The sequence below is a fragment of the Pleurodeles waltl genome, chromosome 2_2 (genome assembly GCF_031143425.1).
Source record: "Pleurodeles waltl isolate 20211129_DDA chromosome 2_2, aPleWal1.hap1.20221129, whole genome shotgun sequence".
NCBI lineage: Eukaryota > Metazoa > Chordata > Amphibia > Caudata > Salamandridae > Pleurodeles > Pleurodeles waltl.
Window position 1 is genome coordinate 688,371,159 of NC_090439.1, and position 144,179 is coordinate 688,515,337.

General features: G+C 44.9%; 1 protein-coding gene across 1 annotated transcript; it reads right to left on the reverse strand.

Moving 5' to 3' along the window:
• Positions 1-15,767: 15,767 nt before the first annotated feature.
• On the reverse strand, positions 15,768-112,592 carry LOC138273841 (lectin-like). Its single transcript, XM_069218901.1, has 6 exons — positions 112,549-112,592; positions 108,242-108,312; positions 100,587-100,675; positions 75,778-75,918; positions 53,560-53,671; positions 15,768-16,016 (listed from the first exon to the last, which is right to left on the reverse strand). Exons 2-6 carry the CDS (start codon positions 108,297-108,299, stop codon positions 15,943-15,945), a joined length of 474 nt encoding a protein of 157 aa, XP_069075002.1. The 5' UTR covers positions 108,300-108,312; positions 112,549-112,592; the 3' UTR covers positions 15,768-15,942.
• Between the last annotated feature and the right edge of the window lie 31,587 nt (positions 112,593-144,179).

Genomic DNA, 144,179 nt, shown 5'->3' on the forward strand with positions numbered 1-144,179 from the left:
GGTCCCCTTTTATACTTTGGTAATGGTTACCACCTGCTCTGAGTTAGTGGTAAATGGGACATGCAAACTGGGCTTTTTGCGACTAGTCGCAATTTGCGAGTTGCAATTGCATATGGGTTGCGACTCGCAAATTGCGACTTGCAATTTGCGGGTCGCAAAATGGGGTCGCAACGGATGCGACTCGCAAACGGGTTCCATCGCTTTTTGCGAGTCGGAAATGGGCGTTTTGCATCCCATTTCCGATTTTGCACTGTCGCAAATTGCGATTCGGCCCGTTTGCGAGTCGCAAACGTTTGCTACATCTGGCCCTATGTACTGACCTTACCCTCATATGTGAGGGATACCAAGGACTTCTTGGGCAAGATAAATGGTATCCCTTGGGAATCCAATTTTTGTCTCATGACAATAGATGTAAACTCATTATGTACCATCATTGATGACGAGCTTGGAATAACAGCCTGTGAACGTTTTCTTAGAGTGAGAAACATTAAACTATTAGATCATACCAATATGATAATTGAAATGATTAGACATTGTTTGAAGAATCACATCTTTTTGTTCAATGGGAATCTGTATCAGCAGATTCGAGGAACAGTGATGGGCATCTATTTCACCCCCAGCTTTGCAAATCTTTTCCTGGGCTGGTGGGAGGAACTGGTGTTCAGTGAGACAACCATGATGAAGTTTATGGAACAAGTAGTTCTGTGGTTCAGGTACATCGATGATTTGTTTATCATTTGGAATGGTACAGAAGAAAGTGAAAGTGAATTTGTTGCTTGTTTGAACAACAACACTTGGAACTTTGTGTTCACACTTGAGTAAACCTCAGATTGAATATCTAGATGTCTGGTTGAGGTAAGAGCAGGTATGATTCACATTCGTCTCTTTAGAGAGCCCACAGCTGGTAACAGTACGTTACATGCACGTAGTGGTCATCCAGAAAAGTTGAAGTGGAGTATCTCCTTGGTGAACTCCTTAGAGTTAAAAGGAACTGCAGTACTGAAATAACCTTTAAGGAGGAACAAAAGAACATACTTTTAAGATTCAAAGAAAGAGGTCACCCTATGTGGGTCCTGAATAAGGCAGTGAAGAAGGTTTTGCTGATAAATAGGGAGACCATCCTCTATGAGAAGAAAACACCAGCCGCTGATACTACCAAAAGAGTCCTTTTAACATTCGATGGCAATTTGAATGAGATCCGACAGACACTAAATAAACATTGGGGAATCCTTATGAGTGATCCCATTAGTGGAGAAGAGGTGAGTGAGAGACCTAAGATTACATTTAGAAAAGCTAGAACAGTTAGAGATTCTTTGGTTCACAATGATATTGCATTAACTAAAGGCATTTGAGAACATGAATTGAAGGGTTTCTTTCCTTGTGGAAGAAGCAAAGCATGTAAGAACACTTCAAATATTAGTGAGTATAGTGTGGTAGGTGACAGAAAACGGAAGATCAAACAATTACTCAAATGCAGTTCACAATATGTAATATATATTCTCATGTGTATATGCTCTTTGAGTTATGTGGGCAGCGCTATCTGTACAGCTAGGAAGAGAATACATGAACACTTAGGAGCCATAGATCATGGGGATAGCAAATAACCGGAGGCCAGGCATTTCAAAGAGAAACATGGGAGTGACCGGAACAAATTATCGCTCTTTGCAGTAGAACAAATTAGGTGCAATCCCAAAGTAGGAAATTGGACTTTAATGTTGAGACAAAGGGAGTCTGAACTGATTGTTGATTTAGAGACCTTGAGCCTGAGAGGCCTAACTTTAGATGGGGAATTATGGGAAGACTTGATTCGAAATATGTATAAAATATATATATATATATATATATATATATACATATATATATATATATATATATATATGCAAAGTAAGATTTTTTTTAGATTGTATATGTCTTCATATTTATGCAACAACATGTCTACTCGGGTAAACATTTTGTTGCAGAACATTACAAGACTAGCCTGTGATTAGTGATAACTATTTACTCTTTTTTTAATCTTGTTTTATTTCTTGTATTTTGTTTAGGTGGTAGGGAGATGGCCCTGGGTCTGTGGCTGGCGGTGAGTGGTTGAAAAGTTTCAGCACTCCGTCCATCATCATTTTGTGTTGCTAAAGTTGCCCTAAGTGGGAAGGGTATACCCAGACGTGGGTCCCTTGCTCACTGTGCCACTGGATTCAAGCTAGCCTGGCTGATGAAGGGTGATACCCTGAAACCTGTCCTAGGATGCTTGTTTCCGGTCCATGTTCTAGTTAGAAAATTATACAGAGTACATGGTATAGGACCTTTCTTTTAACAGCTATAATTTAATACAGTAAGGTACATTTGTAAATGAGAATGATGAAATATATTGTGATGAGCATTTTTTTATTGTTGAATTTTCCAAATAATGTTCATCGTTATTTACGTAGACAGTTACAATGAACTAAACATAGCGGATTAAGGGTATGAGCCCAATTCGGTTGATAATTATTGATTTACATATGTGCAATGGCAGCTTACAAAGGTGGTCTCTAATCTGTTGATAATATGCAATGGAATATCATGCAATATGATTATTATTTTGAGATTTTAGCTGATTATTATGATCCAACATATGTACTGTTTACTACTCCAATATGGTGACAATTTGCACAGGGTGTTATGTTTGTTGTCCATCTTTTATGTTTATATTTACCACGTACATACGACACTATGAATGAATTGCACAGGTCATGTGATAAAGGCTAGTTAGGTTGACATTTCAGATGTACAAAGCTTATGGTGGTCTTTCCCCAACTTTTTGCCTGCCTCCTTCCATTTTTCTGATATCATTTTTGCTGGTTTTAGGACTCTGCACACTTTACTACTGCTGACCAGGGCAAAAGTGCTTGTGTTTTCTCCCCTAAACATGATAACATTGGCTCACACTCAATTAGCATATTTGGTTTACTTATAAGTCCCTAGTAAAGTGCACTACATGTGCCCAGGGCCTGTACATTAAATGCTACTAGTGGACCTGTAGCATTGATTATACCACCCACATAAGTAGCCTCATAACCATGTCTCAGACCTGCCATTGCAAGGCCTGGGCATGCAGTTTTACTCCCACTTCTACTTGGCATTTAAAACTACTTGCCAAGCCTTAAACTCCCCTTTTATTACATACAAGTCTTCCCTAAGGTAGGCCCTGTGGAGCCCATAGGGCAGGGTGCTATGTAAGTAAAAGGCAGGGCATATACTTGGAAGTGAAAAACTTCCAAAGTTGTTTTTCACTACTGTGAAGCTTTCGCCTTTCATAGGCCAGCATTAGAGATTCCCTCATATACTTTCAAGTGTCAATTCTTCATCTGAAAGGAGTAGCATTGTAATGGTTGGTATGGTTGGAATAGTAGTAAGAAATCATGATTACTGGTGAAGTTGGATTTAACATTACAACTGTAAAATGCCACTTTTAGAAAGTAGGCATTCCTCTGCACTTACTGCTCACTGTGTCTGTCTTCAACCCACGTCTGGTCTCTGGTGGTTTGCAACTCTCCTTGTGAATTCCACCCAGACAGCCATACACAGAGCACACAGCTGCATTCATCTGCATACTGATGGGTCATCATGGGCAGGAAGGGTGGAGGGGCTCTCACTTACCCTTTAAAGGTTAGTGGCCTGATCTCACACAAAGGACTGATAATCCCCACAGATCTCCTGGCAGACAGGATTGGGTTGAAAGGGGAACTGGTGCACTTCAAAACCACTCTTTGAAGCTTCCTCCACTTCAAAAGCACATTTGGGTATATATACTGGGACTGTGACATCCTTAAATCAGACACTATTGGACTTACAACTGGACTCTGTCAGTGGGACTGCATGCTTCCCAAAGGGCTCATCTGGACTGCTTTTCTGGAAGGAATGCTCTCTTGCTTGTTGCCCTGCTGCCTGCTGCTCCCTGACTCTGCTGGAACGACTTTGCCTTCCTCTACAAGTGATCTCCAAGGGCTTGGACTGAGTTTCCCTCTTGTTGAGAAGTCTCAGGGCCAAAAAAGACTTCACCAGAGAGAGAAAATCCACTGCATTGGGAAATCGACGCAACACCTGCAAAAATCGACGCATTGCCTACAGAATCAATGCAGCACCTATCTTCCAGCTGGAAAATTGCTGCAGTGCCCACTGGATCGACACAACACCTGTTTCATCCTTGCAGCGTGTTTTTGATTTTCAACGCATCATCCTCTGGGCATCAAAATATCCCCGTACCACAGTAAGGAGCCAAGGCTGTACACCAGGAAATCAACAAATCCCCCGCATCGGAAAAATTAACGCACCACTTTACTTTCCAGTGCATCACCTCCTCTGAGGCCCTCTGTGTCAGTATTTTTGACGCATCCCAGGTACTTTGTGCTAAAAAAATGCACTCATTGATTCCTATGGACCACAGTCTTGCTAACCCTCTAAAAAGTGATTTCTTGACTTGTGCATACTGGATTCCTGTCATTTTGGCCCTATTTTATTCAGATAAATATGATCTATTTTTCTTAGCTGGTGTGAGTACTTTTTGTTCTGTTTTCACTGTCTTAATGTATGAGTTATTGCACAAATACTTTACACATTGCCTTCTAAGTAAAGCCTGGCTGCTCTGTGCCAAGCTACCCGCGGGTGAGCACAGGATAATTTAGACTGTGTTGTGACTTATCCTGACTAGGAATGTGGTTCCTACATGGACAGGGTGCATACCTCTGCCAACTAGAGACCCAATTTCTAACACATGTTGTGCCATTTCGCTTAATGGTGTGATTAGGGAGCCTCAGTTCTATGCAGAAACCTATAAAGCCTGGTTAATTCTGTTTGGGTACAATAACCATGGGGCAGACCCATGTCCCAGACAGATTCTCAGTTATGTCCATGGCTTTTAATCGCTCTAGTTCCTGTCCCACTTGAGAAGGCAGGTGAAATGGAACTTACCGGTGCCACAACTGGTTTAATTGTGGTGTCAATATGCAATTTGACAGTGTAGTCTTTGAGACACCCAAGCCCATGAAACAGGTAAGTCATAGAAAACACTTTTGGTCTAACAGTTATAGACTTGTTGCAAATATGAGATCAAGCCGAAGTCTTCTACCATGTGGCAGCTCCACAGGGGTTCCCCACTTTGGGGGTTACACAGAAATTCACTTCCATTTCATCTGCTTCGGGGGAAAATTGTTCTCAAAGGATCCAGGTGTAGGTAATGGTGACAGGCCTCCATAAGCGTACATTTTGGTTTAGGAAGGACATAGTTTTGGGTGGAGTTTCACAGACTTGAATTGGTGATATGCTACAATGTTCACAGTTACCCCAGTGTCCCTTGCTGTTATGATTAGCATTCCTCACAGTTCAATTTTACAAATGGGCTGGTGCCTTGCTGATACAGACCCCTTCCATATGTAGAAAATTAGGAAAACCTCCTCGTTTTCTTCCTTTGATCCAGTAGGTTTCCGCTTGCAAGCTTGTGTTGGTCATGATGGTGCATACTGGAGGAGGGGCGGTATTTAGTCTGGGGATGTTTAATCTGCCCCTCTTCCCTGCACATCCACTCAAAGTGGTTTAGCTTGTTTCATTTGGATTAGGTCTTTACTTGTACTGGGCACCTCGATGATCAGCGGAGCTAAGCCATTCAAGGTGGTATTTCCTTCTGAACCACATCCACAACATCCTCTTTGATTTTCAGCAGGGGATTTGTGTCTGCTTTCCGGGATGAGTGTCCACTTCCATCTGATCACTTCTACTGTTTGGTAACCCGTGGGAGCGAGCATGTCATCCAGCTTTCTTCTGGTTCTTGCAGAATGAGCCACTGTACCATAGATGATCTGGACCCTTGGATTATCTGGGCCCTCGTATCTATCCATGGGACATCATTGGTGCATGTGCTGGCCATTTCGCACAGACGTGCAAAGAAACAGTCAATCTTTTCTCAGTCTCTACAGATCAAAGTGCACATTCAGAGCTGTAACTGCTGCTTCATAACCGTCATCACCTCCAGTGCTGGGGACATTCTCAAACAGCTTGACTACTTCTTCTACTACAAAATGCAGCTACAATGACCTCTTCACAGTGGTATCAGATTCATGTGTAGTTCAATACAAGTTGCTCAGCCTGCTGAAACACGTTTCCATCAGGGGCCTTCATGGTGGAGCCTTCACGCTTGCTAAGTGGCAATTTGATCCCTGTGGGAAGTGCACCAACATGCCTGCTTGCCCTTGTATACCTGTTGGCGGACTTCCTGCTGCACTCAAAAGGGGATTGAGTGTGGTATGTTGGCCTTTAATTCTTCATCTGCCATCTTCTAAGTGTGTATCTCAAATTGTTAGTAGTTGTTACACCACTATCAGAGTAATCTGAGATGATTCAGCGTATGCATGTGACTGTCTTCTCCTTCTTACAGTTTATTTGGCTTTCTTTGTGGTGTGTGGAAGTGCTGGTCCCTACGGCCGGGGGTACTCTAAACCAAAAAGTTAAGGAACCGAGCCTTATGCTAATGGCATGTGGAAAGACGGGACACCGGTCCCTGCTAACACCAACTCTCTTCGTTCAGTCACTATTAAGGAAGATGTGGTCACAATCACTCACTACTAGGTAGTGCTGCGGTGTTGGGAGCTGAGGATTTGAAAGGGTTACCGCGCTTCTGAGGAGTGATCTGGGGTGTCCCTGGGTGACTTAGCTAGAGGTAGCAGAAAGTGAGCTAGTGTCTCCCCTTATGGCATTTAAGTAAGCCCACAAGGCTTTGGAGGCGCACATTTGAAACATAGCCTGCATCTGTGTGGATAGACTGAGAGGGTTACTTCATGTGAGTTGAGGAAAACCCGCTTGCTTCATGGAAGTTCTCCAAGAAGGATCAACACATGTACTGGATCTTCGTCAACAGTGTTGGGTCCTAGGCCTGCAGTGGTATGTCCACACTGGGGGTGCAGCAGATGCGACACAGGGGCACAGTGGTTACATTCTAGACTGGGCCACAGGCAGTCCCATATCCCTTCATTTATACCTTATTGCAGAGTGCAGCCTCTGGGTGCATGTGACATGAAGCCATCTCGACCACAGTATCTGGGAGGCTCAACACATATGCTAATATTACTACCAACAGACGGGAAATCAACACTGTATGCTAACAAGCACAGCACAATCATGCCACTGCATTATTGCGATTCAATAATAACTCATTTTGCTACTCATTTTCGTCATTGTTTATGTAACCTAAATCTATCATTGTTTGACCTCAATAGATGCTCATTACACCATGACACTTTCTTTGGTTTCATTAAAAAGTATGCTCATAACTTCACTGAACATCCTATCCAGGCAAATTATCTCATAGATGTTCTGTGAAGGCTTCATACATTGATATGAAGCTCACATCAAAAATAGTTTCTAAAACATGAATATTTGTTTTTCAAACAAATCAAATCAAGAGTTCTTGAAATTGTTTGAAAAATAGCAAAAAACACTCTAAATACTGTTACGTTCACAATCAAAATCATGAAGAATGAAATACTGAACGTTTACACCGATGTTTCAGTGGCACATTGTTCGAAACATGACGTCCACAGAATTTAATAAATTCCTTATGTTTCTGTGTTTCCTAGTTGATTTCTCAGATTAATCAAATTCATAAGAGTTACTTATTTAGTATTTGTTTTCCACCTAGACTTTGAATAATTAAGAGTAGAATCAATATAAAAGGCAGACTGGTAGTAGAAGTAGTTGGCAATGTTTGACGCATTTTCAGGGGAGGACAGAATGATAGGCATTTCCCTTTGGTTTACGCACTGTTTGATTGTTAGAAGAACCACGGTGGGTCTTTTGAATCTTCAATGATGTGATTTTAAAGAAATTAGCTTTAGCGTGAAGAACGGGGTATATAAAAGCTTTTCTCTTGTTTTTTTTCAAAACCTGCAGTGAGCCACATATTTAAGGGCTTGAGCCGTCGTAGCATAATTGTTTCATGCTACGGCGGCGCAGATCAGTCCCCCACACCGCGCCGTATTTACAACTTGGCACAATGTCACCATTGCGCCACTTTGTAAACTCTTGCACCACATTATACCTGTGTCGGATATAATATATGCAAGGGAGGTGTCCTTCTGCAGGGAGGCCCAGAAAATGGAGCAGTGAAATCTACAAGATTTCACTGCACCATACCAGTGTCATTTTTAAAGGCTGCCGAGGGGAATGCATTAAAGTGACACTAGGCGCTTTTCAATGGGCCTCCCTGAACTCTGCTGGCCGAGTGTCAACATTTTTGATGCTCATCCAGCAAAGCGCCAAAACTGCATCAAAAATTTCAATACAGTTGTGCTAACGAGCGCCATGGTTCTCTGTATTATTGATACAGCGCTACCATGGTGTCGCTAGGGGGGCGCAGGGCAACACAAGGAAACTGGCATATTGGAGCTGATGCACCAGTTCCTTGTAAATGAGGCCCTTATTATTTCCACCAAAATATCTACAAGGGCATTACACCACCGGAACATCACAATTACAAACGTTCCGGTGGCATTATGTCCTGCCCCATTTTGTGGCTTAACACTGCTTTGTAAATACGGCCCCTTTACACACATCACTTTGCATGAAAGGAGCGTGCAATGGGTGTTGCTGTGGGTGTTCCATTGCAACACCCATTGCATTTTGAAGCTGCCCCAGATTTACAAGGCTGCATGGTGCAACAATAAGAAATACTTTGATTTCTCCTCGTTTTTGCTATTCCTATGTGTGCTGTATTCTCCAGGATACATTGGAGGAGCAAAACACAATTGATGATTGTTTATGTATAGGAAGGTGTCCCAAAGGGCACATAAAAAAATCAGTAAGTAATGACGATTTGCTTCTATGTCTGCTGCATCGTGAAGCACACGTAGGACTAGCAAAACACCATTATTGATTGTGTGTAGGAAGGGACACCTTCCTGCACATACACAATCATTCCCTGCAATGCAGGCACCCTTGCACTATGGTGCAAGGGTGCCTGTGTTGCCCTTGGCAGCTCATTTTAGCTCCAGCGCTAGGGAAAACACAGGGGTGCACCATACTTTATTAAATACAGTGCATCCCTGCGCTTCTGAAGTGACGTGGTGCTGCCAAATCTGGCACAGCGCTGCACCACTTCTTAGTAAAGAGGCCCTTTGTTTTTAGGTTATTCGTTTGGTGGCATTGAGGTCTTTGGGATACCACAAGAAGAGGTCACATTAATGATAGATTTCTATGCGAGAAGAGTGAAGTGAGGTCTTTGATGATGTTTAGGGTGCATTATTATCACACTAGTTTTTGACCTTAATTTAGAATGTTCCACATTTCTATAAAGATGTGCTTTCGGCATGTGTGGCTACAAACTCACCAGCCATTATATGACTTAAACACAGTTTATGACTCTGTTGGATGCATGGCTGTGACCTAGGACTTCAGCAGCTAAAACTCTGACTAAAGTTATGAGCCAGCATGAGCTAGTTGATGTGTGCTGACTGAGACCTGCTAGGGAAGGAGAATCCACATATTATTTTCTGTGCATGATGATGCGAATGGCGCTGTCCTCCATCTCTTACGTTCATATGCAGGAATTAGCAGACCACAGCAGCTACAACACAAAGTCATTGCATTCAGAATTGTAAATCGGAAAACTGGAAGCAGTGTGAGTTCCCATTCAGAATTGTGATTTTGACACATGAGAGGAGGGTGAGATGTCCTTTTTCTTACCTTGGGCAAATCCGGAGGTGGGAGTGAGCACTGGGTCTGTGTCATAGTCCTTAGGTCACCCAATCCAGTGGCACTGAAGGAAGAAATACATTTCTGCCCATCCAGCAATTAGAATCATCCCCTCTGGTTACAGAGCCATTGTCCTGGAGTCTCCAGGGCCATCAGGTGACGGAGTACTAATATTTCATAGACCTGCTTATTTACCATTTGCCCACATCTTGAATTTGAATATGGAGACACTTGGGGCGTGATTTATACTTTTTGCCGCAAAACTGCGCAAACGCAGTTTTGCAGCAAAAAGTATAGCGCTGGCTTGCGCCATTCCACAGCGCCAGTCAGGCGCCATAGTAAAGAAATGGAGCAAGCCGCCACTAAACTTGGGCTAGCATCTTAAAAGAAGACGCTAGCCAGGTGCTGGTAGGGAAGGAGGGGGTTGTGCATCAAAAAATTACGCTGGCCTGGTTAGAGGCAAAACAAATGCCTCTAACCAGACTAACGCCATTTCCTGGCGCTCAACCACCAAAAACATGACTCCTGTCTTAGGAAAGACAGGAGTCATGACCATCACTCCAATGGCCAGCATAGGGAACAAGTATTCCCCTGGCCTTGGCCATTGCACCCTGTGCCATGCAGGGGGCCCCAAGTTAGGGCCACCAATAGCAAAATAATAAAAATAAAAAAAACTTACCCAGACTTACCTGGGATGGGGTCCTCCATCCTCCGGTATCCCGCTGGTGGGGGTGTTCATGGGGCTTGGGGAGGACACCTGTGGACCCATTCCATGGTGTTTAACGAAGCAAATGCATCCACAGGTCCCCTAACGCCTGGTCTGACCCAGGTGTTAAATAATGGTGCAAAGCAAGCTTTGCACCATTATTTGGCCCCTCCTCCCACCCATGCGTAATTTTAGCACAGGGTGATAAATATGGGGCTATGGGGATAGCACCATTTTTAGATGGCAATGCCTACCTTGCATCTAATTGATGCAAGGTAGGTGCACGCATCAATAAAATGGTGCAAACTCCTATATTTTTACGTTAGACATGTCTAACGTCAAATTATAAATATGGACTTAGGTTTGCACTGAATCTGCAAAAAAAAAACCGACAAGAATTCAATGCAAACAGAGTATAAATCAGCCCCTTAGGGCCTGATATAAGGAAAGTGGCACTTTCCTTTTGCCACTTAGCACCCCTCTAACTCCACCATGTGTGCAACATATTTATTATACGGCACACCATGGCGGTAGTTAGGGTAACTATCGTCAACATTTTTAACGCTACTTCAGAGCTTTGAAGGACTAGCTTAAAAAATGTTGATGCTAATCCTGAAAAGCCCATTGAGGCCCATTGAAAACAATGGTTTGCCTCCTTTTAACGCCTGCTCTGAGCAGGCATTAAAAGCACCGAAATAAATGACGCAAAGAAATCTTTTAGATTTCTCTGCGCCATTTTTTACCACCTCCATAACGGGGGAAAGCCCACTTTGCATATACTATGCCTGTTGCAGGATAATATATAGCAAAGGGTTAAAAGTGGCGCAAAGCATGCATTGGGCCACTTTGTAAATTTGGTGTGGCGATTTTGACCTCGTTTGGCCACATTAGCGTAAAAAAAAAAGACGTTAATGTGGTGTAAGAAGGCGCTAGGGGCTCTTAAATCAGCCCCTTAATTCTACTGTGCTAAGATCGTGTGAGCACATTTATTGTTCTCTGTTTTGTACGAATTCTGGAGTTTGTTATGCGCAGCAATCACCGACAGTTTTGGTGCAATGGGCTCACTCCTCCTTGCTCACATTTATTTATAAACAAAACAGGATTTACCTTCAGTTGGTAACTACAATACATATTGTCCAATGTTGTTTGCATTGTTTGTTTTTTGCTACTTTATTCGATTTGTATGATTTAGATTGTTTGTTTACCATTGTTAATATGCATATATTTACACATTTGTGGCATTTTTAAGTTGTTCTTTTTTACAAAACAACAATTTCGGCTGAATATTCCATCTTTATTGCATTGTATTTAAACTGGAACTTCATGTCACCTCGTTTAGGCAACACCTTGCGTGCTCAGCAATGAACCACAGAGTAAAGAAGGCATCAGAGGCCCTCTTTCAGTTACAGACCAAGTAGCCAGTGTTGATATTGTAAAATTCCCCCGTCACTAAAGGCCTGGAGGAAAAGATTGCCATTACATTTGCTAGAAATTCTAATAGAAATAAATGCATTAAAACAATAACCTGTATGATTGAAATGTAGGCTAAGCTAACGCTGCATATTACACGAATTGTCTTTTCTAAAGCCTGCAGGACATGCACTTGGCTGAAAATGTTAATACTGGCAAGTTCCTAACTGCTATAATTGAGCTAAAATTGCATTTTTGACCTCTGTCATGGCCATTCGCATACCTTTGCATTAGGCAACCTTCCTATGCTAACAAAGAAGTAATATTCTTATTTTCTGCTTAATTACTTGGCCTATATTGGAATCTAAATGTTTCTTAAATATTCTTAACATCTGATTCTTTATGAATAAGCTTCTAGTGTAAAGATGTGTATGAGTGGAAATGACAGAATGTACTTTTGCATAAAACTTTCATGACTTTTCTGTCTTTCAGAAATCTAGGGTCCCGAATCAAAAGAAAAGGGCAGGAATACACTGTAACTATGGGATATGTTGCATTCCTGTCCTTTCCCTCTGCTGGGGCACAATGGGCTGCCATGCACCAATGCAGGCACCCCTACATGATGGTGCAAGGGTGTCTACGTTCTAGGGAGGATTGCTTTTGTGCAGGAAGGGACACCTTTCTGCACCAAAACAATCAATCGAAACGTTTTCCTCCTTTTATGTGTGCTGCAAGATGCAGCACACATAGAAAGAGGAAAAAACGAGGAGAAAGAATGTTATATATCCTCATTACGCCTCCCCTTGGGAGACCTCGGCTTTTGATTAATTCCCAGATTTACGAAATCTTGTAAATCTGGGAATTTGTCAAATGCCATGGGTGCTACGTGGAAACACCCACCGTAATGCCCAGGGCACACCTCCCTATCGCAGAGTGAGGCAACGCAGTGCCTTGCGCTGGTTGTCTTACTTCATATGTAGAAGGCAACGAAAAGCCACAAAGGGTGGCTTTAAGTAGCCTTGTCGATATGGATCTGCAGTATGTGCTGCTAGACCATCATAAAAGTGACACTCTGGTGATGCACAGGGGCTTGTAAATAAGCCCCCCAATTTGGATGAGTACTTTAGTCCATGTTTCAAAGTTGGTTAAAAGTTTAGTTAATGTACCATGTGTTAGAATGCTGTTTGTTAGGACTTGCCATCTACCCTTGTCTCACAGATCCTCTTTGTTATGTTTAGACAACAGAAGAATTTTATCTGTGTGCATTTTAAAACTATTGTAGCAGTACACTATGTATACAAGCTGTCCCAAAGAAAGTTGCTATTCTATTGAGGGTTGAGGCTCAGACATGTAAAGAAGAATGCAGAGTCTCAGGCTTTGGGTCTGTAGGAGATAGGAATCCACTCTTTCACTTGCTATTGTTATTGTGCATTCTGAGTCAGACAGCCTTTGTGGCTAGACAGAGGCTCAGGCGCTTGTTCTCTTTTTGCTATTTTATATTTTCTACTTTATTTTTGTCTATAGCTTCCTGATTCAAACTATTCTTTGCTACTGCATTTTCTATTAGTTTATATTATTGCTGAGTGAGAGAACTTTTGAAGAGTTTTTCAGCTAAATGTTCTATAGTATTTTTTAAATTAGACTAGGGACTAGATTTATGGGACATACTTTATGCAATGTGTTTGTCATTTGTATTTGACTAGAAAATAATGATTAATATAACTTTGAAAATTAATCCAAACCCTCTGTATTGTCTTCAGAGAAGAAAAGTAATTTTATTAGAAGTACTGATTGTTTAGACCTGCAGCTTTTCCCTTTTCAATCATCACCAATGCCCATTGCCATATGGCCCAAGAGTTGCAGAGATTATTAGTATAAAAGTTATAGGTCTCTCCACGCTCTCACACAGATTGTTTCAGTTACATTTATTAAAACATTATTGAACAATGTTTCTAAGATTCTTAGGGCTTTTAATGATATGTGTGTCCCCCGTACAAAGTAATCTTCTCCATGCACACCTAAAACATGGCCTTCAGTGGTGTAACCATGTGCATGGGAAGCAGGAAGCAGAGAGTAGTCTCAACCCATGTAATGTATCCATGTCCCAAATCCATAATTGAAAGATATTCGACTTGAGAATGATCCCTCAGAATTTTACCATTTTCAAGTTCTCTGTCACCCAAATGCACACAATCTCCTAGCACATTATCCTTTGACCATCACAGCTGTCTCATGATTATGGCAGCGATAGGTACATTTTTGTATTTGCTAGACATGTCATGGTTATTAAAAGTGTGCGATTAGAATTTAATGTGTACCTTTATGCTATGCAAGGTAATGATCACACGTCTCATCTGTGAGTGGCAGCTGGTACACAGTGATTTGCCCTGGGCTCCCCCATTGGTCTGTGCACAGTGATATAAACCTTTTGATGATCAACAACTTATTGTATGTGAGATAGTCTCTCTGCAAGCCCCTGACAGGTTTCAGATGACTCGCATCAGTGGTGCCTGGCACTTGCAAGACATTTCCAGCAGGCATGTTTGAGGAAGAGAATGCAGAAGCCATAGGGTGTACCTAGCACCAGGTAAACAGAGCCTCTCTTCTTGTTGTTGAAAACACAAGCCCAGGACATGTAAAGTATGATTGCAGGCACTCAGTGAGAATTGTGTGACACTGCCATTCATTCTGCACTTTGAATCCCTAAGGCACAAAGGGCCAGATGTACAAGCGTTTTTGTGTTCGCAAACATGCTGATTCTCAAAATTAGCCCATTTGTGAAAGCAGAAAGTCTTTGTTAAATGTACAAAGCCATGTTTATGATCTGGTAACCTATCACCAAATCGCAAATTGGGTTTGTGGTTCGGTATTAGGAAAGGGCGGTGTTTAGGGCGTACCTTCTCAATGTCGAAACGCATTCATATGAGTGAATGTTTTGCAACTGAAATGCTGTTGTAAAACATTCACATTTTACTGCCTACATCAAGGGAAACTTTACCCCTTGTGAATGTTTGTAAAACATTTTTAAGAGCAGGCAGTGGGCTCACGGACCACTGCCTACCCTAAAAAATGTAAATAAAACTTTTCATTTTCTTTTTGAAACATATCTTGTTTTCTTCTCAGGAAAACATCCTGTATTTCCCAAAAAAGATAGCTTTATTTAAAAGCAATCACAGTCACGGTGGTCTGCTGACCCCAGTAGGCCACCATCCTTGTGATTTTAATGATTTCCAATAGGTCGCAAATCAAGTCCTTCCTCATTATTATTCATGAGGTAGGTCTATTTGCGACTCATTGGGAATTGCAAAATGTGTAATACACACATTTGATCATGGGTGTTTGCAATTACCAATGAGCGAATCACAAAAATGTGCTATTTGGTAATCACAAATAATTACCTACATACATCTGGCCCAAAGTCTTACCTCTACACCTGAATGCTTGTGCTGAGCTGGGGCAGAGCAGACATATGGGAGATTTTGTTGCTTTTATTGAGGACTAAGCGAACAAAATGTTTCACATACTGTCTGAAACTGCTTATCTGCTTGTGGTTGGATTTTTAAATCTATATTGCTTTGATTATTTTTTGCCCTCATCTTTTGATCTTTCCAATTAGGCTGTATAAATTTCCTTCATGGTTTGGCAAAACATATATGTATTTTAATTTTAATATGTATATTGGACCTTTCATCCCCCCTGTGAATTAGCAGTGTTACTTTTTCAAGATGTATTTCCTTCTTTCAGTCTTTGACATCAATAATTGACTTCTCTCAGCTCCTGGCACTGAAATGGTAGCCAGGACAAGAAAGGAGTCTCAGTAGATGCAGGGCTCATACAGGATCAATGCCAACTCTTAGATGGGAACTGTGTATCAAAGGGTAGAACATATATTCATTGAGATAAAAAATTAAACAGCTTTTGTTTGCAGTTCAAGTTATAAAAGTTATAAAGTTTTATTTTGAGTTCAATCATCAAAAACCCCAGCCTCTGAATGTTTACCAACATGTGGTTGCGATAATTAAGGATTCATCATTTTTAATCATTTCCAATCTTTGAATATCAGTATGTTGACCTTCGGCAATGGCTGGTTTGGTGCTTATCCTGCCACCTCAAGGGTTTGATAACACCTTGCACACAAATGACATGGTCGCACTGCAAGGCATATCATTCCATATTCCAGGGCCTGTAGAAGAGACAAAAGACACAACATATTTCAGTCTCTTCCCAGGATACCGTATAATTAAACACAAAATTAAAGGTTAAACATCAAAAAACATCTGCTTCAGAATTCTCAGAATCTCCTTTTTGATATTTGAATTAGATGTATGCACTACCTATCCTGCATTTCCTCTCACACCTGAGGTTACTACTTCATTCACAGGTAGTTGAAAGTTCTCAATATTTCTCTAAATATGTGTCCAGCAGTGGTGTAACAAAGGCCCATAGTACACTGCACGAGTGGCAGGCCCCTGACAGGGTCCAGGGGGAGGGGGTTTCCTCCAGGTACTTCGCAGGGGGGCCCCTCAAGTTACTTTACACCATTGGTGTTCAGTCATTGCATTATGCGTCCAGCCCATGAGCTGCACAGCTGTCTGTGGTGAAATGGCGGTCTAGGAGTAGCCTGACAGCGGACAGGCTGGTCACCTGATTCTAGAGCCGATCAATATGTACCTACTATATCACTATTTCACAAGCAAATAAAGATGCTTCTTTCTACAGTTTGCATCCTCAGAATATATGCTATCTCAAAACTATGCTATATCGCTAAAACCCTGCATGAAAATGTTGAGCATGACTTTCAAACTTCCCATTGTTGCCTTTTCCTTTCTATTTGAATGAACTTCTTATTACTTCCCATCCTCTGCATGCCTCGTCTTTTTGAGTGCAGCCTACTCTATGTCATGTGAATGTTTGCATTAATCTTTAATATTGTATTACTGTTAATAGCGCCCATCTCATCTAAAAAATAACATCTAGTCCTCCATTAAGAGACATACCCTGCTACCTAGCAATGCCTAATTCCCTCTAGCTCACCTACTAATCCCACCAACCATCTACATCAACTCACATGCCCCTGCACTAATGTTGTCAGCTAACTCCCACTAATTTAATACACCAAACAGACAATGGAGTAAATGCATCTAGTGACCTCCTTGAGAGCACAAGACTAATCCCAATGACACCACTAACCTCACTAACCTTGGGTTCCAGAGTGGCGTTCTGGCAGGTATAAAGTGCTTTAGTACTTCATCAGGAGTAGTAAGGACTATTAAATGCAATTACAATACATTTTCAAATTGCTCAATAGATAAATACATCACAGGTGTAGGAGAGTTATTCCTAATTGGATTAGTAAAGTCAAGTGTAAAAATATGAAGATGCAAATTACCCTTGTTCCCCCAGTGCTTGCAGTACTTTTGCATCCAATTTACACATCATAGTAAAATATGATGAGCAATGCATACAAAAGCATTGATGTCCACTTCACATGTGTTATTAGTGCTTGCTTATTATTTAAAACGTGGTTACTAGAAGCTCAATATGAGTGGTATGTTCCAATGCAAATTGCAAGCAATTCAAGTTCATATCTCATATCTAATATGCAAAGAAATACCAGGCAGATTACTGTACAGGTCTGAATGACTATGTAAGTGTTAAGAAATTGAAGGTTCGGACAAACCCACAACTTTAAGCGATAGTGCAGAAATGTGTTCACATGAGCATGTTTGTAGAAAAATATGATGCCAAAACATAAAACCATTTTAGCTTCAACACCAGATTTACTTTTGTTTATGCAGTGCAGCAAGACTACTTGCTCCCTTGCGTTGTGTGAAAGGGAGAGAACAGAAATGTGCCATGTCAACTAAGACATGGTGCACCTCTTCTCTCCCCCAATGCTTGTGCACTGTGTGCTGCCTGGCACTGATGCAAGTGCCTGCGTTACGAACAGGATTGCTTTTGTGCTAGAAGGAATATCTTCCTGCACCAAAACAATTCTTAGAAGAACATTCCCCAGGTTTGCTCGTCTTTGTAAATCTAGGTGTGCATCAAAATGCATGTGTTGATGCATGTAATCACCTATGATCCACCCATGGAACCCCCACCCAATGCAAAGTAACACAAGGCAACATAATGCACTGTATAATGCGTTGCCTTCTATTTACTTAACCAAGGAATGCCACACACATTGACTTTGCATGGCTTAGAAAATTCCAAAAAGGACATTTTCTCAGGACTGCACAACAAAAGTGATTCTACTGATATAAAATTATTATGTCACAACCTAAGGTAATATGGCAGATGGAATATCTACCATGTTTTGTCGGAGTATCATTTCTGCCACACTCTAAATAAGGCTCTAGTCTTTTAGCAAAATCCAACGATAAAGATTGCCTCATACGTTTGCCTCAATAACACATCTGCCAGTATAGTGCAATACATTTATTCTACTAATATTTCACTGCATTAAAGCAAATAATGCCAAGAGACTCATGACACCAAGAACAATTAGAGGTCCAACTAAGTTGCTCCCTCAAGCTAGCTATCAAACACAGTCACTACTACGGCTAACCCTCGCAGATAAGGAGGTGCAAACACGTGATCAAGTGGTACATTTACTACATTTGATTCCTAGAGTGTGGTTTCACTTAATCTGCCCTTTCTGAGGCATATATCATGAAAGTGAATATTTTATGAAGTATGCGCAATGCAAATTGGCCAATTGTTTTGAGATAACTTTCCAGATGCAAATGAGTGAGTGAATTCTAAGATAGGCAAAGGATTAATTTACTGCTCCATCAATAACCATGCACTTCAATTGAGAAATGCACAATCAATTGATTTATCAGTAGCCCCTGTAGAGCAACTTTTAAACATCAGACAATAAAGGAGATAAGAGAAGGGCATACTCAGGGCTCATTAATCACACCAGTGAGCTTTAAGCCATGACTACTTTCTGGTTCTATCATTTGTACCTGAATATATATTTCTATACGTTTTTCCATTTCTTCGGTTGGTGACAGTGTCAAGATGGCACCAGCTTTCTCTTTATCCATTCTGATTTCTATTTCTTCTGTTTCGCACTGAATATATGTGAATGCACAGCCTTTCCAGTCATATGACTGTGCCATAAGGTAACTATATCTCGCACCCACGCATGCAATGCTAATTACCCCACAAACTACATCAAGCATGACTTGATAATGCCACTGGAACTTTAGTAATGAAATTATTGATGAGAAAACTGTACTTGGCGCAGTGATGACTTAGTTACCTGAGGGAACAAGTTATAGTTAATTGAGATAAATATAGCTATAACTGGTGAATTTCTTTTTTTTTTACATTACATTGTTTCTGAACACTTCACTAAATTTAACTACAACCTTAGTTTAACTTTTGATATTTTCCATAAATCAGTCTATCTATCTCTCTCTCTCTATCTATCTATCTATCTATCTATCTATCTATCTATCTATCTATCTATCTATCTATCTATATATATATATATATATATATATATATATAAAAAAAAAAAAACTACTGTCTGTCACACAGGTAGTTATAATTAGGCTGGGACCTGGGGGATGGGGTCCCCGGGGCCAAATTCGGCCATGTGAGGGGGGCACCCAGCCCTCCTCCATTTATATATGGCCAGGTCCCAGAAGATGTTGTCCCTGGGGATGAAATCCGCCCAGGGAGGGGCTCGCGCATCCCCCCTCCTCCATTTATTTATGGCTGGGCTCCAGGGGATGTGGTCCCTGGAGCCAAATCAACCTGGGGTGGGGATCACACAGCCCCCCTTCCCTTATTAAAAGAATGTCCGGCCCTGGGGGATGAGGTCCCTGGGGCCAAATTCAGCCTGGTGTGGGTGGCAGTGCAGTTCCCCCTCCATTTATTTATGGCCATGCCCCAGGGGATATCCATTAAATTAAGGCTGGGCCCTAGAGGATGGGGTCCCTAGGATCAAAATCAACTTTGGGAGATGGGCCGCGTGCCCCCCAGAGTCCATGAGTCTCCCTTCAAATTGCTACAAGTGTGCAAATGTGCAAATCACCTGGAAGATCTGTCCACTTGGCCCCCCATTGTCCACCTTAGTAGTATGCAAAGGTCTGCCTGCCTTTTACCAGGATGATGTACAGCCTACAAGAGGCCTCCATTGGCTTTACAGACGCTTTTGGTGGTGCGTGCTTGATACCAATGAATATGAGAACTTATGCACAAAACAAAGAAGTACTGATGTCAAATAGATAAGAGGAAGGACCCTGGGTTGGTGGAAATTTACATTTTTGTAGTCTAGTTGGCCCCTCTTTGTAGCAGGATACATGGTATCAAGGAATTCTGGATTAAGACGCACTAGAAACAATCACGTTGATAAACGCACCAAAGGTCACCTGCAGACATTTCCTTGTGATCCATTACGCAGCTGTAGTGTAGAATACACACTGGACATTTACCCAATGAAGTAGCACTTACTGATTAACCAGTAGAGAGTACTTCAGCTGGGTAGATATTTTGTGCAAAACTGTGGCTTCTTAATGGATAAATGGGCAGGTGGACACAGACACTCACAGACCCACTCAAGTTCACGCATTCACTAACAGACCCATTCAGAGACTCATGCACTCACTCACAGACCCATTCAGAAACTCATGCACTCACTCACAGACACACTCAGAGACTCATGTACCGAGACCTGGACCAATACCACTTCAGGCCTGGACATCGCCATCGCCATTCCCTTAGGATGCAAGATCATCAGGAAAGACCGCCCCAGCCGCCCTGTGGGGGGGGGGGGATCACCATCGTCCACAAGTCTAACATCCATCTGAGCACACACTCCGAAGACCCCACAACCCTGATGAAACACCTTCATTTCAAACTACCACTACAGAGCAGCCCGACATCCACCCTCAGGGGAACCCTCATTTCCCGCCCACCTGGACCCCGCGCACCCTTCGCCCACTCCATCACAGACTGCATCACCGCACAAGCCATCACAACCACCAACTACACCTTGCTGGGAGACCTCAACTTCCACCTCAAAAGCCTAAAAGACCCCAACACCCTATCCCTCCTAGACAACCTCCACAGCATAGGGCTCCAACAGATAGTGACGGAACCAACGCACTCAGCAGGACACACCCTCGACCCCATCTTCACAACAGGAACCTCCTTCACACACATCTCTGAACTTCCATGGGCAGACCATCAATGCATCCATTTCACCTTCAACACACCCACTGTCCTCAGACCCCAGCACCAACCATCACGCAGAAGCTGGGCAATAATCACCGACGACCAGCTCACCTCCACCCTCGCCAACTCAGCCCCCTCCAACGCACACAACGACGACCCGAACCCCGCAGCATACACCTTCCACAAATGGATCAATGACTGCACCAACACCATAGCCCCCCCTCAAAAAGAACAACAGCACCCATGCTAAGAAAGCCAGCTGGTTCACCGCAGAACTCAGATAATCCAGATGCGCTTGCCTTGAAAAAATCTGGAGAAACACCAAATCCACAGAAGCCCAAAGCAACTTCAGAGCCACCACCACTTCACACCACCAACTCATCAGAAGCACCGAAAAGAAAGCAATACAAGATAGAATCTTCTCACACGCGAACAACAGCAAGGAACTCTTCAGCATCTTCAAGGAGTTTGCCCAACCCAACAGTGAAACAACTGACTTCCCACCCTCACATGACCTCTGCAACAGACTCAACACTTACTTCCACCACAAAATCAAGACCATCTATGACAGCTTCAATGAGGACAACCTATGCGTAGAACCCCCTCCACCGGAACCCGACACCAACAAACCAACGATCACCAACTGGACCCCCCTCACCACCAGAGATACACTGAAGACAATGAAGTCAATACACTCCGGGGCCCCCACGGACCCATCCCCCCACCACATCTTCAACAAAGTCACTGACACCATCGCCCCAAGCTCTGCCTCACTATCAACCACTCCCTAGCTGATGCCTCCTTCCCCAACGACTGGAAACACGCCGAGATCAACCCCTTCCTCAAGAAACCCTCAGCAGACCCCAGCGACCTCAAGAACTTCAGGCCCATCTCCTCGCTCCCTATTCCAACGAAAGTCCTCGAGAAAGCCATCAACAGCCAACTCGCCACTTTTATCCAAGACCACAACATCCTCAACGCCTCCCAATCCAGATTGAGAAAAAAACATAGCACCAAAACAGCCCTCCTGGCTGCAACAGACGACATCCACTCCCTGCTGGACAAGGAAGAAACGGCTGCACTCATCCTTCTATACCTCTCGGCAGCCTTCGACACAGTCTCTAACCACACCCTGGTATGCAGACTTCACGAAGCCGGCATCAGAGACAAGCCCCTCGACTGGATCTAATCCTTCCTCTGAGGCAGAACTCAATGAGTGAGACTTGCCCCCTTCCTCTCGGACCCAACACCTACCACATGCGGAGTTCCCCAGGGATCCTCCCTCTGCCCCACGCTGTTTAATGTCTACATGTCACCGCTGGCCGCCATCGTCAGATGCTACGAAATCAACATCGTCTCATACGCCAACGACACCCAACTCATCCTCTCCCTATCCAACGAACACAACACAGCCAGAAACAATTTCCACGAAGGCATGGGAGTAGTCGCCAACTGGATGAAAAACAGCTGCCTTTAACTCAACGCGAACAAGACAGAAGTACTCATCATGGGCCTTCAACCCGATGCGTGGAACGACTCCTAGTGGCCACCCACCCTCGGAAGCCTGCCAGCCCCCAAGAACCAAGCCAGCAACCTCAGAATCATCCTGGAGTCCAAACTCAACATGGACTGCCAAATCAACTCAGTCACATCCACCTGTTTCCGCACCCTTCGCCTCCTACGCAAGAGCTTCAAATGGAGCCCCTTTGAACACAGAAAGACCCTCACACAAGCCCTCATTACCAGCAGACTGGACTCCGGCAACGCGCTCTACACCGGGATCAACAATAAACTCACTGCAAACTACAGAACATCCAGAACGCCACCGTCCTCGGCTTGCCTCGACACTGCCACATTTCTCAACACCTGCACACACTACACTGGCTTCCCATAGAGAAAAGAATCACCTTCAAGATCCTCACACACAAAGCCCTCCACGACACCGGACCAACCTACCTCAACAGGCGACTCAGCTTCTACGTACCCCAGAGGACCCTACGCTCAGCCCAGCTCTCTCTCGCAGAACGCCCTTTCGCTCCATCTCAGACGAACTACCCCCTCCACAACTTCACAAAGGAGCTGAAGACATGGCTCTTCAAAAAACCACCTCACTGATGGACGCTACACCCCCCCCCAGCGCTTTGAGATCCTTGTGAGTGAGTAGTTGCGCATAATAAACACCTGATTGATTGATGTACCCACTTACAAACCTACTCAGACACTCATGCACCCACACACAGACCCTCTCACAGACTCACTCACAGACCCACTGAGAGACTCACTCACACAAAGACCCACTCAGACACTCGAACACCCACTCACAGACCCACTCGGAGATTCATGCACTCACTCACAGACCCACTTAGACACTCATGCATCCACTGACAGGTGCACTCAGACATTCACACAACCACAAACAGACCTACCCAGACACTCACACACTCCCCCCACCACTCACAGAGACACTCTCATACCCAGAGACTCTCTGTCACACCTACTCTCACACCCCAACAGACACTCTCACACCCACATAGACCCTCTCACACCCATTCTAACACCCAGGCAAACACTGTCACACCCACTCTCACACCCATAAACACCCTCTTACACCTATTCTCACCCGCAGAGAGACAGGTCCAGCGGCCAAACCTGCTGTCCACAAAGGCTGTGTGAGGTAGTGGTTAGATTAAAGTATAGTGATTAAAATTCACTGAAAACCTAAAGGTTAGAGGGACATTGTAGTTAGGTTCTGAATTTACTCATACAAAACCTTAGAAATTCAGCTGTTATAATCAGAGTTCTTTCAAGTAACTAAAACTTGCGCCCTAAGGTCAATTAATTTGACTGCTAATGCTTCATTTATATTTTTAATAGCAATTTAGAAGTTGTCATGAGTGCTGTAATTGTATATTATTGCACTACAGCTTTCTGGTAAATTTACTGGGACCCCATCTTAATAATGCAGTGTGCATTTGCACTAATTAGTATGTGTAGCGTTTTTAAATTTTGGCATCTCATGTATTAATGATTATGAAATGTATATTTATTTTCTTTACTTTGCACACTCGATATCAAGTTGACCGAAATGCCTGGTGATTTCAACATATATGCAGTCAGATTGTCTTTTTACTACCTCTATGTATGTTTAGGGGATATTTTAGATAGAAGTTGGGCACTATGTTTTGATGTTATGGCTTTGACAAAGAGCTGTTGGTCGAAACGCATCAGCCACCTCAAATAAATTTCACAGACAGCATATCCTGGAGTGCAGGCTTTTCCTTGCTCTATATAATCGATGCTTGGATTCTTGCAAAGTTTAAGCGGGTCCTGCACCGGCTGCTCGGCACCCATCCTCTCTTTACCACTTTTTGACCCTGAGCCTTATAGACCCCATACCTACCTTTATCTCTACTTTCACCTGAATCATAAAAACTCCCTACCCCCTTTATCTCTTCCCACCCTTGAACCCTAAAAAACATTTACCTCCAATTACATCTACCTTCCTCTAATCCCTAAAACTTCCAACCACCCTTTGCCTCTATCCATCCGTGATCCCTAAAAAGCTTTTTTGTCAAATCATTTGATTATTCAGTGTCACAGGTTTATGCAGAGATCACCTTAAATTTGAGCCCCAGATCACAACTTTAGATTTTCATGGATTTAGATTCTGGGAGTTTCTATGCAGTATGTTTCCATTTTCTCTGGCATGAGCTTTAGAGGGTTTTATGTTCTTTCTAGTACTACAGAGAAACATGCCTGCAGCAGTAACAAGATGTTTACATTGTTTATCCAATGAACATCTGCAGAGGTTTCAAGGAGCACCTTATACATGTAATTTGTGTAAAGATAGGACAAAAGTGGGAAGAAAGTGGCCTTGTTTAGCTCCTTTGTATGTGGTGAATTTTTTTACCTTTTCTGACATGCTTGCCATGCATTTTAGCTTGCTTCAGGACAGATGGTGGTTGACAAGACTGAAAGCTTGTGTAAAACCTAGAAATTACATGTATCTTTTAGTGGAGGATGCACAGACAATATTCTGAAAATGAAAAAATCTGGAGCTGCTTTGTAGAGAGTTTAGGGCATTGTTTTCTTCCACATCTCATCAGTTCACCAAAATGCCAATGGTAGCAGATATGACACCACAAAGGGCCTGATTACAACCTTGGCGGATGGGATACTCCGTCACAAATGTGATGGATATCCTGCCCGCCATTTTACAAGTTCCATAGGATACAATGGAACTTACAATACGGCCGGCGGGATATCTGCCATGTTTGTGAGGGAGCATCCCATCCGCCAAGGTTGTAATCAGACCCCAACTCTTTGACCTTAATGATATCTCACAGGAAGCAACATCATATGACCTTTGACCTTGATTTTTTCCATGAAGGCATTTCATAGGACCCTATCATCACAACAATTGACTTCGCTGAAGTCCCATGATAACTGCCTGATTAGTATACTAGCATGATAAAGACGAATGTCTGTTTTAGATACAACCTATATTATGGTGCTGATCTGATCACTGAAAGCTCTGGAGCAAGCAGAGTAACTAAGCCAGACCTCTTCTAACAGGTTTCATTCCCTGAGAAAATGAGAAAATAATGGGGTGAAATTATACATTCTAAAGCACAATGTTCACATAAGTTTTCTGAAACTCCATTGGCTTGGAAAGGGCACTCAGTAAATATTCAGATAATTTCATGGTGTGTCAAGCTAATAAAATGTAATATTCTCCAGGAGTTGACACAATGTTTTTTCAAAATATGGTATGAGTACCCCGTATGCCAAAATTGTGCTGGGGCCAGCATTTTGTCATGGTTGCCCCTATATTCCATGGGTGCCCCTTATATCAAATACATAAAATAATAAAGTATTGTGTTGGAAAGTAGCAGGGGCTGGCTGGGAAATTAGCGGACATACGTTTCTGTTGTTGAACTAAAGAAATGTAATATCTGTCTTCATGAAACCTGGGAAGTTGACGCTGATTTCCTTTTGGATGGCTATAATTATTTTTCTGTCCCTACCACTCCCTCTCAATTTGGTAGGGGAAGAGGTGGCCTCATTATCTTGATTGTTTTAAACCTGGATAGCAACGGTGAGGTGATCAATACTTGTTCACCGAAATTGGCTGCACTTCTAATAATATGTTCCAATTCTACTACCAATTGTCAAATTTTACAATGCGTTCTGCCAGCTGCGTCACCTGATTACAAACGTTCTCTTAAAGGCCTTTTAGAGAGATTTTTAACCTTCAACTGTGCCAACACTCAAGTCAAATTAGTTGTTGAATTTTAACTTGCTTCTTTTTTACACAGTGTTGCTTTTCTAAACATAGCCCCTTCAGGATCACTTTATCTAATGCTCTGCACGTTAGCCACACGACGCATTGTGAATTGATTAATTCTATCAATAATGAGCCTAATCATTCATTTATTATTAACGTATGCCTTGAGGACGTGTCCACTACAAACACTCCCACTTTCACAGGCAGAGGTTTCTCCAGGGTGATAGATTGTATCTCTGTCTCCCCTTCCCTTGTGCATTTGCTCAGACATTTCGAGGTACTGTGGGGCTCGTGGAGTCACAATAACACTTTATTTATTTTGGATAGGATCTAAAAACAAGCTTCCTAATTTTCCCTGTTAGCAATGAAGTCAAAATCCAAGCACACGGTTGACTTTTAAAATAAGACAAGGTTTTGTTGAATGTTTTCGACCATTAACTATTTTCTGATTGATCTTTGCTTTTTGAAACTTGTTTGAATACCACCTATTGTGATGTATTGTCTGCTCTTTACATCTATTTGTGACAAACTAAAATCATTGTTCACCATCACGCCGAAACCTTCAAAAGCTAAGCTTTTAATGGTTGGATAATTTGTCTTTTAGGGCCCACCATGATCTAATTAAGGCCTTAAAAGAGAAACTGAGGGACCAGTCCAGGGCTGTCATTTGTCGTGCTGCTTACAAAAACAAAGCAAACTCTTTTTGTAACATGAGGAATGGGACCAGCTCAATCACCATGCAGCACCAGGGCCACTCTATGTTTTGGGAAATTATTAACTGCCCTTAATTCAAACAGCAAGTAGATCCTTCTTCATCTAAAAACATCCTGCCCTACTCATGGATTAGTCACTTTAAAGCTATCTGTGACCCACCCAACTTTGTTTCTGAGCCCAGTGATTATTCTCTTTATTCAGGTATACTAACAATAATCTTTCAGTGTGTTCAGAGACACTATTATTGAGCTGCCCAAGAAAAAAGCTCAAGATCCTGATAGCGTGCACTTGGACTTATTTAAATTCAATGTACTGCTCTGAGTCCCACTGATCCCCATGTGCATTAACGCTGCTCTTATGCAGTCATTACCTATGCCGTGGTCTAAGGGCCAGATGTAGGTAAGTATAGTTTTGCGACTTGCAATTTGCGAGTCATAGCGACTCGCAAATTGCATCTCGCAAAACCAAATGCAGAAAGGTGTCTCAGACACCTTCTGCGCCTCGCTATGGGGTCGCAAAGACCCACCTCATGAATATTAATGAGGTGGGTCGCAATTTGCGACCCCATAGCGAGTCTGGGCACTCACGGGGATGGTGGCCTGCTGGAGACAGCAGACCACCATGTCCATGACTGCTTTTAAATAAAGCAGTTTTTTTTTTTTCAAAGTGTAGCCCGTTTTCCTTAAAGGAAAACGAGCTGCACTTAGAAAAAAAACAAAAAACTTTTGTTTCGGATTTTTTCAGGGCAGGTAGTGGTCCCTTGGACCACTGCCTGCTATGAAAAAAATATTTTTGTTTCCAGTCACAAAGGGGAAGGGGTCCCATGGGTACCCCTTCCCGTTTGCGACTGGGTTACCATCCACTTCGCGGTCTCAAATGGAATTGCATAGCATTGCGAATTGCAAATAGGAAGGGAACACCCCTTCCTATTTGCGAGTCGGAAATGCATTTTGCGAGTCGGATCCGACTCGCAAAATGCATTTCTGCATTCCGGTGAGGCTTTTGCGACTCGCAAACGGCGTTTTTCGCCTTTTGCGAGTCGCAAACGCTTTGCTACATGTGGCCCTAACTCACTAATTGTGCCAGTTTGCAAGAAGGGCAGTGATTCTGACACCACATGCTACCATCCTATTTCTTTGATCTGTTCTGCAATGAAAATAATTTAGCGGATGTTACTGAAAGACTGATGACATGGGCCAAATTTTTTTAAATCCTATCAGTTATTCCATATAGCTTCACGGCTGGTTTAGGGATGATTTATCACTGTCTTAGGGCCAGATGTATGAAGCATTTTTCAAGTCGCAAAGGGGCCGATTCACAGAATTGGACCGTTTGCGACTTGAAAAATGCTTTTTGGGATGTGCAAAGCCCAAACTGCGATTTGGTAACTTGTTACCGAATCGCAGTTTGGGTTTTGCAATTCGGTATTAGGAAGGGGCATGTCAGGGGCGTCCCTTCCTAATACCGAATCCAAATGGTATGTATGATTGTTTTGTGACTGCGCTGCATGGGGTTTGCGTCGTTATCTGCAGCCACAAGCAGGTGTTGTGCATCGTTGCACCAGCCGCGATGTGTCGATCTCCCAGCCGCGATGCAGGTGGAGAGTCAGTTTTATCTGAGAAGCCAACTGCGCGTCATTTATCAGCTGCATTCCAAATGGTGTGCCAAAAACTTCCCTGCACTGCTTTCTGTGGTTGGATTTTCAGCTCTTGTCTGCCAACTTCACCTTTCAAGGGCCCAGGGACTGGATAGAGCATCCCTTGGCAGGGCAGGAGTCTCAGCAGAGAGTCCAGATGTTAGCAGGGGAAATCTTTGATGGCCCTGAGGCAGCCCTCATGTTAACCTCTGAGAGAGATAGGCCTTGCAACAGTGAAGACTGAATCTAGCAGTATTTCACTGTTAGGACATGTGACACACATCATTACATGTCCCGCCTTTGACATAGACTGCACCCTGCCCATAGGCTACCTGGGGCGTACATTAGGGGTGCCTTACACTTATAAAAAGGGAAGGTTTAGGCCTGGCAAGTAGGTACACTTGCCAAGTCGAATTGGCAGTTTAAAACTTCACACACAGACACTGCAGTGGCAGGTCTGAGCCATCTTTACAGGGCTACATATGTGGGTGGCACAACCAGTGCTGCAGGCCCACCCACTAGTAGCATTTGATTTAAAGGCCCTGAGCACCTCTAGTGCACTTTACTAGGGACTTACTAGCAAATCAAATATGCCAATCATGGATAAGCCAATTACACATACTGTACATTTTACATAGGAGCGCTTGCACTTTAGCACTGGTTAGCAGTGGTAAAGTGGCCAGATTATCAAAAACAGTAAAAACAGAGTCCAACACACATCAACAACCTGGGAAGCAGGGGCAAAAAGTTAGGGGAGACCACACCAAGTATGCCAAGTCTCACAGCTTTACTTTAAAACGGGGTGTGAATCAAGGCTGACTATTGGCACCCTTTTTGTTTGCACATATATTAATCATCTGGAAAAGTCCTAATTGTTGGGGGGGGGGGGTCAATTACCTAGGACTGGCTCACAACCCAGACCTGCGTTACGTTATTGTTAGACCTGACAGCCTTAGGGTGGTCACCCCCAACTTTTTTGCCTGCCTCTCTCCACTTCTTTTGACACTGTTTTTCTGGTGTTAGGACTCTGTGCACTTTACCACTGCTAACCAGTGCTAAAGTGCATATGCTCTCTCCCTGAAAACATGGTAACATTGGTTCATACCCAATTGGCACATTTGATCTACTAGTAAGTCCCTAGCAAAGTGCACTACATGTGCCCAGGGCCTTTAGATTGAATGCTACTAGTGGGCCTGCAGCACTGATTGTGCCACCCACATAAGTAGCTCCTTAACCATGTCTCAGGCCTGCCATTGCAAGGCCTGTGTGTGCACTTTCACTGCCACTAAAACTTTGCATTTAAATGTACTTGCCAAGCCTTAAACTCCCCTTTATCTACATATAAGTCACCCTTAAGGTAGGCCCTAGGTAACACGTAGGGCAGGGTGCTGTGTAGGTAAAAGTCAGGACATATACCTTTGTGTTTTATATGTCCTGGTAGTGGAAAACTCCTAAATTTGTTTTCCACTGCTGTGAGGCCTGCTCCTTTCATAGGCTAACATTACGGATACCCTCATATACTGTTTGAGTGGTAGATTTGGATCAGAAAGGGGTAAACAGGTCATATTTAGTATGGCCAGAATGGTAATACAAAATCCTACTTACTGGTGAGGTTGGTTTTTATATTACTATTTTAGAAATGCCAGACAGACCTGCACTGAAAGGGGACCTTGTGCACTTCAAAACCACTCTTTGAAGTCTCCCCCACTTCAAAGGCACTATTTGGGTATATAAACTGGGTCCTGACCCTACCAACTCAGAGACTTCCTGTGACAAATACTCTGAATCAGATCCTGCAAACTGCCAAGAGGAGCTGCCTGGCTGCCCAAAGGACTCAGCTGGACTGCTTTGCTATGAAGGACTGCTGCCTTGCTGTTGCCCCTGCTGCCTTGCTGGCCTCTGGCTCTGCTGAGAAGTGCTCTCCAAGAGCTTGGATTGAGCTTGCCTCCTGTTCCTAAAGAGTTCATCTTTTCGAAGGAACTCCTTGTGCAGCGAAAATCGACGCACAGCCTGCCAGGATCGTCACACAGCCTGCCTTGCAGTGAAAGAATCACCGCATTGCCACACCGGAATGATGCAGCACAGCTCCCCAAGTAGAGATTGCCGCAGCACCAGCGTTGCGACAGGAACTTCGATGCATAGCCTCCAGATAGATGCATCGCCGAGCCAGAACGACGCAGTCTGACTTCCTGCATGAGGAATCGATGCAGCGGCTGCCGTGCAACAGAAACTCCAACGCATCGCACACCGGTGCGACGCAGCACCAGTGACTTTGTCCTGCACGCCCAGGATTTCCACGCATCGTCCCTGGGCGTCAAAAGACCCTACATCGCAGTGGGGGTCCAAGACTGAGCACCGGAAATCGATGCAAAGACCTTGCAGCGTGGGAACGATCAACACATCGTATGTGCGCGTCCGGAAATCTAACGCACACCTTCCCTTTTCCACGCATCTCCTCCTCTGTGGTCTTCGTGAATGTGTTATTTTGACGCATACCAGGTACTTTGTGCTCACAAGAGGCAATTGGTGATTCTTAAAGACTTAAGACTCTTCTTATCATTCCAAAAGTGACATTTCAACTTGTGCTTATAAAATCTTGATCGCATTGACCTTAGTTTACTCAGATAAATATCTTATATTTTTCTAAACCTGTGTGGTGTATTTTTGTGGTGTTTTCACTGTGCTATTGCATGATTTATTGCACAAATACTTAACACATTGCCTTCTAAATTAAGCCTGACTGTTCAATGACAAGCTACCAGAGGGTGGGCACAGGATAATTTGGATTGTGTGTGACTTACCCGGACTGGGATTGTGGTCCCTACTTGGACAACGGTGCATACCTCTGCCAGCTAGAGACCCCATTTCTACAATTGGTGGCAGTGGTGGGATAGGACTTGTATTTGTGCAGTAACATACAATAGCTACGTGTACACTACCTACCCAAAGTTGAAGGTCAACGTGATTATTTTTATCTTTTTGCTGCATTTCTTTTTTCTGCTTGATATTTTAACCTAATTATCAAACAACATGTCTCTGCCTGGGTCTCAAGTAGGAGCTGGGGAGTTTGACTTAGCCAAGCTGGAGACATACACTGTCAGACAGCTGAAAGGGTTCTGCAAGGGGATGGGAGGACCTACCCGGGTGCCTCCTGGAAGGAGGAGTACCAAAAGGTGCTAAGGGCCTGGGCAAGAGGATGTTGAGGTGGAGGAGCCAGAGGATGGCCCCTCAGAGGATTTGCTACCAGCATTGGGGGATGTTACCCATAGAATTGTGCCCCCTGCTAAAATAGGGAGCAGTGTCTCTAGTCATGGCCTGACCGCAGAGGAAAGGAGGAAGAGAGAGAGTTTCAACTGCAAATGGCAATGTTAAACATGAAGGCAAATGAGAGGAAGGCTGAGAGAGAAGCCAAACATGCTGCTGCTGAGGCTGAAAAGGCCTTGGCTGAGAAGAAACTTCTTTTGGCTTACGAACTGAGTCTCAAAGAGCTGGAGCTCAAGTCTAGGCAGTCTGGCGGTCATTCTGACCCTGGTGGTCAAAGACCGCCAGGGCGGAGGACCGCGGGAGCACCGCCGACAGGCCGGCGGTGCTCCAATGGGGATTCCGACCGCGGCGGTAAAGCTGCGGTCGGACCGGCAACACTGGCGGTCTCCCGCCAGTGTACCGCCGCCCCATTGAATCCTCCAAGGCGGCGCAGCTTGCTGCGCCGCCGAGGGGATTCCGACCCCCCCTACCGCCATCCAGATCCCGGCGGTCCGACCGCCGGGAACCGGATGGCGGTAGGGGGGGTCGCGGGGCCCCTGGGGGCCCCTGCAGTGCCCATGCCACTGGCATGGGCATTGCAGGGGCCCCCGTAAGAGGGCCCCTAAATGTATTTCACTGTCTGCTGTGCAGACAGTGAAATACGCGACGGGTGCAACTGCACCCGTCGCACAGCTTCCACTCCGCCGGCTCGATTCCGAGCCGGCTTCATCGTGGAAGCCTCTTTCCCGCTGGGCTGGCGGGCGGTCCGGACGGCCTGAAGGCGACCTCCCGCCAGCCCAGCGGGAAAGTCAGAATTACCGCCGCGGTCTTTCGACCGCGGAACGGTAACCTGACGGCGGGACTTTGGCGGGCGGCCTCCGCCGCCCGCCAAGGTCAGAATGAGGGCCTCTGAGTCCAGCACTGATGGTGGCAACATACATGCAGGACCTGCTGGAGAAAGGAAGGTTTGTATGCCCAAAGATGTGGTACCAAGTTATGTGTGGGAGATGACATTGACAAATGGTTTGATGCGTATGAAGTTGCACTAAGGGCCCATGGGGTTTCTGAAGATCAATGGGGAGCGGGTCTGTGAAAACATGTTCCAGTCATTGGGAGTGACACACTCCTCACATTAGCACCAGAAGACCGCAACACATACACACTCATTAAGGCCATTTTAATTGCCAAGTTTGGACTGACCCCTGAGAAGTACCGTCAGAAGTTCAGGGACAGCACCAAACTCACCACACAGACTTGGGTAGTCTTCTTTGATTTTTCCAGTAAGGCACTGAATGGATGGGTGTGGGGCAGTAAAGTAAATGATTATGTGGGGTTGTATAATTTGATCCTGAGAGAGCATATGCTCAGTGTTTGCTTTACAGAGTTCCGCCAGCTCTTGATTGACACTAAGCTGACTGACCCGACAAAGCTTGACAAGGAGGTGGACCTCTGGACTAGCACCACAGTGTCCAAAAAGGTATCGGGGGGGGCACCCACAAAGGTGATCAGGGTTCCTATCAGAAGAAAGAGGGGGGAGAAAAACATATAAATAATAAGTTCCCAAAAGGCCCCCAAAATAATTCCCAGGGCGGTGGTAATGACCAGTCCCAACCTGATTCTGAAAAGAAACTGGTGTTCTTTGATAAAAAGAAAGGGAAGCTTGTTGTCCTTACACCTACGACTGCACTGAGTTTACACTGTTTACTCAAATCTTTAGTCTGCTTCATGGACATTGTAGGAAAGTGGAGTAATAATTGGTGTGGGGGTTAGTACTCAACATGTAATACTCTCATAATACCCTAAAGATGGTGCTTGGATTCACACTATCAAATCCTTAGCTTTGCCTTGGTAGTGTGGCAAAGAGCAGTCAGGCTTTACTAGAGGAACATGTGTTAAGAATTTCAGAGCACCAACATGGACAATAAGTGATGGACAGGTCTTGAAAGAAATTCGATGTCAATTTATGAAAAGAGAGTTTGTTTTTATCTTGTTGTAGACAACAAAACAAATGGAATTGCATGAGTACAACCAGAGTTATAGATTTTAGAAGCAATTTTTAATCAGTTCAAAAAATGTACATTGAAAATTCAATGCTGCAGTCAATGAGAAAAACCACTAGTGATAATCGTCCCCTTCGAGGTCGAGTCAAGTGGAACCCTTATAGAGGTATGGAAAAACCCTAGAACCGGATTACAATAGTCCGTTCAATTTTAGCTGGCCTGTGGAGTCTCGGGCAGAGTTGTCCTTATAACCCATGGTACTGAATGGGACGTGCGCTGGTGCTAATTTTACGGCTTACACAATGCTGCAAGAAACAAGATGCAAAAACACAGCAGGGGTTGAGTTTGTGAAGTCAGATGCAGGCTGGATGGTGTGCCCTGTAGATGAAGCGTCAAGTGTGGGGGTCAGTTACCAGACTGGCAACCAACAAGCCTTGGCAGCTGTAAACACAAACAAAAGCTTTCAGAACTTCAGAGGGTCCGGGTGAGTGACATAGTGGCCGGAAACTTCGGGACAGGAAAGACTACAACTCCGAGAAGACACAGGACCACCTGGATTTGGCCGATCCCATGTAGGTCCCGATGGCCGGTGAATCTTCAAATCCAGGAGCGTTTTTGCCTGCAGTTTGCAGGGAACTAGTGCCACTAGTCCAAGGGAGACTGAGGGTGCTTTTGGTCTCCACAGGGGTACCTCTGGTCAGGAATGCTGACTTTGAGCCAAAAAGGGTTGTTCGCAAACTTCCAAGTCTGTTGCCACAGGGACGGAGTATCCCTCTTTTACTTTGTTGCAATGGACAAAGTCCTGTTGTCAGCGTCACTGTCTCCTCTTGGTTCTTCCTTGAAATCAGTTCTTCAGATCTGAGGTTCTGGTGTCAGGGGGGTCCCCTAAATCCCAGATTTAGGGGAGTTTGGGGTGTAGACACTAGTGGCTAATGAGCAGCTAGCTCCTGAAGCTAATCAGCCCTTGAGGTGACCACATCCGGTGGGGCATTTCCTACCAAGAACTCTCTATTCTGCCACTCCGAACATGGCAGAATACTAAATTTAGTGTACAGAGTGGACTTCTCACTCTGGAGGTGTGACCAGCCTTCTGGGGGTGTACACTACCTTGCATAACTAATTTCCCACCTGTCCATGAGTAGATGTGCCTGGGGCAGGGGGAGGACTGTGTCCTCCTCTGGGTGAGAGCACAGATGCCTATCAGGGGCAGTGAAGCCCTTGAAACTCACTGACCTGAAGTGCTAATTCACTGGCCTGGCTGGTGGTGAAGGGTGTGACCTCCTTCCTGCCTCAGCCTTTGTCTCTGACTCTTGTGAGTATTCACACAACCTGGTAGGAGGTCGGAACCCTGTCTTGGTGGCAGCAGGCATGGGAAAACACTGGCTGACCTGCCAGAGTAGAAGGAGGTTGGGGCACACAAGTGGAATACCTCTAAGGTGCCACCTGGGTACATGTCAGCCATCCCTCAACACCATATATGTGTCAGTGAAATTAAGGCAGATTGTTTGACATCAAACTCAACATATCTTGGTGGTACCATAAAGGAGCTAGCGACCGGGTCTGTCCAGGGGCAATTCTCATGTTATCCTGTTGACCTGCTATCACTTATAGTATAATTTAATGGTAAAGACAAAGACATATAAGCTCATGCTTACATGACTACACCTTAAATATAATGCACTCTGCCTCCTGGACTGAAGAGGCCTTCCATAGGGGGGTTTGACATATATGAAAGGCCGTGCATTAGACTTTGCTGCACGTGGTGGGGGCATAGTCAAGTTCGAGCAGTTTGCACTGCTCCTGCAGTCTGCAATGGCAGGCCTGCTATTGGTAGTTTACTTGGGTCTCTCAGGGTGGCACAAACTTGTGCTGCTGCCCTGGGAACCCCTTTGCTACTTGTGCCCTGGCTATCCCAGGTACCATATATAAGGAACTTATAAAGGGGTAAAGGCTTTGCCACTTGGAGAATTACCAAGTCGAACATATAAGTTCTGGGACATAACCATCAGCATTGGGGCAAAAAGTGGGGGTTACAATACACATAAGGCACTTAAGTACATAACCTTACGGATTAAATGGGGTGAGCAACTAACCTATTCCCTGGTGGTTCTCATTGTCTAAGTAGAAAAACCTGGAAAGGCCATCTGCATTGGTATGGTCAGTCCCTGGTCTGTGTTCCACTGTAAAGTTCATACCTTGTAGGGAAACTGACCACCTCAACAGTTTGGGGTTTTCCCCTTTCATCTGCATTAGCCATCTGAAAGACCTGTGGTTGATGTGAAACTTGAAGTGAGTCCCAAACAAGTCTGGTCTCAGCTTCTTCAGTGACCAAACATCAGCAAATGCTTCCCTCTCAATGGCAGTCCAAAGCTGCTCTCTAGGGAGGAGTTGCCTACTAATATAGACAACTGGTTGATCCTGGCTCTCATCATGTATTTGTTCTAACACTGCCCCAATTCCATACTCAGAAACATATATCTTCTTTCCATAGTCAGGCACCTTGAGTACAGGTGCTGAGCCCTTAGCCTCTTTCAGGGTGTCAAAAGCCTTTTGGCATCCTGTGGTACAGATTACCTTTTTAGGCTGCTTTTTGGAGATAAGTTCAGTGAGTGGGGCCAAAATGGAACCAAGAAACTTTACAAACCTCCTGTAGAACCCAGTCAAGCCAAGGAAGGCCCTGTCTTGAGTCTGGTTTTGGGAGCCTCCCAGACCAGAATAGTCTGGATATTTGGTTGGGGAAGTTGTATTTGGCCTCCACCTACAAGGGGGCCGGGTACACAACAGACCTCTGTCCTATCCCAGATGTCAAGCTAGGGGGATTTCATGGGCCAAAGTGAGGATTATTTATCTGTCCTATCTGGCACTTACTGGCCTTGATAGTTAGGCCTGTCTGCTGTAGAGCTTGTAACACTTCGTTCAGCTGGACCAGGTGATCCTCCAAGGTGTAACGAAAGACAGCAATGTCATCTCAATATGCTGCACTAAAGTCTTCCAGGCCTGAAAGAACTGGATTCATAACCCGTGGAAGGTGGCAGGTGTATTTTTCAGCCCAAAGGGCATCACTGTAAATTGGTAGCGGCCCTCTGGAGTTGAAAATGCTGACCTCTCCTTTGCTCCCTGAGTGAGTTCAATCTGCAGTACCCTGATGTTAGGTTAGGTTAGGTCGAAGGTACTCAGGAATTTGGCTGCACCCTGTCTGTCAATTGACTCATCTGCTCTGTTGCTAGGATAAGCATCAGTTTTTGTAACTGCTTTGAGGTCCCTGTAATCGACACAGAACCTCATCTCAGGTTTCCTACCTTTTGAGTGAGGTTTGGGGACAAGCTGGGCTAGCACAGGAGCTGTCAGAAGACTCAATAACCCCAAGCTCCACATCCTGCTGACCTCAGTCTTAATGCGAGCCTCAACTTGGTCTGACAATCTGTAAACTTTGTTCTTGACAGGGAGGCTGTCACCAGTGTCCACAACATGGGTACACCACGTTGTCTAACCAGGGGTAAAAAAAAAAAAAAGCTAATCAAACTATCCTAGGACTTGCCTGCAGTCAGTTTGCTTTTTGGCAGTGAGGGTGTCAGATAAGACCACACCCTCTATAGATCCATCATGTGGGTTGTGTGACAGCAGGTTGGGGAGGGGTTCACTTTTCTCCTCCTGGCCTTCATCATTGACCATGAGCTTGGTCATGTCAGCACTGGTCTGGTGGGGTTTTAGGCAGTTTACATGGAGAAATCTGTGAGGACTCCTACGGGTTCCTATGTCAACCAAGTAGGTGACATCCCCCTTCCTTTCCAAGATTAGATAGAGCCCATTCCACTTGCCTTGGAGGGCACTGGGAGCTACAGGCTCCAGCACCCACTGGTCAAGTCAGTGCTTAATAAGCTCCTGGCTGGCCTCTAGGTTATTGTTTGTTTTCTTCATGTACTATCTCTGGGAATGTAGGCCTAGTACATAGTCCACTATGTCCTGTTTGGGCTTTTGAGAGGCATCTCCCATCCTTCCCTCACAAGACTCAATGGTCCCCTTACGGAATGTCCAAACAATAGTTCAAAGGCACTGAACCAAACTCCTGTTTGTGATAAATCTATTCCCAGATGCACTTTGAGGTTCAAGGGGACCTACAATGGCAATCCCTATCCTCTCAAAGGGAGTCCCAACCACTGGTAGTGGGATTAAGGGAGCCTTTGGTCATATGCCTGTCTTGACACTGGCTTGACAGGTCACACAGGAGTGACAAAACTACTTCACTTTTTCAGACCTGTCCCAGGTCTTAGTTTGTCCCAGATGTCAAGTTAGGGGGATGTCATGGGCCAAAGTGGGGATGAATTCTCTGTAGTTTTGGGGGACCATCACTCTCCTGGATACCCCTTGTTTCAGATCCCTGACATCAGTGTAGAGAAGCCCATCCTCCTAGTAGACCCTGTGGGATCCACTGACACCTCCCTTTTCTTGCCTTGCAGCTTGCTGCCTTAAGGCCTTCAATAGTAGGGCACTGCTTTTCAACTTAGCATAGGTCCTCTCTGAGGGTCCCGCTACACTTAAGAGTTCTGTCAGGTCAGGCCAGGCTCCCTTAGTTGCAGTTCCCTACTAAGGTACCAGGGCATCTCCCTCAGGAAATCTCTCCCCTTCTCGTCCTGTGACCTCTTCGAAGCTGCCATAGTAGACTTCTTGCCCTTTCTGCTGTTGGGGGGGGATACGTGGACCACAGTTTCAGAATCCAAGTCCCCTTGACATCCCTGATGTGCTGCCTGTGGTCTAGTTGTAACACACACCCACTCAGGGAGACTCCACATTTCCGCATGAGCCTTCCTCTCAACTTCTTCCCATACAGGAGTCTTAAGATCATTTCCCAACAGACACTCTACTGGGATGGTAGGGGACACAACCAACTTCTATGGGACAGTAACCCCTCCCCATTTCAAGCTTACCAAGGCCATTGGACATAGCCTAGTCTCGTCAGCACTGGTAACCTGGTGAATGTTGAACCGCCAACTGAAACCGGCCGGCCGCATTTCGACATCCCCTCTGGGCCGGCGGGGAGCAGGGCCGTAACATTGCAGTCGGCTCCTAGTGGAGCCGGCGGCAATGTGGCGGTGCGGCAGGTGCGGCGGGTGCAGCGGTCAGTGGATTGTGCAATGGAGCTGTGCCTGGGGGACCCTCCACTGCACATGCAAAGTGCATGGGCAGTGCAGGGGCCCCTCAGGGGCCCCCGAGTCCCCTTACCACCAGACTTTCCATGGCGGTGTTTACCGCCAGGGACAGGCTGGCAGTAAGGGGAGTCATAATCCCCAGGGCAGCGCTGCTTGCAGCATTGCCCTGATGGATTACAACCGCCGGGACTACCATGGCAGTATACTGTCGGTCCCGGCGGTATGAGCGTGGCGGAAGCGCCACAATCATGATATGGCTGGCAGTGCTGCCAGCCTGTTGGCGGTACTACCGCCACAATAACCCTAGCAGTCACTGACCGCCAGGGTTAAAATGAGGTCCTTAGTCTGGGGAAACCAGTCTAGCAGCCACCACAGTGACACTGGCACCTGTATACCTCAGAGCCTCTACCTCAGTCCCATTGATAGTTGGCCTTTGTCTATAGTTCTCCAAGCTTGGAGGTAAGACAGCCAGGGTTTCAATATGCACCCCACCCAGGGACACTAAAGTAGCTTCTGTGTAACCTCTGGCCTCTCCAGAGTACACCTTTACCCCCACTCTTACGTTAGCCAATCCCTTTGACTGTCCACTCCTGTGCGACATTTTGGAGAATGCTGCATCTCCTCTTTTATGACCTGTCTAATGACAGTCATGACACATCCTCAAAGCATTTGCTGGATCCCAGTTCTTACCATGGTACCCCTTGCCTTTGGACTGGGACAAGTCTTGTGGCCCACCCTCCTGAGAAGTCTTTTGGGGGCCTTTAGAGAACTCCTTATTTTTATCCTGTTTGCTGTTCAGCCCCTTCCCCTGTTGGAAAGTCTGTGAACCCTTTTTGTGGTCACTCCCACTATGGGTCTCAACCCCAACGCAGCTCTCTGGGAGATGATAACTCAGAATCCACCAGATGCTGATACAATTTCTTTATGGTACAGTAAGTTAAAGTGTGCTCTTTCATAATTAAAATATATAGCCCATAATATGTGTACACCTTATTGAGTTTCATCCAGCCCTCTATTGTTTTGACTGAAGAGTCCAGAAAGTCCACCCAGGCCAGGGTCTGACCTTTCTGGCTGTCTCTGAACTTTACCCAGTACTCATCTGTAGTAAGTCCAAATCCTTCCATCAAAGTTTCATTCACATGCTGATAGGACTCATCTACCTCCTCATTAAGGGTCAGAAGTTTATCTCTGCCCTTTACTGAAACCAACTCCTAAAGTACAGAGCCCCAGTGTTGGAATCGTCACTTCTTCATTCTACAAGCCCTATCAAAGTCTTCAAACCATTTGTTGATGTCATCTCCATCACTATACATAGGGACAATCCCTTTGGGGATCTTCGGGTCAAAGGATTCCTCCTTCTCCCTGTTATGCTAATTGCTGTGTCCATCTTTGAGCCTAAGGTCCACCTTAACCCTCCATTTCTCTAGGGCTATCCTTCTCTCCTCAAGTTCAAGTTTTCTCTCCTTCAGGGAGATTAGGTCCAACTCATCCTCTAGGAGTCCTACCACCTTACCAAGAGGGGATCTACTAGAGTGATTTCTGTCACTTCCCACTGTTGAAGGAGGTTTGGAAGGATGGGGAGTTTAAGTCTTCACCTCTTTCCTTTTCATGCACTTGGGCTACAACATCTTCCTTGACCTCTCTAGGGTCACTCTCTGAGGAAGTGTCATGTTTCTCTAATCTCTCTTATTCATAGAGGCGGAGGGCATTCTCGAGTTGCTCCTTTTTGGCTGTAGCTCTATAGCCAATGCCTCCTGCTTTGCACAGGGCTCATAGGTCCCTGATCCTAAGGGCTGGACAGATTGATATGTTGAGACCCTTATCAGCATTCATTATGCCATTTAACCTAGTAGTTGGAACCTTATTAAAGTTGTAGAAAAAAATAAAAAAATGTATTAAGCATTTTTTTGAATGCTAGTGGAATGAGGTCTATAAATCCTGCAAAAAAAATTGTTGATGCTAAAATGAATTTAGTGGGTTTGTTGTGCAGAAATCACTTTTGACCATGTGGTAGTACTGAGAAACATAAGTTCAGGATCCATCCACTGTAACACCAATGTAGGAAAGTGGAGTATTAATTGGTGTGGGGGTTAGTCCTCACCATGTAATACTCTCACAATACCCCAAAGACAGTCCTTTGGATTCACACTAATAAATCATTGGCTCAGTCCTGGTAGGGTGGCAAAGAGCAGTCAGGCTTTACTGGAGGAGCATGTGTCAAGCATTTCAGAGCAACAACATGGTTGATAAGTATTGGGCACAACTTGAAAGAAATCCAACACTAGTTTAGAACAACAGAGTTAATGTTTATCTTATTTTAGACACCAAAATGAACAGAATTGCATCAGTACAACCGGAGTTATAGATTATAGAAGCAATAATAAATGATTGCACAAAATGTACTTTGAAAACTTAACATTGCGGTCCATGAAGAAAACGAGTGACAATCTTCCACTTCGAGGTCAAGTTACATTGAACTCTTATATGGGTATGGTGGTGCAGACCCTGTGACCAGGCCATGGCAGTCAGTTAAATTTTACCTGGCCCTTGGGGTCCAGGACCCGTGCTGGGGCTTATTTTACTGCTCACACGATGTTGCAAGAAACAACATGCAAAAACACAGCAGGGGCTGAGATGTCGAAGTTGGATGCAGGCTGCACAGTGTGGGTCGAGTGTGTGGGTCAGTTACCGGACTCGCAACCAACAAGCCTTGGCAGCGGTAAACACAAAAAAAAGCTTTGTGAACTTCACAGTGTCTGGGGGAGTGACGTAGCAGCCTGAAACTTTGTTGCAAGTGAGACTACAAATCCCAGAAGACACTGGACCACCTGGATTTGGGCAATTCCACAGAGGGCCAGATGGCCGGTGAATCTTCAAACCTGCAAGCATTTTTACCTGCATTTTTGCATGGGACTAGTGCTACTAGTCCAGGGGAGACTGAGGGTGCTTCTGGGGTCTGCAGTGCTCCCTCTGATCAGGAGTGCTGAGTTTGAGCCAAGGACGAGGGTCGTTCACACAGTTCTAAAGGTGTTGCTAGAGGGACAGTGTCCCTCTTTTGCTTTCTTGCAGTGGCAAAGTCCTGTTGTCAGCAACAAGGGTCTCCTCTTGGCAGGAGGGGCCGCCGCAAATCTTAAGCGGGGTGGGGGTGGAGGCAGGGATCACCGGGGGGGGTAAATAAAAATAAACATGCCTGTCCCGATGCTGCTGGCCACCTCACGTTCCTCTTCTGATGGTGTCCCAGCAGCCCCTGGGACACCATCATAGGCTCCTCTGGCAATGCTGGTGCTGCTCTCATGCTTTACCTAGCATGAGGGCAGCACCAAGATTGATCTGAGGGGCTTGGTCTGCTGCTCAGACACTACGTTGGAGTCTGTGCAGTTTCTCCAACCCAGCTGTGAACACAGCTGGGTTGGAGAAACCCAAGTGGCCATGTCAGTTTGGCTGGCCTAAGACGGCTGGCCAAGCTACCATGCGCACTTGAGTGCACTCCACTCCTCCTCCCCCTCCCATGGCCCAGCCCCACCCCTCCTTTACACGATGGCTCAGCTGAGCCAGCAGCTGAAAATTAAATGAAATATTGTTTCATTTTTCAGCTGCTGACTCTTAGCCAGTGAGGCAATGCCCCTCCGCAATTGTGGTGGAGCCGCTGCTGCCTCTTGGTCCTTCCCTGATGTCAGTTGTTCAGATCTGAGGTTCTGGTGTCAGGGGGGTCCCTTAAAGCCTAGATTTAGTGGAATTAGGGGTGTGCAGGCTAGTGGTGAATGAGCAGCTAGCTCCTGCAGCCAATCTGCCCTGAGGAGACCACATTTGGTGGAGTGGATAACTTTTTCCTACCCAGAATCCTCTATTCTGCAACTTCTAACATGGCATGAATCTAAATTTAATGTATAGACTGGGCTGCTCATCCTGGGGGTGAGGCCAGCATTATGGCAGAGTACACTACCTTGCATAGCTAATTTCCTGCCTGTCCGTAAGCAGATGTGCCTGAGGCAGGGCAGGCTGTGTTCCCCTCTGTGGACAGCACAGCTGCCTATCAGGGGTGGTGAAGGCTTTGAAGCTCACCACCCTGAAGTGCTAATTTACTAGCCTGGCTGCGGGTGAAATGTGTGACCTCCTTCCTGCCTCAGTGTGAAAAGCTGGCCTGGCTTGTAGTGGGTACCAATGGTACTTACACCTTATACCAGGTCCAGTTATCCCCTTATTAGTGTATGTAGTAGTGTTCTAGGAGGTTAGGCTGATAGAGGTAGCTATAGCAGAGCAGCTTAGGCTGTACTAGGAGACATTCAAAGCTCCTACTATACCACTTATACCTTATAATATATCATAAGAAAAGACAATACTCAGTGTTACTAAAAATAAAGGTACTGTATTTTTATGACAAAATGCCAAAAGTTATCTCAGAGGATATACTCCCTTAGGAGGTAAGTAACAAGCATAACATATACACAGATAATGAAATCAGGTAAGTATACAGTCAGGAAAACAGTGCAATTACCATAGAATGTAATAGACTGTAATGAGCCTGGGGGCAACACAAACCATATACTAAGAAAGTGGAATGCAAACTAGGTGTGCACCCCTAGGTAGGACTAGTGTGTAGAGAATCGCTGGGAGTATGGGAAAACACCAAAGGTGTAAAGGAGACCCCACCCCAGGACCCTGGAAAGTAGAAGTAAAGTGGTACTACTTTCCCAGAAGACACACAGAAGTCGTGATGAAGGATATTGCAAGAACTACACAAGACTGCCAGACAGTGAAGACGGATTCCAAGACCTGAGAACCTGCAAAGAAAGTGGACCAGGTCTAGGAGTCACTGGAGTGTCCAGGGGGGCAGAAGCCCACTAAACCCTGGATGAAGATGCAAAATGGCTGCCTCCGGTTGGAAACAGATGTTGGCTTTGTACCAACGAAGTGACCTAGGAGGACCAAATGTGTGCAGGAGCTGGCCCACGTCATGCTGGAAGAAGCATTGAAGCTAGTTTGCAAAAGTTGCACAGTCAAGCCTTGCTACACGCAAGGGTCGCGGTTGGATGAAAAGGGTGCTGCCCGGGCCCATGGAGGACCAGGATGTCGCTACTCGGGCTGGGTGGACAGAGGGGGCCCTCAGCAAGGATGAAGGCCTACAAAGAAGAGGGAAGCACCCACAGGAGCCTTTAAACACGTGTTCAAAGGAGCTGAACGAGGCTGTCGTCTCACACTGAAGGAAGAAGTCCCACGTCGCCGGAGGTCAACTCAGGGAGCAGGGCATCATAGGACGAAGTGCTGGGGACCCAGGCTCAGCTGTGCACAAAGGAATTCTGCAGAGGATGCACAGAAGCCCTATGAGCTGCAGATCACTGGGCACATGGTGGCACTGACTGGTAAGGGGATGCAAGGACTTACCCCCACCAGTTTCGTGCAGCTGGACCTCTGGACAGTCGGGATCACTTGGGTCCACCACTCGTGTTCCGGGGACGTCGGTCATGGAAGACAGAGAAGTCACAGAGTACCAGTGATGCTGTAGTTTGTTGCCTGCTGGAGCAGGGGGAGATTTCTTCTTGGCTTCCAGTGCAGGGTGAAGGCAGACAGCCCTAAGAGCGTGCACAACCAGGAAACAGTCAAGAAAGCCAGCAGGATTAGGCACTACAATGCCGCAGTAGTCTTCTTGCTACTTTGTTGCAGTTTTGCAGGTGTCCTGGAGCAGTCAGCGGTTGATCCTTGGCAGAAGGCGAAGAGAGAAGTGCAGAGGAGTCCTTGTGGATTCTTGCAGGTCGTAATCTGAGGAAACCCTGAAAGGAGGGACCCTAAATAGCCCTCAGAGGAGGGTTGGCTTCCCTACCAGGTGTGGACCTATCAGGATGGGTCTCTGATGTCACCTGCTGTCACTGGCCACTCAGAGGTGTCCAGTGTGCCTCCACTCCTCTGAAAACAAGATGGCGGAGGTCTGGGACACACTGGAGGAGCTCTGGGCACCACCCCCAAGGAGGTGCAGGTCAGGGGAGTGGTCACTCCCCTTTCCTTTGTCCAGTTTCGTGCCAGAGCAGGGACAGGGGATCCCTAAACCGGTGCAGACTGGCTTATGCAAGGAGGGCATCATTTGTGCCCTTCAAAGCATTTCCAGAGGCTCTGGGAGGCTACCCCTCCCAAGCCTGCAACACCTATTTCCAAAGGCAGAGGGTGTAATACCCCCCTGCCAAAGGAAATACATTGTTCTGCCTTCCTGGGACTGAGCTGCTCAGACCCCAAAAGGACATAAACCTGTCTGAGGGGAGGCAGCAACTGTAGCTGCAGAGAAACCCCCAGAGAGCTGGTTTGGCAGTACTGGGGGTCCATGGTGGAACCCCCAGGGTGCATGGGATTGGCCCCCCAGTGCCAGAACTGGACTGGGGTTGAAATTTCATAATCCCAGACACCTCACATGGCCATATTCGGTTTTGCCATTGTGCAGTTGCAGATAGGTGATGACCTATCTGTCATGCACGCGTGTAATGGTGTGCCCGCACTCACAAAGTCCGGGGAAAAAGGCCCTGGACAATGTGGGAGCACCATTGTTACTGCAAGGGTGCCCTCACACTTAGTAACTTTGCACCCAGCCAGAGCGGGACATATAGGTGACTTATAAATTACTTAAGTGCAGTGTAAAATGGATGTAAAATAGTGTGGACACTATTTTGCCAGGACTGCAGTAGCAGTCCTGTGAAAGGTTTGTCTGAGCTCATTATGGGTGTCAAAAGTAATGCTGCAGCCCATAAGGTGCTCTTGGAACCCCAATACCCTGGGTACCTAAGTACCATATACAAGGGCATTATAAGGGTGTTCCAATGTTACAATTGGTCACTAGCCTACAGTGACAAATTTAAGGTAAGATAGAGCATAAGCACTGAGGTTCTGATTGGCAGAGCCTCAGTGACACAGTTAGTCACTGCACAGGTAAACACATTCAGGCCACAAACAATGAGCAATGGGGTCCTGGCTAGCAGTGAGACAGGCAACACATACTAACATATAGGTTTTTATCTATGAGCACTGGGGTCCTGGCTAGCAGAATCCCAGTGACACAGTAAAAGCACACTGACACACACTCACAAACAGTCCAAAAGTGGGGGTAACCATGCTAGAAAGAGGCTACTTTCTCACACTCAGCTTTTGCCTCTGACTCCTGGAAGTGTTTTCACACTACCTGGCAGGAGGTCAGAACCCTGTCTTGACAGTAACAGGTATGGGAAAGTGCAGGCTGATCAGCCATAGCACAATGAAGTTGTGGCATCCAGGTGGGTAACCTCCAAGGTGCCACCTGGGTACATGCCAGCCATCCCTCAACACCAGATATGTGTCAGGGGAAAGAAGGCACATTGTTTGACACCAAACTCAACATCTCTAGGTGGTGCCATAATGGAGCTAGCGACCCAGGTCTGTCTAGTTCCAAGTCCCATGCTATCCTATGGGCTGGCTATCAGTTACATTGTACCTTAATTGTAAAGACACTATAGAAACATAAAGCTTATGTGTACATGGCTACACCTAAAATATAATGCACTCTGCCTCCTGGGCTTAAGAAGCCTTCCTTAGGGGTGTCTGACATATATGAAAGACAGTGCATTGGACTCCGCCACACATGGTAAGGGAACAGTCAAGTTCTAGCAGTTTGCACTGCTCCGGCAGTCTGCAATGGTGGGCCTGCTATCAGTAGTTAACTTGGGTCACTTAGGATGGCCCAATTTGTGCTGAGGCCCTGGGGACCCCTTTAGCACCTATGCCATTGGTACCCCAGGTACCATACACTAGGGACTTATGTAACCTAGGGGTTAAGTCTTTGCCAATTGGAGAATTCCCAAGTTGAAAAAATAAATTTTTGGAGAGAGCACAAACTGAGAGTTGAGTGGACCTGCCGGGATTTGAACATGGTACCATGAGGTCAAACACAGGCCTCTACCATGGACGCATTAGTCCACTAAGGCCCCAGACTCAGCAATGTGAAAGGGTTGCTGCTACCCATTCCACCTGGGTTCTTCATAATCCTCGCCATCAGCACTCCATATACCACATTTGGCCTTGAACTCTCCATGTATAGTAGTGAGACCAATTTCACAGTTTTCACTATTGTTTTGGGGATTTTTGAGACAGCACAATACTTTTTTCAGAATGCTAAAGTGTTTCAAGAGGTGCATATATGTTCTAGATAATAATGTCTGGTTGGTTGAAAGTCTAGATTAAATCTGCTTGAGCGAAATTGGAGGTGAGCTCCATAGAGATGAATGGCATGCATAGGTCCCTACTGCAGCAAATCTGGAGTCCTACTTTGTTCCCACTACATCTGTTTGGAACGGCTTATAAGGCATGTTTGAGAGAGTTATTAGGTAGTCAAGGGCCATGATTCCTCTAGACCTATAACTAAGCAGACAGTCAGAGAAGCCTGAATCTCCCAGTTTGCGTGAAATCCCCGTTGCTATATGTGGTCCTCTCTGCAGAGTCACCCCAAAATGTTTAGCATTCACCCCTCCCTAAAACACTGTAAAATTGGCCTAGTCCTGATTGCCACATTTATATTTACTTGGTGACATATGCACACTTAGTTGTAAAAAGCAGAAAACATCAACCACTATCGATCATTCTCCCTTGTGTCAGCTTTGGCGATCCTAACACAGGAGACATGCTAGGTATGCTCATACTTCATTGTAATCCCTGATCCCCCAGGCCTTGAGAAATCATGTCCCACCATTCCTGTATAGAATCAGCAAGAAGGTTGCCAAGTATGTGCAAAGTTCACAAGTATATAGTCATGCTTTCTTGTGTCAGATTCAGCGTTCTGAAAAGAGGCTCTGTTAGACTTGGCCCTCTCTGCAAGGTCACCGCCAAACTTTTTGCCTTCACCCCTTCTGTGTTCTGAATTTCATTTTTGTTTGCATTAGGACTCTGTGCACTTAACCACTACTAACCAGTGATAAAGTGCTTGAGCTCTGTCCTTAAACATTCTAAAATTGGCTTACCTCCAATGTGCACAATTAGTTTACATACAAATCCCTAATAAAGTGGTACTACATGTGCAGGGCCTGTAAATTAAATGCTACTAGTGGGCCTGCAGCACTCATTGTGCCACACACTAAAGTAGCACTTCAAACATGTCTCAGCCCTGCCATTGCAGCCTGTAATGCAGTGGTAAACTGTGAATTCAACCTGTTAAAATAAACCTCTTGCCATGACTAAACCTTCCTTTTTAATACATATACATCATCTCAAAGGGAGGCTCTAAACATTCAACAGGGCAAGGTGCTTTGTTTTTAAACAAGGGGATGTGTACTTGTAAGTTTTACATATCCTGGTAGTAAAAAAATCCTAAATTTGTATTTCACTACTGTGAGGCCTATCTCTCCAATAGAATAATATTGAGTTACCGTAACTCGTGTACAGCCAAATGGAGGAGTAACCTAGGAGGTAGTAAAGTTTGCCCAGTGTGCAAAGGGTCTGATAAAACAGAAGATCACCTACTGATTTTTTGTCCCAGCTACTCCAAGCAGCGTAGGCATTGGATTGTCCCTTTCTATAGTTTACTAGGAGTTCCCCAGTATAGAGCTGCCTTGAGAATATGTAGAACTGATACAATCCCTTTGTTAACTTCTCAATCGCAAAGTTCCTAGAGATCATCTGGCCGATTTCAAATACATTTCTTTCAACTTCCAGTTCCTAAAGGTCAAGTACGAGTCCACTATGTTTATTTTTTAGATCAAGCTTATTGGCTGTCTCTCAAGCACAGGCACTCTGCTAACCATAGTGTCAATAACAACATTGCTTAAAGTCATTGTTTTAAATGTTTTTATCAATATTTTATTATTTGCCACAATAAGTTGTGACCACTCTCTAGACTGTGTATCAACCTGAAGTGTTACTTGGAAGAACATATTTCAAATCTTATTGCTTGTTCCAACATTGTTATAACGGTTGGTTCTTTGACATGTTTGAATACTTATGTACTTTTAGTGTCACCTATCAACAATATGCTTATATTTGATGTTAATTTTTTTAAATTGTGACTTTTATGATCTACAACCAAAATAAGGTATTTAAAGAAAGAGTCACCGTATTACATTTATTAATTGCTAACTTTTGAATGCGAAAAGGTACAAATATCATGTTTGGACTCAAATGAATTGTAAATTAAAATCTATTGTAATGGTGAAGTTATTACAATTTTGAAAATTGTTCAAAGTTGGCATGTTCCTGCTCTAAACTTTCAGAGGTCTTCTAAGAATTTTCAGCTGCCTCGGACTGTTATTGCTCCTCCATCAGGAATGCGTTTTAGGCCCAGATAGTGAACAATAGGATCTGGTTGTAGCTGTTAGTGGGCCATTGTGCTAGGATGTCTGGGGGTAGAACCGTTTCCTGCCCCACCTATATTTCAAAGTGCTTGTCTCCAGCACACACAAAGGAACCTGACACTAGTTTTTTGTCACCATAGACTTCTTGGAGTCTTTACAGGGGAAGGGGAGGACTTGATGTGGGGGTTTGCCTAGATGATTCCTCCACTTTAAAGGCTAGCACCAGGTATAAATATAGGACCTTAGAAACACAAAAGGATGATGGCCGGAGTGCCAAAACTTTTCAAACACTCACCCTCAGTCACTGATCTAGGTTTAATCCATTGTTCTTTTGCTCACCGTGCCACAGCAGTTTGAACCCAGCTATCTGCAAATCAGTCTTGACCCTCAGTCCAGCCCAAAGCTGCCAGCCCAGATCCTCCCTGGAGCAGAAACAAGCATCCTGGAACCGGTTTCAGGGTATCACCCTTATCAGCCAGACTAGCTTGAATCCAGTGCACAATGAGCATTGGACCCACGTCTAGGCATACCCTTCCCACTTAGGGCAACTTCAGCAACACAAAAGGATGATGGACGGTGTGCTGAAACTTTTCAAACACTTACCCACAGTCACAGATCTGGGATAAATCCATTGATCTTTTGCTCACAATGCAACCCCAGTTTGGACCCAAATATATGCAAATCAGTCTTGACCCTGTTCCCTATAGGAACAGTCCAGCCCAAACTGCCGGGCCAGGTCCTCCATGGACTGGAAACAAGCATCCTGGGACCAGTTTCAGGGTAGCAACCTTCATTAGCCAGACTAGCTTGTATCCAGTGGGACAGTGACCACGGGATCCCAGAGGACTGCCCTGCTGCTTGAGGCATGCCTTGTTCCTTAGAGGACTACCCTGCTCCCTTGGGCCTGCCTTAGTCCTCAGAGGGCTGCACTGCTTCTACCAGAGGACTGCCATGCTGCTTGAGGCCTCCCCTGCTCTCTGTGAATGAAGGCTGGACCTGCTTCCATAATCACAGGCATTCTGTGTGACTTCAAGGTTAAGTTGGCTAACTTCCTGTTTTGAACTACAGGGATACAACAAGCTCCACTGCAACTCCTCAACTGCCTGGCTGACCTGCTGCAACTGGACCTGCCTAGACCTGAATCTGGACCTGAATCTGGACCTGCCTGAGCCCTGCTGGCCTCTGCTTGTGTAAGTACCTGATTCCCTGGCATTGGAGCACACTCATCTATAGGAAAGGAGAAATCCTGAAGTTTTGAACTCTTGGCGTGGGACCTGGTCTTTCCCTCCATAGTTGTCGACCTGAAATTATGAATTTCCCTGGTCTAGTACGACCAGATGACAGTGAGTGGCACTTGGTGTTTTTAGGCATTATGCCTACCTGAAGTTTGAAATTCATTTTATTTATTGACATATACTTTAGTTTTCTAAATTGGTTTGGGATTTTTCATGTGTAGTACTTTCACTTTGTCACTGTTTATGGCTGCATAAATTCTTTACACAGTGCCTTTAAGATAAGTCTGACTGCTTTTGTGCCAAGCTACCAGAGTGTTAAACACAGTTTGATTCAGTGACTTTTGGGGTTCACCCTGACAATGATTATTATTGCTACTTGAGTACGGCTGTCAACCCCCTCAATCAATATCCCAATTTCATACACCAGTGAGAGATCAAAGACCATAACTTGGAACTTACTTCTTTCACCCAAGAGGTTGGTTCTGGTGTTACTTGTAAGTTGACTGTGTTTTCCTAGTGCTGTTTACATTAGGCCACCAGACATCCGAAGTTGATGGTGGGGGAATGAGGCTGTGTGTAAACTGTACTAACCAGTGTAGCTGTTGTTGAATCTTAATTCTTCAATTTTCTCCCCAAACCTAAACTTCAGCCCTCTGAACTTCATCAGGAGGTGGGTTCACTGACCTTCTTTGTTCATCTCACTGACCTGCCAGCATCCGCTTCTGATCCTGATGATCCTGCTGACTTTGTTCATCCTATAATAGCTCGGCTAAATCATGCTCTGCTCAGTCTTGCCAGGTGTCCAGTGGGGCTAAAACAAGTGCTAAATGAGTGCAAATGAAGGAGCACATGTGCATATATGTGAACACTAGGTAGTCCAGGTGAGTAGTACCTGTGTAGTGGAGGTTGCATAGTGATGAGAGGCTCAAGGGACTACTGACAGTACTATCTGTGGAATGCCATTTTTCTAGTATTTTTGCTGGCATTAACGCTGAAATTTTACTAATGAATATTCATGTATTCCGAATGTTGGATTTGCCTAGAAAATGAATTAATGTAGAGAAAAATAATTGCACGCATCTGAAATTGTGACAACCTGAGTGACCGCCAATCTTCACAAAGCGTACTTAGTAATGGCTTATTGAGATGAAATGCTGAGCAAAATGTCTGATTAATGTAGTAATATATCATATTTTAGGTTATGGATTATCTATTAGCTTTATTAATCATAGGCCTTAACTTAGCAAGGTCTTGGCCTAGTTGCCTTGGCCTCATGTCAAGCTGCATTGTTCCTGGTGACTCATAAAAGGGCTGCTTAGAGAATTAAAGTGTGATTTTCCACTGTGCTGACCAAGTGCTCATGGCTGAGATCCATTCTCATGAGAACTGCTTACTAGAAAATGATGTACTAGCTAGGGAAACATTGATCAATGTAGTATGTGTGAGACTGACCTTCCCAGGAGAAGACAATGGATGTACTGACTGAAGTATAAGCTGCAACAATATTGTTACCTGACGAGCGCAATGACGAGATCAGGAGAAGAGGAGCCAATCATCGACATGTGAACCACGTAATAGCAGAGCTTTAGATTTTAAGTTTTATTTTAATTGGACTAACTGCAAACATGCGATTCTTTGACCAATAGGGACATGGGAAGTAGTTTTAGGAAATCTAACTTAGCCAGACTCCACCGAGAGGACATACCCTCATTTTTCGCTATTCTCCATAAGAGACGTGCTTAACTTTACTGCTTAAAAGAGACTTTAATTCTTCTGAACTTTAATGCTGAAGCCTGATGCCTTGCTGACTGAACTGATGTCCTATTGATGAAGACTGTCATAGCTTGCTGATCCATATTGAGGACAAGTATAAGATAATGTTACTGATTGTTATGTCTTTTTGCTTTTGTTTCTAGGTACCAACCGCTAATTTTTTATAGAGCCATAGTTAGATGTTTTTCTAAATTTGTGTTGACTAAATTACTTTTGCATGAAGTCCAAACATGCCTTTCTAATCTGAAGTTAGATAGGGTACTCACTTATGATGTTCACTACATGTAATAACAGTTGATGTCTTTTCTATGCTGAAATCTCAATGTATGCTATTTCTTTGGTGCAGTTATTCTTGCTATTGATTTGCATTGTAACTTTAGAATGTGTAGTAGCTCAAGCTTTGATTAGATTGCGATTCTTTTGTCGCTTTGGTCAGCCACTATTATTCCTGAATGTTTATCATCTGATTTTGAGACTAATTTATGTGACATTAGCATTGTTAATATAGGGAAATAAACATTCTAACTTTTACAAAGGTATGGTTATTCATGTCCGAGAGTTCATGGTGTGTGGATTTTACTGACTCCTATCGATTATTAATGTAATTGATTGTTATTGTAATTGATTAATGTTGGTACGGGGCTATATGGTGGAAACTACTCTAAGCGCAGTCAAAAGGTCCATCGTCCTATACGTGTCTCCTTGTAAATTTACTTATTAAGGTCCGACGCGCCAACAGCTTCTAGCATCCTTCCAAACAATGTCAGGCACTCCAATTAGGTGCTGAGCAGACAGACACCATAGGGTTCGGTGTTAGGTGACAATAATAACAAATCCATTCCTCTGCATTTCTTCGACCTCTCTACGACTGTACTGGAATCTAAACCCACACTTTCTGGGATTTTGAGGGAGTTGTTAGGAGATAGATATTGAGACAAAAGTGAAAGTGTGCTGCAAAATCCAAAAGGAAGGAAACCGGGCTGGGCAAGGGAGGCCTGAGCTCAGACATTTGGAAATAACACATGCAGCAAGCAACAAAGTGCAAACGGATAGCTTGGCAGGCTTGACAGAATGGGCACAATCAAGCAAGCTGAATTAGAGATTAAATTGTAGATAGACAGTATAATCTGAGCAGTTACTGAGTGGCATTCTATTGGAGAAAAAAGGAAATATCACAAATTTGAATGAGTAAGTTCTCACTTACTGTTAAAGTTGAATTGCAGGCAAGGCTCGCGCCCCTCAAAGTTATTAGGTTCTCCACGATGCCATGCTTGGAAGTTCCACTGAGAGCCATCCGTCCACATGAAGCTCCTATCCTGCAGATGAAGGAGAATGAAAATTCACATTAACTGGCATCAGATATGTATTTGTGCATGTTTAGGTTTATCATTCACTTTGAAATCTCCCTAAAGCAGATCTGTGTGCAGTTACAATGTCAAAAGTGAATGAACCAACATGAGCCTATTGACAGTTCATAAAAGCTAAACTTATTTTAATGTGGCCCCAAGTTCCCTGTTCAAGGCTTAACTGTTTCACCAAATTAAGGGAATATGGTTCAATTTAGCAGCCAAATCAGAACCTGCATTCTAGCCTGGAAACCCTGAGCAGTGCTCAGAAAGAGCAGTCAGTGTTTATCTGTTATAAGTAAAGGGCTTGCACATGATGCGCCTCTGCCAACGTCTCTACATAAGTGAGTATGCTGGAGTAAAATAGAAAAGAGAGATAGCACTTTGAGAGAAGGCACTAGAAATAAAATAGAAACGAGGATTGGACGTACTGAAGTCACCAAAAAGGTGGGATTTTCTACCATGCAGTGCAAGTGACTGGAAAAAATGTCAAGCAAAAATAAACGGAAGGAAGAGAAGACGTGACAGTCAGCAAGGTTTCAAGCAATACGTTTCTGAGAACTGTCTGCCCATAATGGTAAAATCTTCACCGCCATGCGTCTGCAGAGAGGCAGACGTGTAAAAAGTAATATTTCAGGTTCACCCTTTAAAATTTAGTAATGGAAGTGGGTGGATTGTTCTGCTTAATTCTCAAGAGAAAGTCTGTTTGGAAGAATCGTGTTTACAATGATTTGAAGCTTGTGAACTTCAGGAACTGGTGGTCTGTGGCCAGGAATGTGAGTTAGACATAGTGGTAAATTACAAGTATGAAAGCTCATTAAAAAACAGTGGAAAATCCCATCTTAAAATACCTCCAGGCAAGAGCAGGTTCAAAAAAATCCTGAAATTATAGGGAATGAAAGAAAAATTACATATCAATACAAAAAAATTCAAGATCAGCACAATAATGCAAAACAAAAACAGCACATAAATTGATGTGAAAAAACATAAAATCTCACATACACCTGCGCACAGGGCCAGACCTACATAAACAGCCATGTACAGGTGAAACTCTCAGCAGCTCACACTTCCATTTTGCGGTATAACACTATGGATGCAGCACTGTGTGGCCACTATTTCATGCTAAGCCAAATCCATGTTTCACTACAACAAACCAGGTAGCATAAAAATGGAAACCAGGCTACCAAACAATGACCTATAATGGTGTAGGAACGCAGGAGAGACAATATTGACACAGTCTGGTTCAAACCCATTAACACGAATCAGCTTGAGATCCAAAGGATACCCAGGCTCGATTCTGACACCAAACATAAGATATTTTCATCATTATGCATACCATAGAGCCCAGCATCAGGATCCTATGCTGTCCCCTCTTATCAAAATGCTAGCAGCACTAGAATTCTTTGCAACAGGCACCACACAGCAGACAGCAGGATTGGTGTGTGGCATTTCTCAGTCAAGCTTTAGCAAAATACCCTGCTAAGTGATAGCTGTTTTGCAGTGAGAGATTATGCAGCATTTACAGTTCTCCTTGAACACCCACACAGCTAATGCCAGCAAAGCAAGCATTTGTACTACGTCAACATTTCCTGGCATCCTGACAATTGACTGCACTCATGTACAACTGGCTGCCTCATGTAGACAGGAAAGGGTGCTAAAACTTTAAAATTAAGCACACTATTTATGTGCAAATTATGTGGATCTGTGTATACTGAACTGGTGCTCTGGATGAAATCAAAATGTGATGATTCCGACAGGAAGCAACATTAGTCATACTGTGGTAACACTGCACCCTTAAGGCACTGAGTAGACAAATCAACCCTTCATCTTCAAGATTACAGTGCATTAGAATATCGTAGTCCAACCTCAATACATGTCAGCAGTACCATTGAACAGTTGTTATCCCCTATGACATCACATTCATGGATTAATGTAAATATGTGTAACAAAGTACATCGGTCACTCTTCACAAAGATTTTGATTCTCAGCCAAGTAAAGTTTTTAACAACCACATGTACTTCCATTACAATTCTCATGTCCCTTACCTTGGATTCCTCCAAATCTTAACCCTCTTTCATGTCTTCCGCTGCAGAAATGTTGAGGATGGGAATCATTTTCTTCTTTCCACTGCTTGAGGTAGAGCAGAGTTGGCGAATTGCCACCAGTTGCCATGCTTTAGTGTGTGTGAGTGCTTGGCAACTCAATTAAGATCCTAGAATTCCACTGTTTAGAACCAGTGTTTAATGTTCTCAACATCATGTGAATATGTTGACTCGGTTTTGATTTTGTACTTAATCTCATTTCACAAGCAAGTTTTTGTTTGCTCTTGGTGGCATACTTAGCAATAGATGGCACACTAGGCGGTCATGGTGTCTCAACACATCCTTGGCCAGGACCCACTGCTCAGGATCCGTAAACTTGTACTTCCGTGTTCTTCCTGGGTCCATGATAGAAGAGCCTGGCAGGTTTTTACTTGTGAGGTCTAAGTGATATCAGAGGATTACAGCAGAATCTGCGTTTCTAGTTTCAAGGTGCTTTATCCACATACAAATTAATGTCTGCAGACTCCCACACAGGAAACAGATGGTGTACTTTTGGGTGATCTCAAGGTCCTTCTCAGTATTGCTCTGGCTACTTCTTTTCTCTAGTGATTCATTTCCTCACACCTGGATCGTCCAAGTGGGCACTTCATGATGATTTTGCATGTGCTATTTATTGGGAGAGGTATTTGCCACATGCTCTAAATGACACATATCCGCTATTTAACACATATGTTAAGTAGCAATTCTGTGGTGCCTGATAACAATGTATAATCAGTATTATTTAACAAATGTTGTTTGGGGCATGGACTAATCAGCGACCAAGATGGCCACATGGCATTGAAGCTGATGCCCATGGGGCTATTCTGGCCAAAGCTTCCAGATGCCACAGCCTGATGCGGCCATCGGAGGCCCTGTGGTGACAGGGTCCGCAGCCGAGCCTGAGGACAGGGTGACGGCGAGCACAGACTAGGACACGGGCTCCTTGATCGCTGCTTTGGACGATGTGATGTGCCCTGGCGACCATCCAAATGTACCACTGGCAGGTGGATGAGCGGAGGTGAGCCGCGCTTTTGCCCTTAGACTCAGATAGATGAATACAGCTTGTATAGGCCACCACAAGACATACACATTAGGCCGCACGCACCCAGGCCTATCATCGTGCCTCCCTGATTTCAACAACCAGCCTGGAGCAGTTCATGGCTCCTGCCTCTGCTGCATGCCTCAGCCTCCTTGGATGCAGCTGTGATCTTGGGGGAGACACGACTACTGGAGCTCCTGGGGCAGTTGTCTGTGGAGTTTGCTGGTGCGGCACTTGAGCGCCTTGCGGCAGTGACCCTCATGCAGGCCTGGGGCAGGGCCACAGAGGGCTGAGGCGTGAGCCCTTGGGTGGAAAAGTGCACCCTGAGACACACTCAATGACATTATTCATCTACAAAAGGAGGTGAGCTGCAATTTACACCCCTGCCCTCACACACGAGAAAGGTACCCGAGTGGCACTTCTGACTTCTGACTTTTTACCACCAACTCTGACGGCTCCCATGAAAATGTCCCCCAAGCACACTCCAAATGCTGCTGAACTGAATTAGGGCTTCACACAAGGTGTGAACCACTCAACACAGACCTAATACTAATTTTTACTTCACTGCCCTGAACTGCTGCAGCTCACTCTACGCTTGCTCATTGCGCCTTGCATGTTAACACTGGTTGCGCCATTGGTTCACTTGTTGTAGCTGGCCTACATATGTGCCCACCAGCTCAACAACTCCAGAACATTACGCACCCCATTTATTACTCTTGACTTTCCCACTTATATGTGTGATTGGCTGCAAGGCTGCCAGGGGAGATCGCTATGGGGCGTGGGGACCCTAAACAAAAACAATTACCATTCAACCCTACCCAAACTCCTTGCAAGCAACATACAGATGAGCCTACTGACAAGGAACCCCCTCCCAGCACCACTCCTTACCTCCCCCCGGATAGCACAGCCACCATAATGGCTGCATTGAGGGCTGGTTTTAAAGCCATAGATTCACACTTTGACTTATTAAGAATGCAACTTGATCATATGATTGAACGCACAGACCGACATGCCACCAGACTGGATGGCATGGAATGCCAGATATCAGCAATAGAAGATGATAATGCCGACAGCAGAGCACAACTTGAGAGAACAGAGTGCCAACTGAAATCCGTAGCTTCTAAAAATGAGTGCTTGGAGGTGTGCTCCCATTGCAATAATATTCGCATTGCAGGAGTGGCTGAGACCACCAACACTGGCCTTTTACTGGAACCTTCATTGTTGAGAGAACCCACAGATCGCTTGGCCAGTGCCCTGTTTCTGGTGTGCCCCATAATTGCTCAGCTCCTAAACTTCTGAGATCGGGACACTGCACTCCTCTTGGCCGAAGAGAAGGGACCGTTTCACCATCAAGGCATGGCCTTGTCTATTTTTCCGGATTTCACGCAGATGGTCCAGGAGGCATGGTGTAAATTCACTAAGTTTAAAACTACCCTACAGAGATGTGAGCTACGATATGGCATGTTGTATCCAGCAAGACTGCGCGTGGAGAACGACGTAAATACACCTGGTGACGCTATCTCATTTTGCAAACAACCGAAGCTCGGACCGGTCTAGCCTGGGTGTTCTCCCTTCGTGGGGTCCTTGGATTCATAGTTGTCGGGCCAACAGAATGATCACGCAACCTGAATGATCCTCCAATATGGGTATCCCCGCATCTTAAGGAACTGGCCCTGTAATTGTTATGATGCCTTTGCATAAGTTGGAACTCTATGTTCATTTTCAAATGTGCTTAAAATTCACGTTAGACGGACTTCACATTTCTGCACAGCCACTTTGCGATCGTGATCGCCATTAGCTTTGTCACATCCTCTATGTGTACGCCAGCATGTTTGTTGCTCTTATTTCTGGGATGTTAATGGGATTCACTGGTGGTTTTTCACTCTGGTGTGGGATCAGGGTGTTGGGATTGTTATTTCTGTTGCCATTGTCCACTGATGCTACATTATTGTCTTATTGCATGACAGTCTGATCATTCTATTTTGTTTACGTGCAACATATACCCCGTTGCTTTCATGAGGTCACAAGTTAAAGGGGATCACTATTTTATCTTAACATGTATAGGATGAATACAAGAGGTCTGAATAACCCACGGAAGGGAAAGCAGGTCCTCTCCTACCTGAATATGCATGGTGTTAACCAAGCATTTTTACAAGAGACTCATCTGTCACCCTGCTCCGATTGCACTTATGCAATACCTTGGGGCTCTAATCGTTTCTTTACACATCATAGCTCAGACTCTAGTGGATTGTGCACCCTGATCTATAAAAACATCCCCTTTGTTTGCTATGACTTTGTATCTGACCCAGAGTGGAGATATGCCCTCGTTACTGGAGCCCTGGCTCACAATACTATTTTATTGATCAATATATGCACCAATCGTTGATTTTCTAGAGCTCTTTCATGAACTCTCTGCTCTTATGAGATGTTTCCCAACAGCCTATGGCCCTCATTATGACCTTGGCGGGCAGCTACAGTCCCCTCGCCAAGATCTTACCGCCGGGTGGCCGCCAATGCGGCCGTACCCCGCCACGGTCATTATGAGATCCCCGCTGGGCCGCAACATAGGAGCCAGCTCACGGGGCCCTGTCAGGGGCCCCCTGCACTGCCCATGCCGGTGGCATGGGCAGTGCAGGGGCCCCCAGGGGCCCCGCGACTCCCCGTACCGCCAGCCTTTTCTTGGCAGTTCAAACCGCCAGGAAAAGTCTGGCGGTAGGGGGACTCTTAATCCTCTGGGCAGCGCTGCTAGCAGCGCTGCCCTGGCGGATTACTACCGCCGGGGCCACTGTGGCGGGAAACCGCTGGCCCCGGCGGTGTGACCGGGGCGCTTCCGCCGCGGTCGTAATGACCAGGGAAGCACTGCCAGCCTGTTGGCGATGCTACCGTCATTTCAGCCCTGGCGGTCTTGTACCACCAGGGTTGTAATGACCCCCTATATCCTGTAAAGTGGGGACTTTCATATTACACATCACCCTAGTCTTGATTCTGTGGGATCCACCATGGTCACTAAACCACACCCTTCACAAGCCCTTACCAACCTGCTTGAGACCCTTTCAACTCACTGATGCCTGGCGCACATGCCACTCCTTAATGAAGGATTATGCTTTTTTACTCTGTCCCACACAATATCTGGACTCGTATAGACCAATGGTACCTGTCCCTGGGACTACTATGGCTATTGGACATCACATACTACCCACCCACACTATCAGATCAATCCCCAGTGATGGCAACACTGCATGTCCCGTGCCAGGGTCCACCAGTTAGGCATTGGGGCTTCCCCGCAAATGCATTACACAATGAAGTGTTCCATACAGAAGTCCGAAACACCAATAATGAGTACTTCATAATTATGATGGCTCTGTGCATAAACACACAACTCTCTGGGAGGCATTTGAGGTATATATAAGTGGAGTTTGTATATCTAAATATGCTGGAGCCCCCTGCAGCATTAGAAATGACCTGGCTAAAGTGAAGGAGAAACTTCGCGATCTAGACCACCAACATCAGCTCCCCCACACAATTCAATACTACATAGCAGATTCATATTGCTACAAGAATTTCAGGAATTGCCCACTCGTGAGGTTGCCTACCTATGCAAGTATGTCAGGGCACACAGATATGGGGACGTAGAGAGGCCAGAACATACTCTGGCTCAATTCTTACATCCACCATGCCAGACCACATACATAACAAGCCTGCTCAGGCAGATAATACTATAACTACTGATAACACCAATATCGTAAACATATTCACAGCATACTATAACCAACTGTATACCCCCCACACGGACATGTCTGAAACAGCTCTCGCTGACTATCTATCTCAGGTCACGATGGTGTGGCTAGAGGGCAGTCATCAACAATTCTTGGCCTAACCCATCACCTGAAATGAGAATTCCCATGCCAATGATGTAGAAGCGGCTCTAAGGCCCCTGGCCTAGATGGCTTCACAGGAGACTTCTACAAACCATATAAAACTATCATAATTGTGCGCATAGTGCTTCCTACCTACCCAGACGACCTGAAGGAACTTCCACCACTCACATTAGTGATCACTGCCCCTGACTGCACCCACCTGATAACCTGTCTATATCACACCTCTCTGTAACTGAGGCCAGTTGCTGTGGAGAAGTCCAGGGCTGCTTGGGAGTGGGATCTGGAGATTCACATGACTGATAAAACCTGGTATTATTGATGCACACAAAGTAAATAAATCTCCAACAACCATTGCCATAAATTGCTGCATTATAAGTATCTGCACTGTGCCGATGCAACTCCTAAAGCACTAGCTAAATTAGGCCCTACTAGCCCTAACTGCCCAGCAGAACAAGCTGATTTTACACACTTAACATGGAACTGCACACTAATTCTAGTACATTGGGGAGACATTCAGTTCACCTTATCTTGCATGACAGGACGCACACTTACTGCTGATCCCCTTATGGTCTTACTTGGCTATGTCAAGCCCCTTCCACTGGGATTATGACTTTTGGTAGACATCGCGCTGCTACTGGCTAAACGCCAGGTGGCCCTCCATTGAGGAAATGGAACACGCCCAACAGTTATAGCCTTGCTTAACAACATGTCTTACTGTGATATCACCAGTGAAATGTGCGACTCACTGCAACCTCCTAAATCTAGGCCGAAAAACATATGGCAACCACTCAGGGATTATTTATTAACACTGACCTCTACTAATGATGGAGATGGGGAAAATGTTGTTTCGACTGTAACAAAGATGCTGTCCATGGTGTTCACCATGTTGTTTCACTTACTACGATAGGGCTGATACCCTTTGCAACACTTGCCCATATTTGTACCTCAAGCATGCTTAACTGGCCTCTACCACCTCCCCTCCACCTGCATTATGTTATTCCCCCCTTGTGCAGTATATTCACTACTGTACTCTTTCATTTGTATTACTGGATTGTCTTGCATTGTCTTTTATGCTTGCAAATATGTAGCTACCGTGCCTTTCCTTTATATCAAATAGACCTAAATAAAGATTTTTTAAAAATTAACAAATGTTTTATTTACCAAACACCATGATATCATTTTCACCCGATATTGTGGTTTGGTGGGTTTTACCACCAAACTTGTAATCAAGCCAGGTGTGGATTATTAACAAATTATGTCTGCTTCTTAATCTGTGGAAGACCGTTGAAGCTAGCACTGAAAGAAGAAAGCCATATTTCCTGCCACATTCTTGTCTATTTTCACCAAGAAAACCAAGATGAGTTGATAAGAGCTTTCTTTGCTAAAGAAAGTGAAATGGTTCCTCCTTGAAAGTGACACCAGATCTGCTGCTCAAGCTCTCACATTTCCATGGTTTCAAACGTATGATCTATGGCCTCTAAGTCTCTACATTGCCTCCCTTACAGGCATCTTACATGCTCCTGCACTTTATCATGACCCTGACAAATATGACAACATTGCTTTCTGCCTGACGGAGCCCCACTGTCTCTCCTGAAAGCAATGATCTGGCATGGTCACCATTTTGTGTCACGGCTTGCGTGTTAATATATAATTCAGCCTTACAGAACAGTTACATGCCTTTCTTTCAAGCATCTTCAAGAGGCGAACAAGATTTTTCCCTCGTGTCTATGTCTCTTTGGTTCCAGTGACCGTCACCAGATACACAGTGATGTGTCACTGCTTCAAGGCATTCCCAATCCTCTACTTACTTAGGAAGCAGAGTGGTTATTCTTTGCTGTTAGGCATGGTTGTTGGGAGGCTAATTGGAGCAGTGAGATTTCCATCAAGGATGTAACCGTAGTGTCCGGAAAGTTTCCCAGTACATCAGGGTGTTTACATGCCATTTTTTCAATCTGGTTTAATCAGCATCATGGCAGGTTCAAGCAGGTCGTATCTAGTGTCCCATTTTTTAGTCTTGATCTGAGTGCTAGGAATTTTCTTTTTTTCTGATTGGTCTCATAAAAAAATCTTGGGGAATATAGATCTTATTTTCTACAAACAAAAAAGGGCAGTTTCTTTCCTGCCAATTTTTTATTGCTGTTGCAGTTTTTGATCCTATGTGCTCTCTGTAGTTTCAGTGATGGATCAACGGTTATTTTGTGCGTTCCAGAATGAAGAGAGTTAGGAAATCCATGATAATATCTTTCTCAAGGACCTATGGGATCACTGAAAAGTGAGTATTATCTGGTCTATTTCTTTTTTAGAGTTCAGTTATCTTTGCAGATTACAGTGATCTTTTTCCCAGTCTGTCAGTCCCACCACATTTTGTTCAATAGATAATTTGTCTGCTGCTCAGAGGCAGAAGTTAAAGCCACCATGTTATTCCTTATGAAGAAGACATTGCTTGAAGTTTTTACTGTGTTTTCTTCCACATTGCTGATGGTATTTTTTATCACAGTCACCCCAGTATTGTTTCTAGAGTAATTGCTAGTATCATTGTTTCAGGTTCTTTGGGAGCCTTCTGAGATTTGACTGAGACTATGTCTGTGAAAAGGAGCTCTTGTACTGGTTTCCCTTGCATCATTAGCATATTTGACTCTTATTCCGAATTCTAGGTTTTTTAAAACAAAGTCAGGGATTCTTTTAGTGCGATGAGTTTTATAATTCTTCTTCAGTTATGTCTCTCAGAGATCGTCATTTTGCCCCTCATGAAGAGTGTCTGTCAGGCTGAGCAAAGGTCAGCCTGACAGACACTCTTCTTGTTCAGCTCAGGCAGCCAGGAGCGAGACATGCGTGATTTGCGCAGACTCCTGGCAGCCTGAGCTGAACTTTGCTGGGCTGAAGAGGTCACAGCTCCTATAGGCGTGACCTCCTAAGCTCAGCAAAGGTGCCTCGAGGCCCTCCCCCTCGGTGACGAGGGGAAGAGTCACCCATTGACTCTGACCTCTGCGCTTCAGGTTTCAGCCCTGAAGCACCCATGGTAAGTGTCAATCAGTGACACCTCGTCACAGAGTGGGATGGGGTCATAAGCCTCACTGACCCCATCCCACTCTGTGACAAAGTTGGGACTGCTGCCTTCCCTCATTGGCTGACCTAAGGACAGCCAGAGAGGGAAGGCAGCAGTCCCAACCCTCCTGGGACCTCCGAGCTGAAGGTAAATGTGTGTGTGTGTGTGTGTGTTTTTTAAATGAATGTTTGGTGCGTGCGTGTATGCTTGAATGTTGATGAGTGTTGTGAATGGCTGTGCATGCGTGTGTGAATGAATGAGTGTGAGTGTGCTTCCCGCCCGCTCTTCTCCCTCCTAAAATTACCAGCCGCCACTCATCCAGTCAAAAATCCACTGTCTTCATATCTGGTTATTTTCTCTGCTTTTTTCTTGTGTAGGCTCTTTCCTGTCCCTCTACCTCCCCTTTTCTGTCCCTAGTCGTTACGTCCTCGTGTATGCCTCTACGAAGAAGGTGCTCTTATCCCCGTATTGCTGGGGTTTTATTTCCCATGCTGCTCATCAGCTGTAATCTTCAATAAGTTCCTTCATGTTTCTTTCTTTGTTTGTTTCTAACTTTTTTGCTGGATTGCTCAATATCAGTGTTCCTTTGCCCCATTCTTGCTGATTCAAATTCTACCTAGACTTCTTCAGTGATGGTTGCTGGGCAAGCTGGTTATCTTAGCATACGGGTTCTCACACTGTGATGAATACAGACTGCAGCAAGGGGAATCTGTTTTGTGTATTTAGGCCTAATGTCAGGGACTTTTCTTGATATTGTTTTTTTCTGAGGACAGACCTGTGATACTGGCAGAATACATATTGCACATGAAATGCCCCCTAATATAGCAGATCTCTCTGCTACACATCTGTTTAAACAGACAAATATTAGCATCTTACAATACTTTAGGAGAAGTATTTGCTATCATACAAGTAATTTCTGGGACGACTACATTTTGGATTCTGAAACTTTACTACTTGTGCTTGTCATCACATCAGGTTCAAAATATACTGAGTTGAATGGAGTAGCCAGTCCACCCAATAGAGGTGCCGGTATCCACAAACAAATTATTGTACACAAGAACTGATTGGTATAAGGTTTGGCTCTACCTGCGGTATGACTGGCAGTAGTTACACAGAAATTTCAAAAAGAAGGCATTGAGCTTCCAGCTTAGAGCCTGGAAAGCTTTTTGATAGCAATGCTGTAGATGTTTAGAGCTGCTAGATTTAAAGGGAAAAGCTTGATGTCCATTGCCTGTTCTGTGCCTGAAAGGTTTTTTTAAAATATCAGGGGGAGGAGGTGTTTTCTGCACCACCCAAAAGGGTTATGATAATCTTGAATAGGTTTTCTTCATGTTTTATCCCTTCGACTGTACAAGGATAATTACCCATTGTTACAGTTGGGACTGCATGAGGAAGAGGGTTTCCATATACCCCTTCATGCTTTGGAAGGTGAAACTGTGATGGATCCTATTGATTTGAGGACATAGCATACTCTAGCTTACATCTGGAGAGATCACATCAGGCATGGATAAATCATACAGTCAATGTTTTTGTGGTTGCCAGCAGCCCAACTCTGGATGCAGGTTTCTGACTTGTTTACCAGCAGCGCTTTGAAAAATTTACTTAACCACATGCAATGATCAGAAGTAGACAATGCATGAGTAGGAGCTGAAAGCAAAGACCACCTACAAAACAAGTAAACATATTGTGCTCCTTATTTACATTGAGTCTGGCAGAAATTAAGGTAGTCCAGTGAATTGAGCTGGAGGAGTGATCTGGCAGAGTTTGGTGCTAGCTCACGGACAGTAAGTCGAATCTGCTGATTCAGGATCCCTAGAGGATGAACTACACCAGCACAGGCCATGACATGCCTGCATGAGTCTACATGGTTGTACCAGACGGCATATGGTGCAGTGATCAATATATTTTATTGACACCTTCTATCATCTGCAGCAGCTCATTACAAGTTAGAATACCAGCAATGCCAACACAGCCTTCCATCCTTTCAAACTCTGCAAAATAAGAGTTTTGAAAAAGCACACATGTACTTACAGCACCAAGAAACAACAGAAGTGCATTTTGAATACTGTATAAAAACAAGATGGTATTATTTTCATTACTAATGGGAATCTGAGGTTAATTCTGAAGATGTAGAGCATTGCATGCACACCTGTGGCTGAGTAACAGCAATTCTAAGGTCAAGCTAAAAAAAGGCTCTGCCAAGCTTGTACTGTGAACCCAAAAAATAGGTAATAGCCTCTAATATTCTGTGCAATCAAATGATCTGCAACAAAATAGTGCAACTATCCGCACGGTTGCATCAGGGTATGGCTATAACATAACATATGTATTTGTAAAGCGCACATAACCCGTAGGTATCTAGGTGCTGAATAATAGATGTTTATTGTTACCCAACTCAATGGTACTCATTTCATTGACCTCAGATTTTTGGATGAAAGACTGAGTGGACCCGCTGGGATTTGAACCTGTGACCATGAGGTCAAACAGAGGAGCCTACAGGGGGCGTATTAGTCCACTAATCCACCAGACCTGGATCAATTGAAAGTGTATCAATTGAATTTTAATACAGCGTAGCCCATATTTATCAAGGTTTTTGGATCACCCTTATACCACACAGGGGGATGTGAGGGCGGTGCAAAGCCTAAATGCGATTTATCCAGCTACATAAGGCACCTAAAGGGTGCCCTGCGTGGCTGGATAGATCTAGAGAAACGCAAGTCAGCACAATTCCCTGCCTCGCTTTACTCCGAGGTATGGAGGCCTGCCATGGGTGGAGCGTGGGTGTTCCACCCATGCATTCTGACACATTCTCCTATTTGCCTACACTTTCAGGCCTAGGATTGTATCTGAATTGTACACCTCCCCACCATAGTTTCAACAAGGAAAAATATCTTTATTCCTCCTTGATGTTTATTCTTTCTGCAGGACACTGAGAATTGTTTTTGTGCAGGAATGTGTCCCTTCCTGCACCAAAACAATTCTGCTTACAATGCAAGCACCCTTGCATTGTGGTGCAATAGTGCCTGTGTTGGTGCTAGGCAGCAGTTTGTGCGCCAGCACAGGCAGAGAGCAGGAATTGCTGTAGAATATTAAATACAGCACATTCCTGCCCCCTCCCTTTCACGCACTGCAGCAAGGTGGCTTTCTCTGTTGCATTGCGTGACATATTGACATACATGGGCCCTGTGCATAAGATAAGTACAAACAAGCACCAGGTGCAGTGCTAACATCTGCATTTCAACACACATTTGAAGTGAGTGGCTAATACCGTAATGTGCAGTGTTTAAAGAAAGAACAGAGAGAGAACTGATTTTGAAAATTAGAAAAGGGAAGGAAGCGCTTTCATCATAAGAATGTGGTATATTAAAAACTGTTATAATGTCCTAGTTCTGACAGAAACCCTCAAGGTGGTCTAAGCTCATTCTAATTAATTATTCTAATACACCAGAGAAGTTGAACCCAGTGAAAAAACATCTTTCCTGTTTGCCTGTCCTCTGAGCATTCCCTAGTGGGACATTTGTGAATGGTTCCTTACGGATCTTTGAAAAAATATAAATAAAATACAGAAAGTTTTCTTTTAGTGGAAAAGAAGCCTTCCGGATTCTCAGATGTAATTCTCTGAAGATATCTGTCGAAAGCTGCGGAGAGGTTGAGAAGGATCAGAGCAGCTGTTTCTCCACAGTCAAGGAGTCTTCTGATGTCTGTGCCACGGATCAGAGCAGTCTCAGTGCTGTGGTTTGCACAGAATCCTGACTGTGAGGTGTCCAGAAGGAGGTTCTTTTCAAGGAAGGTGGTGAGTTGGAGTTTAATGGCTTTCTCCAGAACCTTGGCTGGGAAGGAGAGGAGAGAGATCAGGCGGGGGTCAGTGGAGGGTTTCTTCAAGATGGGTCTGACGTGGGCAAGTTTCCAGTTGTCTGGGAAGGTTGGAGTGGATATGGAGGCATTGATGATGCTGGTGAGGTGTGTGCTGATCTGGTTGGTTCTGAGGTTGTAGCAGTGGTGGAGGCAGGAGTCGGTGAGTGCACTGGAGTGGATAGAGGTCATGATGGCTGAGGTAGTCAAGGTGGAGAGCCAGTTCCAGGCAGTGATAGTCTGGCTGGCATTAGCCTGTTGGTTCAGTTTGCTGAGGTTGGAGGTAGCTAGTTGGGAGTTGAGACTATGGTAGATGTTGATGATCTTTTTGTGGAAGAAATCCGAGAGGGTGTCGAAGAGGTCTTGAGAGGGATGAATGATGTTCTCTGTGGCTGTTGGGTTGGAAAAATCTTTGATTATTTTGAAACGTTTCTTGGTGCAGTTGGCTGCTGAGTCAATGCGGAAGGCGAGGGCTGCTTTTTTGGCCTCTTTAATGTGTTGATGGTAGGTGTTGAGGACTGCTTTGTAGCTGGCTCTGTTGCTGGGGTTCTTGATGGTGCGCCATAGCTTCTCAAGTTGGCAACATTTACGATTCCCGGTTTGGAGCTCTGTTGTGAACCAGCTAGCTCATTTTGAGGTCTTGATGGTTTTTGCTGGTTTCAGTGGGGCCACCCTGTTGGTGCAGTCAGTGATCCAGGAGGTGAGGATCTGAACTGCTTGGTTGAGGTCAGCAGTGGCTTCTAATTGGGAGGAGGAGAGGGACTTTGTTAATTGGATTTTGGTGACCTTGGTCTAGGAGTGGTGGGAGGAGATCTGTTGCTCGAAGGTGGTGTGCTGGGCTTCTGTGATGTTGAAGTACACAATGGCATGGTCAGTCCAGGTGAGTTTGCTGGTGTGGCTGAACTTGATTCTGTCGCTGGAGGTGAAGATGGTGTTGAGAGTATGGCTAGCGTTGTGAGTCGGTACGGTGACCTGTTGGGTGAGGCCAATGTTATTGAGGCTTTCCAGGAGCGTGGTGGCGTTGGTGTGGCTGGGGTCATCAATGTGGAGGTTGAGGTCGCTGAGTAGGATGTAGTGTTGGGAGAAGATGACTAGAGGACAATGAGGTTGGAGATGTCATTGCAGAAGGTGGCGAGGGGTCCAGGAGGTCTGTATGCGAGGCTGCCTCTTATTGTGGTCTTTGGGTCAAGTTGAGGTAGGAAGTTGAGGTGTTCCAGGAGCGGCGTGGGGTCGTTGTTAACGATGAAGCATCTAATGGTTTCTTTGAAAATTATGGTGATTCCTCCACCTTCTTTGTTGGCATGATCACAGTGTATCATCTTGTAGCCATTGGGGGTGGCGGTGGCAATATAGAGGTTTTCCAGCGGGTTTGAACCATGTTTCTGTGATAAAGGCAATGTCCGTGGAGAGGTTAGTTATGGTGTCCAAGACATCTATGGCGTGTTTGCAGAGGTAGCGGGAGTTGTTCAGGATGCATTGTAGTGGGTGAGTGGTAGTGTTGGGCTTCTTGGTTGAAGTAGCATTCAGCCATCAAAGTCTGTGAAAGCCAGCCTTCTTTTGCATCCCTCCCAGATGGGCATCCAACCTGGACAGAGTGTCTGTTTTGTCAGCCTTCACCACTGTGCTGATTGCAATATCTTTGTGCCTTTCATTTTATTAAAACTTTCAGCAGCATTTGACACCATCTGCCATCAGACTCTGTTACCTAGATTGTCTGACTTGATAATAAAGAAAATGTCTTTATCTTGTTTTGCTTATTTCCTTCAAATCTATCTTTTCACATCTTTCATCTCCCCTTAATTTCTTTAGTGAGACACTGTCACTATGGCACTCCCCAAGGCTCCCATTAACTTACCTGATTAAATCATTTTGGTTTTGAATTATTCTTTTATGCTAATAACACTCAAAATATTGAGAAGCTAACAGGTGATCCAGGCAGGGTGGCAGACAAACTGCACAATGGCCTTTTAAAGGCCCAACAGTGGATGAGTTTAGACTATCTAAAACCTAATAGAGACAAATCAAAAGTCCCTGTCCTTTAACACCTTTCAGTTTTTGGGACTGTGCATTCTGGCTCCAGTCTTTGGGACTGATGTCTTCTCATATGGCAATGGTAAAAACAACTAGCAAATAAAATGGGTTTTCCCTAACAATGGCTCACAAAATACACCTGTAGTTAAGTTCTGTCTGTTTCAACATCACCCCCTGAAATGTATCTTACATTTCCGTTCTTTCCATCACAGAGCTCTAATTCTTAGTGCATTTGTCACTGTTTGATTAGGTTACTGCAACTTTGTTTATATAGGTCTTTCATCTTATTAGGTCCAGAAGTTGCAGTTGATCCAGAGCGATATAGCAAAATTGTCCCTAGGCCTGGAGCCTGGTGACCATATCTCTGCTGCCCATGCATAACTGCATTGGCTATCTATAGGAAAATTGAATTCAGTAAACATTTTGGGCATAATACACAAAACCATCTTCTTTCCAAACACCTTCATCACAGTGATTTCAGTGGTCTACTAAGTTCCAAAGATAAATGTCTTGTGAGTATTCCCAATATCGTAAAACGCTGGGTGGAGGAAAGTTCCCTGGTGCTTCTGCTTCTAAGAAAATGTGTTACCCCTCCATTTCCATTAGTAGTCCAATGCCTGTTTCCATCTTGCCTTTAGCTGCGGGTGAATTTTTTTGAGCCTTAACAAACCACTTGGTTTCCTTAAGAGCCCTGATACCTTTTCCTGGGTGAAAGTTACGCTAGATAAAAACACTAACCTAACCTGGGAGGGGAAACTAGATTGCCTAGTTTGTCTATAGAACACCTATAATTCCCAACTGACAAGACATGCCACCAAAATATTAGGGTTGCTAGGTCCTTAGGAATTCCTGTACCCATCCTCAAATTAACATATATTAAAAGTTATCATGGGACTCGGTTTCAGTGTTCATGGAGCTGCACCAGCCTGTTATTGTAAAAAGATTTATTGACTTATAATCATACCCGAAGTTTGATAGGTGCCATATTCTAGGTTGAGAAGTATGCCAATGACATGTTAGGAAGACAAAACTTGAAATAAAACAGTATGAGGCACACGGAAATAATGAAACATGTCTATGCAGGTAGAACAATACCAAGAGAGTGACCATTATGAAAGGATTTAGGAGTAATGGATGGGAGGGAAGAAGGATAAAAGGAGGAGAGAGAGCCAAGAGAAGTCATAGAAGAGTAGATGACTACCAACCAGAAAGCCAATAGGAGATATTGTAAGGGAAAGTAGGATGAAAAACGTGTCAAATATTTCGTCATGTTAGTTAAAAGATACAATCCCAGGATAGGTTTTGATTAAATAATGATGTTAAAGCTGTGAAGTCTGCGTCTAAAGCATTTAAAGAGAAAATAACCCAATGAAAATACTAATTAAATCTAATTTGATAACCAAGCTTCTCCCTTCATAGTGCTGATTCTCCAAAGGCAGAGATGGTAAGCGGTGAGGAGTTCCTTGTGAAAGAGGAGTGCAACTCAGATACTGAATGACACAAGTAAGTATTCTTAATAAACGCAATATCCATTCAGAATAATTTCTTTCAAAAACGAGATGGCTTTTTATTTCGTTTAACCGGTAAGGGTGTAGTTGTCATGTGACACCAGGCCCCCAAACAATATATTGTTGTAGATGTTGCCTTTGTTTGAAATCCCCTTACTCCATTTTAGAGCTATATATGATTTTGCCAAAACTGGAACATTTTAAAAATCGCCTTGTATATGTTTCATAGGCAATTCCACTCTTCCGAAGAGAATATTTTTAAAGTTTAACAGTCTGCATGTTGCCAAGTATTTGGCTGTGTTAAAATACGTCCCAAAATATCTGTCATTTGCATAAAGGGATGAAGTGCTATCAAAACAGGACACAACAGCCTCATACCTTCTAAGGCCAAGATACGGACACAAACATAATTTAAGTACCTGAAGTGAGGCACTGCCTGACATATAACATTGTGGCATATGGACAACATGATTTTTATAGGGGGAAGGTCAAAAAAGCTAAATCAAGCAATCCTCAGGTATTCAGTGTTTTAATGTTGTAGTGTTTACAATTAGTAATCAGTGGCAAAAGGAGTCTGGTATAACACAGCAATGCTTCTAATAAGCTGTATGTTTGCCTTATAAATCCAGGCAAATGATAATCGGTCCAAAACTTCCTAAAAGTGAAAAACCTCATTCACTTAAAATTTCACACACCTAAAATAAGTAATAGATCCTGCTCAGGTAAAATGGAGGAATTCAGGATGACACAGGATTCCTAAAATTCTTCACGCACACTTTAAAATAGTAATTAGGGCTCCAGGGGGAAATTCTGGGGTACTAGCCACTGATCGGGATTCCAAAGATAAATCAACATTTACTGAAACCACAATAACCAATGTCAGCCAATGGTACACTGCAATTTTCTTTCTCATTTGAGAAATTGGGTGATAAGGACTACCACACAGTCAGGACTGGGTTGAAGATAGTGCACATGTATCCTTTTATGTTGCAGTGGTTTTGTGCTAACTCTCACCAGGAGGTCTGCAAGGTCCTGAATGCCTTGCTTGCTCTTGAGGACCACCATGCACACCTATGTCTTCTGAGTTTGGCTCTTTTGTCACAGTAGCCTGTGACCCTGCACAAGAGAAGTTCAGCGTACTTTTCTTCTAGGGCTGGTCACAACACTTGGGGGCATATTAATTGTCACGTACTGTAGTGCAGCAAGTTACCTTGCTGCACTGCACTGCATGGCAGGAAGAGGGCAGAAATGTTCCATATTTAAGGAAAATTGCTCATTCTTGACTTTCCTATTTGCGCTGGAGCACAATGGGCTGCCTAGCATCAATGCAGGAGTCCTTGCACAAGGGTGCAAGGATGTCTGCGTTACATGCAGGTTCGTTGTAGGACATCTTCTGGCACAAATGCAATTGTGGGGGGCATATTCCTCATTCTATGTGTGCTGCAGAATGCAGCATACATAAAAAGAGGAAGAAGCGAGGAGAAATGGAGATGTTTCTCCTCATTATGCCTCCCCTGGGGAGGCGTAAGATTGTGGTGCATTCCCACCCTCACAATGCCCATGGAACACCTTTTTAGCGCAGAATGAGGCAATGCAGAGATTTGAGCTGCTTTGCCTTACTCCAGATTTTTTAAGCCACTCAGAGCCACTTTACATGGCTTCAAAAAGCTGACTTAATGTTTGAGTTGCGCTTGCACCACATTGCGTGGGTCATAAATATGACCCTAGGACTTTTAGAGTAAACTTCTAGTTTGGTCCTCTCGTTGGTAGTACCAGCAAAAGTTGGTAAGGTAGAACTTCTTATCAAAGTGCATTAAAGTGTGATTTACTGGCTCGTTGTGTTCAGTGCTTATTTCACTTCTGTGATACTAGCAGGCAGCAGCCAGGCTAAACGAAATCTGAAGCTAGATTTGAATTAAAAAAATGTATCATTCATTCACTTGAAAGCAGCTTGCCTCTCAGTGGAATATTGACAAATAGCAGTGAGAAGGAACAGACAGAGAAGACATTTATCAAAATGGTATGGTTTCCCATGCTTTCCTGGAGGCAAAGCGATAAGACAATTTTCTGAGATGAATGGGAGGTCTGTCCCATGTGTTTCATGTGCTTGGATCAAGCTGGTTCAGGGAAATCACAACTACCAGTGTTAAAGCTGAAATGTTACCAATGAATATTCATGTATTCCGAGTGTTGGATTTGCCTAGAAAATGAATTAACATAGAGAAAATTAATTGCACACATCTGAAATCAGATGGCCGCCAGGGTTCACGAAGTGTACCTATTAATGGCTTATTGATATAAAATGTTGAGCAAATGTCTGATCAATGTAGTAATATGTCATATGAAAGGTTGAGGACTATACAGTATATTGGCTTTATTAATTGTAGGCCTTAACTTAGCAAGGTCTTGGCCTAGTTACACAGCCTCATGTCAAGCTGCAATTTTTCCTGGCGACTCATATAATGGCTGCTTAAAGAATTAAATTGTGAATTTCCACTATGCTGACAAAGTGCTTGTAGCTGAAATCCATTCTCATGGGAACTGCTTTCTAGAAGATGATGTATTAGCTAGGGAAACATTTTTTAAGGTAGTATTTGTGAGGGTGACATTCCCAGGAGAAGACAATGAACGTACTGTACTGACTGAAGTAAAAGCTGCAACAATAGTGTTACCTGACGAACGCAATGGCGAGATCGGGAGAAGAGGAGCCAATCATCGACATGTGAACCACGTACTAGTAGAGCTTTAGATTTGAAGTTTTATTTTCATTGGACTGATTGCAAATTAACCAATAGGGACATGGGAAGTAGTTTTAGGAAATTTAACTTAGCCAGATTGCACTGAGAGGAGATGCACCAATCTCTATTTGCCTTTTGCTACGTGCCATAAGAGACGTGTCTAACTTTATTGCTTAAAAAGAGACTTTGCTTCTTCTGAATTTTAATGCTGAATCCTGATGCCTTGCTGACTGAATTGATGTCCTGTTGATGAAGACTGTCATAGCTTGCTGATCCATATTGAGGACAGGTATACAATAATGTTACTGATTGTTATGTCAATTTGCTTTTTGTTTCTAGGTACTAACCGCTACTTTTGATAGAGCCATAGTTACACATTTTTCTAAAATTGTGTTAACTAAATTATTTTTGCATGAATCCCAAACATGCTATTCTAATCCGAAGTTAGATAGGGTACTCACTTATGGTGTTCACTAGTTAGAATAACAGTTGATGTATTTTCTTTGCTGAAATCTCAATGTATGCTATTTCATTTGTGCAGTTATTCTTGCCATTGATTTGCAACGTAACTTTAGAATGTGTAGTAGCTCAAGCTTTGATTAGATTGCGCTTCTTTTGTCGCTTTGGTCAGCCACTATTATTCCTGAATGTTTATCATCTGATTTTGAGACTAATTTATGTGACATTAGCATTGTTAATATAGGGAAATAAACATTCTAACTTTTACAAAGGTATGGTTATTCATGTCCGAGAGTTCATGGTGTGTGGATTTTACTGACTCCTATCGATTATTAATGTCATTGATTGTTATTGTAATTGATTAATGTTGGTACGGGGCTATATGGTGGAAACTACTCTAAGCGTAGTCAAAAGGTCCATCGGCCTATATGCGTCTCCTTGTAAGTTTACTTATTAAGGTCTGACGCACTAACACCAGTCACAATTAAGTTTGGGCAACTGAAGCAATAGATGAAAGCTGGAATGGATGACCAAAGTGTTCCATATCAAGAGATTCTGTTCTTGAGGCACGGTTTATCAAGGCCCTAGTAGTTTTTAGGCATAAAACAGGGCCTCATGAACTGGATCCTCTTCTTAACAGATAGCCAGGTAGCCTTTCCTCTGGCAGCAGTCAATTGTTTAAACCAGTTGCCACAAACTTTCTGTACGGTCAGCTCTGGATGTGCCCTGGTGTGGTAAATCCAGAGCATGGCAGCTGTAAATAGAGGCCATTGAAATAATGTAGTCAGGAATCCCTGCTTGCATCTTCGGGGATTTTTGAAGTTTGATACGAATAGTTGGATGATTTTTCTTTTGGCACAAGTGTATACCAAAAGTCATCTGAATTTGCAATCACCATAAAGATGTGTACTTAATAGTTAATTACTTTCTAGCAGATCTATTAGTGCATGCAGTGCCTAATTTGTTAAAAGAATGTGTCAGGTCCCACACCTTCACTTAGAGGCCAACGGCTGGCACTATTAAATATAAGGGGTGCTGAATAGCAAGGCTGTGTAATCTTGATCCCACCTCAAAATAAATCTTTCATCTGCCACAAGACACACGCAGCCCATTTATCTCACTCTTTCATGTTCTTCTGCATCCCTCCTCTCTTTTTTTGTCACTGTTTTTCTGGCTTTCTGTTCCTCCTTTCCCCCCCCTTCTTTGTTTTTCTCTCTCTCACTCTGTGTCAAAGTCTGAGGAATAAAAATAAGTGCATGTCGGCCCCACCTGCAACTAACGGCTCAAATAAGCACTTTGTGTCGCATTTGCCCAAAGCTAATAACATAAACTATGTATAATCAGTGTAATTTCAAAAGTCACTTTTCAGTGTAGCTACTTTTTTTATGTTAACATAGCAGAACACATGGACCACAAACGTTCACGCACTGCTGACTGCACTTACCTTATAGCAATCACTGGCACCAATCCATATAGGAGCGTTGGCTTTTGCACTCTTCAATACCAGCTGCTGAATATAACTATTTTCTTCCAGTGAGTGCACAGAAGCAAGATGGGCCCCAGGAGTAAGGCTCTGGCAATAGAGCTAAGGAAACAGATGTTACTTAGAGCATGTGGAAGAGAAGCAACATGTGATACTGTAGGAAATAAAGACTACAGGCATAATAATTATTACAATCAAAAAGGGTCACAGACTGTAGACCTGGCCTGTGAAACCTATTGTGTTCTGTTGATACTCAGTAAGTTAAATATTGCAAAGCTGCAGTCTCAATTGATATGAGAGTTTCAGAGTTAAGGTATACAAAGTAACACTCATTGGGAGAAGTGGACTGATCAGAACAACACAGTACTATTCTCAGGACCCATCATACCAAAATCATGCAGGCACCAGGGTAGGCGTAACCATAGCATCCTTGGAGAAGTTTGGCAGATTAAACTATCACATTGCACTGGTAACTCTCTTCTTTTTAACAAAAGCATGATGGCCCCCAAAATATGTTTAGTCTGTGGGGGCCAAAAATCCTTAAAATTACACTATTTCTTACCTTGCACACATCATAAACCATGTGACAATTGGAGGAGAAAAATAGAAACTAGACCTTGCCTGGAAGATAGGCTGCTTAGGCCCATCTCCAAATAGCACGACTGCCTTCTATTGGCTCATAGTAACTTGGAGGTGGTTTAAGGCTTAGCAGCGGGGCAGGGAGCTAGGAACCTTAGCCAGAGCAGACGCACAAGGAAGGATCTGGCGAGTGTTCATGGCAGAAGACCTGCATTAGGAGGAAGAAATATCCAGAAACTCCAAACTTTCCAACTCAACAGGTCTACTTTTGATACCATACTTGATAGAGTTACACAGGTACTACTTGTAAGTATGGATGTTAACTTCCTAAATACAGTCCTCAGCTGTGCCTGAATTCTGACTCCCACACTCTTTTGAATCTTTTCAATTAGGCACATAGTTCAACCCTGTTCTTCGCTGGTCAAACGTGCACTGAATCCTTCTGCAAACTCTTACTAATCTTGATTTCTCAGACACTGCTGTTTATGCCAGACAGAACTCAAGCTTTTGCTATGCCACATATTGTTTCCAGGCGAAGGAAACTTAGCAATGGTGTCCCTGAAGGCTTCAAGCTTTTACCTTTATTGTGCAATCTTTTGATGAGGCCTGTGGCTTCCTTACTTTGTCAGATTGGAGTATGTTTCTATGTGTACGCTAATGACTCAGTTGCTTGCCAGTAATTTTCATTACTCCAAGTCGGAGTCTTTGTCATTCAAGTCCTTACCAGTGAGCACTTTTTGTCTTGCTCACTGAATTCACCAGTTACCAGAATAATTAAATCATGCCCTATCACCCCACTAAGTGGATAAATCATGAACTGTAAAGGAAACTCTAAAATTACATAACTTCCTGACATACCAAGCAGTAAGATATATCACTATTATTTCTTCTCTCTTTCTCCTAGGGAGGAAGGAAGGGAACCTAGGACTGTAAGGAGGAAGATTATGACTCGAACTAATAAAGACTACTGGTAAGTAGCCGAGCCACTACCTACCTCACCCATCTTTCTCGTTCCATTCCTTTCCAGTGAACATATAGCAAAGCTGTTAAAAAAGAAATTACACCATGCCCCTAAATGTAACACAACACCCAAGTGATTTCTTAAATCAACAAATTCAAAAGTCTTAATGAACTTAAAACAGAACAGCTGTCAGAAAACTCAGAAGAAACAACTTACCAATTCTTAATCAGAAGAATGAAAGACCAGGTTGTGGCAGCACAGGTATCTTTTAACAAGGCACCCCTCAAAGTTGCCAAAGGGGAGGACATACCCCCAGTGGAGCAACCCTCTATTTTGGATGGAAGGTTGACTACATATTTCTTATAGGCCGGAGAATTTACCATCCTTATCCATCGACTTGAGGTAGAAGTAGTAGGGCAATGGCCCTTGTTGGATAAGCCAAAAGTAACAAGGAGAAAGTTCACTTTCCTAAAAGAGAAATTCCTTTCAAAATAGATAACAAGGACTCAATGATGCTATAAAGTAGGCCAAAGTGTCCTTTGCTCTGTAGAGGAACATGGGAAAAGGATGGTAACACCAAATCCTGGGACAAATGAAAGGCAAAAGATACCTTGGGCAAAATGGAAGAATCTAAGTATAACAACACCTTCTCATGGAAAAACTTTTAAATTGGGGCGTGGCTAAGCAGAGCTCCAATTTCTCCTTATTTGCAGCCAGGTGTAACTGGCACCAGGAAAAAAGCTTAGGAGTTAAGAATTTTAGAGAAATAGTGGGCACATGTTCAAACGAAGGAAACTGTAGGCTCCTCGGAACCAGAGACAAATCCCAGTCAGGACCGGAAAATGGATAACTGGTCTTGTTAAATGAAAACACCTCTGCAAACAAAAAGCCATGAGTTTGAAGTTGGAGATAGAAGGACCTCTTATGGCCTTAATTGCTGACCAATGGCTATGTGACATTGAGACAGATAACACCAACGGAAAACCATCCCTGAGAACTTCTATTATCTTAATCCGTCATAAAAAAAGGAAGATACCCCTTGGAGAATACCATTTGAAAAAAAATCTCCAATGTCTCTCATAGACCTAAGAGTACTCTCTTTTCTAGAGCTCTAGATCAATAGAGAAATGTCTTGGGAACAGCCTGATTCATCCAATCGTTTGCTCTCAATCTTCAATATTTCAATAGAAGAGAGAATCTGAGAGGTGACTGAACTACTGGGAATAACCAGGCAGGAATAATCAATAGATGACGCAACAAGGGGAATCAGGGTTGGCAAGTCCAGGAGTTAGCCACCAGCAACACCTCCATCCATCCCCTCCTGCTCTTTGACAGAACCTTGCTGATCAGAAAAAAAGGCAAAAAGGTAAAGAGAAGCCCTTTGGGTCACCTGAAGCCCATCACGTCCACCCCTATGCTTGCTGTCTGGGCAGAAAGAAGTAAAAGCTGGGAAGAAGAGCCTCCTAGAGAGATGCAAAAAGATCCAGTCATGTGGCACTGAACCAAATTATCTCCTGAAATATCTTAGGAAAGAGAAAAACCAATACTAAGTAGGGGAATGACCAGGTCAGCTGATTTGCACTGCCATTCTGCCTCCCCAATTGATAAATTGTTGTCGGAGACACAAGACTATCTTCTGCTTAAATCCCAATCTTTTCTGCTACAAATGCAAGTGCAGGAACTCTGGAACTCCCCAGATGGTTCATATGGGACATCGGACCTGATTGTCGGTTCTGATATGGACTGCTGTACCTCTGATCCAAGGGGCAAAATCCAGCAGTGCTTTGTAAGCATCTACCAACTCCTTCCAATTTGAAGATGTCATGGGCTCCACTGAGGTCCAAAGACCCTGTGTCAATTGATCCTCCAACATTGCTTCCCAAACCAGGGCACTGGCATTTGTTGTGATTGACAGCGGAAAAGGAGGATTCAACAGTACTCCATTCTCCATAATGGATGGATTGAGCCACCATTACAGTTTCTGAGAAATTGTACCTACGATCAGGAAAAAGTGGTTGTGGTTCTGGGACACAGGGTCCCAAAATGAAAGATGGTGATAGACCAGGCCGTATAGGTGTCTGCGAGCCACGGGTACTAGAAAGAGAGAAGCTGCCATGGCACCCGGTATTCTCAGTCACTCCCTTGCTGCTTCACTTTGAAATTCCAGGAGATTTCTGAAACACCCCATTATGATCTGTTGTCGCAGTGAACGTATAGCAAAGCTGTTAAAAAATAAATGACACCATGCCGCTAGATGTAACACAACACCCAAGTGAATTCTTAAATCAACAAATTCAAATGTCTTAATGAACTTAAAACAGAACAGATGTTAAATAAATACCTTTCACACTGAACTGGACCTCTTGAGAAGGAATCAAGTGTCATTCTTTTAAATTGAGCATGAAACCATGATTGTTTAGGCACTGGAATACCAACGGAATGGCTTCTTGACCCTCAAGGAAAGAGTAGGCATAAATCATCCATTGTTTAATTAGGGAAAAACTAACTCACCCAAGCAATGAAGGCTTCTTACCAAAGATGCAAGAGTATAAGTAAAAACGTTCAGAGAAGAAGCTAGGCCAAAAGGAAGGTCACAGGATTGAAAGTGCTGACCCAGTGAAAATAATCTTAGATTCTTCTGGGAAGAACATTGGATACTTCTGGGAAGGTCAATAGATGTTAAAACCATGCCGGAGGAAATCACAGGTGAAATGTGTTCCAAACTCGCCATCTTGAATCGCTTGGAAGGAATATATAGATTCACAGGTTTTAAGTCCAGAACTAGTCAATAGTCCCGGACCTCTTTTGAACTAAAACAGGCCCTCCAGGATTTCGTGATTTGCAATATAATTGCAAAATTGGCACTTTTGTAAAAAGCTTGAGCTTTTTACAAAAGTGGCTGTGAAATATGCAGGAATGGGAACCTTGTCTTGTATTGGTCCAGTGGATCTCCACTGGGCCAATGATAGGAGGGTCTCACTGCATACAGGCAAGATATAATTTGTTTATTTACACCTCATCTGCCCTGTCTACTGTTGTTTTGGGCCCGTCGCACACGGGGTACGTGGCAGGCTCAGGGTTACAGTCACTTTTTTTTTATGTTTTGGGCCCACTGCGCACCACATGTGTGGCAGGCCCAGGGTGGCATTTTTTTTCTTTTGGGCCTGTAGCACATGGGGCATGCGGCGGGCCCAGAGTGGCATTACATTTTTTTTAATGTTTTGTGCCCGCTGCGTGCCCCGTGCTGGGCCAGAGTGGCATTTATTACTTTTTTTTGCTTGTTTTTGGCCTGCTGGGCCTAGGGTGGCATTACATTTTGGAAATATCTTAGACCCGCGGTATGCCCCATGTGCGGTGGGCCCAAATGATAAAAAAAAATATTAAATGCCACTCTGAACCCGCCACCTGTCCCATGTGCAGTAGGCCCAGGGTGGCACTACATCTTTTTATTGTTTTGGGCCCACCTCACAAGAGGCACATGGCTGGCCCAGAGTGGTACCGTGTGGTCCATGTGCAGCAGGCCCAGGGACATCTTAAGGATTTTGGGGGGCCTGGGCCAAAATTATTTGGTGGCCTATGTTCAAAACATCTTTGAAGTTATGAACCAATTTCAGTTCTTTCATGCCCCTTTTGGCCTAGTCACTGACATTACACAGCACACTGGTCCAAATTGTGTTTACATCTAGTATTACAGGATAGTGACATGTTTTCAATATTATAACACAATAGGAGCTCACTAATATCACTGCAAAAAATCTCTGTGACACCCACCCTTTTCTCATAGGTGAGGTGCTGTTGTAAACTAAAATAATTGTTTTTTATGGATGTTATATGAAACATCAACACAACATTTCTCTGCAAAATGTCTGTAATAGACTCTCACACATCACACACGCTAAAAATAAATTGAAGGGAATGATAATTAAAACAGTTTGTTTAAAAACTATTCAAGGCCATCAAGGAATGACTCTCTGCAGAACAGAGCTTGCTCTATCAAGGCCCCTCTTGGAAGGCTGGGGCCCTGAGCCAAAGCCCATTTTGCCCATGCCTTAGAATTTCTCTGCCCAGGGTGTAATTTCTTTTTTTTATTTTTGGGCCTGCCACCCATAGGTCACACTGTGGACCCTAATCATTTAAAAAACTAAATGCCCCCTGGGCCCAATATCCGACCCATGGACCCAAAATGTGATAAAAATGAATGCACTCTGAGTCCACAACCCACAGAGCACCCAGGGGGTCATTCGTTTTTATCAAGTTTTGGGCCCACAGGCTACACGTCGAGCACAAGGGCATTAATTTTTTTTTAAATGATTAGGGCCCGACGCCAATAGGGCATGCGGTCGGCCCTTGGGCATTATTTGTTTTAATTATTAGGGTCTGGTTTTTATGAAAATAGCATAATAAATTGCCACAAAAATGCCGCAAAATTTGCATATGTGTGCCACAAAATTTGCTAATCCATGCCGCAGTATCCTGGGGGGTCAGTGAAAACATTAGACAGAAATATGCTAATTCCCTTTCCTGCTCTGCTACCAGAATGATGTCCCCTTTCTGTAGAAGATCTTTAATTCTTTTGAAGAGACCCTCAGACAAAGAAATCCTCCAAGGAAGAGAAAACCCAGTCTGGTAACCTTTCCAAACCAATTCAAGAACCCAGACATCTGAAACATCTCTTTCCCAGACTGAAATCGAAATCTTAATTTCACCTTCCACATCCTGATAGTCATGCTTTAGGGTTGGCCGGAGGCGCTGAAGAATCTGCTGGTTGTTTCTGGGACTTATAATTGAAGAGAAGGCCTCAGTCTTGTCCTCTTCCTTGATAGAGCTAGTTAGCCTCTTAAGAAGCGGATGCCTGAAGAAATGCTCACTTGAATCCAATGGCTCATCCTCTGTCTCTCTCTCTCTCTGGAGAGAGATAGGTTTAGCTGGGGCAAGTCACTTGCGATCCTTGGCGACTTTTTAATGAGTTGAGGACCAAACAGTTTAAAGCTATTGAAGGGAAGATGACTCAGGAGAGACTTCAGAGAGTTGTCCACCTTCCATGACAGCATCCCGATATGGTATCTACCAGGAGATGATGGAGCTAGGTGCAGCCACATCAGCAGACAAAGAATCAAAACTTATGTCAGATAAAAATATGACCTTTTGCTCCTTAACTGACAATTTTGCATTACTATCTTCCGCCTCCTGCAGGTACTCAGCTAAAGCCTGAAGGTCGTGAGGGATGAACTGAACAAAGTAGCACACACCTCAACTCTGACTGCAAAATTAGAGGCTGCGTATGTCCTCTTACTCGCACTGTTCACCTTTTTGTTTACCTGATCCAAAGAGGCATCCTCTGAATGCCAGCCATATGAGAATCGACCTTAACATTGTCAGGCAATTCCTCTAGCAAAATTTATAAAGGCTATTTGAGCAAGGAAACTCAGAAAGTTTGATTTCAGTACTTCTGCCTATTCTCAAGATAACAACGCTCTGACTACCTTACGGATGGGCGGGGCCTTGTTTTCCTCTCTGCTATACTGGGAGAGAAAAACTTTGTCAGGCTGGGAGGCACAGTAGGAAATTAAAAATTATCCTTTAAATAGGCTAGAATCTCCTTCAGTTCAGAACCCCTAATGTAGCTTTTCCTTCTCTCTTCATCATCAGAGCCATCCCAGTCCACATCAGTGTTAGGAGAGGTCCTAGGGAGCATTGCTGTAGGCTGGCTATCTAGCCACAAAAAACGCCTCTACAGTCTTATTGATCATCAGTTGTAGCAGGTCCACATCCACAAAGGAATCATTCTTCCGTAAAGAATGCACTGGAGCAGAACCTTACTCATCTTAATAGAAATTTCCCTTCATTACGCCCGTTTTCAAACTTTCGCTGCAAAAGAAATAAAATGAGTGGCTTTATATAGCTGCATAAACATTTTGCCTTCCTCCTCCTATTTTTTCTGACCTCTTTTTATTGGCTCTGGGACTCTGAGCACTTTATCACTGCTGATCAGTGCTAAAGTGCAGGTGCTCTCCCTTCTAAACTTGGTATGATTGGCTTACACCTGTTTGGCACATTTAATTTACCTATACGTTCCTGGTACTGTGGTATCCCTTATACCGAGGGCCTGTAAATTAAATGGTACTAGTGGGCCTGCAGCGCAGCTTGCAGCACCCACAGAAGTAGCCTTTCAAACCTGTCTCAGGCCGGCTACCACAGGGTCTGCATACGCAGTTTACTGCCATAGGCACCTGGCATTTAAATTCACTTGCCAGACCTGGAACTACCCTTTTTCTACATATAAGTCACTCCTAAGGTAGGCTCTAGCTAGCCCTATTGGCAGGGAGCTGTGTGGGTAAAAGGCAGGACATGTGCCTGGTTTAGTGACAAACAGCCTATTTGGTTTTCACTACTGTGAGTGCTGCCTCTCCCAAAAGGATTGCATTGAAAATGCCCTAACATAGGTCTAAGTGGTTTTTTATTAACGTTATAGAAATGTCACTTTTAGAAAGTGGTCATACATCTGTGCTTATGACTCTGGTGTTTCACAGCTTCACTCCAATCCACGTCTGTGGCAGAGTGACAGCTGGGCCTTGTGCATAGTTTTCAGATAACCAGTACACAGGGAGGGTGGAGGTGTCACAAGAGAGCATTTGCATATTGAATGGTCTTCCTCAGCTGGGAGAGGTAGAGGTGGGGCACCCCTGCATTTGTAAAGGCTGTGCTCTGGCCTCACACGAAGGGCTAGTTTAACCCCTGCTGATGTCTGGAGCCAGTGCTGGAGGAGGGAGGGGACAGTCCTTGAACCGGTTAGTGCTGGTTGGAATCTCTTCTTCCCCCTTTTGTGGAGGCTGCATAAAATTAGTATAAGTACAGGTGGGTTCCCCCCACATTTTCAGACACTAATGGACTAATGAAACAGACACTGGAATTGCTGGAATGACTCGCTAGGATCAACCTTGGGACTGCTGTACTGTTGTGCTGACCTGTGATTTGCTAGGTCACTAAGAGGGACTGCCAGGGCCTTTGAGCCCTTGTGCTTGCCTACTTGCTTGGGCCCTGCAGCCCTGCAGCCCTGTGCCCCATTGCTGTCTCCAGGGGCTGGGTGGTGTGCCCCCCTTTCCCCTGTAGTTCCCCTTCCTCAAAGCGCAAGAAGGGTGCTTTACCATTTATTTTCCGAGTGCAAGGAATGCGCTGTGTTGATCCGAGCAGGAGCACGTGAGGAGAGCACTCCTGCTGACCCCATGGTCAGGCCCCTGTAGGAAAGTACCCTCTTTTTGCCATGGTTACCCCAATTTTCTGCCTGATGTCAGTGTGTTTGACTGTGTTAACTGGAATCCTGCTAACCAGGACCCCAGTGATTATGCCCTCTCTCCTATAAATGTTGTCACTGCATACTGGTGACCCAGTATTTCACCCAAAATTGGCATACTGGTGCCCCCTTATAAGTCCCTAGTATATGGTACCTAGGTACCCAGGGCATTTGGGTTCCAGGGGATCCCTATGGGCTGCAGCATTTTTTTGCCACCCATAGGGAGCCCATGCAGGACTGCCAGTGCACCCTTTCTCTGCCATTTACACTGCAACAGGTCGCTTATAAGTCACCCCTATAGCAGGCCCTTCAGCCCTGAAGGTAGGATGCAGAGTACCTGTGTGTGAGGGCACTCCTGCACTAGCAGAGGTACCCCCACGACCTCCAAGACCATTTTCCCGGACTTCGTGAGTGCGGGGGTGCCCTTTTACGTGTGTACTGGACATAGGTCACAACCTATGTCCAGCTACATAATGGTAACTCCGAACATAGGCATGTTTGGTATCAAACATGTTGGAATCATACCCCAATGCTTTTGCAACCATTGGTTGTATGATTCCATGCACTCTGGGGGCTCCTTAGAGGACCCACCAGTATTGCCATTACAGCCTTCTGAGGTTTTCCAGGCAGCCCCAGCTGCTGCCACCTCTTAGAAAGGTTTCTGCCCTCCTGTTGCTTGAGCAGCTCAAGCCCAGGAAGGCAGAACAAAGGATTTCGTTTGGGAGAGTGGTGTTACACCCTCTCCCTTTGGAAATAGGTGTTACAGGCTTGGGAGGGGTAGCTTCCCCAAGCCTCTGGAAATGCTTTGAAGGGCACAGATGGTGCCCTCCTTGCATAATCCAGTCTACACCCATTCAGGGATCAGCAGTCCCTGCTCTGGTGTGAAACTTGAAAAGGAAAGGGGAGTGACCACTCCCCTGTCTATCACCACCCCAGGGATGGTGCTCAGAGCTCCTACAGAGGGTCCCTGGGTTTTGCCATCTTGGATTCCAAGTTGGCAGGACACACTGCAAGCATCTGAGTGGCCAGTGCCAGCAGGTGACATCAGAGCCCTCCCCTGATTGGCAAGACACTCTACCTAGTGCATACATGTCTATTAGGTGAAGGTTCTGATTCTAAAATGTACGGTCAGGTACTACAAGCTGTCACAGACAATTCGGTTTGCCTCAGTTCACTTACTTAATTGACCAATTTGTAGGAAATCCAGGGAGATCCCTTTGTTCTTCTGGTGCAGGCTGAAGACAGGCTGTCCTTTGAGGATGCACGACCGGGAAACAGTTGTCGTTGCTGGCAGGTGCTGAATATACAATGTTGTAGAAGTCGTCTTTGCTTCTTTGTTGCAGTTGTAGAGTTCCTGGAGGGTCCAGATGCAGTTTCTTTGGTAAGAAGGTGAAGTAAAGAATGCAGAGGATTACTGCTGGAGTTTTGCAATCTGAATCTGAGAACCACCCAAGCGAGGGACCCTAAATAGCCTTGAAAGGGGGTTTGGTCAGCTAGCAGGTAAGCACCTATCAGGGAAGGGCTCTGAAGTCACCTGTTGGCACTGGCCACTCAGATGCTCCCAGAGTGCCCAGCCAACTTAGAATACAAGATGGCAAAACCTAGGGACACTCTGGAGGAGCTCTGAGCACCACCCCTGGGGTGGTGATGGACAGGGGAGTGGTTACTCCCCTTTCCTTTGCCCAGCTTTGTGCCAGAGAAGGGACTGGGGGTCCCTGAACCAGTGTAGACTGGATTATGCAAGGAGGGCACCATCTGTGCCCTTTAAAGCATTTGCAGAGGCTCAGGGAGGTTACCTCTCCCATGCCTGTAACACCTATTTCCAAAGGGGAAAGGGTGTAACTTCCCGCTCCCAAAAGAGCCTTCCTGGGCTCGAGCTGCTCAAGTAGAAGGAGTGCAGAAACCTGTCTGTGAGGTGGCAGCAGCTGGGGCTGCCTGGAAAACCTCAGAACGCTGTAATGGTAATACTGGGGATCCTCTAAGGAGCCCCCAGAGTGCATGGGATCATACAACCAATGCTTACAAAAGCCTTGGGGTATGATTCCAACATGTTTGATACGAAACGTGGCCATATTTGGAATTATCATTGTGAAGCTGTACAAAGGTAGTAACCTATCTATAGTGCACACGTAAAATGGCATCCCCGCACTCACGATGTCTGGGAAAATGGTCCTGGATGATGTGAGGGCACCTCTGCTAGTGCAGGGGTGCCCTCACACACAGGTACTCTGCACCCAGCCTTCATGGTTGGAAGGCCTGGCATATTGGTGACTTATAAGTGACATGGCTCAGTGTAAATGGCAGTGAAAGGGTGCATGCACCATTTCACACAGGCTGCAATGGCAGTCCTGTAGAAGCCTTTGCATGGGCTCCCTATGGGTGGCAAATGAAATGCTGCAGCCCATAGGATTCCCCTGGAATCCCAATGCCCTGGCTACCTAGGTAACCTATGTACCATGTACTAGGGACTTATAAGAGGTGACCAATATGCCAATTTTGGATGAAAAACCGGGTTACCAGTATGAGGTGACAACATTTAGTGAAGAGAAAGCTTTAGCACTGGGGTCCTGGTTAGCAGGATCCCAGTGACAAAGTCAAACACATTGACATCAGGCAGAAATTCAGGGTAAAATGGCAAAAAGAGGGTACTTTCCTACATGGTCTCCTGGCTGCACATGACGGTACCTAACCCCATTTTAGGGCAACCGCAATGGAGTTCTGGTTGCATACAGAAACCAGATTCAACCTGGTCAGAAGTGTTAAATTCAATCTCTGGAATGGAAGTAAAAAAATCTTCAGTGGGTCAAGGTAGCAAGCTCTGGCTGAAGAGGGCTCCTCATCATCGAATAGCGCCTGGATGAGGTCTCAGTGAAGCCGTTGACTTTTGTTGGGAAAGTCTGAAAAAGGGCAACTTTGAATTTTGTGCTCAGAGAAGATCCCTTGTTGCAGCATACTTTTTCTGCTTTCAAAGATTCCTATCTTGGGCCTTTTTTTGGTGCTTGAAGTTTCTAAGTCCCAGGTTTTAGGAAAAAGTAAAGAGGAGCACACTTTAATATCAGTCAGGGGTCCAGGAAATTGGGAGAGCTCTTGCGGGTCACGACTCGAGCAGAGGCAAGCAGCAGGGTCCAAGGCAGGTCCAGTTGGACCTGGCCATTTGGGAAGTTGAAGGATTGTCTCTTGTAGCTAGTTGTTTCCCTGTAGCCTGAACAAGATATCAACACTAGACACCCTTGGATTCTATTGCTTTGTCCTGGGTACAAGAGGGAGAGCAGGCCCAGTCTTCTAGACTCTTCTCCGCTCACAGACAGAAAGACCAGTCCTCTTGTGTTCTTCCACAGGTCCGAAAATGATTCTAAGGAAAGTACTATGTTTGCCAAATTTAACCCTGGCACCAGACTTGGTCACTCCTTAAACAATTGATACAAGTGACCCCTCCCACATTTGCAGTAGTTCCTGTGTGTTCTACTCCGCACAATCCTACAGTGGCCATCTCCACCTAAAACCAAGGTGGCAGAAACTTTCTTCCTTTGTGCAGACCTACCATAGAGCTGTGGCCAGAAAAAATTAGCAATCCCCCATTTGTGGTCACTCAAAATCAGTTCTGAGGGCAGCTCCTCTCCCACTAGAGGATTACCTGGCAACTAGAGAGATGAAGGAGGGGAAGGCTCATGTGTTAGCTACAATTGTGTGTGACAGGCCTCCTTGGAATTACTGTGATGTTCCTCCCCACTCAAACCATTTGTATCAGCTCTGGGAGCATGTTCACACCTCATCCAGCCGGGTAGTCAGCTCCTGGATGATAGCTGTAGCTCATGCAAATGGACTATAGGTGCTTTGGGCAGGGAAAAAGTAACTTTCTAAAAGTATCTTTTGTGAAATATTTATTAGACATCCAACTCATCAATGAATTGGGCTTGTAATATATATTCAAAAAACTCTAAAATGAACTTTGTAGATGTCTCCTAGGTCGAGATAACAAAATTATATTTAATGGTGGATCTCAATGCTTTCATATCGAGCAACCAACCTTGCTACAGTGAAAATAGCTTTTGGGACCTTTTAACAGTAAAGATATGTCCAGCAATAAACATTTACAGGTCTTACTGTTAAACCCCATGCACCCTGCCTTATATGCGGTAAGGCCGGTTCACTGGCGACTTATTTACTCTGTAAAATAAGATTTTGGTCAAAAGGTGTTATGTTGACTGATCAAATTTGCAGTTTAAACATGAACATTCAGGTTACAGATGGCAGGCCTGCAGCCATATTTACAGTCTCAGTGTAGTAGACGGGATGGCACAGTGGGTGTGCCATTCCACTTATGACATTTAACTTATAGCCTGGGTAAATTTTTATACCATATAGTAGAGACATATAGGTTTGTAAACATGCCAATCCAGAGTATGCCAATTTAATCAAGTTGGAAGGTGGAGCAGAGGAACTATACAGCTAGTTAGCAGGAGTAAGCGTACAGGCTGCTACAGCTAACAAAAACAGTCAAGGGAAAAATCTGGATGTACACCACGCTTAAGATGGTCATTTCCAATATGTAAAACCAATTCTCAGCGGGTTCTTTGGGGTTAGAGTATGAGAGGTAATTTTAGTTCACTAGTATTTACACAAGCAATAATAGTGAAATAGAATCTTCCTAAGTTATTGTGAAGATTATTTCTTTCAAAGACAGCTAACAAAAATTAACATTATTATGCATGATATTAAAGTATTTAGTACAGAGGTAGTGAGATTTCTGTAGTATTTGGAAATCCATTTTATTTCCACAGTGTTTTCTCTAATTCAATGCAAAAATAAAAAGGTTTCATGTTTTCTAGATTTGTTACTTCTACAGTGCTCTTAACTATGAATGATATTCAAAATAATTTCATGCCACTGCAAAATGAATCTGAGGTGCCCACCACTGGGCTTTTCAGTTGGAATGGGCTCATACAACCACAGAAGCTTAAAATCTTGCTGTCTTCCAGATTGACCAACAAAACTAATATCTACTGATTACATGTGAATATTTTCACATATGTTCAATGTGGATATTCAGGAAAAAAAATCAAAAAAGTTCTTTAAATGCCTTTCTGTACACTCATTTTGGATCTCCACTGAGGATTAAGACCAACAGATGTTTTAACAGCTCTCATGTACATCTGTTTAAATTCACATACTTCTGTTTGAATTTACAAAGCCATTCACCACAGTAGAACCATACTGCTATGAGACTGAGGTTCAATGATAGCCATTTTTGTTTGGTAGGTGATGACATTAGTTATAACAAAAGTGAACCTGAAGGATAATCCCCTGCCAAATACTGCACCTTTTTAAAAAGAGAAAGCTTTTAAATTGTGTATTTATTAACGGTTGCAAAATAATACTTGATTTTACTCAGCAGGTGTTGTAGATATTTATTGGGTATGCCCAAATGTGGAGTCAAACATAGACTGAATGAATGCAGTTATCACTGGGTTATATAAGTTATTTTCAAAATAGGGGAGACTTTTCTCAGGTAGAAGCAGGTTATTGTCTCTTTGAAATCCTGAGAGACAAAGGTCAACTCAAAGTAAAATAAAAGTCTAAGATTGTGGAACACTTTCAATGGAAAACTCCATCCACAAGAACAACAACCACCAGAGGCCACTGACAGCTGTCAGGGTCGAGAGGCAGGCCACAAGACTTTCAGGGCTTCCTGGCCTCTGATGTTTCTCACAGTGGAGGGCCAGTTGCTCAAGGTGACTTGCACCCTTTTTCTTTTTTCCCTCCCACCAGTTCAGGGGTGGTATCCTGACACTGGTCCTTCAACCCAGGGTCAGTAGCCTTAGGCTAAAAAAGTGCCTGGCAAGCCAGGACTTCCAGAGGAGTGGAGCTAGCCCCCACAAGAGAAACACATTCTGCATGTGTTATGCAAGATTTTGTCACTTGCCCTCTGTAACAGCACAGAAAGCCCCCCCCAGCACAGAGTGGCCTCATCAGAGTCAGTCTTGGTCCTCTGATCTCAAGGCTGGTAAGCCCTGACCCACCTGTCTTCCCACGGTGAACTGTTTCCACCTCCTGCCCCTACCTCTGGGCGTCTGTACCCTCTGCTGTGGAGTGGTACCCCTAGAACCAGGACTGGTAGGGCACCTTTGGTGGCCACCCCCCAGCTCTCCTGACATGGTGGAGCTCCCACCAGTGGATGGTCTCTTGGTACAGACCAGGTCCCCCTGCCCGTGTCCTCTGTGGGAGCAATCAAAGCACTGGGCTGAAAAAAGGGCACCCTGGGCCCCTGTCCAACCCACCTCTCCTCTTCCTCGTAGAAGAGACATAGGACTCCTTTCCCTCACCATTATACTGAAACCTGTCTGGGATACTGCATACCTCCCTCTCACTCTGTTGCGAAATACCCAAACCACTCTCCTTGTAATCATTCCCCAATGCCTTCTCCAGCACTTTGGTACTCAAAGCCTCCTTTGCAATCTCCCTGGGTCTGAGAACTTTCAATCAAATAAGTGTTGGCGTAGAGCTGGAAAACATTGACTGGACATGTGCTTGCTAGCCATCAAATTGTACAGCCCCTAATATGTGTTTACCGCGCTACCCTTCACTCAACCATCCAGTGCTTTGCAAAGACCAACCCACAAAATCCTTCCAGGACTGGTGGCACAGTTTCTGACTGCCCCTGAATTTTAACTTGCACTCTTCTGGCGTAAATTCATAGTTCCCAACAAGGACCTCCTTCCTGGTGGGATACCCCAACCTGTCCCCCTTCTCTAGGGCCTGCAGATCGCCCCTTCCATTTTCAGTCATATGCCTCAAAGACCAGCTCCCCAATTCTACTCAAGGATCCTGTGCCCTTCTAGAGCTACTTCATATGTCTGACACCACTTGTCTATGCCATCCCCCTCCTTGAAGCCAGGCACCAAGACTTTTGGTATGTGGACAATTTCCTCTGCACTGGACACAATGGTTTTGCTGCCACCATTTTTGTTAGACTCTAACAATTATTGCACCCTCAATTCCAGCTCCTTTAGACTCAGTTCATGAGTAAGCAAGACCTTTTTCTTCTCCAAGGCTCTTTTAGCCTCAGCTTTTCTCTGCTCTGGAGCCAGCTGGGCCAGCTGCAGCCTCAGGTCTCTCTCAGTGTGTCTGTCCTTTAACTCCTCAGGAGACCGCGTTAGGGAGGATACACTGCTTCCTGCATATGGTCTAGCAGAGGCATCCCTCTCTGTGGGATCCCCTCATGCTTCTGGAACATTTGTCCAGTCATTTTCACCTCCCCTCTCTCCTTCTCAGGGCCACTGCCCTCTTGGGGCTCTGATTCCGGGGTCAGGTACAACCGGGGTTCTATATCCTCAAGAGTGCTGAAGTAGTCCTCCTCAGACTCTTCGTGTGGTGCAGATTCCATTCTGCTGACCACCTCCCAGGCTTTAAGGGCTATCTGGTACCCAAACATTGGTTCACCCCTAGGGATTTTCAGTTCTCTCGCACTCCTCATTTCAGTCATGCCATAGCTCTCAATGTAGCTGATGTTCAACTCCATATGTGACAGGCCTCTGGTAAATACACTGCACGATGACCCACCCTGGGTATCTTGATTTCCCTTCTGGCTGCAGCTGGTCGTCTCCTCAGGGTTTTTCTCCTCTGTTGATGCTTGCAGCCTCCTGACTTACTCATAGGCTTCAAACGTCTATTTTGGAAGCTTTCCTGCCCTCGTTCAGCCCCCTCTTCTTGCAGAACTCCTTCAGATCACTTCCAGTGTAGCTTGCTAGGTAAATGAGATTCATGGACAATCTTACAAAGTATCACAAGTTCAACAACAAAAAGAGTCCCAAGTTGATAAAGGTAAGGCAGGAGTCAAAATTAGAAAAATTGCTAATTGAGAGAAAAAAGAGAATTAAAAACTTGTAATGGTCTTAAGTGTGGATAGTAGTGTACACTAATAACTGTATGGCACTACACAAATACAACTCATGTCCTCACTGCTGATCACCAGTGTTAGAAATTGAGTTCCCGGTTGTCAGAGTATGCACTCTGTGCAAGCAGGAACCACAATCCTAGTCATAGTAATTCAGAATCACACTAAAAAATTACCTGTACTCACCCTCTGGTAGTTTGGCACAGAACAGTCAAGCTAATCTAAAGAGGCAATGTGTAAAGTATTTGTGCAGCACAACACACAGAAACACAATGAAAACACCATAAAAAGCTCCACACATGTTAGAAAAAATGGACAGCCATTTTATAAATAAATTAAGACCAAAATGACACAAATCCAAGAGTGGAAGTCAATATATGAATATTTAAAGAATAAAAAGAGTTCTAGCACTTAGAAGCAATAAGTACCAATGAGGGGTACCTGGTCATGCTAGACCCCGGCAAAGTCAACAGTTCAGGTGGGCCACAATGGAGTGCTTGCCAGGGACAAGAGCCACACAGGCCTCGTGAACAGAGTACCATGATCCTGGTACAACAACAAGATGCGGAGTGCAGGCAAACAGTGCATTGAGCGATGCGTCAAAGTTGGGCAAGCAATTGAGGTGATGCATTGATTTTCTTCATGCAGTGGTGGTGATGCATCAGTTCTGAAGATGAAGTGCCAAGTCAAGATGCGTTGGTTCCAAAGAGAGTTGCACCAGGTTCCCCAGCGCAGTCGAGGGGAAGCGTCAGTCTCTCCAAGCTGCTGCAACAGTGATGCACAGTTCTGAGCTTCAGGCTCTCAAGGTGATGCATTAGTTCTGAGAGCGATACGCCGGTCCTACTCCTGAAGCAGGGTTGATGTGCCAGTTTTGCTCCAAGGGGGTGATTTTTCTGGTACAAATATTTGGGTCCACCTCCAGTGAACCAGGCACAGGAGCACCGGTTTAGACTTTGATAGTCCTGGGTCTCAAGAAATAGGTGGCAAGGCAACAAGCCCTTAGAGATCACTTTGGGGTGCAAGGTAGAGTCCGACTCTCCCTCAGCATGGTCAGAGAGCAGCAGGGCAGCATGGCAGCAAAGCAGAAAATCAGCCCTTCCAGGTCAGGAGTCAAGCAGAGTAACAGTCCATGATGCAGCAAAGCAGTTCTTTTGACAGAGTCCAGTTGTAGGTCCAAATGTGTCTGATTTGGTGTGGTCAGAACTTCAATACTTATAGCCAGTTTGTCTTTCAAATGGGGGTGACTTCAAAGAAGGGTCTTTAATGTGCACAAAGGCCCTTTCTTCTTAGCTCTGGCTCCAGACTTTCAGTAGGGGGTAATCAGCCCTTTGTGTGGGGACAGGCACTGCCTATTCAGGTGTGTCAGCCCCTCACTCCCTTCCTGCTCAGGAAGAACCATCAGAATGCAGATGAGTTCTCAGACACACCTAACCTTCCTGTGTTTGTGGCTGTCTATAGGTAATGCAGAAAGTGTAGCTGTCTCCCGTCCAATGAAACACAAATGTTACCATGTTTAGGAAAGAAGCACAGGTACTTTAGCACTGGTCAGCATGTGGGCAGTAAGGAGCCAAGAGTTTTTTGGGGCATTCTCTCCTTACCATATGATAGGGGAGAATATGCAGTACTGAATTTAGAACAAAAGTTCTATAGAGCCTAAGCACATTTTGCTAATTTGTGGTACCACCCTGTACCAGGTATGCTACATGTAGTGACTGACTGAAATAGAAAATATGGCATGTTACAGGCAGTGTTGGTGACAAGAATGCCTTATGGTCAGTACAGTATTGACTAAATGGGCATCACAAGTAGGGTGTGATAGGAAATGACTGGGCTGGATTGTAAAAAAAGGGTAATAGCTCACTAGTGAAATGACAGTGAACACACCTTGGGGGAAGTCTTAATGGGAAATATGTACTGAGAGTGCTCCTTTCTGAGTGTAGATCAGTTAACCTCTACGGTGCATCGGATAGCCAGGGGCCGTCCAACACAATGGCGCTCATGTGCGTCGGACGGTCCCGGCTGTGCACTCACATGGCACTTGAAATCTCTCTGGTGCAGGCACCAGGGGGATTTCTTTCACAAATAAACAACCTTGGGAGATGGGGGAGAGCAATCCCAACTCCCGAGGCTGTTTTTTTGTTTTCAGTGAAATGACGATTAACACGCATTTCGCGCTGACGTCATTTCAATGAAATCAAAAGTGAAATTAACTGATTGGCTCATTTCACTTTCCCTGCCTCAGTGCTCGGGGGGCTATCTCAGCTCCCCAAGAACCGAGCCAGATGGAAGAGGTATCACTGGAAAGAGGATAATCTCCCCTTTCTGATGGTATCCCTCACAAGTTGATCACTGCTTGGGGATCGCCGCAGGAGGGCAATCACCAAGCAGGGATCTACTCCACTAGACACCAGGGTTAGGGAGCGGCCCCCTGGGCAAAGGCTTTTGCTCCCCCTTTCTTTGGACAATATTTAGGTACTTTCTGCTCCCCAGGGGGCAATTAGGGGCAAAAGCTTCTGATCTGCCCCTCCCGGGAGGGGGCGGGGATCAGGAAACACACTATGCACCAGGAACATGTATTTATATATTTTATAGGAGTGAGGGGCCCAAAATGGGCATGCCAATGCCCCCCACCAACCCCCAAATATGAAAAACAGTCTTTCTGCTACCCCTGGTGGGGATGATGGGGTCAAAAGCCCCTGACCTTCCCCCTGAGGGGCAGGAAACTCACTAGGCACCAGGGATTACATTTTTTCCCCAAACTTTGGGGTGGGGAGCTGCCCAAAAATGGGCTTACAATGCCCCCACTCACCTCAAATATGTAAACAGTCTCTCTGTCCCCCTGGGGGGCTGATGAGGGCAATAGCCCCCAATCCGTACCCCCAGGGGGAAGATATACCCCTAAGCATGAGGGAATACTTTTTTTTTTACTTTGGGGAGGGGGCTGCCCAAAATGGGCTTACTAATGCCCCCACTCACCCCAAATATGTAGACAGTATTTCTGCTTCCTCAGGAATAGATGGGGGCAATAGCCCCCAATCTGCTCCCGGCGTGGCAGAAAGCCCACTAGGCACCAGGGATTACTTTTTATTTCAACCTTTGGGATGGAGGAGCTTCCCAAATGGGACTTTCCAGAGCCCCCACCCACCACAAAAATGTAAAACAATCCTTCTGGTCCCCAGGGGGCAGATGGGGGCAATAGTCTCTAATCTGTCCCCTGGGGGCAGGGGCAGTAAGCCCACCTGGCACCAGGGGTTATTTTCTTTCAAACTTAGGGGTAGGTAGCAGCCCCAAATGAGCTAGCCAATGTCCACACCCGCCCCAAACATGTAAACAGTCTTTCTGCCCCCTCCCCTTGGGGGTAGATGGGGATTGTTACCCCTGATCTTCTCCCCAGGGGCAAAAAGCCCACAAGACACCAAGGAAGATTTTGTTTTTTAAAAGAGGGGTGGGTGTATGGCCATGCGCCCACCCCAAATAAAAGGGGGCAAAGTCTTTCTGCCCCTCCTGGGGGGCAGATGGGGTAATTACCCCATATCCACCCTCTGGGGGGCAGACAGCCCATTAGACACCAGGGAATTTAAAAAAAAATAGCAGCGTGGGGGCTGCCCACCACCATGGGAATGGTTATGCCCCCACCTCAAATGGAGGAAACAGTCTTTCAGCCCCCCCACCACGGACTAAAGCATCTCATCCCAATGGCAAGCAAGAGGACATTTGACTCTTTTGGGTTTTGATTTTACATATGGGCCAAGAGAGCTTGGCTAACTCCCAATATCACATAACTTGCAATGGTGAGCGGCTGCACTTTTTGGACCTGGGTAAACTGCCACCTCGAAAAACTTACCAGACCCAGACATATCTGAAAGCTAAGCATCTGGGAGAGTCTAGGGTGGTGTGATTCACATGCACCCAACACAATTTTCTTAACCACAATGCCCTGCAAATCTCCAACTTTGCCTGAAATCACTACTTTCCCCCACATTTATGTGATGGAAACTTCTGGAATCTGCAGGTATCCACAAAATTTCTACCATACAGCATTGCCCCATCTGTACCGATAACAATACTGCCCCACCTGTGTGGGTGCCTAAAGCAGAGTCAGCATAAAAACATATGAAAAAAACTGCACTTTTGGACTCACTTTGGTTTGCCTTCAATTTCTACACATTTTTGGCCATTCCCTGTCACATACACAAATGAGGTATAATTTTTATCGAGAGACCAAGGGAAACGCTGGATGGTAGGAAATCTGTGCCAGTGCAGTGTTCCCACACAGAAATGTGAGGAAAATGTGATTTTTTTAACTGACATTTTGAGGTTTGCAGGGGATTCTGGGTAAGAAAACGCTGGGGGCAAGCCACACCTCCCTGGACTCCCTCAGGTGTCTAGTTTTCAGAAATGTCTGGGTTTGTTAAGTTTCCCTAGATGGCTGAGGAGCCTGTGACCAAAAATGCAGGTGCCCCCCTTGCGAAAACAGATCATTTTGTGATAAATAATTTTGATGTCTCAACAATATGTTTTGGGCCCTTCCTTGTCGCGGGCAATAGGCCTATCCGTGCAAGTGAGGTATCAATATTATTGGAAGAATTGGGAGAGTGATGGGAGGAAGGAAGTTTGTTGCTACCTTCAGATTCCAGAACTTTCCATCACAGAAATATGAGGAAAATGTGTTATATAGACAATTTTTGAGGTTTGCAATGGATTCTGCGTAGCAGAACCTGGTGAGAGCCACACAAGTCTCCCCATCCTGGATTTCTCTGGGTGTCTAGTTTTGGTTCAGGTTTTCTAGGTTTCCCTAGGTGCCATCTGAATTAGGGCACAAAATCCACAGCTAGGCACATTGCAAAAAAAGGGTCAGTTTTGGATGGAAAAATGTACTGTGTCCATGTTGCGTTGTCGGCTTTTTGTGTCACGGACACTAGGCCTACTCTCACAAGTGAGGTACCATCTTTATCGGGAGACTTAGAGGAATGCTGGGTGGAAGGAAGTGTGTAGCTCCCCTCAGATTCCAGAATGTTCCATCACTGAAATATGTGGAAAATGTGTTTTTAAGACAAATTTTGAGGTTTGCAGTGGATTTTGGGCAACAGAACCTGGTGAGAGCCACACAGGACACCCCATCCTGGAGTCCCCTAGGTGTTTAGTTTTTGAAAAAGTACAGACTTGTAGGTTTCCCTAGGTTCCGGCTGAGCTAGGGCCCAAAATTCACAGGTAGGCACATTGCAAAAAAGGATCAGTTTTTGATGGTAAAATGTGATGGGTCCATGTTGCTTTTTTGGTTGTTTGGTGTTGTGGACACCAGGCCTACCCTCACAAGTGAGGTACCATTTTTATCAGAAGACTTGGGGGAATGCTAGGTGGAAGGAAGTTTGTGGCTCCCCTCAGATTCCAGAACGTTCCATTACAGAAATGTGAGGAAAATATGTTTTGAGGTTTGCAAGGGATCCTGGGTAACAGAACCTGATAAGAACCAAACAAGTCACCCCATCATGGATTCCTTTAGGTGTCTAGTTTTTAGAAATGTATAGGTTTGGTAGGTTTCCCTAGGTGCTGGCTGAGCTAGAGCCCAAAATTCACCGCTACGCACATTGCAAAAAAATGATCAGTTTAGAGTGGAAAAATGTGCTGTGTCCATGTTGCGTTTTCTGCCGTTTCTTGTCATGGGCACTATGCTTACCCACATTTATATCGGGAGACATGGGGAAACACAGAATAGTAGTGTTATTACTAATTGTCTTTCTCTGTATTTGCACCTTCCAAATGTAAAACAGTATGTATGAAAGAAGTCATTTTGAAAAATGCCCTCTAATTCACATGCTAGTATGGGTGCCCACAAATTCAGAGATGATCAAATAACCACTGCTTATAAACTCCATATGTTTTGCCTATTTCAGAAACGCATAGATTTCTTTGATACGTATTTTTTACTCTTGATATTTTACCAAATGAATTGTTGCATACCCAGTACACAATGAAAAACTATTGCAAGGTGCAGCGCAGTTATTGGCTCTGGATAGCTTGGGTTCTTGGAGAACCTACAAGCCCTATATATCCCTACAAACAGAAGGGTCCAGTGAATGTAATGGTATATTGCTTTTGAAAAAAAGTTACAGATACAAATATAGACACAAATTGCTGTTTTTTCAGCCTGATTTCAATAAAAAAATTTAAGTGTTACTTTCTATAGGAAAAATTTGAAGGATCTACACAAATGACCCCTTGCTGAATTTAGAATGTTGTCTACTTTTTAGAGATGTATAACTTTCCAGGATTCACCATTGGTTTCACACCCATTTCTGTCACTAACTGGAAGGAGGTTGAAAGCACAGAAAAAAAGGAAAAATGGGGTATGTCCCAGTAAAATGCCAACACTGTATTGAAAAATATGATTTTCTGATTCTAGTCTGCATTTTCATGAAAGCCGGGAAGATGGTGATTTTAGCATTGCAAAACTTTTGTTGATGGCATTTAGAGGGGGAAAAAAGATGCTTTTGTCTGCAGCACTTTTTCCCAAAAACCCAAAATGTTGCTGTATTTTGGCTAATTTCGCGGTCCCCTCCAGGGGAATCCACAAACCTTGGGTACCTTTAGAATTCACAGAATGTTGGAAAAAAGGATGCAAATTTGGTGTGGGTAGCTTATGTGGACAAAACGTTATGGGGACCTAAGCACAAACTACCCCAAATGGCAAAAAAGGCATAGCAGCAAAGGGGATAAGGAGAGGGACAGTGTTACCCCTCTTCATGTACTTGTGTTACCAGACTACATCACATAATGAAATAATGAGGTCCATTCTACCTGGCTGAAGCCCCCCAGATTGGAATCCTTACTACCTCCTCACTGAGACGCCAGAAACTGGACGATAAGTGGACAGAATGTATGTATGAAAAGACCAACGCAGCTTGGACAGTGGACAGAGGTGGTGGAGAAAACAAGGAGACAATGAGAAGCTCATTTGGGGATGGAGATTACAGATGCATGTTGAACCTTTTGCTGCACACAAACCAAGCTGATATCCCCCTATCATAGACATAAACTACTTCATTTTAAATATCTACATCAGTTATACCACACTCTTCTGTGCTTAACTAGATTTGAAGCCAAACACAGCTCTGAATATCACAGGTGCTGAATGCTGCAGGCAGAGTTCTTCACATTGCTCGGTACAATTGATTAGGGGGATCTCTGAAACTACGGAGACTGAGATCCAAGATTCCCCACTGAAAATGCTTCTGGGCTAGGTTCAGTTCAGTTTACCAGTTGCCAGGCGGCTGGTAAAATTTATGCTGCTGATGGAAATATGCAGATTGGCATTATGTTGGTTTGAAACCTCACATCCCAGGGCAGCGGTGTTGCAACTAGATACGGCCATGACTAATACCGTAACCAAAAAAAAGTTGCTTTTCAACCTGAGGTGACTAGGCCAAGGAACATATGGGATCTGTTCAGGCATTATTTTCATAAAAATGGATGGATAGAGGAATACAGATCCAGGAAGAGATCACAAGAGATCATTGGGTTATGGGTTCACATAGATCAGTACATGTTACAGTATAGAGCGCTATCAGTACAATGCAGAGATGAATATAGACGTATCCAGTTAATTCCTATAATACTTGTAATTTCTGTTAACATAGCACTCAAATATGCTTTAACAAAGTCCAATATCGATATTGTAACTGTACCATTAGTTTATGTGCTACATTGGTATGCATTGGTTGTTACTATCACCCGAAACACAGTAAAAAATATAATTATCAGGAGAGAAAATCATCAACAATGATAAAGATAGTAAAAGTTTAATCAAAGAAGACAACAGAATAAAAAAGACAATAGGGTTATTTAAAAAGATGAATAAAGAGATGTATGTATAAGTGACTAAAATGAGATAAGATAAGGCAAAGAAGGTAGTTAGAAACATGGACAGAAAGAGGCAAATTAAAAGAGAAGATCGAGAGAGCGAGAGGAAGGCAAAAAAACTGTTACAGCTGTTGCAAAAAGACTGGCGTGCTTTCTTTTAGTGACCAGAGAAACTCTTTCCTTACCTCAGCTTCCACCCAAGTTTTCTGATAGGAAAAATACTTGTAGTAGGTAGCAGATCTGATTTCCCATCCATTTGGGAAGTTGGCTTGTCCTGTTAGATGAATTGAGAACAACAGTCTTTACAAACATGCTTAGTTTTCTATATAACCTGAGTATGCTAAGAACCTTGTTACATCTTTCTTTGAGATTGTTCATAGCACTCTTCTGTACTAACATGAAACAAAGTGTTGTTGTAATAGTTGTTCAATTATATCAGTAGTTTTTTAATGCAGTGCATTAGCCCATAATGGCACATAATTAATAAGCAGGAGTTTGGAAAGAAATCTGTGGCGCTTGTATTCATGAGTTTGGAGGTCCCTATGCTTTTCTTCAACTCTTAAGTCAGAGGTTCTGCCAAGGTGGCAGCCGTAGTGAGATTAGAACTGACAGCAGCCTCTGAATTACCAATAACTTCAACCGTAAATCTCCAGGGGCCTATTTGATATTATCTTGGCGGATTTCATTCATGTGGGAGGCCAACTGTGAGAAGAAATTTGTGAAGCATAGAAAATATGTGACTGAGCTTAAGGACAGTATAGGAAGCTGGCTTTTCATATAGTGGACCAAAACAAGGTACGCTGTGCAAAGAGGCCAAGCAATCCCAGGAGGTATCACAAAGGCACAAATGAAATCCCAAATGCTATCTTATTGGGTAGGTTGGTTGAGCAGTTAGGCATATCGGAGGGTAGTGCTAAGCATGTAAGGTACACACTCATACAAAAGTGAGACACACACTCAATAAAGAAATCCAACACCAGTTTATAACAATAACACATACTTTTATATAAATGTAAATACCAAGATCACTGAAATCAGGTGAGTATTTTTTGAGATAGGAAATGTTAAATTTTTTGCAATTTGACAGTGCAATTTTTGGATATGGTAATGCTATCCTATGGGAGAAAAACATGTACTGCATTTATGCATTTCACAGCGACTTATGGGACTGTTCTCCAAGACTTAAGTTGAGTATCGGGCAAGTTCCAAGGAGGCTCTGGTGTATCCGGGTGCAGAGGTGTGTTACGGTGTCTGGTTGGAAAGTTGCTGCAAGTTGAGACTGGAAGGCCACTCCAGGGGAACCCTCGGGGAACACGGCCCTTGAGGTCCTCAGGCACATGGGGAGACCGTCGGTCCACCCCTCCTCGGGCTGTGGGGCTTGGATGCAGTGGTGTCTTTTGGTAATGGGTCCGGTACTGGAGTTCCTTGCGGTTTGTGTGGGGCTGCAGAAACAGTCTGCAGGCATGGACTGGAGGTCCAGTCTGACCAAGCCAACAAATGGGCTCAGGTCCACTAGGCTGAGAGATGTAGGGGCACCCTTGGTCCTCTTCTCCTTGGTCCGGGGCTGGCGGGTGCAGAGGTGTCCTGAGGCATTGGGTCTTTGTTTCCTGGTCACTCACTGTTTGAAGGAGAGTGTGCAGAAACAGGCTGTAGACGCCATCTCAAAGTCCAGAGTGGGCAAAGGCATGGTGAGCTTTATTTCTGGAGGGCCTGTGAACCTCATTGACACCGTTGGCCCACTTCAGCTCGGATTAGACAGCTTGGGTTTAGTGGTGATATCCGATGTCAGGTTTTTGTTGGTCCCTGTCTTGGGTGTCTGTGGATGCAGGGGAATAGCTCCTCTACTCCAAAGGAGTTCATCCTGCCAATTTATGAAGCAACTGTTAGTTCTCCCCCTTTCTGCAGCGGCAGACAGGTCAGTTAGTTCTCATGGGCTGGGTGCAGCAGGCTGACCGACAGGGTTGGCGCAAAGTCAGGGGTGCTCCTTGGTTCTCTGGTTGAGCAGGCTTCTTGCCCAGTGAAGAACTGAGGATCTGGAATCAGGGGTCCCCTAAATACTCAATTTAGGAGGCTTTAAGGGGGGGTGAAGGGTAGCAACTAATAGGCTACTTACCCTTGGGATCGCTACATCCCCTAGATGACCACTTCCTGTGGGGAGTGGGAAACACCCTGTCCAGAGGTCCTATATTGCACCACACATAAGATGGAGGAATTTCCTAGGTGGTGTCCACTTCGGGTTGAAGGGCTGAAGGGTATGCCCAGCCCAGAAATGCAACACGCCTCCTGCATAGTTCATTTTTCCACCTGCACGGGTGCCAGATGGACCCTAGGACAGGGGGGTTAGCATCTTCCTTTGAGGAAGGCCAGATCTGCATACTAATGGCAGAGGGCTTCTTTGAAGCTCTTTGTCCTAGAAAGCAGATCATCCTGTTGGAGATGGGGGGAGGGTGTTCCACAACCCAGCCCAGGCAAGCATTTGTTTCTGACCTCCAGAGAGTGGAGGCGCTCACCCTGGGAGGTCAGATTCTTGTCTGTTGGTGGCAGACTGGCCAGAACAGGTAAGTTAGCTCAACAGCATTTGGTAGGTTTTTCAGGGGCACCTCTAAGGTGTCCTCTGGGTGCATGTATTAATAAATCCAACACTGGAATAAGTGAGGGTTTATTAATTCAATATATTTGATACCAAACATCTTTATCTTCAGAGAAGCCATCATGTAGCTGGGGAACTCATATTGACCAGTGTACAGCACATGTATTGAAAATGGTTTAACTGTTCACTTGCTATGTCTAACAATCAACACAATCAACAAAAACATAGCGGTGGCATATCGTGCCCACACGTGTAATATAATGCTCCATGCCTTAAGGCTGTAAGGCCTGCTGGAGGGGTGACTTACAAATATTACATGAAGTGTTTAGGGGACATGACACACAGTCTGTGTGCCATGTCATGTTTTCACTTTTAGGGAGCAGCTTGTCACGCAGCCTGCAATGGCAGTCTGACATGAGGTTGGCGCTGGGTCGCTGAGAGTGGCACAGTTTATGCTTCAGCTCTTAGGGACCTTCTACAGCACCTAGCCCCCTGGTACTAGAGGTACCACTTACTAGGGACTTAAAAAGGTGCTACAGGGCCTGGTCATTTGGGGATCAAGTGACCAGGTGTCTTGTTTTGGGGAAGGAACACTGGCACTTGGGACCTGGTTAGCGGGAACCCAGTGCAATTCAGTCAAAGTTGCAGCAAAACCAGGCAAAAAGTGGGAGGGTATTGCAACCAGAAACCAGCTTCCTACAGACAGTTTCTAGGTGCTGGGTGCAGTAAGACTCTCTTCCTAGGGATTAAAAATCTGTTTTGTGGGTCTACCAGAATTTTGTAGCTCGGGGTGTGATGGACTGAGTTTCTCTTCATCAGTATGTATTAGTGGATTAACTGAAAGTAGCCCTAATGCCTCTACCCTTATTGAGTGGAATGGGTGCGCCATGATATGGGCTGTCGATATTAGGTGACCTTATACACCTACAAAGCCTGGGTGATACAATGAAAGGGCTCTTTCAAACATACAGAAATTATTTTAACATTCAGAAGATACCATATAAATGTGGAGAAAGTGCACAGTTTTAACCAGTAATTTAGGCATACATTAAGGGCCTGATTTAAGAGGCCTTAGTGTCACCTTCGCGCCAACCTAGTGTAATTTTGTTATGCTAATGCACTGTTAAAGTGGCTTTTTACACACGCCATATTTACAAAGTGGCCTAATGCATGCGTTGCGCCACTTTGTAAACCCTTGTACCACATTATGCCTGTGCCAGGCATAATGCATGCTGAAAAAATGGCGCAAGGAAATCTTAGAAATTTCCTTGCACCATTTTTCTCCGCACTTTTAATGTGTGTGCAGAGGAGTCATTAAAAGGGAGCATACCATTGAATACAAAGGCCCGCTATGTACTCAGCAGGAGTAGCAGCAAAATTCTGGCTCTACTCCTGCAGAGTACATCAAATAGCGTCAGGAATTCTGATGCTATTGCCCCATATCCTTCACCGTGGTGTGCCATATTTTAAATACTGTGCGCACAAGGTGGCGGTAGGGGGACGCAAAGGAGGGCATGGAAAGCGGCGCTGCACTAGGTGCATCACCACTTTTCTTAAATCAGCCCCTAAATGTTATTGGAAAATAGGGCTCAAAAGATCAAACAGGTTTCATGGTAAAATCCATGTATCAAGGTTTAACAGTACAAAGCGTGCTACATATACAACAAGTGATATGGTGAGGCAGTGCACAGGTGAGTAGCATGTGTAAATCTGGATATGTTAGTATTGCAGTGAGCTCATTGTCAGCAAAGTTCAATCATATCCCATAAATACTATGGGGCATATTTAAGAGCCCCTACCACCACCTTAGCTCAGCAATAGCATCATTTATTTTATGCTAAGGCGGTGCTAAAGTGCCCTTTTTCCCCATGCCATATTTCAAAGTGGTGCAATGCATGCATTGCGCCACTTCGTAAACCCTTGCACCACATTATGCCTGCGCCAAGCATGATGTATGTGAGTGGGGCGTTCCAGCGCTGGGAGGCCCGCAAAAATGGTGCAGTGAAATTTAACAGATTTCACTGCACCATTTTCAGTGTCATTTTTAATGACCGCTTAGAGCAGGTGTTAAAATTATGCTCCCGTAAAAGCCTGTGGGCCTCCTTGCACTTTGCTACACTAGCGTCAAAGTTTTTGACGCTAATCTAACATAGCACCACAATAGCTTCAAAAATGTTGACGCTATTTGCTAACGGCCATCATGGTGCCCCATATTTTAAATATAATGCAACCATGGTGTTGTTTGGTGTTGGTAGAGGTGTGCAGAAAAAGTGGCGTATCAGCTCTGATGCACTACTTTTTCTTTTGGGCCTATATTTGTCAAGTATAACTGGACCCAAACTTTACCAAAGAATGTTTCTGAACTTGGTAACCACTATGCTGTGCATGTGGGTCTAATCAGATTTGTATATCAATCATTAAAATGTAACATCACATTTAATTTTACATGGCAGTAATTGTGCGCCTGGGATACGTCTCTACACAATGAGCTACTGGGGCAAAATGCAGTCTACATATATACATAATATATATTCAGGGCAACTGTACAAGAACTTTCAAAAACTGCAGTTATGGTTATGTAGAGATTAGATAAAGCTTATGTGAAACTAATTTGCAGGGTACACTTTCAATATTGGGAGCTCATTTACCATATAGTTAATTGTTACAGCGGTTTTGTATATCAATTCACATTTTATTACTGGCTACTTAGTTGCAACAATGTAGATTTGGGGTCAGATGTATCAAGTGATTTTGCATTCGCAAACGGTGCAAATCGCAAAATTAGGCTGTTTGCAAATGCAAAAATGCCTTTTAGAATGTATGAAAGGCATTCGCCGTGCAAGTTTATGGAATCGCTAAAATAGCGATTCCTTAAAATTGCGACCCCATTTAGAGAATCGCAAATATTCTCTATATAAGAAATCGCAAGTAAGGAATCCTTATTTGCGATTTCTTAAGCACATGTATCAAGCATTTCCTAAATGCGAATTGGGTATTTAAGAAATGCAAATACCCCGAATTAAAGTTTGGTGGCAACCATGTGCAAATTTTAAAAATGCATTATAAATGCATTTTTAAAATTGACATGTAGTACCCATATCCTAAAACATTTTTTGGGCTGCAGCAGAGGGGGCCTTAGGGAAATGCAAAAAATTTGCAAATATGGGCCTACAGGCCCAATGGTGCGAAAGGGGTCGGATTCTCTATTTGCGATTCGCTAATAGCGTTTGAGATTTTTAAGAAATCACTATTACCGAATCGCAAAAATCATACATAGCATTTTGCATTTCTTAAATACTTATTTCTTAAAATTCGCTATTTAAGAAATGCAAACTGGAATCTTGATACATCTGGCCCTTGGTCTTTAAAAAAATACAATTTAATACTGATAGGGCCTGATTCACGAAGGTAAACTTTCGCTTTTGTGTAGGTTTACTATTTATTTGTTTCTCAAAAACTACGATTTTCTTTTTACTAATAGTAATTTTAGAACTGTGGAAACTCCACACTTATCGCAGAGATTACAAACGTCAAAAACAGTCGTGTCCTATCTTTTTAGGAGAGGAGTTCTCCGCACTAGTAAAATTACTATTAGTAAAATTAAACTCGTTATTTCTGAATACCAAAAAAATAGTAAACTTACACAAGAGTGTAAATTTACCTTTGTGAATCAGGGCTGGCAAATTAGCAGCATTCCTAGTTATTTGAATGGCGATTGGACATGAGTAGTTACTTTAGATAATCCCGGTGTTAACGGGAACTAATGTCACTGAGAAAATGGAGAGTTCCTGTAAGCACTCTGCATGATTACTCTCCACTCATTTGATGGCCTGTGGTCATCTGAACACAAGCTAACAAGCGTAAAACAAACACGCAACGTACTGACACGAGTATGAGGCCTCAGACTGGGAAACTGAAACCGATTAAAGTCTGGATTTTTTGATTGCAAGATTAAGTGACACAAGAAACGACCAAAATGCACGTGCATTGATAAAGCTCATAGCCCTACCTTGAGAGAAACGTGCACACCTGGATAAAGCTCACAATTCGACTTCCACTGCGGTCAAACAGGTCAGCTGTCTAGACAGAGAACTTCAGTATGATCTAGTGCTAAAAGGACTATATGATGGCATTCTTTGTATGTTAGAAAACGCAGTAATGTCGAGGTCTAGTAGTCGGATTTGAAAATAGATCGCTCATAAAGCTAAAAATTTCAGCTTTAAGCAATCCATGCTGTTGTAGACATTCTTCGTAGGCATGCTAGCCCTTCACAGAGTGCTAAGGCAACTCCTGCAGCTTGAAAGCCTCTACAGCTTTCTTGATGGTAAATCAGTTTGTATCCAAACCAAGCCTGTCTTTCCCTCTTCCGACGTCCTTTTCCTGGAGTCCTTTCGACTCTTTCAGTAAACATTTTGTAGTGTCTCTGTCTTGAGGGGCTTATTTACAAGTGGCCTGTGCCACTGGTGCGTCACTTTTTGTGATGCACCGGTGGCGCAGGCTGCTGACCCATATATACAAGGCCACGCAAAGCCACTTTGTGTGTTTTTTTATGGCCTTGTAGATATGGAGCAGTGCAAGTGGCTGCGTTGCCTTACTTTGTGTCTGGGAAGAGTTTCCATGGGTGTTGCCTGGGTGTTCCCACGCAACATCCATGGATTCCGATGCATTCACAGATTTACAAGTTTTGTAAACCTGAGAATTAGCTAAAAGCCTGCGCCATCCCAGGGGTGGCGTAAAGGTGATGCAAAGGAGAGAAATATCTTTATTTCTCCTCATTTTTTCCTCCTTCTATGTGTGCTACATTTTGCAACACACATAGAAGGAGGAAATGCCTCTCTGGATTGTTTTTTGTGCAGGAAGGTGCCCCTTCCTGCACAAAAACAATCGTCCCCACAATGCAGGCACCCTTGTACCATGGTGCAAGGGTGCCTGTGTTGGCGCATGGCAGTAATTTGTGCGCCATTGCAGGGGAAAAGGGCAGGAATGAGCCGTATCTTGTAGATACAGTGCATTCAGGCCCTTTTGTTTTGACTCAGGGCAACACAGCAAGAAGGCTTGTGGTGCTGCCCTGTGTCAAAACATTGTAAATGAGGCCCTAAATTTGGACATCCTCATTCCTTAACACATCAGTTTGTTCAATATGGTATCCCCGTCCCATTACCTTCTAAGAAAACCTTGCACTAAATACAGTTTTTATTGCATCTAAAAACGTAATGAGAAGATTGCGGTGTTAATTACAGAAAACCTTACCTGCACTGTATGAGCACATCGCACAGAGCAGAATTATTTTCCCAGAAACGTCCCACATGATTGGCTATTGTCTGAAAAGAAGAGCAACAAGGAGTCAATATGCAAACTATACCTATTGTCAGTTCTTTCCACACAAAAAAGTACTCTGTTGTAGACGCTAAACATTGGAACTTTTGAACTGGCTCAAAATCACTGACTGCCCAGGTTTTAATGTTGACGGCTCTCATTATGGGTGTATAACAAAACGTGTCCAGGGGATGAAGGGGAGCATGATATGTTGACAGAGAGATCAACTTTTGGGTGAAGTCCAAGGCATGGGATCAGGCAGGGAGGAGAGCAAGCAGATTATTTTGAAGGTGGGGCGATAGAAGTAGGTGAGGGGTATGAAGCATGCTGTGATTTTGGAAAAATCACATAAACTCCACGTGCCTATCAAAAATAAATGTGTCCTTGTGGAATGTAACTGATGCTCATGTAAACACTCCAATACCTTCGGGTTCATTGTGTACTGTATAAAACTGCAAACAAAGAAAAATAAGGTAAAATGCAAACTAGGTATCATAAAAACAGAGTTGCAGGGGTAGGTCCAGCCTACTAATATGACAGCATAGTTCAGGTAATATGCAATGCAAGAGGTAAGGGTTTTTTGATTTGCCTCATAAATATCTATTTACTTTCAATAAGACGGAGAACTTTGTCCACCCCCTCATCATAGATTGTAAAAGATAACACCAGGTGCTTCCCCAATCACCAATAAATTGACTAGACAGTACACATTACCAGGACTGCCACCGTACTAGTTTGGCGAAAAACATTAGAAATAAAAGTAAAACAGGTATATCTTCTCTAAAATGACTGTAAACTATGAAAAAGGGATTCTAAAGGAATCATATGTAATCAAACGAAAATGCTAGTGCTCATATACAGTTTCACAAATTCTTCAGGTGAATTTTTCTTCATTATCATCTCCAGATGAGGTGTAATTTCTGGCCACGTCCCAAAGTATTAGACTACGTGGGTCTTGGATGGATTTGAACAAGAGGGTCACCATGCACCTATCTCATGGGTTTAGGCAGAGAAAAAGGCCTACAACTGTGTATCTAAAATCAGGGGCGATACAAACTGCAATGTTGTCAGATGGAAGGATGGCACAGCTGTATGCAGTCAGTAGGCATATACAAGTCAATATATTTCAATATTCCTCTTTGCAAAAGACCAAATATGGAATATTATGGACAAAATGATACTCGTGTATTTCAATTTCAATCACTTTACCTATGTTGGCTACACCGAATGAATTCCATGAAATAATCCATGAAAGGGTAGAGCTTTCAATAAATGCCTAATACATTTAGGATGTCATTTAGAGTTTATTGGATGTGTAACTTCGTCACAAAAGTGTGCCTTTTTACAAGTGCCATAGGATATAAAGCACTTTTAATAAGGTGTCAGGAAATCTGTCACGTTTGTGGCGTAGTAACCCATGCGCCACCTTCTAAATCAAGCTGCTCCTCTTATAACCATTCTCTCTAGCTCTCTCCACAAACATTACAGCTTCTGTGACACAACACCCACAGGTCATCTTATTTTAGCACTTTAGTGCTTTAGTTCCCTTCTTTCCCACAACGCACCCAGTTACTTTCAATAAGCATGCATACTTTCCATTCCTAATTTTTCACCCTTTCAGTGCTATAATTATATGAACCTTTTTGCCCCACCTCACTCAACCTCAGATCTCCTTAAAAATCCTGCCAAGTCTACAGTCCCCCCAGTAAGATCCATGACCGCACTAGGACTCTACAGCAGGGAGTCTTAGGGTCTGATTACAAGTGGCTGGGTTAATTCTGACCCATGGTCAAACCCCTGTTTGTGAATGGGTCGGAATTTAGAGGCTGGCTGTATGTAATGTATCCAATAATTATCGGATTGGTTAAATACCTCAACTGTTAAATTTTAGCAAGTCCAACCTGCCGAAATTGAACATACTATACCATGTCGATTTTGGTGGTTTAACTGCCAAATATGCATGTTATCTCCCACAAACCCCTATAAAGTGTTATTTATCGCACCACAGCACACGCCGTGGGTGCGATAAATAACACCTAAACTCGTAATCAGACCCTTATTGTAAGTCATTTATCCTTCCCCTTGACTCTCCGTAGCTACGGTGGCACTTCTACCTCATGTTCTTTACTGCCTGCTCAGTAGTCAGTACCCAGGCTCTGTCGCTAATTCTCATAGTTATGTATCACTACACTGCACGGTCCATTTGTCAAACTAGCGAAACTATTGTACTTAGCCTCCCACGACCTCTAGAGTTACCACTGATACACAAAGAGTGGGTCTGGAACAACAAGGCACTTTTGACAGCGTAACTTGCCCTTATGTGTTTTGTATGGGTATTCTCTTTTCTACAGACTGGTTTAAAGGGTCAAAAGGTAAGTAATTGGGAAATGACACTGGAACATGACTTTTAACATAATTATTTACACTTAATAAAGTGGTACTCAGTTCATTTTAATACATGAGCACACCATCACCCTACTTTCCTTCTTACCTCTCTGACAGTGGCGGCCGGCAGCTTTAGGAGGGGGGCCGGGTGGGGCACACACACACACACACATTTTTTCACACACAGACACGCACGCACATCCATTAACAACACCCATACCATTCAAACATGCACGCACGCACCAGACATTCATTTTAAAACATCACACTCACTCATTCTTTCACACATGCACGCACGCACATCCATTAACAACATTCATACCATTCAAACATGCACGCATGCACCAAACATTCATTTTAAAAGATCGCACACACTCATTCTTTCACACGCACGCCCATCCATTAACAACACTCATAACACTCAAACATGCACGTGCGCACCAAACATTCAATTTAAAGCATCACACATATACACACACACACTTACCTTCAGCCTCCAGGTCCCTGGAGGGTTGGGACTGCTGCCTTCCCTCAGCCAATGAGGGAAGGCAGCAGTCCCATTCTCGTCACAGAGTGGGATGGGGTCAGTGAGACTGCTGACCCCACCCCACCCCACTCTGTGACGAAGTGTCACTGATTGACACTCGCCCTGGGCGCTTCAGGGCTTAAACCTGAAGCACCCAGGGCGAGTGACAATGGGTGACGCTTACCTCGTTACCCAGGGGAGGGTCTCGAGGCACCTTTGCTGGGCCGAAGAGGTCACGCCCATAGGAACTGTGACCTCCTCAGCCCAGCAAAGTTCAGCTCAGGCAGCCAGGAGTCTGCGCAAATCGCGCATGTCTGCTCCTGGCTGCCTGACCTGAACATGAAGAGTGTCTGTCAGGCTGACCTGGGTAAAAGGTGGGAGGGGCGTGGCCCCTCCGCCCTAAAGGACGGGCCGCCACTGCTCTCTGAAATCTTTGGGCTCCTGCTGCCTCTGATTGAGTAACCTACATGTTGGTGATATGCAACGTCAGATTAGATCCGTGTCTTAAACTTCAAATCACAGGCCCGTATTTCTCATAGTACTGTGGTGCCTTTGATTCACCCAAGGGAGACACAATACTAAAGTCAGGTTTACCAAGCAACACAAAGCCAGTTTGCATGACCCTGCGGTACTTGGTAAATCTGGTGTGAAGCAAGGCAGTGCTTTTGTTACCCTACCTTGGGAAGGGGTTCAATGGGTAGAGTCTGAGTGTTCTTACACATCTAGCCATGGATCTTGGCACATTCGCAGATTTACCGAAATTGGGAATGCATCAAAATGCTATACCGTCCCAGGGGAGGCACAACTAAATCTGGCTCCAAATGGTTCATTTTGGCAAACGTATTCACAGCAGTTGGACATGCATCAATGTCAAATCTAGCTTTGTAGTTTAGAATGTGTGGGGAAGTAAATAAAGCCCTGCTTTCTTGCAGAGACCACCGGAAGCGCAATGAATAAACACAAAGGCAATGAATGTGAACTTCATGGAACTAAAAAAGAAAGAGAACAAAAAGCTCGTCTTCCTTTTAGATGTTTGACAGCTGGGGGTTTGCTTTGGGTGTAGCTTTTCACACTGTCTTCTGGCATTGTAACGTCATATATGAATAATTAAGGTAGTAGGACAAGTAGTGATGTCTCTTCTGTAGCAAGAAATTAGACAAAAAAGTGCTGAACAAGGAGGCTACGTTTCCTTATGTTACATCTCTAATGTAAACTAAATAAATGGAGGTGAATTCAGGCGAGTGAAACGACTTTGAACAGAAAATCAATTGCAAAAAACAACACCCTACCACTCTTACATAACTGTGTCAATGCAAACCCGTGGTCTTACCTTGTACCTCGGAGCAAGAAAGCTGTAGGTAGAGAAGACTTCTGTCTGGTCACAGCGTCAGGGCCGAAGGACTCTTATTAAATGACAGCAGCCACACCTCTCGTTCACCAACCAATCACCTCTCCTTCACCAACCAATCACCCAAAAGAATGCTACTGAGCAGTAATAATACACTTGTAGCCAGAATGGACACGAAGAGCATATCTTTGGCCCTGTGCCACCAAATATTTCTCGACCTCTACATACAAACATTCACATCTTTCCATTAATTTACTTTGAACTACTGACTAATGCAGGAGATATTCCGTGTTGGAAAAAAGGCACTTGAATTTTCTTTTTCTCATTTCCTTTTCCCATAGCTCCATCGTATTTCCACGTTTCCTGCATGGAGCATCGCTCTCACTAGATGGGGACAAATGCGATATCATGGCCCAAGTCATTGGTATTGATATATCAGTGAATATGCCGTTTTTATGTCATTAGTTTTTTATTTGTAGGGTACTGTGTGCTAATATGACTTTTTCAAACCGCATATTTTTCATCTCCAACCATCTGGGTGTTAACAGATGAACCCTTAAACTATTGAATAATGTTATTTCACTTTATTCTCAATCATTTGTTGTATACGTTTTGTTCAAAGGGACATGTTAAACCCATCAATACTGGAGCGGCACAGCAAACATCTTTGTCTCATATTTGGTGGACCAGTACATTTATTGTGGATTATTGCATTATCCCCTATAGTACTTGTATTAAGGTGAACTGGATATCCGTCACGTGTGTGCCTGTGTACTCATGTACCCATCCCTAGCTCGCTGAATCCGGCTTAAAGCTCGTTGTTTACTAGCACTTATGTCATGAACACATTTTTAAATATATAGATAAGGGGTTCTGGACACCTCCACCAGCCACTGGTTGCTTATGGGTCAGTCTGCTTCACCTACTACTTGTTGGAAGTGTCAGTCAGGTTTTGGATCAGCCCGTGGAGTATATATTCTTTACTAGTCTGACTGGTTAGCTAGTTCATTGGAGCACTAGTTGTATCATGACTGCTTCAATCTAAATGCATACTGAGAAGCGACACAACATTTCAATAAAATCCCGCAGTTATTATCATCTATGCCGACTACAGAGCAAGTGAGCAGTGCCGCCATGCACCAGGGCCAAAGACTGCTCCACTTAAAACCAACCTAGAGTCCTCGTACTCCCTTGTAGTTACCATCTTTGTGAGAAGCAAAATGCAGTTTGCAAAGTTATTCCAGTGGAAACCAATTGTTATCATCATGTAGACTTGCAGCAGGGCAGGTGAGCAGTGCCAGAGGTAGCACACATGGGGCCAAACCCCACTCAGCTCAGAGGACCACTCAACCTGGAGCTCAGCCTGAGTCCTTTTTTCACAGATCTATTTTTTTCATTTGTCAGTAGAAAAGAAAGCTTTTACAATGTGGCTCGAGCATTACTTCCTACTGTAGAAAAACAGATAGAGTCTTCCCCCCACGTTCTCCAGTTAGCGAATATTTTGAGGTGAAGTGTCCAGTTTACAGAACAACGATAGACATATGGTCTGAGATACCTGAAAGCGATGGGAGGGAGAGTGTGATGGGGGGATGAGACAGTGCTGGGAGCTAAGTGGATTAGTGAGGAAACAGGGGAGGACAGAGGGGTAAGAGGAGAGAGGGAGGGTTCTCACTCTAAGGTAGGAGCGCTTGAGTAGATGAAAAGGTGGTAGTGCCCTGATCATTGTGATATGACACTTCTGAACTGGAATCTAGCCATATAAGCTATGAGAGGTTGCCATGTTAGGTTTAATGTCCTCTTACTGTAGGCAACGTTGTGTGTGATCTGCTCCATAGACAGGATCTGCCGCATCTTGTGGAGCCATAGCGCCCAGGGGGGTGGGTCAGTTTTCTTTGAATAAAGGGAAATCCGGTGTTTGCTTGCATCTATTATATGGCTTATGAGGGACAAATCAGGTCCCATCATTCTCTGCAGTGGAGTTAGACATCTCCACAAGAGAACTGCTTTATCAAATGGCATTGGGAATCCCAGCCTGGCCTTAATGTGACCTAGGATCTTCTTCCAGATTGTCTTGGTGATCAGTATAGGGAAAGGTGCAGAAGACATTGTGACGCAAAGGGTTAATTAGTTTGAACAGTGTAGATCAGCGTGATGCCTGCTGAAACCTGAAACAACTGGAGCAGTCCACAATGTCGTTTTCAAGCTTGTTTTCCAACATTCCATAGATAAAATTATCCGCAGCTGCATGTGCATGTGTAAGAAGCAGGAAGTGTAGGAGAGAGACACGAAGGTCGTTCTAACTCTGAGAAAGGGAGTACAGGAAAAGGATGGAGAAAACAATGGCTAGGGAACAGCAGAGCAGCCAAGGGACATGTGCTGATAACATAGCTAGAAGATGCGTGTAAGGGATAGAATCCAAGCTTCAGGTTATTTAAGCACTGAAGCGCAGGTGAGGGAATTGAAGCTCACAGATGGGGTTGTGTAAGCTGCCATCGCCCAGCCCACATCGCTGCCTCCCTGGTTTTGCTGTCCTGAGACATGATGCTCCAGGGGGAGAGAGGTCCAAGCAGGCGCTAGAGGGCTTCCCAGCATTTGTGGATAAAGTTAAATTCCACCCAGGAATTAAAGGCCTTTGTTTCTCTGCTCTATTATTATTGATTATTATGCTTGAACTATGTTTATAATCTGAAGTATTCTGCTCATTTACATTTTGTTTCCTGAACGTCTTAATGTGAGCATGCTGCAGTAATTGAGAAATGAGTTTCGTATACAGTTAACCAATGCATATATCTGTTAATGAACTCTTTGTTCATACATAAATAGATGCTCTTTATTGCTGGTTTTAATTCTACTTCGTTGATGTGCCAAATGCATAAATTTTTCTGTAATTCTAGTAAAGCCAAATTGTGTTCATAATTGGCGTGTGGTCCTTCATTGAGCGTCCTTATTGACTTATATCGAACAGATCAGGTGTCAATCAGTCACCTGGATAAGACACTTGGTTAGTGTGCAATCCCATCAAATGTGCCTGAAAGAACCAAGTTCTTGGCCACAGCACCAACAATGGATAGAAACTGCAGGATACATTGAGAAGCAATCGATTAGGGTGAGGGAATATTGGAACATCTCTTTATACGCAGATCTGGTCAGTGGAATGCTGCACAAAGTTTGGGGTATGCTCTCCTTTAGCCGTTCCCAAATTGCTTGATGGGATAACCACGTCCAATTCAGTGGCCCACCTTGCCTGGTAACAGTGTGTAGATTGCGGTTTGGATTCTTGAAATACTCTATGGGACTGATTTAAGAGGCCCTAATGCTAAAGTAGCTTTTTACACGCGCCATATTTACAAAGTGGCACAATGGATGCATTTCACCATTTTGTAAACACTTGCACCACATTATGCCTGTGCCAGGTATAATGTATGGAAGGGGGCGTTCTCCCATTAGGGGGGGGATTTTTTTGGGCACTTTTAATGCCTGCTCAGACCAGGCATTAAAAGGGGGCATGCCATTGAATAGAATGGGCCCCTATGTACTCTGCAGGAGTAGCGCCAAAAGTTTGCCGCTACTCCTGCAGAGTACATCAATAGCGTCAGGAATTCTGACTCTATTGCCCCCTACCCTGCACCATGGTGTGCCGTATTTTAAATACAGCACACACATGGTGGGGGTAGAGGGGTGCAATGGGGGCAAGTAAAGTGGTGCTGCTCTGGGTGCAGTGACACTTTTCTTAAATCAGCCCTTATGTTTTAGAGATAAGTGCCTCAGTGCCCTCAAACCCACAAATCAAATTTTCAAATGCTGCAAACAGTCTGGTGGTCATCTTGTGATTGGGGGGATGCATGACTCAGTATTGAAGTTGGCAGTATCACAGCTTGAGTGCTCCACGGCATGAAAGTGTTGCTTACATTGATCAAAGAATTTGATATTGTTGTCTTTGAAGAGGTCACTCATAACCCTACAGCCGCTCCTGGTCCCAAATGTCCAGCACAGTCTTTGTGGGAGTAGCGCTCTTGAGGCATGCCGATCATGGTAGCCCTGCTAAGTCGCAATGAGTGCGACAAGCTGTGGCCCAGTTGATGTGTAGCTGATGCTTTTCACTCTCCGGTACTAGCCATTCCAACATGTATCAGAGGCTGGCCACCCAGAAGTACTCCAGTAGATTTGGACACACTAGGACCCTTCTGTCCATTGGAAGCATCAGTAATTTATTAGTGATTTGTAGTGTTTGGACTTTTGAAAAATAAGGTCAGCTCAGGCGGTCAAAGGCTTTTTCTGTGGTGAGCAAAAATGTCAGTGCAGGAACGTTGTGCTTGTGGGCCTTTTTGATCAAGTGGGCTAGACACCAGATGTTATCAGCCCCTTGCTGATCATGAACGAATGCAACTTTGTCCGGATATATGAGGCCTGGAAGCAAAGGATCCAGACACAAGGCCATTATTTTTATGTATATTTCAGTGTCTGCATTTAAAAGGGCAATATTCTAGTATGATGCACATTCTGTCAGGCCCTTACATGGCTTGGGGATCAGAGTTATCTATTGTTCACACATAAGGTGAGCAGTGTGAAGGGACCCATAGGTGAAGAAAAAGCCCACATGAGTAGGATCCTTGCCTCGTTGAGTGTAAAGGTTCTTGTAGTAGACAAGAAAGGTTTCCTAGTTATCCATCTCACTGAGTGCCCAAGGGCCAGAAGTATCAAGATTTTGGGTAGTGATTTCCAAATAGCGAATTTTAAGAAATCACAATTTTAGAAATGCAAAAAGCAATGTATCAAAATTGAAAATTGCAAATAGCGATTTCTTAAAATTCGCAAACGCTATTTGCGAGATGCAAATACAGAATCGCAAAAAAAATTGCAATTCGGTAAATTAAATTTCCAAATTGCGAAAACGGCAAACCGGAACAGCCTGATGACATCACAAGCAGGAAGTGAGTCAGCCCATGCTGTTTCCAGGAACCACACCCAAAGGAGCAGTGAGAGAGACACAGCCCAGCACCAGGGAGTCAGCATTGTGAGGAAGCCAGGACCAAACTGCAACCTGGCCAATGCTGGAAATGGGAAGGAGAAGGGAGACGGGAAGAGGAAGCTGAAATTTAGTGAGAAAGAATTGGAGGTGCTTATTGAGGAGGTTGTTGTGAACCATGACAGACTCTTTGGCAAGAGCTCACTCTAAGTACCTGAGAGTGAGAAGAGGAAAATCTGGTCTGACATACAGACAAAAATATGCGCAGTGGGTGTTGTGCAGAGCTCTGTGGAGGAGATACGCAAGTGATGGTACGACTTGCAGTCCCGTGCCAAGGAGAGGGTGGCCAGCAGGCTTAAGGAGGCAAGGAGCACCGGAGGTGGACCATCCACCCACACACCCTCCACCCCTATGGAAGACCTGGTGGAGTCCACATTGCTACCAGAAGCTGTCAGTGGTGTAATTGACATCGACACCTCAGGGACACCCAGCACCAGCAAAGGTAAGGCCAGTGATTATGTGTATCCCCACATCTGCATGTACACATGCCCCTTAGGAAATAAAACCTAGCTTGATGCACAATGAAAAGTAATCCATGTCACATCTTACATGCAACACAACAGTGCCTTCTGGGAGCGGTAGACCACAACCCTAAGGTGAAAACACCACATAAATAACAAGATAGTGGGCAGCCACATAGAGAAACCCCACAAATGGTTCAGGGTGACACAATTTATTTGTACATATAAAGCAACACTGTGGAAATCAGTGACAAATGCTAGAACTGACATTATCCTTGCAGATGACTCGGTCCCTGCTGCTGCAGGATCAGAAAATGTGGGGGAAGCAGAAACACAGCTACAGTCAGACTCAAATACAAGTGAGTCCTACAGTATTCTTCCAACTAGACGCAGGGCAAGGGTGTTACCACTGCCAGAGTACAACCTGGACTCAGATGAGATGCCAGAACATGACCCCACACCACCACCAGAGCCGAGTCCCACAGGAAGACAGCAGTCCATGCACCTGCGCCAGCACCAGTCAACTCCCCTTCGGAGGTGCCACAATGCAGGTAGACAGGGCACAGAAGAAGGAGTGGGCCCATCAATCTTTGGTGGCCTGGAAGCTTCTATGCTGAAGGTGCAGCGCCTGCAATGCAAACATTTGAAGTCACTGCACAGACAGTTTGTGTCTCACAATAACAATATGGGGTTACAAAACAACCACTTGGAGACCCTGATTGAGGGACAGCAAAGAGTTGCTGAGAACACCAAGGAGGTTACACAGGCCATTGGGGAACTATGCTCAGAGATACGGCAGGAGCGTGTCAGCCAGCGCAGGTGCCAGCACCAATATTTGGCTAAGTTGGACAGCTTCTGTAGATCTGTCAATCGGCTTGCAAGTTCTATAGCCCTGATATCACGGCGTGCCGTTGCCACACAGGTGGAGATGGCACATTGCAGTAGAGACATTGCACAGGGACTGGTGGAAATTACCAACGTAGTTGATGCCATGCAAACAGCACATAGTGCCACAACCTGCGAACTAGGTGTTGGTGACAGTGAGGAGTCCTCTAGCCTCAGCAGCCTGACAGTCCCTGTGATTGATCCGAGGCGTCGCAGTGCCAGACACAGTACTGCAGGTGAACCTGCTACTAGAGGTGCCAGCGAGGGTACTGAGCACTCGAGTGGAGAGCGTGGACGAAAGAAGTGAAGATGAGGGCTATAGGGGACCACCTCAACATGTGTAATTAAGTCATGCCATGATGGTAATAGTGTGACACTGTTAATAGATCATGTCTGCACATGGTGAATAGCTATGTCCTACTGACACAATGTTTACCTGAAGTCAAGGTAATAAACATGCTAACTACTGAAAAACATATTATTGAAGTGTATTTGTCATTACTTACATCACAAATGGTTGTGTGTGATGTCAGCCCGTCTTTGCCTGCCTTCAGCTGCACTGGTCCTGTCTGCTGGTATATGAGTCTGGCTCAGTGAGTTCAACTGGTATGCGCCTGGTGCCTGGTGGTTGCTATGTTGTGCAGGATAGCACATGTGGCCACAATTTTGCAGGCCGTCTCAGGGCTGTACTGTAGTGCACCTCCACTCCTATGGATGCACCTGAAACGGTTCTTCAGCAGCCCAAAAGTGCACTCAACCACATTGTGGGTAGCCCTATGTGCAGCAATGTACCTCCTCTCTGCTGGGGGGGCAGGGCTCAGGTAGGGCGTTAGCATATAGGTGTGCACTGCATAGGCACTGTCTCCTGTAAGCACAGAGAGTACAATGAGTACATTTGCTGTGTGTGTTATGCTTACATCAATGCATTATTGTGAACTATCATATTACCTAGTAGATATCCTTCCCCAAACTCCCCAGCTAGCAGTCTTGTGTGTATCCTGCTGTGGCGAAAGATGTAGGAGTCATGTGTGCTCCCTGGGTATCTGGCCACAAGATCGGTAATGATGTAGGAGGCATTGCATACCACCTGTATGTTCATGGAATTATGGTTTTTACGGTTGCGATACACGTACTATCTGTGGCTGATGGTGGACAGATTGCTACGTGTCCCATCAATGGCACCTAGCACATGTGGGAACTGTGCTATCTGGTGAAAATTAACTTTGGTTTGTTGTACTGCCTGTGGGGTGTTGGGGAATCTTATGTACAGTTGTATTCTGCTCAGCATGGCTTTGAGAAATGCATTGAAAAATCTAGAGAGGGCACTCTGTGATACCCCTCTAGCTGCTGCTATGACCCCTTGATAGCTCCCTGAGGCTAGTAGGTGCAGGGAGCATAATGCCTGCACATGTGTGGGTATGCTATTGGACCTGTGTGTTGTGCACTGCAGCATGGGTTGTAGCTCAGCTATCAGGTCAAGTATCATGGCTGAGCTTAACCTGTACTTATCATAAATTTCCTCCTCAGTCTGGTCAAAAATGGATATGCGCACTCTGAAAATGCGCTCCTGTCTCCTCCTCTCTCTCCTCAAACCTGCCAAGATCCTCATTCTCCTCGCCATGACGTAGAGTGCAGCCATTGTGGAAGAGGGTCTGAGGCATTCTGGGCCTCCTAATATAGGTTGCACCTGGTTACCACCTGGTTTCAGTTCATGGTAATTTGCATGTGCAAACCGCCATTCTGCGAATAATCGCAAATTGCGATTTTTTGCTACATCGCATTGCGAATCCATTTTTGCGTATCGCAATCTACATCTCGCATATCGCGGCACAAATTTTGGTAATCGCTGTCTGCGATTCGCAAATCTGTATCGCAATTAGCGCTTCGTTAACACCAATTCGGTAAATCAAGTTGCTATTTGCGATACGCTGCTTGCAACACGCAAAATCGTCTCTCATTCGCAAAAAATTGCAGTTTTTGCGATTTCTAAAAATCACACTGCGAATGCATATCATACATCATGAAACACATTTTTGCATTCGCAAACGGCCATTCTCACCGTTTGCGAATTCAAAAACGCTTGATACATCTAGCCCCAAGTGCCTCTCTCTCTCTTGAATCATGAGATATGTGTCTTGGACTGGCAAGCCCTCAAATCGTGGGGCAAAATAGTACCCACCTTGTCACCGTTCTAGTAATACCATTGTCCTGTCATCAAAAGGGTGCATTCTGCACAATTGGTTTTCAGTTAGTCTATGACTATTGCCAACTTTAGCTAAAGGAATTATGGAGTTTTTGTTTATCAAGAGCCTTTTACTCCCTCACCTCTGTAATTAGAGAGTTCTTTACGAGTCATATTTTTCTGGCACTGCTTTTTTCCTATGTATATGATGGTGCCTTTAATTGTGCTTTTGAAAGCATTCCATAGAGTGTATGCTGGGACTTCTGTGGGAACATTATGCACAAACTAATAGTTAATGGCTTCTAATATGTCTGCCCTGTTCACTGGGTCGCTCAGGAATTGGGGATTCTGTGCCAGGACACTCACTATCGGTGGGAGCATGGATCTCTATGTAAGGTGAGTTCACTATGGGCATGATCTGACACGCAGATATCGAATATGTCAGAGGTTGCAAAAGGTTGCGTGGAGAGAGTGTTATGAATAAGCAGTTGATTCATGAGTACGAGGTCTGAACGTGCAAGTGATATGTACAGTCACTGATATTGGGGTGGAGGTAGAGCCAGGTGTTCAGTAGACCCATTTGGCTATCTCCTTTTTAAGAAGGGCGGAATATGTCTCACTTCCCTGGTACGTGTTGGTATTTCTATCACCATCAGGCTCTGGCACTATGGAGTTAATGTCGGATTTTTCCGGCAGTTAAAAAAAAAAAAGGCGGTCTCCCACACTTTAAAAAAACAATTTGCCCCCAAGTGGGCCAGTTGCCAGTGGCATTGGGGGATTAAAAAAGGAGGGTGCTGCATGGGGTCACCCTCCTAGAGTTTTTATTAGCCCTGGGCACCACCACGTTCCGGGGTAAAATCATTAGTTAATATGGCTGGTGAGGCCCCCCCCACAGCCCAGGGGATCGCAACCTCCCATGGCTAATTCTGAAATTTATGATGGAGGCCCACGTGCCTCCCATGCAGACCTGGGGACTGCCACCTCCCCGAGACAATTTATACAATTAAGGGGTGCTGGCCTTGCCCCGCAGCCTCGGGGAATGCCAGCTGCCCGGGGCTAAATGAAAGGTTGGAGGAGGGCTGCATAGCCCACCTCATGAAGCCCATAATTGCCCTGGGAACAGCCACCTCCCAGGGCCGGCTTCTGCTAAGTTCTGGGAGCCCACCCCTGGAACATAGCTGTTTGCTCCTACTTGGTGGAAGATTTTACAGCTCCCTCCAAGTCAGAGCAAACACTGTGCTCCCAGCAAGCCAGAACTGTCAAACAGCTCTCACTTGCTGGGAACAGAGGTTTCCTTTGTTTCCCTGCCCCCAGACATGTGGGCAGGGAAACAGAGGAAACTATTGCTCTCACAGACAGGGAGCTGCATGTTTAGCAACTCCCTGTCTGTGACAGCAGTGCTGGCTCCAACAGGATACAGGAAGCTGGCTAGGACCGCAGGGGTCTTGAACCTCTCCCTCGGTCCCATTGTACACTGGATGTAGCGTGTATACATACCGGGACGTGTTGGTGACGTATATGTTCTGCATTGTCAGGGTGGTATTTTCCATATGGATAGTTATTTTTAGAAATGTACCTTCTATGTCACGTGTTATCGAAGTAGGGACACTCCTAGTATGAGATTTGCAAAGCATTACAACCCCAGCTGTTTTAGTGGAAGGTGATGCCATGTGTATAAAGGTAATGTCACAGTCATGTTGGGTCAGCTATCTCCATGCTTGTCTGTGTTTATTGGGGAGTTTAGGCCTCTCATGATCAGTGAAAGGGGCTTCAGGGTAAGCAGGAGATCAACAGAAGTCAGAGTTGGTGTCAATCATGAGGGTTGTTCATGAAAAGTTTCTCAAATGTCATCTGGGTATGACTGAGTTGCTTTGACTGTATATTGGATGTGATTCCCCCAAAATCTAACCCCCGAGAAGATCAAGGCTGAGTAGAGGAGATATGGAATGTGAAATGAATGAAAGTAAGAGAAACTAGGTAGCCAATTTGACCATACAATAGAAATGTCCATCTCAAATATATGGGTTAAGAGGTGGAACCCACTAGTAGTGTAGTACGGAGGGCAGGCAGGTCTCATGATACATTTCTGGCAAAAGACGGAACTGAGAGTATCTTTGCTCCCTTAAGTCCCTTCTGACCCTCTGTAGTGTCCCTGGTGGAGTGGCTGATGAAGCTCGTTGGTTAGGATCGTTTGGGAGAGGGGGATGTCAAGAGAGAGTCTCCACACAGTAGAGCATTTTGCTGCATTTTTAGATGGTGGGAGATTACTGCAGCTTTGGCTGTTTCTGTGTTTTTGGGCCCCCTTTGTCTCAGATTGTGGTGTCGGGTAGATGTTTGCCACACAGGGCATTGTTCCAGTCTCTCTGGTTGTTCAGATTGTGATTTGGCATCAATTACCTGGTCATCTGGAAGTACCAGGAAATCCTTAGCTTCTGTTAGTGAATGCAAGACTTTTTGTCAGCCATTCCACTGAAAGATTAGACTTTACAGATGGTCCCACTGGTATCTGCTGTTGCGGTCTCTCAGGGCAAGCTTGATAGAATGGAAGATTCTACGCTTCTGAAGTGTAGTTAGTACCTGGTCTTGAAAGAAGTGTATTGCTGTGCCTCTGAAAACTGAGGTAGTCATTCCGAGTTGGCGGTCACTACCGAAGACCGCCATGTAAAAGGCTGCCTAAACACCGCCAGCGATGGCAGAACAAAGACCGCGCATTACGAGTAACCCACCCAAAACCGCCAAAAATAGACCAAAAAAACAACACCCTCGGCCCAAACGACGGTGGAAAGGAAGCGGTCGTACCACCGCGACGCCGAGATCCCACCGGCTGCCAAATAACGAGTTACAAATCAGCATCACGGATCCCAACACAGCGGTAATCCATTGGCGGCCAAAACCGCTGTAAGAAAAAAAAGGCACCACTGCATTAACACTGCACCAGAGTAGACAACACTAATACCCAACACCTGAGACACATACACACACACCTATCCACAGCGCTACAAAGCACACCCCCAGACATACCCAGAACCCTTTGCAACTAGAAATTGTGACAGAGCGAGAGAAGAGCACACTGAAAGGAGGAACTGCACCAAGATACCACATGCACCTACATCCTGTGCACGCATCACACAACACACCACTGCACACAAACACCATAGAGCACACGCACATACCACCACACAAATTCACAAGCACAAAAAGCACACTCAGACTCCCTGCACAACATACACCCCCACCCACAACACAACCACCTTGGCACCACAAAAAAAAAAAAAAATCACAGAAGAGGAGCTCAGGGTAATGGTCGAAGAAATAGTCAAAGTGGAGCCGCAACTGTTTGGAGCACAGGTCCAGCAGACATCCATAGCTCGGAAGAACGACGTATGGCAGAGGATAGTCAACAGGGTGAATGCAGTGGGGAACCATCCACGCACAAGGGAGGACATAAGGAAGAGGTGGAACGACCTTAGGGTGAAGGTATGGGCCATGGCTTCCAGGCATCAAGTAGCCATCATGAGGACTGGTGGAGGACCACCACCACCTCCCCCAGAAATGGCACCATGGGAGGAGATGGTCCTGGCCATTCTACACCCGGAAGGGCTAACAGGAATAGCCACTGGACTGGACACTGGTAAGTCCACTTTACCCACCGGCCAACATGTCCCCGTGCACTGCATGTACCCCTACCACCCTCTCACCCCCTCACACCACCCAAACATGCACAAACCAACCATTTACCCTATACCCACCCCTGCCTGCCACAGCCCCCCACTGACACCATTCCATCACAGCCCCACCTAGTGCATGTATGCCTCACACAACATCAAGTACCACAGCTACCACAATGCAACACTCCCTACCCTTGCATGACTGCTACATCCACATCACTGCTCTGCAATAGCATGTCAAATCATGTCAGTCCCCATCACCAATAAGTAGTAGGAATGCACATCAGTACATAGCTATGACAGTAGCACGACAAATAATCAATGTACTACAAAAAAGGCCCATTGCAACTTTCCACTGATGGTAACACAAGCAGTGGACTGGTAATTGTCAATGCCATTACTGATCTGCAAATACAGTTAATGACGGCATACAACCATGTGTCTCACTGCAACAAAACCATCATCTGACATAATACCTCTTATTGCACAGGCCTCCCAAGTACTAACACACAGCAGAGGAGCCCAGTGACAGACAGCCCAGGCCTGGAAGCAAGTCCAGTAGGGGAGGACTCCCAAGGAAATCTGGATTTGGACAACGAACCTGGCCCATCAGACATGAGTGGCCAGTCCACCACCACCAGCCTCACCCTGCCCACTACTCAAACCACCTCCCCTGTGGCAGCCAGTGCGCAGCAGAGCCCACCTTCCCATACCTGTGTCCCAAGGTCACATCAATCTTCAGTGTGCCCCACAGGACAGGGGCAGGAGTCAACAGGCCTAACACAAGACAATGACGGCCCTGGTGTCAGTAGGAAGGGGCACACTGCACCAGGGGCTTAGGCACAGGGTGCAAGGGCTAGTGGGAGGGCAATTGTGGGCCAAGGGACGAGCCAGGTACAGGACATGACTTGCCAGGAGGCCGTCACCAGAGTCCTGGGAGCCTACCAGCAAACCCACGACAAGATGGGCCAGATAGTGACCACCTTGCAGGACACCCAGAGTCTGCAGGGGGAATACCACCAGGAGGCCAGGCAGCAGTAGCAGGCCCTCAATGCCACCATGGTCTCCATATTGGTGGAGTTCAGGGAACTCAATAACATCCTGCGGACATCCACCACCCAAAAGCAGGCCCCATCCAGTAGTCAGCCAACACCACTGCCCTCAACATCAGCAGCTGCTACTGGAATGGAGGCCCAGCAGGAGGACCCACAGGCCACCAGCACCCCTACCCCTGCAGCTGAGGAACCCCCCGCAAAAGAGGTCGTCCATCCAGACATCCTGCAGGACCGCAGCCCGAGACCAAGCCCCCCACCAGGAAGTGATCTCCCTTCTGAACTGTTACCCTTGTGTGCCACTGTTAAACCCTGTTGGCTGGCCAATACCAAGGTCACCTTTCTGAGGCAAATGGATGAAGGAACTGTGAACCAAACAGCTGTACCACCCACTTTGAACATCACCTAGAGCATTACCCCACTCCTCAGGACTGTGATAGTCAACACTTAATAAACACCAACTATCACAAGTCATGGTGCATGTCTCTTCATTGTTTGTATTAGCAATGGTGTCACAGGACAACAAAAGAATACACATGTCTACACAACAATAATGTCAAAGTCACAGATTTAGTGGGATACTCCAGCAGGTGTGTAAGTACATCTATATTGTAGTTACATCCACTGTCAACTATGCCAACTGGCAACTCAGCAAGCAGATTGCAAACAGAGATGTCACCTGAAGAGAGGAAAATAAATGGAATGAGGTACAATGTTGCAAGTAATGTGATCCAAAGTCATACATCAGCAGCAGTTGCATGCAAACACAGGATGAGTGTCGTCCCAGCAGCTATGGTATACCATATGCAAGGGACTGCATAGGCATTCAAACATGTGTGGGACAGGAAAGATGTAACATAGGTCGCATTCTCTACTGTACACCTCCCTGAGTAGTCAGGAATATCTACTTGGCACACAGCAGTAGAGAATGCAGCATGACATGCCTACGCAGCAGGACAAGACTAATAAGTCCCCCTAACATATCCCCACACAGGCAGACTGAGGACCCTAAACCTTTAGTACAACTATATGTCTGTACCGCAATGACACCAGCATTCCACATATGTCTTTAGCAGCTGTGCATTTCCACTACCTCTCATGGTAAGTCACCTACCCTTCAAGGTTGTTAACCAACATGTAAGGCTCTAGTCCCCACACATACCTTGATGCATGCAAATACTGTCTACAGACTGGCTTCATCAATACATCTCCCATGTGCAGATGATATGCAATGCAGACATACCTGTACATCAATGAAAGTAGTGACGAATCATGTCAGTCCTGTTGCCATGTGCCTCGTCCTTGTCAGCCTCCCACTCAGCATCAGAGTCTGCGGCCACAAACACCGCTCCAGCATTGATGTCCCCCTTCTCCAACAGTAGGATGTGCCTTCTGAGGGCCAGATTATGGAGCATGCAACAATGATCTTGCAGACTTTCCCTGGTCGGTACTGTAGGGCACCACCTGACACATGGAGGCAACGAAATCTAGCTTTCAATAGTCCGAAGGTCCGCTCAATCACCCGCCTCATCCGGCCATGTGCCTCATCGTATCTGTTCTCCCCTAATGTTTTTGGATGTCTCACAGGTGTCAGGAGCCAGGGCAGGTTGGTGTATCCAGAGTCACCTGTGTGGAAAAGGGAACATGACCATAGGTAACAATGCTCGGCAGAGAGCTGACTGTGTTGTGAGGGGCAAAAACGTATAACATGGAGAGCAGTACATATACCTAGGAGCTAGGCCCTTTCTCCCTGTAGCTGTGACATCATTGCAGGGACACTGCTGTTCCTCAGGATGTAGGAATCATGTACTGATCCAGGGAATTTGGGGTTCTCATGTGTAATGTATTAATCTGCAAGACACACCACTTTTACATAGAGCGAATATATACTCTTCTGGTTTCTGTACACCTGTTCATTGATCCTCCCAGGTACCAAGCCTATGTGAGTCCCATCAATGGCCCCAATTACATGTGGGACATTTGATATGTTGTGGAAGGCAGCTTTTATCGTGGGAAATTCTGGAGGTAGTGGGAACCTAATATACCTGTGCACATGCTTGAGTAGGGCATCCAGCACATCCTGCAACACCTTACAGAATTGGGTCTGTGAAAACCCTGCAGCCAGTCCCACTGTGACCTGAAATGAGCCACTCACCAGGAAATGCAGGACTGACAACACCGGGAATGTTGGAGGAATGGCATGGGGATTCCTCAAACCCGGCAGGAGGTCTTGCTTCAACTGAGCAACCAGTTCCCTGATGCACAAACGGTTCAGTCAATAGGTCAGGATAATGTGGTGCTCTTCAATGGTTTCAAGATCTACGAGTGGCTGGTAAATTGGCGCATTCCTCATCACTGCATAGTGGCGAGATCTGTGTGGGGACACAAACAACACCCTGTGAACCTCCCACAATCTAGGCTACTAAGTATGACAAACGACAGTCATGAGGTATAAGTCATGTAAGTTGCCTGTCATGTTGTGGAAATACACATTACTCCACCCTCCATTCCTAACCAGACGATGTCACATCATTCCTGTTGAAATGGAAGTATACAGGATATGTACACGTGCACCTTCCATGTGTTCATATATGCTGACAAATGTTGTGACATGTGTGGAAATGTCAGCAGAGACGCACTGCAATGTGTGACCCAACGTAAGTATATGTGAGGACATGCAGATAGTTATGGTATTTGAACTCAGGACAGTAGTGTCACGGACTAATATGGCATCCCCATGTCCGGCATGCATTGGACAGCTGGAAGTGACTTTGTTCTGCCGGCGGAAGTCGTCATGGCGGAGGGCGGTCTGAACCGCAGTGCAACTCCTCATTGGTTTACATTGATGTCAATGGGAGACTGGGACCAAAGACGATCATCGCGGGCGGTGACGGTCATGACCGCTGTAGTCGTGACCACCATTTTGTGTGGGCCAGCTCACTTGACTCCTGGTATTTGGGCAGTACAGGCCTGTTGGAAAATGGGTTATTGGTAAGGGCAGGTAGGTACCTACACCTAGCAACAAGCCACTAACCTCCAATTAGGTACAGTTAGGTCTCAGTAAATTAATCCCAGCTCAACCCTTGGTAGCTTGGCAACGAGCGTCAAGGCTTAACTTAGGAGACAAAGTGTAAAGCATTCAAATATCACAAAACAGTAATTAAATAAAACACAGGAAACAGTTTAAAAATCCAAAACCAATTTATAAAAATAGTTTATATTTTTATCTTTAAAATGACACAAAAACGAATAAAATCGGTTCAGGGGAACCGGAGATATGAATTTTTAAAGTATTATTATTTTCTAGCGCTTAGAAACAAAAAGCGCCAATCGGGTCATCTGGTTGCACCAGGACCGGGGCAAAGTCAAAGTTTCAGGCCGACCGCGATGGAGCCCTGCTCGGCTACAAGTCGCGGGAGGCCTCGGTTAAAAAGTTACCTTCTGACTTAGTCTCTTTTTTGAAGTTTTTCTTCACCGGGACGAACCTGCCAGTTGAATCCGACCTCCTGGAGCCCTTGTCCGGATACTCGAAGTCGGTTTCCTCGGTGGTGATTTTTACCTTCGGACTTAGTCGTTTTTTCGAGATGAAAATCCTTCGACCGGGGTAAACCTGGATCTTGATCCGACGTCCATGGAGCCCTTCTCGGATACGATGGCTGGGAGGTCCCGGTCAACTTTTTACCTTCGGACTTAGTCTCTTTTTTGGATGTTTTTCTTTACCAGGACGAACCACGAAGTCAGGCCGGGTCGCGGTTGAGGGAAGCCGGCTAGAATTTCCGCGGCCGGTCGGTCCCTCTCTGGAGCTTTTTTCCAAAAATTCTCAAATCTTTTCCAAACTTCTGGGGCTTCACCCAGATGTTCTTTTAAGGTTCTTTTGGGGTCCACAGCTCAACCACAAGGGTCCAGAAGTTCTGTGATGGTCTTTGGGGGGTGCGGACTTCAACTCCCAGAATGCACCTGGTGCAAACTCCTTTTTGGCCACTAGGCAGTGGTCAGCTGGTCGCTTTTTTCAGGAGTTGGTGCAGGGGACTCTGGTTTAGCAATTTTTCACCTGTAGCAAACAGGGAGTCCCTCCTTGAACCAGTTGAAGCCAGGCAAAGTCCTTCTTGTGGTGAAGCCCAAGTGTGCAGCTGGTGCAGTCCTTCTGAGTGCCGGTTCCAGGTGCAGGCCAGGGGTCCAGCAGGGCAGTCCTTCTTCTCCTTAAGTTCCTTTCTTGTTGAAATCTGGTAGTGATCTGAGGTGTGGGTGCAGGTCTGCCAGTTTTATCCTTGCTCCTGGGTGAAAAGCAGGGGGGCCCTGGTTATCCAGTCAGGTACAGGGTCGTCCCCCTGTGATGACCACTTCCTGGGAAGTGTGGCAAAAATCCATCCCAGAAGGCAACAGTCTCTAAAAATCAAACATGGATGAATCTGATTTTTGGAGGTTACATCTGGCTGAGCCCACCCACTGGTGTGGCTAAAAATCATAAACACACCCCTCTCCTGCCCTCTCCTAATCTAATCAAGGGGGCACCTAATTGTCTGGGGTTGCAGGATGTGGGGGTGTTGCTGGGTGCTCCAAATGTCCTTCTCTGCCTTTGAAGACCAGTTTGGCCGCCCTCCCCCTTCCTGCCTCACCATCTGCTGAGGGGAGATTTCTCTCCCCCAAGCACATTCCTTTGTGTGAAGTCAGGCTACTTCACACCTCATCAAGGTAGCCTGGCAGAAGCTGCTGCAGGCTGGCCAATCAGAGCACAGCAGCAAAAACAATGCAGAGCTGAAATTGGCAACGTTTTAGGTAAAGTCTAAACTTTTTACCTGAACAAGTTATATTAAATCCCACAACTGGAAGTTGTGGGATTTATTACAACAATTAATTTGATACCAAATTCTTGGTATGTAACATTTAAGGAGACTTTAAAATTTAAAATAAAGTCTGCCCATTCTAGCCTATGAAGGCCATTTACTTCAATGAGGGAAAAACGAATTTGGCTGTTTTTACCTCACCAGGGCTTATAAATCTATTTTTATAAAGTCCCTGCTTATAGTTACATGGCACCCAGCCCTAGGGGCACATAGGGCACACCTTAGGGGTGACTTATATGTAAAAATAAGGTAGTTTAAGACTTTGGAAGTACCTTTAATTCCAAAGTCGAATTTGCATATAACTTTAATTTAAAAGCAGCCAGCAAGGCAGGCTTGCTTTTAAAATGACACTGGGCACCTCAGCTGCGCACCTAGGTGTGCACCACCTATGCTGTGGTCCCTAAACCTACATGCCCTACCATATACTAGGGACTTATAGGTAGGTTAACTTAGCCAATTATAATTAGCCTAATTTGCATATCCATTTTACACAGAGCACAGGCCCTGGGACTGGTTAGCAGTACCCAGGGCACCTTTAAAGTCAGGAAAACACCAGCAAAAAGGGGAAAATGGGGGCAAAAAGTTATGGGGCCTCTGCAATCAGCCCTGTTTTCTCACAAGGCCTCCACTTTTTGTGCTGCTGTGTCCTGTCTCTTGGAGCAGCAATGGCACGCACTTCTGAGGAAAGGGCCCCTGCCTTCTCACCGGAGGAACTGGATAAACTGGTGGAGGGGGTCCTACCCCATTATGGGTGGTTGTAAGGTGCTCCAGGGCAACAGGTCAGTACAACGTCTTTTGTCGGACATGTTGGGCGGTGTATGACTATGTATGTGTGTGCACATTAACATGTCATGACTGATCAGGCGTGTGGCTTGCACATGATGTGTGTGGAATATTGGCAGTGTGCATGGTCTGTGTTTGTTGTGTGTCGTCAAAGCTTACTGATGTATTGGTATGAGTTACATCATGTCCCCCCATTCCTCACTGTTTCCCATTCAGGTCAGCGCCCACCAGAAGAAAGGGATATGGCGAGCCATCGCCAAGGAAGTGCGGACCCTGGGGGTCCATTGCCAGTGAAGCACCCACTGCAGGAAGCGATGGAAGGACCTGCAACGCTGAACCCACTACAACAGACAAGGAGCGCAAAGGCAGTCATAGGCATCACATACGTTCACACAGGCATGCACACATATAACACAAATCTGCAGACACAACAACAGACACTTCCCCACCACCTCCTCCCTTGCAGTCACATCTCAACTCACATCTGCCAGCACTGCATCATCACACACTGGTCCTACTACCATTCCTGTCATACCCTCAATCACCACAACAGCAGACTCAAAGACACACACCCCACACATCACATCCACACTCACCACGACTACTGTCCCTGCCATCTGCAGCACATCCACCTCACTTGCACACACCACCACAACATTCACTCATACATCTCCCGCTCCCTCTCCCTGCATCTCTGCCCCCTCCCAAAAAATGCATGCGTACCCACTCACCCACCCAACATTCATCCACCACAAACATACAAACATTGCACACACCAGCATCCACGCACAGCACACAGACACGTCAGACAAGCACTCCCTCTACCTCCACTCCTAACCCTCAATCAATTGACCGCCCCTGTGTACCTAAGAAAGTTTTCCTTGCCACCCGTGACCTCTTCCCTACTCCTCTCCCAGCTCGTCTTCCCCGTAAATGCCCTGTACCCCTGACCCTCTCAGGCCCTTCCACCTCCCATTCCTTGGGTGTCCTCTCTGGTGTTTTCCCTGCCCCTCCACCCAGCAAGGATTCCCACCCTCCCAGTGCCAAACCCTTCCCAAGCCCAAACCTAAACATGCCCCTTTCAAATCCAAACCTACCCCACCACCCCCATATCCCTGAGGTGCCTGCTTGCCCCATTGCTGCCCCTATGTGGTGGAGGCCTATTTCCAGTCAGGAGTCAAGTTGGGGCCATGATATCTGGACAATGTGTCCTGCATTACCGGACATTGCAGTAGCCGTTTGGCACATATTGTAAATAGTTCATATACCTTTTGTTCATTAATACATCTGCCCACATTGCTGTGGTTGGCAAGATGAGATGCTTGTCCTGGTTTCCTTCTACATGGTGGAGTGACATCTGTGTGCAAAGGGGTCTGAGGTCTGTGTGTGGATTGTTTCTGTGTTGTTGAATGCGCTGGATAGATGGTTTGGGCAATGGGGATGTTGTGATGTGTGTGACTGCTTGCTTGTGTGTTTGTATGGGGTGTTGAGTGCATCCGTGTGAGTAGTGCTGCATGTGTGGATATCCTTGTATGTTGGTTGTACATGTTGTGTAACCTGTTTGAATGTGTGTTCACAGCGATTGATTGTGTGTCAATACAACATGGAGTCCATGGGGTGTGTATGTGTGGTGTCGCACAACATGCCTGTCTATGCCTGTTGTTGGAGGCTGGCCCTCTATGTAGTGTACAAAAACCAAGCACACCATGCAGAGGGTCCGAACAACCACATGTTAGTCTTCAGGGGTAAAAGTCAGACCACCTAATGCTCTAATTTTTAAGGTAGCTGGTCGAGCAGTTAAGCTTATCCAGGAGATGTGCTAAGTATTTGCTGTACTCACAAATCCAATCATGCACAACACACACTCAATGAATAACTCGAGACCAGAATTTATAACAATACTTCAGACTTTTATATAATTTTTAAGACCAAAATCTTTAGAATACGTTAAGTACTTTTTATGTTATGAATTTTCAAAGTTTTAATAAAGTTTGTATTTCTGTGCATAATTACGCACCATAGGAATCAAGAGGCAGTCACTTTTAAAAATGCATTTAAAATCGCACAGTTGGGTTACCAGTCTCTTCTTTTGCAGGGTGGTCGCAGTAGTCGGTGGGCACCTCGTGCCAGCTGGAGAGCCTCGGGTGGCTCCCAGTTTCGGCAGGAGCAGCGTTGGAGAAGTTCTTGGCACAGGATGAGGGCCACTTGGATGGGCCACTTGGAAAAGGAGCTGGTTTGCAAAATCAAAGTGGTGCCTGGGGGTCCTCTTGGGCTGTTGAGGTTGCAAGGGGTTGGGGACCCAGGGCACACAGCAGTTCCCGCGATGCAAGGCCCAGAGTGTCCAGGTGCAGGGTGTCTTGGAGGTCTTGGAGGCTGTGCGCAAGTCCACTGGAGCTGGAGGTGAGTCTCTTGGAGGGTAGGTTACAGGACAACAGGGGCACTCTGGTTGGAGGTCTGGGGTGTTCCTGAAGTCCCTCGACTGGGGCTTCCTCCTGAACCATTTTCAGCTTGAGGGGAGATGGTTTTCTGGTTGTCCGATATCAGGTGACCAGTACCCAGGGTATTGCTGTATCTCAGCCACTAGAGGGAGCAGTGCCACCAAACTCAGCAGAGTTGTAGGTCACATCCGGTTGATCGGTGATGTGTCGTTGGGGCCAGCTATGACTTCCTGTCACTGAGATATCGGCAATTTAGTGAAGTGACCCTCACTGGTTTCTTGGTTCTTTGCAGTTTTCTTGCTTTTCTTAAGTGGTGCTTCGACTCAGGGGGGAGATCTGGGGTGATCCTTGAATCCTGGAGGTCCCCTGGGTTTCCTGTGTCCTCCACAGCAGCGATTTTTGGGTCCTGGGTGCAGCAGGCAGGATTTGGCGCCTTTTCTTGTTCAGCAGGTCCTCAGTTCTCTTGCTGTGGTCTTCTTTTGGTGCTGGTCTTCTTTTCTTCTTCGAATCCTTTTCAAATCTATTTTTTGATCTAGGGGAGCCCACTAAATACTGAATTTAGTGGGCATTTTAGGGGGAACCTGGTAGTGTCCAATGGGACACTTACCCTTGGGTGGCTACACCCACTACAGTGACCACTTCCTGTGGGAAGGGTCACTTCCCTAAACCTGATTGGCTATTTTTCTCTATTCCAAGATGGAGAAAAAAGGAAATGAAGGGTCCACTTCGCCTGCAAGTCCCTTAGGGGTGGTGCAGGCTATGTGAGGCCACTCCTCCTACCCTTCGTGTGGTTTCCCGCCTTTGCTCCCTACAAGAGTTGGGGTTTGCAAAGGGGGAGGCCATCTGCTGCTAGCAGCAGGCCTGGGGGTCGAGTTTCAAGGGCGGTAGCCCTTTGAAGCTCACTGCCAGAACAGTGCACATTCCTGAGGAAGGGGGGTTAGCTCCTCCACCCAGGAAGGGCTTTGTTTCACAAGCCAGAGAGGCAGGGCTCTCCACCATAGTTTGTGGATTGGCTGTCTGGAGGCAGTAGGCTGGATGGAACCAGTCAGCAACCATGCCAGGATAGTTAGATCTTTCAGGGGGCACCTCTAAGGTGGCCCCTGGGTACTTTTTATAATAAATCCATTACTGGTACCAGTTTGGATTTATTATTCTGAGTTGTTTGATGCCAAACAACCCAAGGTTCAGAGTAGCCATTATGTAGCTGGGAAATTCGTATTGACCAGTGTCCAGGCACATATATTAAAATGGCTGCTATGTTCGCTCACTATGTCCCAGGTTTGGCAAGGACACAGTGGGGGCATATTGCTCATACAAATATGATCTCACATATAGTATGGTGCACCCTGCCTTAGGGCTGGAAGACCTGCTAGAGGGGGTGACTTACCCATAGAATATGCAATGTAGGGTGGAAAGGGCACACAGGTAGTGTGGACAGGGCACACAGAGAGTGTTCCATGTTGAGTTTGTATTTTAGGTTTGCACCAGGGCACTCAGCCTGCTATGGCAGTGCTGGGTACATCTGGATGCATAGCCCTTGAGGGTGGCACAATCAGTGCTACTGCCCTCACGGGCTTACCCAAAGTACCCCATGCCCTGGGTACCTAAGTACCTTTTACTAGGGACCTATAGTGGTAGCTAAAGGTATAAATTACATTTACCGTGTTTTAGGGAAAGAACACTGGCACTGGGAATCTGGTTTGCAGGATCCGAGTGCATTCCAGTCCAAGTTGCATTCAGAAACCAGGCAAAAAGTGGGGGGGTACTGCAACAAGGATCCAGTCTCTCACACCTGTGTTGAGGTGTTTGTGGTCTAGTTGTTGTTGTGTTGTTATGGGGTGTGTTGGTGGTGTAGGTGTGCATTGTGCTGTATGTGTGGCACGTATCTGCTTGGCTTTGTGTGTATATTGTGTACTTGGCATTGACGTATGTTGTGTGTGCCTGTGCGTGGTCTCTCTGTCTATGTGTAGTATGTGTATTCTGTGTGGGAGTGTATCACTGCAATTTCGTCCCCTCTGTGCTAGGTGTACTTACGGTTGCCGTCTTCATCGTTGTCGGTGGCCCTGAAGGTGTATGGCGAGGTACTACACTGGAAAGGCTAGCAGTTTGTTTGCCATGGTGGCTGCGGAGTCATCCCTGTGCCCAGAGGTGGGTGTTTCCTTTTGTATTTTCTGTTTCTGCCAGGTTTTTCGTGGCAGCAATGCCTCACAGGTTGTCCTGGCAGAGTGGTTACTCGGAATATGTAGGGCAGGACAATGGCTTCCGTCTGCATGGAGTCAACTACCGCCACCGGATGCTGCTGGTTGACGGTGACGGTGCTGGTGGGGGGTTGTCAGTGTTGCGTTGGGTTCACTGCCTTACTCGTTATATGGCTGTCTGCACCGCCACCCTGGCCATGGTCAAAAAGCCGTCGCTGGCGTGGCGGTTCAGTTACTGCCAAACTTGGAATGACCACCTGAGTCTGTGTTGCCTCGTGCCACCACCATTATTGCTTTTTCCTCCAAGTAGAGGAGGCGCATGAGCTTGACTGGAATTGGGCACTACGGCCAACACCCTGTGGGTTCGATCCAGCCTAGGGCATTAGTAAGGTGGTTCCCCTAAAAGTGTGGAGTTCAGCTACCCCGGAGGTACACCTCTGATGCCTATCTTGTTCTTGCAACCACAATTTTTGAGATCTTTTTGAAGGCTGAACATCAATGTTCTGTTTGTTCAGGGTGTTGAGTCATATAAATAGCGTTTCCTTATCGTCAGTTCAAAAACCAGTGGCACGCTGTTTGAAATTTTGTCTCTAGATGGCAGGGATATACTGCCTGTACAAGTAGAGGCCATAATCCTAGTCAGATTAAGTTAGACACACACCTTAAATTAACCTGTGCTCACCGTCTGGTAACTTGGGACAGAGCTGGCAGGCTTAATTTAAGAGACAATGAGTGAAGAATTAGGGCAACACTTAAAACAGGAAAACAGTGAAAACGCCACACAAAAAGAATCCACACTAGGTTGGACCAATAGACTTAATTTAATGAACAAAACAAGACCAAAACAACAAAACTCCAATTAGTAGATGTCCAGATATGAAGTTTTAAAGAATATCTGATAAAATATAGTGCTTAGAAACATAAAGTGCCAACCATGGCTATCTGGTCGTGCTTGACCGGGTTAAGTCTGCATCTTCAGGTCAACTGTGATGGAGCACGGGTCAAATAGAAGAGTGATGCAAGGCCTACTGCAAACAGTACCTTGGTTGAGGGTTGTGCCAACATCAAGGAAAGATGAGAGTAGCGATGCGAGGAGCAGCGGTGTTGATGCGTAGTTGTTGATGCTGGCAATCTAGGAAATGCGTTGGGTCAGAGCTGCACAATCAGAGATGCATCATTGGCAAACCCCTGAGATGTAGGCGATGCACCGTCGTCGAGCAGTGCAGTCTGCAATATGAGATCCTCGAGGCAGCTGTGATGCGTCTGCATCAAGGGAAGTGCACCAGTTTTGACAGGTGCAACAGCAGTTATGTGTGGGTTTTAAGTAGAAACAGCTAGGAAAATCACTTCCAAAGGCCCAGAACTGAATTGGCACCACTTGGTAGGGCAGGTCTCACAGTTGGCAGGGTCCAGAGGCTGTACCAGGATTAGAGAGTTGCAGGCAGTCTTTGAAGTCCTTGAGCCTGCAGAACAAGAGACAAACCAGCAAGACCTTGGAGTCACTTTGGTTCTGGGGATGATGTGGGTCCAGTCCTTCTCACCAAGGGAAGGAGAGCAGCAGGCAGCAGGCCAGCATAGCCAAGGAAACAGTCTTTACAGGTAAGCAGTTCAGCAGAGTAGCAGTCCTTGTCGCAGCACGGCAGTCCTTCTTCCTGCCAGAGTCTCCACAGGTCCAGGAGTGTACTGCTTTGGTAGGGTCAAAAGTACAGTGGTGCCTTTGAAATGGGGTTGACTTCAAAGAGGGGCTCTAAGGTGCCCACAGGTCCTCCCTTTCCTGCCTTGGCTCCATACACACTCCAGGGGGGTATACCATTCTTTGTGTGGTTACAGGCACAGCACTAGTCAGGTCAGAACTGTCAACGCCTACTTCCCATCCTACCCAGAATGGCCAATCAGCCTGATGAAGGCCCATCAGGATCTGAAAGGCCCATGAGGTATACCTCCACTCCCAATGTGTGCGACTGTCTAGAGTGAATGCACAAAGTTCAGCTGTCATCCATCCTAGAGATGTAATGGAGGCAGGCAGCATGCACTCAGGACTTAGGAGTAGAAAAATGCCAACTTTCTAAAAGTGGCATTTTTGAAGTTGTAATCATAAATCACACTTTACCTTTAAGGATAATTTATTATTACAAGTCCATAGGTACCAATCACAACAGTGCTACTTCTTGTCAAACAGGAATTCTACGTAATTAATGTATTAAGGAATCCCCAATGTTATTCAATTGGGGGGTGAAGCCTCACATTAGTGAAAAACAAAATTGGGAGCTTTTCATTACCAGGACATGCAAAAGTATATGTCCTGCCTTGTATTTAAACTGCACACTGCCCTATAGGCTACCTAGGGCCTACCTTAGAGATGTCTTATCGGTCATAAAAGGGGAGTTTAAGGCTTGGCAGGAGGTTTTAAATGCCAAGCTGACATGGCAGTACAACTGCATAGCAACACAAAAGGAAGATGGACTGTGTGCGGAAACTTTTCAAACTCTCACCCCAGTCACTGGTCTGGGTTAAATCCATTGTTCTTTTGCTTAAGATGCTACCCCAGTTTGAACCAAGCCATATGCAAATTAGTCTTGACCCTGCTCCCCATTAGAACAGTCCAGCCCGAACTGCCAGGCCAGGTCCTCCCTGGACCAGAAATAAGCACCCTAGGAACGCTTTCGGGGTATCACCCCTCATCAGCCAGGCTAGCTTGAAACCAGTGGCACAGTGAGCAAGGGACCCACGTCTGGGTATACCCTGGCCACTTAGAGCAGCTTTGGCAACTCAAAAGGATGATAGATGAAGTGCTGAAACTTTTCAAACATTCACCCCAGAAACTGATCTGGATTAAATCCATTGCTCTTTTACTCACCATGCCACCTCAGTTTGGACCCAACTATATGCGTACCAGTCCTGACCCTGCTCCAGATGGGAACAGTCCACCCGAACTGCCAGGCCTGTATCCCTGGACAGGAAACAAGCATCCTTGGACCGGCAAGCATCCTAGAACTGGTTTTGGGGTATCATCCCTCATCAGTCAGGCTACCTTGAATTCAGTCGCACAGTGAGCAAGGGACCCACATCTGGGCATTCCCTGGCCACTTAGGGCAACTTTATCAACACAAAAGAATGATGGTTGGAGTGCTGAAACTCAAAAACTCACCTCCAGTCACAGATGAGGGATAAAGCCATTGTTTTTTTGCTCACATTCCAACCCAGTTTGGACCCAGCCATATGCAAATCAGGCTTGACCCTGCTCCCCTGGGAACAGTCCTGCCTGAACTGCCAGGCCAGGTCCTCCCTGGATCAGAAACAAGCATCCAGGGACTGGTTTCGGGGTATCACCCATCATCAGCCAGGCTTGCTTGAATCCAGTGGCTCAGTGAGCAAGGAACACATGTCTGGGCATACCCTGGCCACTTACGGCCCCCTCTCCTATGGTTCTCCCTATAAAATTGCTGTGAGTATACAAATGTGTAAATCACTTGAAAGCTGCATCCACTTGGCCCGCACTGTCTACTGTGCTATTATGCACATGTCTTCCCCCTTTTGCCAGGATAATGGACAGCTACCCTCCCAGTGCATTTCCTGCTGATTTTGATGGCACGTTCTTGATACCGAAGAATTTGAGGACATCTCCAAAAAACAAAGAACCACTTACTTAATATAGATAAGAGGAAGGAGCCTGGGCTGGTGGAGATTTACTTCTTTGTAGTCTTGTTGGCCTCTCTATAGAAGGATTCATCTTGTCACAACATTCTGGAGAAAGATGTAAAAGGAACAATCACATTGCCAAACACACACAAGGTCAATGGTGACATTTCCTTATGCTCCATTACACAGCTGTATTGTAGAATACATTATGGACATTTACCCAAGGAGGCAGAAAGAACTCCCCTTGGCTAGATATTTCATGCTAAGCTGTAGAGTCTTATTGGATAAAAGGGCAGGTGAGGTTCTTTGTGGCAGAGTCACTTACACAACTACTGACACACCCACAGAGACACTCACACACCCACTCACAGAGGCACTCGGACACTCATTCACCCACTAACAGACCCATTTAGAGACTCAGGCACCCACTCACAGACCCACTCAGACACTTACGCACCCACTCACACACCCGCTTACACACTTACGCACCCACTCACAGACCCATTCAGAAACTTGAACACCCACTCACAGACCCACTCAAACACCCACTCACAGACCCACTAGGAGACTCATGCACCCATTCAGAGACACATTTAAATTCACTGTCACACTAAGAGACACCCTCCTATACCTACTCTCACACCCAGACAGACACTATCACACCCAATCTCACACCTAGAGACACCCTCTCACACCTAGAGAAACAGGCACTGTGGGCAACTCCTGCCATACCTGGCAAAAGCCATGTGCAGTGCGATGTTGGATATTTAGGGGGGTTGGCTGTGGAGACTGGCCATAATTGGTCATTTGACTAACGTACAATAATTAAAATTACATTACTTTACATATTTTTTTTATAGAAATTCATTGAAAAAAGCAATGGTTACAGGGACCTGTGCATGGCGGGGGTGCGAGTTATAGTTACCTTAGGCCATGAGTTATAGTTACTTGAAATAACTTTAACTATAACTGCTGATTTTCTATGGTTTTGTACATTTGAAATGTGAGCCTAACTATCACGTCCCTGTAACCTTTGCATTTTTAAGTTAATTTCAATGGCTTTTCAATGCTATTTCCTAACAAAAAAAGTCCCAGTAATCCTGTTTTTTTAGTGAATATATGTACACATAATATATATATATATATATATATATATATATATATATATATATATATACTATAGCCGCAAGTGTTTAGAATGTGACAAGCACCTAAATAAATGCACTTAACATCAGGGAGTGCTAGCAGGTGTCTGTGACCACTGTCTGCTGTCTTTCTTTTGAAAGAAATGGGCATGTGATGTAGTAATACACCAGGATTTATAATCTATACACTTTGCAGACTGCATCAGATTCAGGGCACAGAGCTATTAACATTTATTTGAAGCAGGAGAGCAACTCAACTTGATGCGCTGCGTCAAAGAGAGAGGCAGGAATGTGGCATGTTAAATTATCAAGATATGTCACATTCCTGATGGTGCTGCCTATCGCACCCATGCAGGTACCCTTGCAGCATAGTGCAAGGGTGCCACATATATTACATGACAGCCTGGATTGTTTGTGCAGGAAGGAGACACCTCCCTACACAAAAACAATCCTTTTAGGTAAGGCCAACACACATAGCAAACCCTTGATAAATCAGAGCATTGGCCTAGGCTGGTGAAAGAGGTGCATGGTGTCAGGTTAAGCCTGAGAAAGAGGGTGTTACACCATGAGAGTGAAGAGGACATCAAATGAATTATACTGTCTGGATTCTGAATTTGATCTAGCTTCAGCTATCCAGGTGCTCGACGCTCGCTTGGGCTGATTTATAAAGTGATGCCAACTCCTCCTGTCCTATCACTATTGACAGTAGTACAACAAGCAGCTATTGTTCTTCTATGTGTTTTTTTGTAGCTCATACAGTCCGAATATCCTTGATATGTAGTATGAACTGTAAAGGGAGACTGAATTGGCCTGTCAAAGGAGCCAGAGTAGCGAATATCATTTTTTGCAATGTTTTGGTAGTTCAAAAGTAATTTTAGGTTTAGGGAACTAGGACTAAGGCTATAGGCTATCTGATTTAGAAAGTACAATACTGCTGCTCTGTGTGCCTGTCAAATGTTTTTTTAGAAAGTAACTGTACCACTAATCGTTTTTTTAATCTCCTTTATTTCTTACATCAGTATCAAAGGAAGTAGAGGCTGCCACAGTCAGCACCGTGGTGGGTGAAACTACCACCACCATCACTAGGACGGCAGCACATGCTTCCGCTGACCCCAGTAAGTCCTGTCTATTAATATTTCTTAGTTTTACGTCTCGGCATTAGCAAAATAATTTGAACTTGTGCATATTTTTTTATACTGTCTACTTTATTTTTAGCTCCTCGATCTAATGTTTGCTGTCCCTGCATTATCATGTTTTACTGTATTCCTGTTTCTATAGCTGATTTTCTCTAGTATGTAGCTTTCTTCTGCTCTCTTTTTAGTAAGCTTTCTCTTGCCCCTCTGTTATAGGTCTTATGGTACTGTAAGACCAAGAACATAGATTCTTGGTACCATGAAGAAGATTGTATTCCAATCAAAACCACATGTTCTTCATTGACCATTGCCTACCACACCTTCATTGTGCTTCAGTCTCATCCTTTCATACTCCTATCCCTCCATTAGGAGGAAAATGTTTTTGGTTGACTTGACTACTTGGCTTTTCTAACATGTTGTCAACTAGCAAACCTCCCAATGTGATAGTTTTGATAAAATATACTGCTAACCGAACTGCAGTGAGGTATTGCTGTTGTACTATGTGCACGATAATAATTACTTAGGGTGCAAATCTGGTATCTAAAATGGGTAATTTATGATTGCTTTCTAGTTGCAGAGATCACCAGTGCCGTTGCCAGTGCCAGCAGCAAGGAAGGGACTGCAACAGAGGAGGCCCAGTCAGATGAAGATGGAGGAGTCCCAGCAGTGGCAGGGACAAGTGGTAAGTCATCTTGCTTGCTTATTGACAAATTAATTATACTGCGTTTGTTAAGCAAAGGCTGATGTGCCACTCAGCCATCATCATCACCTTCCTACCCACAGCATTTAGATACATGTGACCTAACTGCAGCATGAACCACATTTTTCTGCCCAAGTGATTTATATTTCATGGCTTCCATGACAGATTTTCATGCCTGTTCAAATGTTTTCCAATTGTCATTCTTCAACCACAATAACTAAGCAGAAGTGTAGCACATGATCAGTGACACCCCGCTATTCTACGGCTACCTTGCAGTACAGTAACTTGACCTACTACTAAATTAAGGTGTTTGTTTAAAATATTTTGTGGTGGTGGGCGAGGCCTGGGTGTAATGTGGGACTAAGTTCCTGATTCAGAATTTGGCAGATGGGATACTCTGTGACACAGTTGCCAAATACAACATATATCCTGTTCCCTTCCCTGTGCTGCAGTGCATCGTTTAAAATCTGTGAACTGTCTACTTACCAGGGGCGGCTGGGGTTAATGGGCAAAATGGGCGTTGCCCTGCCACTCTGAGGGGAGAGGCAAGAAGATAATTAAAAAACATCAAGCAGCTGAAAAGAGTTTACTACTTGCTCGCTGCTCTCATATTTATAATGGGGCAGCTATGAGGAACTTTCGAGAGGTACAGTCCTGCTGCGCATTTGCTTGCTGGGTGAGGTATTCTTCGACCTGCAGGCACAAGCTACAGCAGTGATATCATGGCAGAGAGTGTGCCGACTTCAAATGCTGTGAACGAGGTTGCATTTCTGGCCCTCGCACAATGGCCCTAGAAGGAGATCATAGAACACCGTTCATTTCAATGGCTGGAGGTGGGGCAGGCTGAAAGGAAGAACAAGTTAATTGGTGGTATCAATTTAGTAGTCATCACAAGATGGGGTGGGCTGTAGGAGGGTTGCAGCAGGCTGCTCTCTACATTCCTTTTGTGCTGTGTCATTACACACAAGGGAGTGGTGGGAGACAAATCATACCTTTCCTGCTTAATCCTGACCTTACAGAAAAGCAACAGTAGCATTGGTACTCAGAGTAGCAGACACTACGATGTAACCAAAAAATAATTAGAGCAAGGAAAAAATGTAATGACTGTGTGGAGTCTTGCAATAGTGTGCATGATGGAATACTGTCACTGTGTCAAAATTTGAAATATATGGGGCCTACCTATTGTTCAACTACCTTCTGTGTTTTAAGCTCAATTCGTAAAATCCTAAATGGTGAAAACAATTGATCATGGAGGAGTGCTGGCTGTTGTCGCTGCCAAAGGAAATCCGGTCACTCGGAAGATAAAATCAGTGGAGAATCATAGGTTGGATTTAAAGCATCTTAGTTGTTTGTGAATTAAATCAAAGATAATATGTTTGCATTTTACTAGTTACTCACAAAGAGATTAGCATTTAACTGTAAGGTTGTCACCTATCCAGGAGAAAAATCTCAGCTATTT

Excerpts from the sequence above, each read along its gene's own strand:
- LOC138273841 (XM_069218901.1), bottom strand. The coding sequence starts at position 108,299 with ATGTGGGACGTTTCTGGGAAAATAATTCTGCTCTGTGCGATGTGCTCA. Across the intron at positions 75,919-100,586 it reads AAACTTGGGTGGAAGCTGAG|CTCTATTGCCAGAGCCTTAC; the intron begins GTAAGGAAAGAG and ends CTGTTTCCTTAG. Across the intron at positions 53,672-75,777 it reads GTGCCAGTGATTGCTATAAG|GATAGGAGCTTCATGTGGAC; the intron begins GTAAGTGCAGTC and ends CTTCATCTGCAG.